Raw genomic sequence first — 144,179 nt, forward strand, 5'->3', positions numbered from 1 at the left:
TATATTAACTCAGCTCTGTAATTATAACAATTGAGTGCTGTTTATGTGATAGTAGTAAATGGACCTAAATGCTCCAAAATGTTATTTTTTTAATTCAGTTATAACTGTTACTCTTATAATTGTCTATGACCAAATAAAATTTGTAAAAATTTTAGCATGAAAAATAAAATTTGTGTCAGTCACATATTTTTGTTATGTTTTTGAAATTCCTTTTTATATGTCAGTGTAGATATAGATTTCCCTTTAGCTTAGCAACTAAGCCCTTATAGTCTAGTTGAACCCCACTTCAGCCTCAAATAGGATTTATCCTTCATCCATTGTGATTTCCAGTCATTGGCTCTAACAATTGTACCTAAGTAGTGTCTCTTGACATGTCATTCCTGACATCTCTGTTGCTACTGTACTCTCACAAGAAAAGCCTAGGTCTACACTTGTAATCTCACATTACCTGGACACAATGTAACTTTACAATCTCATTTTGTTTTGTTTTGTTTTTTCTCACTGTCCCTCACTTGTTTATCAGCCATACCTCCTGCAGATATATCATTATTATATATGAAAACATGCCTCTCCCCTAACTTAGTTAATTTCTCTGCTTGGCAATTGTTAGAAATTCATTCTCACATTTGGAATAAATCTAAGTGAAGCTATTACAGATATGTGGCAACATCTGTAAAGTTCAAAGTAAGGTTCAGGTCAGATTCTTTTACCATTGAATGTTTATCAAAATGCAAACCCCCAGCCCCTTTCCAGTTTTTTTCTTTTTGCTTATGTGGTGCTGAGGAATCGAACCCAGGACCTCAGGCATGCAAGGCAAGCACTCTACCACTGAGCCACCTTCCCAGCCCTGCAGTGTGCATTTTTTTTTAGTTTATTTAGAGCAGTAGACAAAATACTGTCAGCAAGCTGACACTCCTTATTGTTTTACAAACTATCTATTTACAGTTTAGAACAGATTATCTAATAGGATTCCAATTGAGCTGCAAAGATATTTAGTCAGGCCTGTTGTCTGTGTCCAGAATTGATTGGAACTCAGGCTAGTGCAAATAATAGACATATTCATCTGTATTTATTTTGCAAAGCAAAATTACTAAAAAGTTAAAATATGAAGACAACCTAGTAACCGTGTCTGCTTTTAGAAGATGAGATCAACACAACCCTGGCCTTTTGTAGTTCAAATCCAGTTATTTCATATACCAATTATTATTTAAGGGGCTACTGGGCATTAAACCTGGGACCTCATACATACTAGATAAGAACAACAGTACTGTGCTATACCTCCACCACTTTTTTTTTTTTGGGGGGGGGGGGAGGGTCCAGTCGTGGGCCTGAACTCTGGGCCTGGGCGCTGTTCCTCAGCTCTTCAGCTCAAGGCTAGCGTTCTACCACTTGAGCCACAGAACCACTTCTGACTTTTTTTTTTTGCTTATGTGGTGCTGAGGAATCAAACCTAAGGCCTCATGCATGCAAGGCAAGTGCTCTACCATCTTCCCAGCCCAACCTCCACCACTTTTTATACTTTAGTTTGAGATAAGGTCTTACTAAGTTGTTTATCTGGTCCTTAAACTAATGATCCTCCTGCCTCAGGACCCTGAGTAGCGGAGATTTCCTGTGTGCTTTTTGTGCCTGACTCAATGAAAGTATATCATAATTTACATTTGAAACTATAAATAAAGAATGCAAATTAAATATGATGTTGCCTCACGCATAAGGAATGACTTGCAAAAAATTATATTAAGTGAAGCAAGCCAGAGAAACACAAGCTGCATGGTTTCCCTCATTTGTAATAACTAGAATATGTCTAGAATATTCTTAACAGAGGATCAGAATAGCTATGTACATATGACTAAACAAAACGATGCTGATTGAATTGAACTACAAGAAATGGAAACGAGGGTTTTTTTTTCCTTTTTTTATATACTGTTTACAAGTTATTTCTTTTTTCCTTCTTTCTTTTTTCTGTTCCTTTGGTTTAGTCCCTGTTGTTACTGTTTTTCATTTCTGTACCCTTTTTCTTGTATATAAGTTTATCTGATTTGGGGAAGGGAAGAGAAATCACAGAAATGGTAGACAAAGGGTGTACCAAGGCAAAAGTGATACCAGGCACTAAGTTGGAAATGAACATTATAACTTGGAGGTGAGTTGTGCATGTGGGGGGTCTGAGGGAGGGGAAATGGGTGAAAATGAGATGCAGGACAGGATAACATTGCTCAAAAAGAAATAGACCCATGACCTTACCTGTGTAACTGTAACCCCTCTGTACATCACCTGTACAATCAAATTTAAAAGCAAATGAATAAATACAATCTTATGAGAGTTTTTAAAGGTTTAATTCCTAGACTACCATGTAGTATTTCCTCCCACATTCCACCAGGTCTTCCACCCAGAGCACTGTCCACAAAGCTGAGAACGTCATGGTTAATATAGATGCAAGAACTCCACTTCCTGTGCTGACATGGCAAACTACTGTCGGCAGCACCATGGGCAGCACTCCAAGCTTTCCTGAGAAGACCGTACAAAGGCTCTGGATGGTTTTCCCTTGTAGTTTGCTATCCTAAAATTCAAATACTGAGATAAAGCAGTGACAGTCATTGAGGAAAGACATGAACAATAAATATGCTAAGCTTATTTTCTTAAAAACTGAAAAATGAGCCAGGCACAACTGGCTCAAGCCTGTCATGTTAACTGCTCAGGAGATTGAGATCTGAGGATTGCAGCTCCAAGGCAGCCCCCACAGGGAAATGGGCTGAAACTTTTATCTCCAATCAACTACCAACGGGAAAGTACATAAAACAACCACCAATATTCTGGACGTATAAGTGTCGCTCAAGTGGTAGAGAACTAGCCTTGAGCAAAAGAAAATCTCAGAAAGCACTCAGGCCTGGGGAGGAGGGGAAAACAATTGAAAAAAATCACACAGAGAAATATAAGTGCTTTCAGTATTTCTTACATTTAAAACTTCAGTCTCATTCTGACATCAGGGGAGGAATTTCTGCCCATTCACATGCTTGATTTTCCCTTGCTATTGTCATTACTCTCTGGTACTTGCTAATCATGACTCCACCTTCTTTTGCTGCTTCTGGGAACACTCATTTCTACAGTATCACAGCATGTTAGGAAACATATATATATATATATATATATATATATACAGACATAATTTTTAATTTGCAGAGAAATACAGTTATTAAAATAAAATTTTATATAGAAAATAATTAGGTCCTGTGATATTGGTAACGTGTATATGATATTTTGAAACAAGAGACTTAGATAAAGCCCTGAGCCAGAAGTCAGAACACCAAAGATCTGGTACTAGCTCTACCATAGTAGGGAGCTGGCTCTTTGCAAAGTACGTAGGTTTTCAAAGTCAGTTTCCTTGTCTCATGAATGTGTTTTGGAAATATATATATATATACACACATACACACATATATGTTTATACACACACACAGTGCTGGGGATCAAACCTAGGACCTTGCACATCCTATTCAAACTTTCTACCACTGAGCTCTATGCCAGCCCCAGAGTGTATTTTTCAATAAATAATATCAAATCCAGCAATAGTTTACATTTTGCCCAAGTGTTCCACCTGTTTTCTTTAGCTCTGGAAGGAGACAAAATTGCTTTTCAACTCAAAGTTCCCTTAGAGCACTATTTGAAGCCCAGTAACTCACAAGGGACAATGCTAGGAAAAAATAAGTTAATTTTATTAACCTTAAATTGTGGTTCTCAGATACAGAATATTAAAGAGCCAACACTTTCTGCAAGATCCATCCTGGACTCCAGGGTAATCTTGATCTGTGTGAATAATAATAAACTATAATGATAATAGCCCAGGATACCTCACAGGGATACTAAGCTTTAATGACTCAATATTCATGGAACCCTTTGAGCACCTCAGAAGTTACATAAGCATAAATGAGTAAGTAGGGACATAATATAACATTGTTATTTCTGTGTTAAATCTCTCTTGATAATTTCTCATAATGTAGGCACTGTGTGAGGCTAATATATGAACAAAGATATGAAACAAAGAAAATGTGAAATAATATATAGTAGTGCTTTCAAATGAAATTATTGTACTCATATTAATGAAAGAGATTGAGGTCATTAATTGCCCTCTCTAAGAAGTCATTTCTAGGTTGCAAAAAAGGAAAATGAGAATCTGGATTAAGCTTTTAAGATTAAATTAATGTCTACAAGGAGTTTGCAAAAACATTTGCTTCTTGGATTGTTTTTCTTATGGAGAAGACAGCTATGTTGTTCTTCACAAGCCTGCTTGTTTCACATAGAGAGCCCAGTTTCCAGCCCCATGGGGCTTATTCTTTCAGCCATTCTGCTTTATTTAAGGGTATCTACATCTGCAAATAAAAGAGGTGGTTAAGAAGCTATAAACAGAACCCATGGATGTTGTCCCTGGGATGTCACGGTGGCTGTTGGCAGACACTGAAGGCTGGGCCAGTGCAAAAAGATACAGCAGAGGAGTAGTGAATAATGGAGTGAGGAGGCCTACCATCATCAAGTCTAGTTGTAGAACTCTGAAAAATCATAAATAAGAAACTGGCCTGATAAGAAACATCCTTCCAAGATGTTTAAAAGTGAACCAAAGTAATGAGGTCTAGCATTACCCAGTAGGCAAAGAATTCCAAGAATAGACTAAAAGGGGTCCAGAGAAATCACAAAGTAATGAAGAAATGATTTCCCTCCCTGTACATGCTGCTTTGCCCCATAATGCTTTTGGCAGATAGCTGAAATTCACTTGGAATTCATGCTATTCCTGTGACAATTCTTTTATCAATAGTTTGATTTTGTGTGTGGGGGTGTGTGTGGGTGTGTGTGTGGGGTGTGTATGTACTAGCATTAGACCTCAGGGTCTCATGTTCTTGCTTAGCTTTTTTCTCAACCCTGACACTCTACCACTTGACTGGAGATAAATCTCTTGTATTTGTTTTCCTGGTCTGGCTTTTAACCAAAACTGCAGTTCTCAGATCCCAGCCCCCTGAGTAGCTGATGAGAATTACTGGTACCTGATGACTTCTTTATTCTTAATTTGTTTTTAATATACATAAACACTATATTGTTTAACACATTGTTGGCTTATTTATTCTTCTATATTCTGATAGGCTAACCTTGATTATGTAACAGGCACTCATACTAATTGGATACAAAGTTAGGTAGATGAGCCAGAAGAAATTACTGACTCAACTAAATATTTTAATAATACTTTCACACAGCCATGCAAAAAAGGAGAGAGGTGGAGGGATATTATGCATACTGTGAACTTTTTCTTAAACTCATCCTTTAAGAAACATATATTAAAGTAGCTCTCTTTTTCCCATTGTAAGCAGAGTACTAATCTATATATAAAATGGGAAAATGATTAAATTCCTAATAAGAAGTCTGCATAGATTAGTGCCTATTATGCAGAAACTCATAAAACAGTACATTAAAAATTATCGTGGAACTTTATTTTAGGCAATAGAAGAACTTTAGAAGTAACCCTTCATTTCAAAATGTGTTATATATATAGAAGTTAAATCTCAGAGCTTTCTTATAGGTTAGTACTAGATTCCTAATTGAAGAAGTTTGGGGTCATAGGATCTAAGAAGCAGCTAAACCATTAAGCTATCAATAAGACAAAATTCCCTCAAAGCTTCCTTAACATTATCTATGCCTCTCTAACCAAAAAAGAAAAAGAAAAAAAAAAAGAAAAAAAGTGGCTATGTTTCCATTAAGCTAGTGTAAACATTTCTCTGACCCACATTTCTGGATTTCTTGTTATCTAATAATTGCTAACTGCCCTCAAAAATGGTTCCTCAAGGACTGAATTGAGCTAGATAGGCTTTATTTTGTTTTACTTTTGCTCACTGTCTCTTCTGCTATGTGAGGATACAGAATTAAAATGGCATTAGCATTTTGGAAGCTCGCAGGAAACACGGCACTGACACTTGACTCAACTTGGACTTCGGAACATTTTCCACTTCTCTATTTCTAGGAAATAAATGAACTTATGTCCCTTATAAATTAACCAGTCATAAATATTTTGTTATAGCAGCACAGACTTAGACAGTATTATTATATAATTAAAATTTTGTTGAAATAGCGCAATTTCCACATTTGACCTATAGCTTAGGACTTTTTGGTCCATAAAAAAACAAATGGACAAAAAACATAAAAGAAAACTTTTTGTCAGGCACTATTGATTCACAATTGTAACTCTAGCTACTCAGGAGGTTAATATCTGGTGATTTTGGTTTGAAGCCAGCATAGACAGAAAAGACTCTTATCTCCAGATGGCTACCAAAAATCCAGGAATAGAGCTGTGACTCAAATGGAATAACTCTAACCTTAAGCACAAAAGCTCAGGGACAGGTCCAGACTCTGAGTTTTAAGCCCCAGAGCTGCCCAATTTTTTTTTTTAAGTTTGACAGGTAATATCTTAACTGACTTACTGTTTATTCCAAATAACAAAATATAAATTCCTTTATAGTTACATTTATATTTAAAAGGTCTTAAATCAATAAACTTGTTTACCAAGATAAATCACTGCCTATTTTCATTACATTTAAACTTTTATTACTAAGCCACAAAAATTAACAGGCTATTGGCTACAAAAGTTCTTTACATTTCATATACTCATAGAATGGTATAACACCTCACCACGTGAGAAATGCTTATTCTATTTTTAATTAGGTATCAAACCATGTTTAAGTCATAAAAAATGCCTTTAAATGTCATTAAAGAGCAATGAATTTTCTTTGCTTCATATGCATTTGATAAGCTAATTAAAAGACTAAAAATAAAAACACAACAAATGACAAAATACAGACACCATGGAAGAGTGGTAAAAGCGCTTCTCAAAGGTGACTGTAGCAAATTGACCAGAATGTGTTCTGCCTGCAAAGGAAGAGCTTCAGTCACAGGATTTGGGTTTATAAGAGGAGAGTATGTTTAAAGAAATTAAGTGTAGTAGCAACGTACTGGTCTTCAAAACTTTTCTACTATGTTAGAGTAGAGAAGAGAAATCCTAGCTATTCAGGAGGCTGAGATCTGAGGATCACAGTTTGAAGCCATCCGGGAAAGGAAAGTGCCACTTACCACCAGAAAACCAGAAGTAGTGCTGTGGCTCAAAGTGATAGAATGCTAGCCTTGAGCTGAAAAAGCTCAAGGACAGTCCCCAGGCCCAGGAGTTCATGCCCCACAACTCACAAAAAATAAAAATTAAAAAAAAAATTAGCTATGGCAAAGAGTTTAGAAAAATAACTGTTTACCATGCTGAGAGCAAGTTTAGAAAAAGTGTGAAGAGACGAAGTATCACCCCTTGGCAGACAGCAGAATACCTATCCTTACTTGTGGGGGATGGGGACAAGGAAGGACAGGAGTGGTAATAACCAAATCCAGGAAGAAAAACTGAATATGGAAAGCTTCCTGACAAAAACTCACCACAAACAAGACATAATATAACTTGGAAAAACTTCTTCTCTCTCTCTAATCTCCTCTTACTTATTTTTTTAAACATCCTTGTTCTTTTGTAGCTCCCCTGTCTTCATTGTGTTGTCAGGCAGGTTTTCATTTATCATCTTATTCTGCCATCTGTATACTGGATAGGCCACGATTCCCTGCCAGCCTTTCTTCTAACCCTGTATCAATAATACATGCATATAATTCAGCACTCAATATAGGGAGGCAGGAGGATCTTGAGTGTGAGATTGTCTTAAAAAAAAAAAAAATACCCTCTCTCTGGGCGTCAGTGGCTCATGCCTGTAATCCAAGCCATTCAGGAGGCTAAGATTCTAGGATGGCCATTCAAAGCCAGCCCTGGGCAGAAAAGTCTATGAGACTCCTATCTCCAGTTAAATCACAGAAAAAGCCTGGAATGATGCTATGGTAGAGTGTTAGCCTTGAGCAAAAGGAGCTTAGGGAAGAGCCCAGGTCCAGAGTTCATGCCCCCAAGCAGGCAAAAAAACAAATGAAATAACAAACAACAACAAAACCCACCTCTCAAAAGAGCAAATTCATTAAATATATTAAAATAAAATATAGCATAGTGATTGAATGAAGGTTTAATGGAGGCATGATTTAGGTCATCAGACTTATCTGTTGAGTCCTACACTTTTTAAATAAATCTGAAAGATTTAATCAGAAATATGAAAATTACTTTAGATAACAGTCGGTCTTCTTAATGATTGTATATTGAACCAATGGACTGAAATGCTTCTGCATGGAAACCGGCTTACCATCATGATTTCCCAAGCCCTCTGGGGTTCAGTTTGAGTTCTGTGAAATAGAATGAAAGGAGATGGGAAGAGAACTTCTTGTATGATTTTAATAATCTTTGAAATTAGAAATTCTCTGACAAATAGCTTAACCTCAATTTTCAGTTGAAGTCATATTGCCGTGTAGGATTTCAAACAAAATAAGGTATTACAGGAAAAAGAGATCTTTGTATATGCAATGTTATACTATTATCCTTACACAGTATCCATAACTTGTTTTCTAATTTAAAAACTTACATTCTAGAATGATAATGGATACTGAAAAATAATGAGGATAAAAATTAAGTTTCTTGAGATTTCTATTGCATTTAAGAACTTTCTCCCCCTAAACTATCTTAAAAGTCTTTAAGTCTATCTAGCATCAAATGCTAAGATTTTTTGTCAACCAGCATAACTGGTTGTTCATAGTTTATTATTAGAAAAAAGAATCAGAAAAAAGTTTGTACCTATTAATAGGTAGCAGCTAGTCATGAACAATGGGGAAATGGAAAGAGAACCTAAAATGGGAGAAGGATCACAAACTCTCTAAGAGATGATAGTAAGTAAACTTTCCAACCACCCTAGAAAGCCCACTAAGGCCAGGAAATATCACAAGATGTTTTTTCTTTAAGTATTCTACCCACCTGAGGTGTAATGAAAGGTTTCATTCCAGCCTAAGGAGGGTTAGTCCGCAGTTCCTGCAACAATAGATTGTACCTTACCCACTTAGGTCAGTCAACCATGCCCTAGAGGTCAAATGTAATAGAGTACAACCTCCCCTACACTTTGGAGAGTAGTTCTGTCCGGAGGGCTGGTGCTACAGAGGAACTTACGCCAAGACTTTCATACTTCAGCAAGGCAAGAAGCATTACCATTCTCTCCCTAGAGATGATCTGCTTTTTGTCTATTGAAGGTATGTTCCTTTCTGGTAAACTTTCCTCTCACTTTTGCTGTGCTTTATATCTTGTCTGAAGTTTCTCACCTAGGTTAACTTTCTAGTAGTTTAGCATGATGAATTGAAGAGGTCATTAATTTTTATTATAGTATTTGTATCATTATATTGCAAAGTTATATAGATACCATTCTATTATTATTAATGCTTGTGGTTTCAGATATTCAAATAAATGATAAATGAAATGATTTATGCTAAAAATATGTCTATCCATCTGAATATATTTCTGCCAACACTACTGTTAGTGTCCTTCCCAAATTCTATTCTTGTTTCCTTTTTACTAGCTTTTTTCAGTCAAGGCTGGCAATATGTCACTTGAGCCACACCTCCACTTCCTTTTTTTAAAAAAAATTTTATTGTAAAGATACTGTACAGAGGGGTTACAGTTACATGAGCAAGGTAATGAATCCATTTCCTACTGGAGCATTGTTATACCCTCCTTTATTTTTCCCCTATCATCCTTTTCCTCCCCACATCCCCAACTGGTCTCTCCCCTCTTCCACCACCCTACCTTGCCCCGCCCTGCCCACAAAGTTGTAAAATTCATTTTCAACATCCTGTCTTGTACATCTCATCATTACAATGGGTCATCCTGTATCCTTATTTCAGCATTTTGGTATTTCTCTTTCCCTCCCCAAATTAGAAAAATATACATACAAGATGCAGGACACTGGAATCAACAGGGGTTGTATCATGGGGGAAGAACATACAAAGAAACAAAAATAAATCACACACAAAAATCACATAGTACATTATAAGTACATTAAAAAGAACAGCAACAAAGGCAAAACTTCTTGGGTCCCTATCTTGGGGTTCATTTTGCTTAGCATCAGGTTATATGGTCATATGTACATAGCTTTTGACCTTACTAATTTGTAAAAGCTCAGTTTTGTTTGTGCAACACTATTCCAGAGGCTTTTTTTTATTCTTTCAGTTTACAAAGTTCTCTCCTGAATGATTAAGTCTGACATTTTCTTGAAATACTTTTGCTTTCCTCTATTTTTCTTCCTGCTCTCAGCATGAATATTAGGCTAGAAATAACCAACTCTCTTATGTTTGTGAGTCACTATCAAAAAACAAATCGTTTAAATAAGGATGCAGGTGGACCCATTGCAACAATGAGATGTACAAGTCGTAATGTTGAAAAATGAACTTTACAACTTTGGTGGGAGGGGCGGGGTTGGAAGGGGAAACAAAGGAGGAGGCAACAATGCTTGATAAGAAAGGTACTCATTACCTTGCCCATGTAATTGTAACCCCTCTGTATGGTATTTTCACAATAAAAAAAGAAAAGAAAGAAAGAAAAAAGAGACTGGCCACCAAATGCTTAGCTGTTCCAGTTCAAAGAGGAACCAAAGAAGAGTCATATCCACTCTCTTAACCCACGGAAATTTTATGTAGGAAAATATATCCCTATTTATATTTACTATGCTACATGGGTATTTTGTTATTATCAGCTGAGTATAATTTTAACATTACTACTTTAAACATATATGTATATATTATGTAATATCTAACACTATATATATATTAAATAAAGGCAAAAAACTAATTAAGTGTAAATTATCAAGTAGGCTGTCTCTATGGACAATTGGAACTCAGTCTTGCTAGGAAATTAGACTGAGTTGTCCTACTTTTGATGCAGAACCACAGCAAATAGGTGTTAATTCCAGGTTCTTTCTTGTTTTCCATTTACATAAGAGTAGATTCTACCTATGAAGGGAAAACTCGGGGATAAAAACAAATAAAAATCAAACCAAGCTTACTGGCATGCCTATATTCTCAGTTACTCTGGAGGCAGTCAGTCTCCATTGTATGGAACAGTAGCTTTTAGATTGTGTTTTGCCTGAGTGGATTCACTTTCTGAAACAACATTTCGTCCATTTTGAGTGTGAATGCTGAGGCAAAATGATTCCATATCCAGTTGGTAAGATAGGCTAAACAGCTGAGGACACAAAAAATTATATTGCTTTTAACACATACTAAAATGACTAAACTCAGAAGTTAAAACCATGGGCTGGGAAGGTGGCTCAGTGGTAGAGCGCTTGCCTTGCATGCCTGAGGCCCTGGGTTCGATTCCCCAGCACCACATAACCAAAAGAAAAGAAAAGAAAAAAGCCGGAAGTGGAGCTATGGCTCAAGTGCTAGAGCCCTAGCCTTGAGCTGAAGAGCTGAGGGGCAGCATCCAGGCCCAGAGTTCAGGCCCCACGACCGGACCCAAAAAAAAAAAAAAAATCTGCTAAGAAGTTAAAACCAGAAAGTACCATGATCTGAAAAAGCAAACAAATTCCCTTCATGTGCCTCTTTTTTAATGTTAAGTCATAAGATCAGAAGGTATTGCAAAACTGCTTCCTTCTTTAAAATGGTAAAAATCTGGCAACTCTTCATGAATGGGTAGAGACAAAAAGAATAAAAGGCACACTGGGGGAAGGGTGGGAAGTACCATGGTTGCTTAGGTTTTAGATAGGTCTCATTTAGCTTACTCACCCAAAACTATTGTCTAAAGATTAGAAGTTTCTAGATGACATGCTCATGTGTATATATTCTCTCAGCTCAGAAAGTATTAAGAGTTACACATACAATCTCCATCTTTATAGTTTAACTTCCATTTCCTTCATGAGGAGCAACACATGTTTTTCTTTGCCATTTCTCTCTACTCTCACATTGTGCTAAAATAAATTGTTGCTGAAACTGTCTACCTTATGAGACTCTTTTTTTGTCAGGCATCCTAAAATGTTTTTCATAAGTGGATATCAAGGACCTGTGGATTTTTGTTTCATAGACATTAAAAAGAGAGGGAAGCTTTTAATCATTCTCCAGTGACTTTTGTATCCAATCACCATGCATCCAGACTGACACATCACTTCTTAGGTAAATAAGAGTATCACCTAATCACACTAAATCAGGAAAATATAGACTTGTTAGTGTAACAAGCACTTTAAAGAAAAAGAAACAGGCCCAAGAACCTATTAAACACATCAGACACAGAACAGTACAGCCCCTCATCTAGAGGGATGTTTAACATTTTACATTTACATTATACCAAAAAGTTTCAATTCAGCAAATCAGTTAATAAGTACAATGCATCTTGATTAATTTCACCTCTTTCATTATTCTCCGCCATCTTTCCTAGCCCCATCCACTCCCTCAAGTTAACTGGCTCCATCTTCACAGCAGTATATCAAATATAATGACTATATTTGGCACTGGTAGTGGTGTTTGACGTCAGTACTGAAGTTGTCTGGCTCAGCTCACTTGACTTTGTGATTCATGGCTGGAGCTCTCTTACTTGAGTCATACCTCCAGACTGCTTTTCTATAGCCTGCTTTTTGCTGGTAATTAGAGTCTTTAAGGACTTTGCTGTCCATGCTGGCATTGAACCTTCTGCAATCCTCCATCACTTACTTTCAGATGTTAAGGATAGGGAGACATAAAGGGACCATCTACATCTGGGCTCTCCATTGACATATTAAGAAGATGTAAGATCTTCATGAAAGGGTAGAGAGACAGAAAGTTAAAAGGTGGGTTTGACAAAGGGAAATCCTAAAACGTACTTACTGTCCCTGTGCTTTGAGTAGGTCTAGATAAGATTTCAATATTTTAAAATAATATAGTGTACCCATCTTAGCCATCATGAAAAATTAGCTTCAGTCAAAAGGAGAGCTAGGCAACTTTAGCCCAGACTCAGAAATTATAAAAACCCTAGGAAAGAACAGATCTCATGAGTAATTTCTCTCATTTCCTATGTGAGAAACAGAATTTCTCTCTCTCTCTCTCCTCTGCCCCCCTCCTCTCCTCTCCCTCTGTCTTTCCAACTTCTCCTTTCTTAATCCTGTTAAACAAAAATAAATATTGCTAAAAACTTCCAGCTTAAGAATCTTCTGTTTTGTGAGACCTCTTAATGCTTTTTAGGTATGGCTCTCAAGTTCCTGGGTTTGTGCATGAAAACTGGAAAGCTTAAAGGAGCCCTGCACCCTTCAACTATGACAATTAAGAAACAATACTAAAATGTCCTCTCTTCACTTCTTTTCGGTCAGAACATTTACCTTAGAAAACTTGTAAGTGTAAATATTGCCTCTATCTTTTTGGAGTATATATGAATTTTTCCAGGCATTTGTCTACTTTATGATTGAGGCATGTCTTTCTGTAGATCTTAGGGGATATGTCTTTGAAATATAATTGAGTTTGTTCCTTGTAGTGCATCAAGCTCCCAGTTCTTGGGGTCAATAGAAATGTAACAGCAGTGTACTCCTAGCTCAAGATGTGAACTACTTCATTACAAAGATGAAAGAGGTTTGACTTTCTCTGAATATTTCCAATAAGCATATATAGGTACTCAATAAACTTACCAGTTAAAGAGAGGATGAGCTATTGGTGACATATGATGCTGTTAAACCATCTTTGGAAGACACAAAATAGCTTTTCCTTTGTCAACTTTTTGTTTGTTTTGTTTTGCTGTCTCACTACATAGCGCAGGATGACCTGGAATTCTTGGTTCTCCTGCCTTAATTCATAAGTACTTACTGACTAGGATTACATGAATCCATCACTATGCTTAGCTATAAGATCATCTTTCTCTTTTTTCTTTCTTCTTTTCTTTCTTTCTTTTGTCTTTTCTTTCTTTCTTTCTTCCTTCCTTTCTTCCTTTCTTCCTGTCTTCCTTCCTTTCTTCCTTTCTTCCTGTCTTCCTTCCTTTCTTCCTTGTCTATTGTGGGGTTTGAACTCAGGGCCTGGGCACTATCCCTAAGCCTCTTTGTGCTCAAGGCTAGTGCTCTTACTACTTGAGCCACTTTGGATTTTGAGTGGTTAATTGGAGAAAAGAGTCTCCAGGAACTTTTCTGATTGGGATGGCCTCAAACCATGATCCTCAGATCTTAGCCTTCTGAATAGTTAGTATTACAGGTGTGCATTACTGTCACTGGCTTATAAGATCATCTTTGAATGCTTGAAAGTCTGTGAATATTTCCTTTGCAATTTCTACTTCTGGGTAACTTAAAAATGAAAAATTCAGTTATCTCTTATTGACAATGAACACATTATACAGAACAACTGCTGGAATTTAAACTATGTCCCATAAAGAATTTTCAAGTCACAGTGAGAACATGATTCTTATGTAAAGTTAAATAATTTGGTCTTAGAATTTCCTTATGGCAAAAAATGTGATACTCTAGTCAATTCTGTCAATGATGTCTTGACAGTTAACCCTCATTAAGCAACTGAGAATGCTACCTTTTATGGTAGTCTTTGGATCAGTAAAAGCTAATAGTGGAATCACTATTAAAGCTAGTTTTTAAATGAATATTAATAATTTTATAGGAAAGTATTAAAATTGCATGAAGATGATCCTCCCTTGCATTACTAAAATGGAGATATTAAATTTTATTGTTTTAAATATCTTGCATCACTCTATGGTTTAAATAGAACTAAAGAACCCTTCTTGAATACATCAAACATTTCTCATAACTCCCAAACATAAGGGATGATAGCTGTTGCTAGTGGTGTATGATGGTTACATGACAAGAAGGACAGGTAAAATATAAGGTTTTGGGAAGGTAGCTATTTGTGGTGCTTGAAGGGTCAGAAGACTTAGCTGAAGGAAATATACTTGAGCTAGGACTGAAAGGGTAAATAGGAATTGGTCTGTGGTATTTCAAACACTTCAGATAATTCAGTCTAGGGGCAGAACAGGGGGGTGGATAATTCTGGTGATGAAAGACAGCCTAGAGATACAAGGATATAATCCAGGAGAAGACAGACTATGATAGGGTGGTTATGCTACTGCAGAATCATGTTTTTCTTGTTTGTGCTATGCTCCCTGGGGGAGCCATGACAGTGGTGTGAATGTCAGCCTTCCATTGATTTCTAGGACTTACTGTAAAGTGTTTCTCTGTGTTCGGATATTAAACCCTAGGGGGAATGACATCTATAAATTCTTGACTTTGATCTCACTAATATTTCTACCATAGCTGATGTAAGAAATGCTTTTCTAAGGTTTTCTGAATTATAGCTTATTAATGGATAATCCCTGGTTTCTCTTTTACTCAGTTCATGATTTTAACATTATTTTTCCACAGAGGAAATGGTAGATTTGTAAGCAATTATGTATTCTGTAATTATTGAATTATTTACCAAGAGGAAATAATTTACCCTCATATTGCCATAAAGGGGGAGCTGCAACCAATGATAAGATGTAGTTAAGTTATTTGAGGTAAAAAAAATATTGTCCTGCAGAGGGTATAAGAAAGTAAAAGAGGAACCTCAGCCACTTTCAGAAGAGAAAAGATAAAAGAGGGTATTTTCTCCCCTTACTCTTATAAGCAAAGAAAAGGATGGAAAGAATAGAGAGAGCAAAAGTAAGGAGAAGCAATGAGTTAATGGCAAGGCTAAATTTTATATAGGGTAAAGGATGAACTATAGACCATATATGAGATTACTGTCTTAAGAAATAACATACACACTTAATCAAAGTTATTTTTTTCACTTTTTTTCATTGTAAAGTTGATGTTCAGAAGGATTACAGTTATGTAAACCAGGTAGTGAGTACATTTCTTTTTGAACAGTGTCACTTCTCTCATTTTCTTTCATTTTTTCTACTCCTGACCTCTGCCTCCACAACTTGTATGGTCATTAACTTAACCATTTCTGTGCTTCCCCTTCCCCTCCCTAAATCACATAAACTTACATATAAGACAAAGGTACAGAAATAGAAAAAACAATGACAACGTGGAGAAAACAAAATAAAACACAAAACAGAAAAAAAACACAAAACTCTTGTTTCCATTTCTTGGCATTCATTTCAATAAGTATCATTTTATATGATCACATACACATCACTACTGAGCTCTGGTGATCCTCTCCTAAGAATATCTTCCTTTGGTCTCATTGTGTGAATGTTTATAGTCCTGTTTATCATGTCCAAGTGCAATTTTGCTTGTCTTTCCATTTCCTTAAAAATGGAACAATGTTATTCTTTCTGATGGAAACATAGAATTCCACTGTGTATATATACCATATTGTTTTGGTCTGTTCATCCATTGAGAGGCATCTGGGTTAATTCCATAACTTGGTTATGGAAAACAATTCTGCAATAAACATGGTTGTGCTGGTGGTTTTAGTGTGGCCTAGTGTGGGTGGCTTTAGTGTGGGCTAAATGCCGATGTGTGGGATTGCTGAGTCACGGGAAACTCTATGTTTAGTCTTTTGAGGAACCTCCACTGCTTTACAGAGTATTTGAACAGGTTCCCAAGCAGTGTAGTAGCATTGCCTTTGGGCCATATCCTTACCAGCTCCTGTAATTGTTAGTTTTCTTGATAATGGCCATTCTATCTGGGGTAAGATGAAATCTCAGTATTGTTTTGATTTGTATTTCTTTTATGGCCAGAGATGTTGCACGTTTCTTCATGTGTCTATTGGTCATTCTTACTTCTTCTTCTGAGAAGTCTCTTTTTAAGTCTTTAGCCCATTTATTAATTGGCTTGTTGTTTGAGGGTTTTTTTTTGAGCTATAAGTATATTTTAGATCTGAGGCCCTTTTAATTGAAGTTATTGCTTACTAAATGCAATGTAATCAGTCACCAAAATTTATGCCCTTTGCAAATATTTTATGATTGGTGTATTTGTAGAAAGAGAGATAAACTAATGTAAAGCTCAGGTTATTGTCATGTGCACATGAAGGAATGACAAAGAAAACCTTGTAACAAGAATTTGTACCAGGTAACTATTATTGGTTTGAATTCAGCTTGTGTAAATCCAATGGGATTTAGTGACACTAATTGGCCTAACAGCCATACAGCATTATACCACAGTTTGAAAATATTGCAAGGGTGATTACCATGCAAAAAAGATGCTACTTGCATGTAAAATTTAACTGATCTATGAAGGAAAATATTCAAAGCATAATAAAGGAAAAAAGTCAACAGAAGTTTTGTTCATATTAGGAAGTATAGATTCAAACACAAAACTCTAAGTTTCCAAAAGTTTGATGAGGGTTTTGAAACCTACTCCTGCAGATGGGGCTGATACATACAGAACTCTTTCTGTGAAGTAGGAATTTATCTAGTAAATCAAGGGAACATCTGGGCAGACCCAGATGAAACAGAATGCCACAATCAGCTTATAATACAAGCCAATTCAAATGGAAAGAGGCAATTCTCAAAAAAGAAAACCCATTTTGAGAATAAAGAAACATACTCAAAACCTACAATTTATTCTTAATGATTCTTCATTTTTCATTTGCTTTGTAGCAGACTTTCACTCAGGGGCATGGATTGACAGACTATTTGTTAGTTCTTTAATTTTAGCTATGACTTTAGGGTTGGAATACTCAAACAGCACAATAAATCAGCAGGAACAAAGAACCTTTACAACTACAACATAGAATAGGAAAGAAAAGTAAGCTGAAAAATTCTCCATACAAGTATTCTTCATAATTGACAAAAATATTTAGTTTGCCAAGTTGAGTAACGTTTGATTGTTGTTGTTTCATTTTGTTTTGATTTGTTTTGCTGGTCCTGGGGCTTGAACTCAAGATCTGGGGTGCTGTCTTTGAGCTTTCTGATCAAGATTCCTGCTCTACCACTTGAATCACAGCTCCACTTCTGGCTTTTTTGGTAGTTAATTGGAGATAAGTATCTCACAGGCTTTTCTGCTCAGGCTGGCTTCAAACAGCAATGCTCAGGTCTCAGCCTTCCAAGTAGCTAGGATTTATAGGCCATGGGCAGCCAGAGATTATGATATTTATTTAGTTTTATTTATTTTTTAGAGAGAGACATTTGTTTATAATCTTCCCTGTTTTTCAAAAGTACTATTTCATACTTTCTGGATGAAGTGATACTCTAGGCAACTTCTGTACAATTAGAACAAATTGAGATTTGGTTTTGGAAATATTCATAGTTGCTATGCCCTCTGTATTTAAAGAACAACATATCACTTTATTGATTTGGCATAAACCATTTAAATACCACATTGTGGCAATAGCCAATAATAATTTGAATTGGAGCTTCTTACAAAGTCTATAATTTTTGAGACACACTCAAGTCTATTAACCCCAAAACATGAATGTCAGTACTTGGTAGCCTCTTGGATTGCTGCTTTCCAATGTCAAAAGGAAAAAATTTACTTTTCAAGTTCTTAGCTGAGCACTGGTGATGCACTGTGATTCAGAGGATCAAAGATCAAACCCAGGCTGGGCAGAAAAATCTACAAAATTCCATCTCAAAAATAACTCTCAGTAACCATAACCCCTCTGTACAGTATCTTTACAATAAAAAATATTTAAAAATGACTCTCAAAGAGTTGAGTTGTAGACATGGTATAAGTAGTAGGGTACCCGTTAAGCAAGTAAGCCAAGCAAGCAAGATCCAGAGTCAAATCTGGATACCTGTAAAATAAATAAATAAACTTAATTGGTTTGTATTCAGAATTTTAGAATTGGGCAGCCCTTATCATCAAGTAAGGTCCAAAAAAACACTGAGAATGCAATGTGCTCAAATCACATTTTTGGAGAGAAATCAGAAGTTATAGTCAGACAGTGTAACTGCATACAGGTAGCATTTTGCTTTGAGCTAGCAGTCTAGGATTGACTGAAGCTCAGCTACTCTGATGAAAACTCAGCTATTTGCACTATAAGAGGTTGTATTTTGTTACCTAAAACTTAGTACACATGCAATCTGAGTCTTAAAACTTTATTTAATACCTCACGTAAATGTTTTATAACTTGACCATTGACCTATGATTTTTGTATGCTGAAATAATGTAAATACTTTATTGTAGTTAATAAGAAACCTGTAACTTCAACAACTAGAAGTGTGTGTCTGTGTCTGTGTGTATAATTTATATTATTTATAAAGTAATACATATAAAATAAATAAATAAATAAATAAATAATTGTCACAAAACATTTATTACTCTTTTGGGGGGTTCTTTATTTAAAAGCACAGTTAGATCTAAAAGAAGGTTCAAAGATTGGGAACTGGCTAAAGGGATTAGTGTTGCACAAATCATGTCCGGAGATTTCTTTTTTTTTTTTGTTCTTTTTTTCTTGAGTCCGGTCGTGGGGCCTGAACTCTGGGCCTGGGCGCTGTCCCTCAGCTCTTCAGCTCAAGGCTAGCGCTCTACCACTTGAGCCACAGCGCCACTTCTGGCTTTTTTCTTTTTACTTATGTGGTGCTGAGGTAAAGAACCCAGAGCCTCATGCATGCAAGGCAATCGCTCTACCACTGAGCCACCTTCCCAGCACGTCCGGAGATTTCTTATCTCAGTGATTGCTGGCATTTATAGGAAGACGTCAGTTTACATTAACTTTCTGTATCATGGACCTAATGTTATAGTTCAGCTAATCAATCGCAGTTCCTACATCCCACATAAGAATTCAAGCTAGACATGAATGTATTAAAAGTGAGATGGGAGTTCATAATGAAAGAAATACAGCAGAGAAAAGAGATTATGTGGCATGTTGCCCCCGAAGATGCCATCTTCTCTGGTATAAATATTATCCTTAGGTTAAATACAGAGAAATAAAGGCAGGGAGTGAGAAGATAGGCATAATTAAAATTATCTCAAGTCACAGGCAGGTTCAGAGTTGACTTCAGGTCATTGGTCAGGTAAGGCCTTCGTACAAAAATAGTCATTGATGCGTGGCAGGTAGTCCAGTGGTTCAAGATGGCTGCAAAGTGACTACTGGAGAAAATAGCTCAGAAGATTTAAGTCCCTTCCCAGTACTAGACAATGAGACAGAGTCAATATTCCAAATGTGGGAAAGGTTTCCTGTACTACATTTGACCTGTAGGGCATAGCTTACTGGCAAGTTAAACATCTGTTTTACAACTATTTTTTGACCTACCTTATGCTGGAATGAAGCCTATCATTCCTTAAGTGGATATATTAACTTAAAAAACTCATCTTGTGACATTTTAGGACTTTGGTGGTCACTTAAATTAGTCACCTGTAAGTTTTAGCTTAATGCTTTTACTCATCGATCCTGTGATCTTATCCTCAATTTTATGTTTCTTTTGTATTTCCCATTACTCATGGCCTATGGCTACTACCTATCACCCACAGACCAAACCAAAATGGCTGCCATTCTGAAGTTTCACACCACCAAGGTCAAACCAAGATTTTTATCTGACCTTCCAATAAATCAACTTAGAGAGGAAGGAAGAAAGAAGGGAGGGAGAGAAAGAAGAAATCCTTCATGGGCCAGTATTAGTAGGCATAACTGATCCACTGTTTCTTCTTTTTGCTTTCTTCATCCCTTTCTGTCTACAAAGTCAGCCTCCTCTGCTGAGTCCATCAAAACTACTATTTCTGTCATTACAAAAAAAAAAAGCCAAATAAGACCTTTAAACTCCATTTGCTATCATTTGATCTTTTGAAGGGACCTTGGAGAAACAAACAATAACATGTTTTGCTTAATCAGATGGCCATTGGTCAGGCATGAGGAGTCAGTTAAGCTTTCCTGCTACTAACTGAAAGTAGAAATGCTGAGAAACAAAGCAGCTCTGAAACCATGTGCACTTGCCCAGATGATTTACTAAAACTACAAATAGTCAGGGCTAATCCTTGCCCACTCTCACAATGTAGGTGGTCAGGGAAAGGTGGTGGAATGTGGAAGGGATAAAGACATTTTGCAATAATATCACAGTTTCCTCATAATCTGTAATTAGTATATTGGTTATTGTTTAAACCTTTTTGTAGCTGTAACCAAAATACCTGACAGAACTAACTCAAAGGAGGAAAGGCTTATTTTAGCTCGTGGTTTCAGATGGTTAAGTCTACAGTTGCATTATCTCATGGCCTTGGACAATGAAGAAGGATGAAGCAGAGGAGCTTCTTCACCTGTTTACCTTATGGTAGACAGGAAGCAGAGAAAGTGAGGAAAAATCTGGGGACCAGGTACAATCTTCAAAAGCATTCCCTTCCTTTTCTTCTTTTAGCCAAGTGTCATCTCCTAAAGTTTCCGCCATCTCCAAGACAATGATACCAGCTGGAGAAGAAGTGTTCAAAACAAGAGCTTGTGGGGACATTTCATATTCAAACGCTAAGAATTAGTTTCTTCAGTTTTTCTTAGTTCCGTTTTTCTTCTTGGTATTTACAAGACAATTCAGATGCTTTTCAGCCTTGTGGATACTCTTATTAATAGTACTTACACATGAATAAATTATAAAACTATATAGAGAAGAACCAATGCATCTTTATGATCATCATTCATATTTTATTTTAGCAAGGAGAAAAATTCTAGCTCTTATGTGACTGTATTATTTTCTTTTCTGAAAGCTTTTGATCACATTTTGCTAGTCTCTAACCATGTTTTATGTTTCCTTTTGATAATCAGTTTCCCTATCATTATTCAACAATACCCATTCTGTTACCAGATGTGCTATATCTAAAGAGAATCGCTCTGCCTTTCATTAAAAGTGGGAAAGGATTCGTGTCTTTATCTTTAACACTTTTGAAGCAATATCACATTAAATATCAGGTGATGATAGGCATAATAGTATTCAAGGGAACCAAAATTGATTTCTGAGTTCTTATTTATTTGGAAATTGGTTATGATTCTACAGAATTCACCTCAATCTCTGGGGTAAAATACCTTTGTGTGGTATGTAAAAGAACAAATCCAGCTTCAGAAGTAAAATGTGAACTCTCAAATGCCAAAGGTACATTCATATGAAAAGGACTGGGTAACTAGGGACTTGGCATCATTTCCTCCCTTCTCCTGAATTGGGGTCTTCTGCTGCTGATTTATGTTATCTTGAGCCCCTGAAGGAGTACAAGCAAAGCTGGCATTCTTTAAAGATCACTCTGCAGGACCCAGAACCAAGCACCAAGTAGGCAGTGTGTTCAAATGGCTAATACCAGTCTAGGTGGCTTAAACATCTGAATATGCCTTCCTACAAGATAGTAAGTGATTTAGGAAACAGATCCAAAGGAATTACCCAGTAGTGCAGAAAGACAGGACTCAGGAAATAAAAATAGATAAATGAGTTGACATAAAGACTATAATGGGAAAATGTTTTATATTGCTAATTTAATTTCTAAACTCTTCCCAAAGGAATAAATACAAATAAAATCAGTGGTGACAATATTGAAATAAAGGATAATAAAAATAATTATTATCCAATAATAATAATAGTACATAGTTTGCATATAAAAATACAGACTTGGCACTCATTATGTGCCCAATATTTTTAATATTTGATATTCCTTAATTTAATTTTGTAAACAATATGATGTCTGATTAGTAGGCATGACATGGATCCATAGACACAAAGAACACAATAACTATTGCACACTATAAATGAGAAATAGACATCCAAACATCTTGAGTTAAACTATAAAACACCAAATAAAAATAAAACAAAAAAGGGGCTGGGAAGGTTGCTCAGTGATGGAGCGCTTGCCTTGCATGCATGAGGCCCTGAGTTCCATTCCTCAGCACCACATAAGCAAAAGGAAAAATAAAGCCGGAAGTGGTGCTGTGGCTCAAGTGGTAGAGCGCTACCCTTGAGTTGAAGAGCTGAGGGACAACGCCCAGGCCCAGAGTTCAAGCCCCATGACCAGACCCCCCAAAATAACAAACAAAAAATAGCCACAATAAAAGACTGAAATTGCAATTAGATTGCAAACAGAATTTTTTTGAGTAGACAGTGGAATAATGGTGTGGATATGCAGAAAAAAATACAAACTAAAATTAGATGGCCAGAAAAAATATTTCCAAGTATGATGGAACTATATTCCTATTTCAGATGAAACCAGAATGGTTAACATCCATAAAGTTTCACTTACAGGGACCTCAGAAAGAATGTTCTTAGGAGGAAGGAAAGTGATTCCCCAACGAAATCTGTGGAACAAGAAGAAAGATTGATAAATTGGTAAATGTAACCAAATATGGTCAAAATAAAGTAATGTTGTATTGCAAAAAAACAGAGAAGCCACATTTTGAGAGGGTGAATCGGGAGTTTTTACTGGAAAGCTGGCAACTGTAGGTAGACTCATATCACAAAGACCTGCAGCCCCTTGAATACACTTAACACTGTTAGAAAACTGATCTATGCAAAAGCTATCTACATATGGCCATATAAGATGATGCTAAGTGAAACAAACCCCATGATATGGACACAAGCAGTTCTTCTTTCATGTTGTTTTTAATGTACTATGAGATTGTTTGTTTCCTTTGTATGTTCTTCCCCTTATGGTATATTTCCTGTTGTCACTGTATGTGATATTGGTACCCTGTATCTTGTATACACATTTGTCCAATTTGGGGAGGAATAACAAAATGCTGAAACAAGGACACAGGATGACCCATTGTAACAATGTACCCACAAGTCAGTATATTGCAAATAAACTTTGCAAGTCAGTATATTGTAAACTTTACAACTTCGGGGTAGGGAGGAGAAGTGAAAGAGGTAGAGGAAGAAAGGGATAGTGTGAGAACAAAGGAGGGAGTAACAATTCCCGACAAGAAATGTACTCATTACTTTACTCATGTACCTCTAACCCCTCTGTAAAGCATCTTTACAATAAAATTATTTTTTAAAAAAAGAAAACTGAGCTATGAGAGTGAGAGAGGAAAGAAAGAGCAGAAAAATAATACCAACACACCAGATCAGCTCCATGGAGAGCTGAAGTCGGACGCCATGGTGACCAGAGGAGAGCCAGGAGACATGAGCGATGGAGCCCTACATACAGTCAGCGTCAGGGGGGAAGGGTCACAGGAATGTGGAGAGTCTCACAAGTTCATGGCACAAGTCCAGTACCAAGTCCCCACTCCTGCCTCTAGGAATTCAGGTATGCCCAACATCTGGAGGTGGAACAAAATGGTACCAGTGAGACTCAATTCCCTATCATCCATCACATGGCCAAGATACCTCTGGTTAGACCCAGTAGTCTTATTTCAGTAATAGTAGTAGCTTTTAATTTAGAGTTAAAAGAGGTTAGAATGATGGAATGTAATTTAGAATGGACAGCTCAAACTCTACAAGGGATCTTATATATTTTAGCTGAGAGTAAAAAGTGATATATTTTACCAAATAGTAGACTATCAAAGGTAATAATTAAAAGATAAACTGGTATATATTACTATATAGCCAATCAAAGGGAAAACATGAAGAATAAAATAAATAAACCATTTCCATGGACCCTAAAGAAATCAAGAAGGGAAAATAAAATAGTAAAAGTGAGAAAGTAATGCTAAACACAATGGAAGAAATAAGTCACAGTATACTTATAACCACAGTGCTTTTAGGTATTTCCATGGGAAAGAATGCTTAGGGCTGGGCTGGGAAAGTGGCTTGGTGGTTGAGCGCTTGCCTTGCATGCCTGAGGCCCTGGGTTCGATTCCTCAGCACCACATAAAAAGAAAAAAGCCGGCAGTGGTGCTGTGGCTCAAGTGGTAGAGTGCTAGCCTTGAGCTGAAGAGCTGAGGGACAGCGCCCAGGCCCAGAGTTCAGACCCCACGACCGGACCCCCCCCCCAAAAAAAAAAACAATGCTTAGGGAATAATATCCCAACCTATGACTTTGGGCATGTTGGGTAATTTGACCAGAAGGAGATTGGAAGGACCCCCGAAGTAAGGATGCTTTGATCTCTACTTGTCTTTCTATAGTTACTTTCAAATATAAATATCTACTACTTCTGTTCATTCCTGTCTGGAAGAAGTGAATCACTAAGTCCAGTCTACTGTCAAGGGAAAGAGGCCACATAAAAGTATTAAAAATAGAAGGTAAGGATCATTGAGAATATGCTTTGAGGTTGCCCACACAGGTAATAATCACAAAACAGAAAGTTTGGGTTGTAGAGAAGCAAAATTACATGAAATTAACAGGAGTTTTATTCACATTTCTTATATGGCCAGGAATGTTGAGGATTTCTATATGTATTGTTTTTCCTTTTTACCATTTGTATTTCTTTTGAGAATTGTCTGTGTACCTCGTCTGTCCATTTATTAATTGGGTTGTTGGTTCTTTGGGAGTTTAGTTTTGAAGCTCCTTGTATGTACCAGTTATTTGTCCCTTATCAGATGTATCATGAATTTTCCCCCATTCTTTAGGTTGTATCTTCTTCTAGCTAATCACTAATAGTCACTAAGATGCTCTGCTGAAGCTTTTTAGCTTGACAGTCCCTTTTGTCAATCCTTGCTCTTATTTGCTGAGCTATTCAGAAGCTTTTTGCCTGTGCCTCTATGTTCCAGAGAATGTCCTTTCTCTCCTCATCCACCTTCTGTATTGGGGGTAAGGTGTTAACTGATAAATTGTTTCACTTATCACCTGTCTGTCCAGGTATGTGCATCCTCACTCTCCTTCACCAAAGTCCCTAGTGTGCAGTTACACTTGCTTTCACGCACAAGTCTGGATCCAGTGGGAGCCACAGTTGTTCACTACCATAGTGATTTTTGCCCTGGGCAAAGGGATACAGACAATTTGTTCCTGTTATTCCCATGGCCTGGCCTGGCCTTTCTGCCTGGTGGCCCACATGGGTAGCTCTTGCCAGAAACAGATCAACTCCAACCTTTTAGTTTTTGCCAGGCAGTTTCAGACCATGGAAGAAGGCAACATTTTCTTTTTTTTTAATAAGTTTTTTATTATGAGAATATTGTACAGAGGAGGGGTTACAGTTACATGAGTAAGGTAATGAGTACATTTCTTATCAAGCATTGTTGTCTCCTCCTTTGCTTTTCCCTTACCATCTCTTCCCTCCCATCTCTACAAATATACTCCTCCCTCCCAGCGCCCCACCTAAATTGTAAATGCCTCCATCAGAAAGAATGACATTACCCCATTTGTTAGAAAATGGAAAGACTTGGAAAAAATTGTATTAAGTGAAGTAAGCCAAGCCCAAAGAAACATGGGTCCCATAGTTTCCTTTATTTGCAATAACTAGTATATGTCTGAGACAGGCAGAAAAGGTCAGATAAGATGATGTTAGGTGAAATGAATCCCAAGACAAGGACACAAGTGTTTTTTTTTCTTTCTTGCTATTATTTCTAACATATTTATAAGGTGATTTTTGTTGTTGTTGCTTTGTATGTCCATCCCTCACAGTATAACCCCTGTTTTCACTGTATTTGATGTTGATATAATTTGGGGAGGGGAAGGAAAACGACAAATTGTTTAAACAGATATATAGGTTGACCCATTGCAACAATGAGATGTACAAGATGCTATGTCGAAAAACATTTTCTATAATGTTGCTCACCTCTGAAGTTCTAGCTACTCAGAAGGCTAAGATCTGAGGGTCAAGGTTCTTTCTAAGCAAGTCCAGGCAGAAAAGTTCACAAGACTGTTAACTCCAATAAGCCAAAAGAATTGCTGGAAGTGTGGCTCAAGTGATAGAATGCTAGTCAGGAGAATCAGCCAAATAAGAAAACTCAGCACACAAGGCCCTGAGTTCAAGCACCAATTAAGCTGAGTACTAAGGCTATGAGTTCAAACAGATTTTGATTTGTAACCTGGCACCACTCTTTTTCTTAGCTTCTCAATCATCCTCTGGAAAGAAAGCATTCTTGAGTAACATCATTAAAATAATTGTGATAAAGCACAGTCAGTATTATGCATTATAAAGCTGGTACATTCACAGAGATATGATACAGTACGATACTACAGCTATAATATTTGACTTCAATAAATACAAACCTTGATTTTGTTTTCATTTGTTAATTCAATCAATGGTCAGTATATCTTTAAATGTTCTTAATAGCACATCATTTTCATCAGTCAGCATGCATTGAACTAATAAACTGACATGTTGAATTGACGTCCTTTCATACAACTACTTAGAGACATAACATTAAGAAAACATTATATCAATTTCAACTCAAATAAGAGCTTGGTAGAACTTAAACTATTTTATTTATTTCTACTTAAAACTCTGACAGTTTAAATTTACTTTTCTGACAGCCTTATAAGTATAATAAAGAATTCACATTATAAAATAATAGATAGCAATCATTTTAATTAATCTCAGTGTGGCCTTTCAAAAGAACACAGGGCCTAATTAGCTGCAATCTCCTAGGCATATTTTTAGAAGGAGTGCTTTGTGAGACCTTATAAACTGGTTAACAGCTTTGTTTTAAGCATGCTTGTCATACGGTTCCTTGAGGGTGGGAGCAGCCTACCAACTTCCTCCAGGTCATCTGGGTGGTGCTCAGTAAAAAGGAGTCAGTGTGGTCAAGCCTGTAATCTGCCTGCCATCTCAGGTTCTAAATGTGGTGTGCATTTTAGTGGGACCTCACTGTTTGTTCACATGGAAAATAATAACTGTTTAAAATAAGTAAAAGTAGGACTTTGCCATTAACTGCTTAACTGCTTAGAAGATTTGTTCATCCAAGTTGTGCTGATGGGTATTTTTCTTGAATCTTAGAATGCTTAGAATCATTCTTTTCTAATACACATTTAAGAAAGGAACCTTTGGAAATACACTGTGTGCCCCAGGATTTTATCATTAGCTATAAACTTCCTTTTGTCTTTTCTGGTCCTTTGCTCTTCTTGATTCCATCACATAGCTCTAGGAAAATCCCATTGTTGCTCAACAAGATGACTTACAACCCTCAAAATGAGTGATTTAGAGTTTACACTCCAGTGCTATGAATCTCCATTTCCTATAGTTACTTTTGCTTTGATTTGGAGAGGAAAAAGTGCCTGAAGCCAATGAGTAATTTTTCTCTCTGAAAGATTTCTTATCAAGTTCTGGATCTGCCTTGAGGTTGTTTTATTCCCCCATTTGGAAAAAATCAACCACCCTCAAGTCTTCTAGGTAGACCACTCACTACTGGAAATGAAATGGTTAGACTTGAGATACTGTTTAATTTGTTTCATCTGCAATGGTGCAGTAGGGCTATGTTATTTTGCCATTTTATTAATTCTGCAATATGGGAGATAGGTTTCAGATCAAATCCAATGAAAAATTTGATTATTAACACAAGAATGGATTCTACAATATATTCTGCCCAGTCCTACAGCACACAAATATGTCAATCAGAAGAGAGAGTGCATAGTAGTGAAGATGTGCTCAAGAACAGTCAGGTAAGGGGTAAAGTAGCTCTCTCTAACTTTTACTATTTAACCCTATTAGCAGAGGAGGTAAGGTCAAAGTCTTCCATAGAAATGATTGGTTCTTCAAACTAAGGACACAACTTTGAGTCATGGAAAAAGCAGAACCTAAACATTTCCTTTGATTAATCAAAGCCTTGGACCAAGACATTAGGCAATGGTAATCAAAATCAGTTTATACCATGAAACTTATTTTTTTTTATTAATAAGGGTTTTTTTAATTGTGAAAATACCATACAGAGGGGTTATAATTACATGAGCAAGGTAATGAGTACATTTCTTATAAAGCATTGTTGCCTCCTCCTTTGTTTCCTCTTTGTTTCTCCTCCTTTGTTGCCCTCCCATCATTCCCCCCACCCCAAAAACCATACTAAAGCTACCAGCACAACTATGTTTATTGCAGCATTATTTACCATAACTAAGATATGGAACCAACCTAGATGCCCCGCAGTAGATGAATGGATCAAGAAAATGTGTTATATATACACAATGGAATTCTATGCCTCCATCAGAAAGAATGACATTGCCCCATTTGTTAAGAAATGGAAAGATTTGGAAACAATTATATTAAGTGAAGTAAGCCAGGCCTAAAGAAACATAGATCCCATGGTTTCCCTTATTTGCAATTAACTAGTATATGTCTGAGACAAGCAGAAACAGTCAGATAAGTTGATGTTAAGCGAAATGAACCCCAAGATAAGGACTCAAATGATTTTTTCTTTCTTGCTATTGTTTCTAACATATTTATAAGATGATTTCTTTGTTGCTTTGTATGTCCCTCCCCCATGGTATAACCACTGTTTTCACTGTATTTAATGTTGGTATAGTTTGTGGAGGGGAAGGGAAAAAACAAATTGTTTAAATAGGGATACAGGTGGACCCATTGCAACAATGAGATGTGCAAGACATTATGTCAAAAAATGAAACTTTTTACTTATGAGTTTGTAAGCAAAATCTAGTTTCTACATATAAGAGAAAGCATGGATCTTTTGTCTCTCTGGACCTGACTTATTTAACATGACTTTTTCAAGTCTTTACATTTATTTTCAAATGGTACAATGTTATTCTTTTTAATGGATGAGTAAAATTTCACTGTGTATAAATACCATATTTCTTGATTCATTTGTCCATGTAATGGCATTTGTTTCCATATCTTAGCTATAGTGAATATGTGCTGCAATGACCATGGTTGTACAGGTGGCTTTACTGTACCCTGGCTGGTAATCTTTTGGGTAAATGCCCAAAAGTGGAATTGCTGGATCATAGAGTAGTTCTATGTTAAGGTATTTGAGGAATCTCCATACTGCTTTCCAGGGTGGTTGAACAAATTTACATTCCTACCAACAGTGTGTTAGGATTCCCTTATCTTCATCAGCATCTGTTACTGTTCATTTTCTTCATAGTGATCATTCTAACTAAGGTGATATGGAATCACAATGCTGTTTTGGTTTGCATTTCCATTGTGGCCAGAACTGTTGAGCATTTCATGTATCTATCAGACATTTTTACCTCTTATTCTGAGAAGACTCTCTTTACTTAACAGCCCAGTCAGTTATTAATTGGGCTGTTGGGTTTTCTGAGGGTTTAAGTTTGTTGTATATTCTGGATATTAGCCCATTATCTGATGGATAGCTGGCAAAATCTTCTTATTCTATAGGTTGTTTTTGTTTTTGTTTTTTTTTACTTGTTGCCTATGTCCTTTGTCATGCAGAAACTTTAGTTTGATGCACTCCCACATTAGGTGGTATGCAAATGTATACAAATATATTAATTGAAAAAGAGTAGATTCAAGGAGGTCTCAAATAGTGTAATTAGTTGGAAAGCCAAAACCAAACATCAAGAAGCAAGTGCTCAAAGCTGAAGGCATAGAGTCGAGGGGAAAGAGATAGACAAATGAAGAGGGAGAAATGCAGACAAGAATCCAATGTATACTCTACAAAACTAAGAAGCAAGAGTATGGAAATATATCACTGATTATTTGGGGAGGAAGACTGAAAGCTGATGTCAGAATCTATTCTCTATATTTTTTCAATGTGTACCATCTATCTATTGAATTGAGAAATAAGCCTGGAGGTATAGCTCAGTGTTAGAGCATTATTCTAGTCTCTGGATTTGATCCCAGCAAATATGCAAAATATATTGGGATAATTCTCACTGTGATGTATAGTCCATAAGTAATACTATTTCTTAACCTGTCATTGTCTCAAATCAAAGACTCAATTTATTGCCATATACAGATAGCTGTGTAAACTCTACTCATTTTAAACAAAATTAATGGTACCAAGAAGAAGCACATTCAATACTTTCCTGTCAGAGTGACTGCATTCATAGATATTTCTTAATGATATAAAATGTATAAGCATGAGTTTGGGTCTGGAGGCATGGTTCAGTTGGTAGAGCACTAGACAATGTGCAAAAGTGTCATGTTTGAGCCCCAGTTATGGACTTAAAAAATCATATACTCTAATACCAGAAAGAACTGACCACTTTTACTTTCTAAACTTTCTAGGTTTAATAATATAACAAGCAATGTTTTCCATTTAACCTAATACCCCTCAGAAAATTTTTAGTAAATCACAAAATTGTCACATGAAAGTAATGTCCCTTACTGTGACAATGGGAATTGTTTACTGCATGGAGGCAATGGCTAAAATTATTAGGTAATCACTGGACAGACTCACAGGAAAGACAACTGTCAGGCTAATGAATTTACTTATTGAAAAGTGTCATGTTTGCATTACATATTTAATATACTCTGTCAAAGTGCCTGTTTTGAATTTAGTGGTATGTTATCTTGGAAATGGGGATCTAGCACCATCTGCAGGCAAGGTCTTTACCAGCCAGTAGAAATAATTTTATAAAAGTTAAAATAGAGCATGCAAATTATTTCTGGACTCACAGAGATGGCTGTTGTTGCCACACAAAAAAGAAAAGAATAATAATAGGAGGAGGAGGAGGAGGAGGAGAAGGAGGAGGATGAAGCCACCAAAGGGCAATATAGTTTCCCCTCCTTTAAAAAAATATTCTCACAAAACGTTTTTAGTGGTCATTTAACAAGTACATCAGGGTAATTCTGAACTACATAAGAAAACATTGTTCCTAAAAAGCATTATAGTTTGTGATATCATATACTTAAATCTACTATAGTCTTGCAGGCAGGACCCATTCTGAGCAATCAGAAAGGCCCAGCAACCTTGATCCAAAATACTTTAAAAGGCCTATGGACAGAAGAAAGAAAGAATTCTTAGAATCAAATATTTTAGAGTAATATTAATATGGTCATCTTTATATTAACCCAGTTATATAATAGAATTTTTATTTATTTGTTTTTGGAACTAGAAATTGAGCCCAGGGTCTCTTGCACACTCTTAGCACTCTACCACTAAGATATACCCCCAGACTTAATTTATAGTATTTTTATTTGTTTTGTGCTACTTCTGGAGTTTAAATTCAGGACCTGGGAATTGTTCTTGAGGATTATTTGTTCAAGGTTAGTGCTCTACCACTTGAGCCACAGCTCCACTTTCAGCTTTTTAGGTAGCTAAGAGTCTCATGGGCTTTCCTTCTCACAATTCTCCTATCTCAGCTTCCTAAGAAGCTAGGATTACAGGCATGAACTATTAGTGCCCAGTGAATTTATAGAATTTTTAAATTGAGTAAAAGGCAGCATGTGAAAGACCAAAGTGCCTGGGGCCTGCTGAGGTTGTACTGGTCCAACTATAGGCCAACAAATGGGAATGCTACTACATTGTTTGTGGGAATGTAAACTGATTCAATCACTCTGTAAAGAAGTATGGAGGTTCCTCAAATGACTAACCATAAAGCTCCCCTATGATTTAGCAATTCCACTCCTGGGTATTTACCCAAATGATCACAAGCAAGGCCACACTAAAGCTATCAGCACAACTATGTTCATTGCAGCATTATTTATCATAGCTAAGATATGGAACCAACCCAGATGCCCCTCAGTAGATGAATGGATCAAGAAAATGTGGTATATATACACACTGGAATTCTATGCTTCTGTCAGAAAGAATGACATCACCCTATTCATAAGGAAATAGAAAGACTTAGAAAAAATCATATTAAGAAAGCTAGACCTTAAGAAACATAGGCTCCATGGTTTCCCTCATTTGTAACAATTAGTATATGTCTAGGATAGTCCTAACAAAGGATCACAATAGCTTGATAGCTATGTATATATGACCATAAAAATGATACTCATCAAAATGAACTCCAAGATATGGAAACAAGAGGGTTATTTTCTGTTTCTTGTTGTTGTTTTTTTTTTAATGTACTGTGTGCTGTTATTTCTGTTTTCTTTGATATTTTCCCCCTTTGGTTTATTCCCTGTTGTCACTGTTTTTATTTTGGTACCTTTTGTCTTGTATGTACATTTATCTGATTTGGGGAAGGGAAGGGGAATAACAAACTGGTGAGATAAAAGGACAAAGGGTGGCCAATGCCACCGTGATACTCAAAAGACACTATGTTAGAAATGAACTTTACAACTGGGGGGAGGAGTTGCAGGCAGGGAAGTTGGAGAACATGTGAGAGGGGGTAACAATATGAGACAAGAAATGTACTCATGACTTTACATATGTAACTATAACCCCTGTGTACATCACCTTTACAATAAAAAAATGCTAACAAACTGGCCAATCATTAAATGTTTGAGAACCACATGGGTAGCCACATGCCATGGTCAACTAGAGCAGATTTTAATCTTTATATGCCTGCTGCTTTTATTCTCTTTAGTCTACTTCTTATTATTATTTTCTTTTTTTCTTTTTTTTTTCTGTCTGTTGTGTGGCTTGAACTCAGGGCATGGACACTGTCCCTGAGCTCTTTTTGCCCAAAACTAGCTCTCTACCATTTTGAGCCACAGTGCTACTTCCAGTTTTCTGGTGGTTAATTTTAGATAATAATCTTACTGAGTTTCCTGCCCAAGCTGACTGCACCATAGTCCTCAGATCTCAGCCTCCTGAGTATCTAGGATTACAATGTGTGAGCCATTGGTGTCCAGCTTCAGTCTAGTTCTTAATAAATGTGAAATAGAGTTGACTTAAAATTTCTGTTCACTTGGGTCTGGGAAGGTGGCTTGGTGTAGAGCGCTTGCCTTGCATGTATGAGGCCATGGGTTCGATTCTTCAGCACCACATAAGCAAAAAGAAAAAAGCCAGAAGTGGCGCTGTGGCTCAAGTGGTAGAGCACTAGCCTTGAGCTGAAGAGCTGAAGGACAGTGCCCAGGCCCAGAGTTCAGGCCTCACGACCAGACCCCCCAAAAAAAATTTCTGTTCAATTATTTTAAGTTGTTTCACTTTATACACTGCTTAGTGCTTGTTAAAAGTAAATTCTTTAATTTTATCACAAAACATGCCAATAAATTATAGTAATGGTAAAATCTGAAAATCAGATATATGTGTACCTGTCAGCATTTCATAAGGTGGTCTACTCATTTAAACATTAATAATTATAATGATTATTACTAATGATAAGATCCATATGTTGGCAAGTGTTAGGTGATACTCATTTGTGGAAACTGATTATAATAATCTCATTTTAAATTTAAAATTACACAGTAATCCTATGAAATAAATATTATGTATCTCCTCTCCTCTGTGTGTGTGTGTGTGTGTGTGTGTGTGTGTGTGTGTGTGTGTGTGTGTGTGTGTGTATAAGGTGCTAAACTCATGCTCTCAGGGTTTTTTTTTTATCACAACTGGCTATTTCACCACTTTAGCCACACTTCCAGATCACCATTGTGATGTTAATGACAAATGGAATATTCTGGACTTCCCTGTGGGCTAGCTTCAAACCTCAATCCACCAGGTGTCAGCCTCCTGAATATCTAGGATTTACAAGCATGATTCAGAGCCACAGAGCTATTCATTTTTATTTTACAAATGAATGCATTCAAGCGTACAGGTAGGTGAAGCTCAGTGGACAAGTCACATACATGAGATAGGGCTGGGTTAAAACCCAGGTGTTCCTGAATTGAGCAACCCTTGGGGTGTGCCCTAGTGCTTGCCTCTCTGCTATTTCTGCTCTGTGCTCTTACTGACACTTCCAAGTACACAGGCATATTTCATAGCTAAAAAAATTAATAATAAACCCAGGATATTCATTCAGGAACACTTGCTGAAATACATTCCTTTAAAAATAATTCTTCCAATAAATTAATCAATGGAAACCTCTTATTTTCTATCAAAACTATAGAGTAAAAAGATATATGGAAAGAGATACTTAAAGGAGATACTTTGACAAAATATCAGGTGGTCTTTGGCCATTAAAAATCAGTAAAATTTACTTTTTTTAATAGCTGTTGAAAAAAGTAGAAATCCTTGTGTTCAGTCAGACATGCTTTCAAATATAGTCACTGCAATGTGATAGGATGATAGTGAAATTTCTTACTGGGGATAAATATCTTCTATCAAAAGTTCTGTGATGCCCATTTGACTCATGTCATAATCAGTATATTTAGTTCACTTTCCATTAATTAGCCTAATTTAATTTCTTCCTTCTAATTAACCATTGCATAACTGACCTACTTGCAATGAAGGAGTTATTTTTTATTCTCACACTGTGTCCCTCACCCCCACCCCCTGCTACTACCTTCAAAATGCTAGTGATCACATTCAGGGCCAGGTAAAGTGTTAGTTTTTTGCTTCGTTGTGTGTTTTTAGTGATTTAGGCTGGATATCTCAGGATCACCTCTTCAACCTTCAGCAGCTACTTTCCCAACCTCTCTGTCTCCATTCTCAACTCAGGCTTTCCAACAGCTCCACGAGCCTCTAATTCCACATTCTCATTCTGCATTGAACACTGCATATCTTGGAGACATCTAGTGGCTTATATTATGTTGACTGAACCCTGGTGATGCAGTCGCAGGACTGAAAATATTCCATTTATTAAATATTACACATGGCTGGAGTATAAGATACATATCTCAATATGTAAACAGCAAAACACACTTCAAACTAGGATACCTGGATTTTTTTCTTTTTCTTTTCTTTTTTTTTTTTTTTTTTTGGTTTCCTCCAACAAGGACAATATCGATCCATACATTTTTTAGTTTCTTTGTTCTTTACAAGATCTGTAAAATGATCCTTAAATAAACATCAGGAGTTATCTTTCATTTTTGTTTGAACCAAATTTGAGTTCTTATGATACAGGTTTGTAATTCATAACACTTGATGCTCACTCAATGATGTTTTATCTGTAATAAGATAAGGGAAATCAAGTATCAATAAAGAACAAGAAACTCATTTTCTCCCTCCCTCTTTCTGACCATACGCATAAAGCTTTTTTGCTTCTTTCAGCCACTATGTTCAGGATTGCTTTCATATAATACGGATCTATTAGGATCATATTTAAAGGTCAAAGAAACCAGGACCACATGGAGCTTGCATGCAATGTAATACCACCTTGCAAAGCATTAGTTCAAGAAACATTCCTGCCCATTAACACCAGTTGTTTTTAAACCCTTTTTACAAAGAGTCTAGACAATCCCACCGTACCATTTTCTAGTCTCATTCCCTAAACCTTCCCTTCTCTACCTCTCTCTACTGGTCTATTTCATGTAATACATAGTAACAAACGCTCATCTAGTATTTCCTATGAACCAGGCATTGTTCTAAGAACTCTTTATTTATTCAGTGGTGCCTCATTCTGCAGATAGGGAAACTAAGGCTCAACAACAAGTAGCAAGGTCAATGGTATGGGCACCTTGCAGCTAGCTTCAGGCTGTAATGCTTCTCAAAGCTTTTTATCACCTACCCTCTTGATCAGTTGCCTTTTGCTTTGTGTCTTTTGATACTGGCCGGTTAATTCTCTATATAATTGCAATTCTAGCCAGCTAATTAGTATCCTGTTTCTTTTTTTTTGTTATTGTTTATCTACTAGCTCCAGGTGCTGGAAGAAAAGCCATAGGCTGATTAGTCAGACTGAATTCTCTTTTGGAAAGCTGAAGGAGACAGGGGAGCATGCAGGGAAGGTGTTATGAATGCTCATGAAGTACGTTTTGTTTTTATTTTTTTATTTTCTTTCTAAGAAGAAAAAAATTACACTGCATTTAAGGCCAAAAATATTAAGAGCAGACAGAAATAATATCAATTAGCGAAAGAAGAATGACCAATGGAGAACTGAAGGTATAAATTTCAGAGGGCAGGTTACAGTACAGCAGGCCATGCTTCCCTCTCACTAGATTTTCTTTCCCTTTTCCTTCCCCATAATCTACTCCTTTCCCTTGTATGGTTCCAGGGGCAGCCTCAGAAGTGACTAATGGAGATGGAGATGATCTGCTATTGATCACAAGAGGAAGGATTCAGCTGGTAAATAAGTATAGAAGAGAAAGAATATAAACTAGACATTGGTAGCTCACGTCTTTAATCCTAGCTACTCAGGAGGCTGAGATTTCAAGATCGTGGTCTGAAGCCAGCCTAGGCAGGAAAGTCCATGAGACACTTAAGCTCCAATAAACCACCAGAATTCCAAAACCAGAAATGGCACCGTGACTCAAAGTGGTAGAGGGCTAGCTAGCCTTGAGCAGAAAAAACTCAAGGACAGCTCCCAAGCCCTGAGTTAAATCCCCATGACCACCACCACCACCACCACCACCACCATCAACAACAACAACAACAACAACAAAAAGTCTATAAGACTTCATCTCCAATTAACAAGCAAAAATGCTGGAATAGAGGCATGGCTTAAGTGGCAGAGCACCAGATCTGAGCAAGAAAGTATAAGAGTGTGAGGCACTGAGTTAAAGCCCTAGTAATGACATAAAACAAAGAACAACAAAGACAAAAATAGTATATAGAGAAACCTAGTTTTGTACTGTCAAAGTGTTGTTAAAAAGCTTTTAAGGAATCTGGGAAGGTGGCTCACTGGTAGAGTGTTTGTCTTGCATGCATGAGGCACTGGGTTCGATTCCTCAACAACACATAAGCAGAAAAAGCCAGAAGTGGCACTGTGGCTCAAGTGGTAGAGTGCTATCATAGAGCTGAGGGACAGTGCCCAGGCCCAGAGTTCAGGCCCATGACCAACAAAAATAAAATAAAAAATAAAAAAAAATCTTTTAAGGGCAATGGGGCTTCAGATGTCACAGAAAGCTCAAAGAAAATTAAGTGAAATTTATTTAGACTGCCAGAGAAAATAATGAGAATAAACAAATCAAACTGTAGTGGAATATGACACACTGGTAAAGTATGGCCTCCCCCAAAATCAATTAAGTAATGACTCACTAATGAGAATACTTTTAGTTAGTTATAGTTCTAGGGATCAAATAGCCATTCTACCAAAAGAGCCCAAGCCCCAGCCTCTGTTTAGCATTTGGCAGAAGCATGAAGTAGTGGTCTTTCATGCGCACACCATATATTATTTGCTACTTTAGCTCTGTATTATACTTGGTTGTTGCATTTACATATTGAAATTGCTTAAGTGCACATTAAATTTTTGTGTAATCAACATTGGTCTCACGTATGTGAGGACCTGCCTTTAGTCCCCAGCAAGGAAAATAAAAAAGATAAGTCTAAGATAACATCAGACAGGTATATTGTTAACAATTAGGCACATTTTGAATCATTGTGTATTTTCTATTTTGGAATTAAAACATCAACAGCAGTTAGTAACTGATTAGAAGATATATGCAGATGTCAGGGCCTATTATTTATTTTCTATTTAAGATTTAAAGTACCTGTATTTTCTTTTCACATTTGACCCCAGAATATCCAGAGCGGCAAGAGCACACATTGGGAAATGCACATCGGCCTCCATAAAGACACTTTAGATTACAAATTGCTGTAATGTGAAAGTTTAATGATGATCATTTTTTAAAAAACTGAATGCATAGGACTTATTCCAATGGCCTAAAGCTAGTTTGTAACTGGAACACAAGGGTAGCTCTTAGAAGCTTTTGTATTACTCAATTATAGATGTATCAAAACATCACATAGTATTCTGTGAATAGGTACAATTTTTATCTTAAAAATATTTGAATTTAAAAATAAATGATCAGTGACCAAAAGAGAAAAAAGTTATTGTGAACGACATTAAATCTTCTAGCAGTTGCAACACAGTTGAGAAGAAGCAAGTGGGAATAATTTATAACTAACCACATATTAGTGGATCCAATCTAATGCATTCCCATTGTTCAGAACACACACACACACACACACACACACACACACACACACACACACACAGACATACACACACACCTGCACACGTATCACATAAAACAAAACACCTAAAACTCAAACAACAATTTTACAGTTACATAAACATGATTAAAGGTAACCAAAATTTCTTTGGTGGTACTTTAAAGTATTTGAAATATATCATTGTTTGAGAAGAATTTAAGTCCATAACAGAAGAGAGTGTTCATAACTTTTCTTTCAACTACTTAGCAAAACTTTTAGAGATGTCAGGCAAGTGTTGTAATGCCTACCTACAATGCTATCACTTAGGAGACTGAGGCAAGAGAATCTCCAGTTCTGAGTGGTTTAAATTGACCTTTTAGGATGATGGTAAACATTTTTAGGAAACATTGAGGTTTTTTTCATCCAAATGATACAAAGTCAATGTCTTCTGTTTAGAGGTGGCACACTTCTATATAATGTGCAACACCGAAGGGTTATATTTTCAGCAAGGCTGCTACACATAGCTGGGCAGGACTGTAATAGTTAGGGTAGCTTCATCCACATCACAGACATCATAATTTGAATAATATTATAACAAGATTCCAGCAGATGGCAGTAACACATCTATTTAGATAATATCAATTATATTCAGATGGTTTAGCAGAACGCAGTAAGCATTCTGAGGAAGGGAGCCTTTCTCTCTCCCTTTCCCCCTCTCTCTCTGTCTCTGTCTCTTTACATCTATCGATCTACCTGTCTGTCTGTCTGTGTGTCTGTCTGTGTGTCTGTCTGTCTTTCTCTTCCTGGGGCTTGACCTCAACCAAAGCACTGTCCCTGAGGTTTTCTTTGCTCAGGGTTTTCATTCTACAACTTAAGCCACAGTTCCAGTTCCAGCTTTTCAATGTTTAATTGGAGATAAGAGTTTCATGGACTTTCCAGTCCAGGTTGGCTTTGAACCACAGTACTCAGATCTCAGCCTTCTAAGATGTTAGGACTACAGATGTGAGCCATTGGCACCTGGCTTTTCATGGAGAGATTTTTTCTTTACTTGTATAAAGGTGCTACAGAGCACTGAAGTACAGTGTCAATCTTTAGGCTGTGCTTAGAGATCATTGTATAGTTCTCAGTAAGTGGCTCATGCTGGCCTCAGACTCGAGATCATCATACCTCAGATTCCCAAAGGCTGAGATTACATGTGTATATTACCTGGCCCAGCTTCTTTTAGCATCTTCGAATTTTTATGACCCACATAGATCTCTCTCTGTCTAGAATGAGTAGTCCAAGTTGAGGCCAATAATACTTGAATTCTAGTATTTTATAACTTTTAACTTGCAATCAGAATCATCCATTTTTGAATACACATTTTTATGTAAAAGCTGACAGTTACTTTTATATTTTCAAAGATAAGAAATATACAAATTGTAATAGCAATTCTAACAATAGTATCAATTGTCATGAAAATTTTATGCACATTTTTGACATGTTTCAAAAGAGATTGAAAAAATACTTCTAGTACAAAGACACAATCATGTTGCAGGTGTTGATTTCAATTTATTGTTCACTTACCACCAGTGTGAAATTATATAATGAGTTATTATTCAGTGATAATTTTGAAGATTTAGAATATTCCCCACTAGGTTTCTCTTTCTTAACTTTTCAACATATTATTTCAAGTTTTTTTTATATTTCAATATTCCATGTTGTTTTTTTCTCTATACACTGAGCTTTATCTGTATAAAAAACTTACATCTAAGTCTAAATGAAAATATATAAAACACAAAAGAAAATTAATGGAAATTAACTTTGGTTGGTGGTATTTGGAGTAAATTTTTTCGTTATTTTCTAAGCTATCCAATGATAAATATGTATATTGTAACATGAACTACTTAAACTTCTGCATATTGAAATACTTTGCTCCCTTTAAGGAAATGTTATTGGGAATCCAGTTATCATTATTTGAATCTATAAAAAACTTTAATACATTATAAAATATGTTTGCATTTTATTGTTTTATTTACTTGGCACAGTGAAGGAGACTTCTATTCTTAGCCAAGAAAAATATAAGAGCTAGTCACAAATTAACTCCTCAGTTTCTCATGTTAAATAAATACAAAAGTGGCTAAGATTTAACTTTATTTCTGACAATATTTTCTGACAAGGTTAGCATGCCTGAACTTTTTCCACTATCTTGTTAAACCATAATAATTACAACAGGTTAAGCTTCAGAATATAGTAGAAAACAACCCTGCGGGCCACTTACGTATTTGACACTGCCCCCCTTCCCATGAGGAAGGGCAGTGGCACACTCCAGGAGCAATGCAGTCACCTCCATTTTTACATTTCTGAAAGCAGGTTGCTGCAAATACAAATGCAAACACATTAGAGTTTTAAATGACTAGTCAAACCACAAAGATGCATTAAGGAGAAGAATGACACGTAGTTAAAAGTCAAGGATGAAAAGATTTTTTTCCTCCTTTACATTTTAGCAAGAACATCATCCATCTTTTACATATTCTGAAAAAAAAATGGGATTTTAGTGGATATATAGTGCTCCAAGTGAGTCATGGTTCAACTTTTTTCCAATTGTTAAGCTGTTTACATTCCTTCTCATTTTTTTTCCCACTTTGGTCAGTATGGTATGATAGCTGATAATTTTATATAATAATTTTCTATCATGAAACACTGGAATGAAGAGAGCCACAATCATCTCAGAAACTAACCAGAATAAAAGGCAATGGGACTGATTGAAGCAGAATTTAAGAATCATTGGTATTTCCAACTTTCCTCTCCCCTCTCCTTCTGATTAGGAGACCAGAATTTAAAGATTTGTTAATTATTCTGCAAACATAATTGAAAATATATATTCTTCTTTTCTTTCTTTCTCTCTTTTCCCTCCCTCCTTCCCTCCCTCCCTCCTTCTCTTCCGTCCTTCCTTCCTTCCTTCTTCCCTCCCTCCCTCCCTTTCTCTCTCCCTCTCTTTCTCTTTCTTTCTCTCTTACTCTTTCTTTCTCTCTTTCTCTCTTTCATTCATTCTTTCTTTCTTTTCTCTTTCTCTTTCTCTCTTCCTCTCTCTTTCTCTCTCTCTTTCCTTCCTTCCTTCCTTCCTTCTTCTTTCCTTCCTTCTTTCTTTCTCTCTTTCTTTCTTTCTTTCTCTCTTTCTTTCTCTCTTTCTCTCTCTCTCTCTTTCTCTCTTTCTCTCTTTCTCTCTTTCTCTCTTTCTCTCTTTCTTTCTTTCTTTCTTTCTTTCTTTCTTTCTTTCTTTCTTTCTTTCTTTCTTTCTTTCTTTCTTTCTTTCTTTCTTTCTCTCTTTCTCTCTTTCTGCCTGCCTGCCTGCCTACCTGCCTTTCCTTCTTTCCTTCCTTTCATTCTTTTTTTCTGTCTGTCTGTACTGTAATGGGACTAGAACTCGTGGCTTCCCGCTTTCCCATGGCTTTTTAGCTTGAGCATAGCTGGAGCCATGCCTCTGCTTCCCAACATTCCCCCCTCCCCTCTGGTTAATTAAAGCCAAGAGACTCACAGACTGTTCTGCCAGGGCTGTTTATGAACTTATGAACTGTTTATCAGCTTCCTGAGTAGCTTGAATTACAGACCTGTGCCCAGTGCCCGGCTTGTCAGGTTTCCTTTTTCTTTTCTGTGTCGTTGTTTTGTGTTTTTTTTGTTTTTGTTTTTACTGTTTGGGAAAATGGGATAAGAGGATTTTTGCCTTTTACTCTAGTTCAAAACAATATAGTCTAAAGCAGGAATAAATAAGCAATGAAAACAGGCAAAAGAAACAAGGAATGAGGTAGATTCTAGCATTGTAAGAGTATTCTTGAATCTTCTTACGTCGGCTGCATCGTTTCCCACTCCAACCAGAAGGGCACGAGCAAATGTTTGGTCCCACACATCTGCCTCCATTCATACACATAGGGTCACAGATACCTTAAGGTAAAAGGGTGAAACGTCAGCCCTAAAGCAGCGGTCGTTTTCAGTTTGCTTTTCTTATACTTTGTAAGTATGTTCTGCGCTAGCTTACTTTTCTGGCATCTCTTTCCAGTGTATCCTCTACGACAGACGCACACGTTGTCTCTCAGGCAGAGGCCACCGTTCTTGCAGGGAGGGTGACAGATGGCTGGAAGGACACGAGGACCCAGGGCGGGAGCAGTACATATTCAGTTATTACATATTGCTTATTGCATTATACACTTGTTATCTATGGAGCCATAAGTCAGAAGAATTCGTTATTAAAATAAAAGATTATGGCTGCAGGACATTAAACTGCCCCTTGTAAATAAAAAAATGAAATGCTGAAAGCCATAAGCCATGAGTAGTTTAACACTATTCAAAATGCATGGCTAAGTATTTGTAACAAATAGAGTCTTCTTTAGTATTATACGACATATATTATGATCCTTAATTTAGGTTTTTCCATACTGCTGAGATGAAGTAGAGAATAATCCAGACAAAACCAAGATGAAAAAGCAAAGTAATTTGTTTGTTCTTAAGGAAATTAGAACAACTTCAACGATTTTTCACATAGCATAACAAAAGTGTAAGAAAACACTTTAAAAGATCTTTTCAATAACTAGTAAGGTTATAAGGCAGAGTTTTACATGAATGGCTCCTGCAAACTCCAGAGTAAGACTCTTAATAACAGTGAATCATTTGCTGGGAATATTCCCTTCATATTTCAAATACACCTTGTATTTTCTGTGTACATATTTATCATTCTGCACGTGTGTGTGTGTGTGTGTGTGTGTGTGTGTGTGTGTGTGTGTGTGTGTGTGTGTGTTGGTAGAGGAGCTTGAACTCAGAGCCTTGGCCTATTACTTGGCTATTTTGCTCAAGGCTTGAACTCTACTACTTGATACACAGATCCATTTCCAGCTTCATGCTGGCTAATTGAGACAAGAGTCTGATGGACTTTTCTGCCTAGGCTGGTCTTGAAACAAGCATGAGCTACCACTGTCTTAGTTGTTTACAATTTTTAAAAATGCTTATATTATTTATATAGGAAAAAATTCGTAATTGTCATTTTTAATGAGAGATGACATTACTTCTTCTGGTTTTTAGTCTTTTTAAAAGTTTTTTTTTTTAATTTTCTTCCTTTTCCAAGACAGCATCTTTCTGGTATGCCTTGAAGTCCAAATTCTTATCTTTCAGCATCTGGAGTTTAAAGTAAGAGTTGGGATTACTGGCATGGGCCACTAATGAACAGCTAAAAGTCAGTGCTTTTTCATATGTTGCTTTTGTTGTTGCTTTTGTTTTATTTTATTTCTTTATTACATGTTGACAAACCTTTCAAAACTTTTTGATAGAATAATACTTAAATATATCTTAGTTTCTATTTCAAGTTAACAGATTTTGGTAATGGAGCTATGCTAAACTGTCAGTTTGAGTTGGGTCTCTCTGTAATAGTTGTATTTTCTATTTTCAAGCCTTGTAAGGAAAACACTGATTTCAAATGGATTTATAAATGAAAATGAAGCACTTCAAGTACAAGAACTACAATTGGATCCTTCTAGTGAGTAGTTTCTACTATTTTAGGCTAAAACTTTTCTGATTAATGAGCCTACTTTATCTGACAGTTTTTGGTACTTATAAAACCATTTATCCAATAAACTTTTTAAGCATCAAAACAAAAACTGTTGCAATAATTTGAATTTAGTTTTTAAATGGAGCTATTTTGCATTACTGGTTTTTGTGGCCAATTACTTCCTTTATTCTTTCTTACTCATCCTCTTTGCCATGTGACTTTGCCTTTAATCTCCCCTAAGACCAGAGGGGGCTTATGTTCTTGTCTAGTTAGTACAGTGCTTTGCTGTGCGACTGAACAGAAGTTTCAAAATGTGTGGTAAACTTATTCTTGGCTTCGCTCTCTTACTTCTATTTAATTGACCAGGTCAATTTTAATCTGTGGAGTGTCTCCTAGTCAGGTTAAAAAGTCTAGAGTCCATTCCAGCCAAACTGTAGGACCTATGCATAGGGAAAAATGAATGATTATGCCAGACTACTGAAATATTGGGGTTTGTTACACAGAAAATGCTTACTATTAAAACAGATAGACTCCTATGACTATAAACAGAGGTATACCTCATATTTTGTTACTGAAATGTGCTTATATTTTCTGCTCTTTTTCCTTTATACAACTTAAAATTAACTTACAGTTATTTCTGTTCATTAGGCAAAACAAGTATTCCTTCTACCTCAAAAACAACATAGGGGATATCTATAATTAGAGATCTCAAAAACAACACCAGGGATATCTATAATTGGAAATCTAAAATTAAAAAAGCAAAACTCACATTACTTAAAGTAATTTGCCATAAAATCAGTATTCTTGAAAACATAAGTACAAACATAAATACATTTACTCAAAACACCCTTATAATTAAAACAATGTATAAATGAAATAAAATAAAATAAAATATATTTTGGATTTATCCATCTACTCATAATACACAGTAGGAAAGGAGGTTTAGGAGAAAAACTGACCCTCTACAAACCTCAGATGGCCCTCCTAACAAACCCCATGTAAGACAGTTAATTGGGGATTTGAGGAGAAGGATGGGTCCCAAGTTATGAATAACTATTGAGAAAATCAGGAAAATTCTGTAAAAACACATTGAGTGAAAATAGTTCTTGAACCAAATGCTGTGTTACACAGATGATTGCTTGAAATCCATATAAAGCTGAAGAATAAAGAGTATTACATTTGTTACATTGCTAGATAATTTGTTTTTGGGGTCCGGTCGTGGGGCCTGAACGCTGGGCCTGGGTGCTGTCCCTCAGCTCTTCAGCTCAAGGCTAGCGCTCTACCACTTGAGCCACAGCACCACTTCCGGCTTTTTTCAATTTGCTTATGTGGTGCTGAGGAATCGAACCCAGGGCCTCAGGCATGCAAGGCAAGCGCTCTACCACTGAACCACCTTCCCAGCCCCACAGTGGTAATTTTTAACTACATTTTGTTTTCCTCCCAACTCTGTGTGTGTGTGTGTGTGTGTGTGTGTGTGTGTGTGTGTGTGTGAGAGAGAGAGAGAGAGAGAGAGAGAGAGAGTGTATGTGGCACAGATGTTCAACAAGGAACACTTTTTAAAAGATGTCTTATACCTACTGTAATTATCATGGCACAATCAAGCTTTAAAATTCCTTAGTTTCTCTACTCAAAACTATACCTAATATGGGTCTAGAAATGTTAAACTTAAGGGCTTTTTCTTCTATTTTACAGGCGGATAACACTCTGTATTAAATATGTAAGATCTTATTTACATGGGTTTGATTACAGAAACTACTGAAGTATTCTTTAAATTAGAAAAGCAAAAAACAAAAAACTAGCCTGGTGCTGGTAGCTCACCTGTAATCCTAGCTACTCAGTATGCTGAGATCTGAGGATCACAGCCTGGGCAGAAAAGCCTGTGAGACTCTTATCTCCAGTAAACCATTAGAAAACCAGAAGTGGTGTTGTGGCTCAAGTGGTAGAGCTCTAGCCTTGAGCTGAAGAGCTGAGGGACAGCTCACAAACCCAGAATTCAAGCCCGATGGCCGACAAAAGAAACACACACACACACATCACAAAACTGTACCTATAATCTTTAGCATGGATTTAGTCATAACCTGTCATTTTCTAAGGTTTGTCGTAATTTAATATTTTTACTTCTTTGCATTTCTCAAACTAGTTCCTCAGAGGAAGTGTGAGCTAGTAGAACTCCTTCCCTAACCTCAATATCCTGTGTCTGGATGATGTTTTCTTTTTCTTAACTTCAGTCTTATCCTAATCAACTTCTAAGCAACAAAAACCTAGTTATACGTTCAAGCACATCACAGAAAGGAAAAGTACAAATCTTAACATTTAAATTATGAAGATGTTCTAATAAGTTCTTTACTAAAAATACATTCTATCCATAGTGTAACACATTCTATCCATAGTGTAACTCAAAAACAGACAATATTGAAAATACATTTTAAATAAGTCATTGGCATCAATTCCCACATATAAATTCACTTTTTTTTTTTTTTTGGTCAGTCGTGGGGCTTGAACTCTGGGCCTGGGCACTGTCTCTGTGCTCTTCAGCTCAAGGCTAGTGCTCTACCACTTGAGCCACTGCACCACTTCCGGTTTTTGAGTGGTTTATTGGAGATAAGAGTCTCACCACCTTTCCTGCCCACGCTGGCTTTGAACCGTGATCCTCAGATCTCAGCCTCCTGAGTAGCTAGGATTACAGGTGTGAGCCACCGGCGCCCGGCATATATTCACTTTTGAGACATTCCTATTCTAATAAAAAAATAAAAACCTGTAGCAGCATGTGGGGAGAGGCATTAAATGATGGGCCATAATGGGCCAAGAAGGAGAAAATCATGCACTTTTATATCTCCCATCACTTTTCATAGTGATGTGCATATATGCCTCTTCATACGTGTTTAATGAACCTAAAGTCATGAGATATCTGGGTATAACAAGTTATGGTAGGGTTTAACATAAATCAAAGTTTATCTTTTTTTAGAGAAGGCAGTAAGGAAGATATTGTTTCATTATCAACTCAAGATAATGTTGACTATTTCTTTCACACCTTTGTTCCACAAAACAGCAAAGACAAGTGCCAAGACTATAACATATAATTGAAGAAATACAACCATTTAGCATGACAACTCTAATGCATTTGCACAAACTTGGCCATGGGTAGGTAGCCACTCATGAAACATTATAAGGAACAGAGGAAAACAGTAAGATTTTCCCCTCCAGAAGTTGTCTGGTATGAATGTAAACCTGTTGATACCTAAATAATCTTCTTTTTCTTAATAAAGAAAGAATAATTACCATTCTGACACTGTGCTCCGAAGAATCCATCTGGGCAGAGGCAAGTGTTTGGCTTGTAACAGGAACCACCATTGAGGCAAATGGCCTCACACAGAGCTAATGAACAGCAAAAGGAAGACAACCACAAAAGCCTTACTATTTTAAAAATGAAAGCTGTATAAAAGCACAAAATGGAACGAAATAAAATACTTAATTTTTTTTACTGTAAGTAAGCCCCATAATCCACTATTGATTAGACTTTAGTAAACAGAGAGGAATAAAATAACTTCATAATTGTTTGGAAAGAATGTTCATTAAGTATACAAATATTATTCAGTTACAAATGTAGAGTATGTGGTTAGCCTTCAAAATGCCCCCTGAGAACTGGGGGTGGGAGTGGAGGGAAGGATTGTAAGAGAAGATAGTTTCACTTCAGCCTCTCTAACAGGACAAGGATGGTACGCAATCTGTTCAATTCCATATGGCTCTGTGGATCCTTTGTTTCTTTCCCAACAAAAGGAGACCTACACTCGGGCCCTAACATGGTCAGAAACATCCTTTGGTTTCCCCTTTTTACCTTCATTTTGCTTTGAAAGATATTCTCCAAACTATTCTTCAACCTAGATTTTTCCCATCTACCAATGCCCATGTCAAATACTATTTTCCTCCAAAATCAACTTGCCAGGGTTAATTTATGACTTTTGCTTCAAAACAACTATGCTTTCATTATATTCCTTATAAGTCCTTGTCTCAGTCTTTTCTATAAATATCTCTACTTCCTTTACTCATGATATGCCTTCTCCAATAAAAGCAAAAGTCAATTTGATGTTTTGTGTCCTTTAGCTCACATAAACTTGCCAAGCTATATCTTAAATTTTCATTGTGTTTAGTTAGGATAAACACAAATACTCACATGCATTGCTAGAGAAACCAGTCTGATGTTTTGATAAATGAATGGAATAATATGATGTGTGTGAGTCAGAATCACTTAGAGAAAAAAAAAGTTTTTGGTTGGTTGTGGGGCTTGAACTCTGGGCCTGGGCACTGTCCCTGAGCTCTTCAGCTTGAGGCTAGCACTCTACCACTTGAGTCATAGTGCCAATTCTATTTTTCTGGTGGTTAATTGGAGATAAGAGTCTCATGGACTTTCCTGCTTTGGCTGGCTTCGAACCAGTATCCTCAGATCCCAGCCTCCTGAGTAGCTAGGATTATAGTAGCAGCTGGCTTGAGAAATTTTAATGAGATAGAAAATCTGTGTTGTGATTAAACACAAATAAAATCTTTAACCTAGAAATAAAACATTGAATAGATGTTCTATGTTCATGCCAAGTAAGTGGAGGAGGGGAACAAAAAAAATCTAATATTGATGAGATAAAGTAATGATACAATAATGTTATAAGATGCTATCTACATTCCAATAAAAAAAATAAGAAGGAAAAGAGAGCAATTTAAAAAAACATGTCTGATAGATCAATCTCATTACTGTCATGCCAGATCAGTGTGTGTGTGTGTGTGTGTGTGTGTGTGTGTGTGTGTGTGTGTGTGTGTGTGTTAGGTGTAAGCCTTCAAGACATTGTAATATTTTACATTTCTTTTAATTCACGTGTCATTGAACATAATTGTAATTTACCTGTATTGCAGGTGGGTCCATACCAGCCTGGCTTGCACTGGCAAACATCTGGTTCAAGACATTCACCTGCATTTTCACAGTGCCTGTTACAAACCTCTGAAGTCATGGAATAAGAGAAGAAAAAGACAAATCAAGAGAAACACAGATTGTTGGCCATTGCATAACTAGCTCATAACTTCCACACATATCTGCTAATCAATAGGCCAGAAGGAAAGATGGGACATAATATAGAGTTTGGCCTTCAATGCTCTCTAAGACCATTGAGCCTAATGATAAGAGTTGGCTAGTTGAGCAAACAGACACAATAAATGAGACTTGAAAAAGTGGGAAAAGGAAGGGGAGGAATAGGACTATGTTGGAGTGGGTGAATTTGTTCGACCTGAGTTGAGAACATGTATAAAATAGTACATTAATACCCCGGCATATCATAAATGCTAACTCAAAAACAAAAACACTGAAAAAAATGAAAAACAATAAAGACAAAAGGAAAATTCATATGCAAATTAACATATTTGACTTCCTTCTATTTCAAAGAAGGATCAAAGGTAGGATTCAGAGAATTACTTCAGAGACTAAAAAAAAACTATTTTTTTTTTTTCTGCCAGTTGTGGAGCTTGAACTCTGGGCCTGGATGCTGTCCCTGAGCTCTTCAGCTCAAGGCTGACAATCTACCACTTGAACCACAGAGCCACTTCCTAAAAATGATTGTTTTTTGTTTATTTAGTTACTGGGTTTGAAGTTAGGGCCTTGCTTTTGCTAGATAGATCCTGTACCACTAGAACAATACCCCCAGTCTTTTTCTCCTTTAATTTCTTTTCAAATGTAATCTTACATTTATGGTCAGGCTAATCTTCCTAATCTTCCTAATCTTAGTTTCCCAAGTAGCTAGGATTACAGTTTGAGCCTCCATGCCCAGAAAAAATAAGTCTTTGCCTTCAGATTGGTCATCTACAGTTGTTCCCAATGCTATTCAGCATCACAAATCATGAGTGGGTGTTTTTAGTTAGGGTGTGGGTTTATTTCATCAAAGAAACAAGTTCATTATATCATGACCACACAGGATCTTTGCTTACTTGTTTCACACCTGGGTCCCACAAAACCGTAAGCACAAGTGCAGAGGTTGCCAGACAAGCATGTACCACCATGTTGACAAGGAGGGTTGCAATGTTCTGTGGATACAGATTGCATTAGTAAATCAGGTCTTTGTCATGATAATTAAAATTGATATCACAAACACAAGAAAGCTTTATAAGAGCAGTTATAGTGGCCTCAGTTCTCTTCCCATGCAGTTCCCTTCTGCAGTACAGACTACGTGGATATCTTTCTCTGAAATATTCACCAGCATTCATGTCTTGTTTTGGTTTATAAAAGAAATCTAATGAATGCAATACAGACAGGGATATAAGAGGTTTATGAAAAACTCTGCTAAAAATTGGGTAGAAACATAAAATTTTATACTTGTCCTGAAAAGTGAATCTTAGGGTGCATTATAAATATATTCTCATACCTTATTAGTGTTGTAAGCTTTTGTTAGTTTACCCTAAATTTATATTCCCTTGTTAATTTATACTTTGCCATGTCACTAAAGCATATAACAAATCCTTATTTGTAATTGCATGTGCCATCTACTAGAAGATATTCTTAATTTTAAAATATTTTATATTAAATTTATTTTTACTATCTTTAAACAATTGTGACCAGAATTCTCAAATCAACATGTCAGTTCATGAATATAAGGTATCTTGATCAATGTCACCCCTTCCAGCCTTCTCCTGCATCTACCCCAACCTCACCCATCCCCCCACCTCCATTTTCATACAAGTACATTGGATATCATGACTATATTTGCCTCCTTCCCCTTGAGCTCCTCATCCACACAGGATATTCATTTTGTCAAAATGTCCAAAACTTGTTCAAATAAGTTACATCATGGAGATTCTCCCCTAAATAGAGTATATGCTTTTAAAGGAACTTTTTTAAAACAATGATTAATTTATTTCTTTAAAGTATCATCTACCATCTGCACTTAACATTTTAGCTTAAATAGTACAACTAATAAGATTATAGATGTCTTTTTTATTTATTGTTTAAAACGTTTTTGTTTGTCTTTTTATGTGGTACCAAAGAATTGAACTCTGGGCCTCAAGCATGCTAGGCAAACATTCTACTATTAAGCCACTTTGTTAGCCCAATATACTTATATAATTGCTGTTTAAATTTCTCTTTAAACTCACTATTTTGCACTATGGGAAATGAACTATACAACTTTGGGAGTTGCGAGGGGAAAAGTGGGAGAAAATTAGGGAGGACATGATGCTGTTCAAGAAGAAATGTACTCATCACCTGACTATGTACCTGCAACTGCTCTGTACATCATTTTACAATAATTTATTAAGAATACTTTCTCATTGCTACCTTATATCTTTTAATTACTTTACATGTAATGTTTCTTTTGAGTCATCTTTGGTAAGTCAATTAATAATCATTTTTGCCAATAACATAGCTAAATCCCAAAAATCATTTTGGAAGATAATTTTACCAAAGATAAGCTATTCATTTTTTTCTTAGATCTCTGATTGTTAACATTCCGTATTCTTTAAACTTCAATTAATTATTTTAATATATATTTGGGAAAAAACTATAGAATCATACACTAACATTAGTAAAATATATCAATACATGCCAAGCAAAACTGAATTATCTCTCACAACTATTTTAAAGAAAGTAAGGAGAGTAAGAGAGCAAGTGGGTAGGGGATGGATGGATAAGAATGATGACGGGTGACATTGGTCAAGATGCATTGTATTCGTGAACTGCTTTGCTAAATGCCAACTTCTTTGTACACTACTTAATGATAATAATAATACAAATAAGTAAAATAATTTTTAAAAGTAACACCTAGTTTTAGCTCCATTATTGAATTTTAGTTTGATTTATCACCTTCAGTGCAGGTAGCTCCACCATATCCTGGAGGGCATTCACAAATGTGAGGCTTTACACATTTTCCATGGTTTTTGCAAGCAGGGTGACATATCGCTGTATAAAATAGAGCCAAGGGTTTAGAGATCTCAATTATCAGTGATCAATTTATTATGCAAACTAGGCAATGCTGTACCTACCGGTTTGGCAGTTCGAACCAATGTAGCCTGCTTTACACCTGCATGTGTTGGGGGCCACACATTCTCTGTTTTTCCCACAAGGGTGTCTACAAATAGCTGCATGAATCAAGCAAAAAATTGCTGTGTAGATGGTTTAATATACATATACTCCTCATGTTTAGTTATGATACAATTCAAATTTTCTCAAATGCTATTATTTTGATACTGTATTACAACAGAAACTACAGCGATCTATGATTTCATTTTTGTTTATACTTCTTTTATTATTAAAATGATTGAAGAAATGGCTAGCAGAGTAAGAAATAAGTATTGTACATAGAAATTACCCCTCAGGGCAGTACCTAAGGTTGGCAGTGGTGGCCAATCATACATGGCAGATTACAATTTTTAAAAGGCAATGAAGGGGTGGGGGGAGATGGGAAGGGATAGGAAGGGGAAACAAAGGAGGAGGCAACAATGCTTGATAAGAAATGTACTCATATGGGCTGGGAAGGTGGCTCAGTGGTAGAGCACTTGCCTTGCATGCATGAGATACTGGGTTCGATTCCTCAGCACCATGTAAGCAAAAAGAAAAAAGCCGGAAGTGGCACTGTGGCTCAAGTGGTAGAGCACTAGCCTTGAGCTGAAGAGCTGAGGGACAGTGCCCAGGCCCAGAGTTCAGGCCCCTTGACTGGACCCAAAAAGAAAAAAATGTACTCATTATCTTGCCCATGTAATTGTAACTCCTCTATACTGTATTTTCACAATAAAAAAAGGCAATGACGTTTCAGAACTTAGAAGAATAGTATTTGAAACTTCATTGTATGCGTTGTCAGTTTTATGACATAACTGATAGCGAAGTTTTCTACTAGAATATACCTATTATGTATACTTAAAAGTAACTCAGGAGAAACCCCTTTCTATCAAAAATACCATAAATATTGGATGAAATAAATAGAAAGTAGTAAATAGAAAACCTATCTTCTTAGTTATGGGAACTCCCTAGTTCACATTTATGAAGAATTTTCACACTACCTTTGCAACTGATGCCATCTCCATAGTACCCCAAAGGGCAGCGTCCACATTTGAAATGGCCATCTCTGGTTGGTACACAAGAAACCCCAAGAAAACAGGATGACTTAGTGCAAGTTGATGTTTTGGTTGATCCAGACTTTCCTGAAAAAACTGTCACTGCTTTAGTCACTGGTAATGCAGATGCAAAGTGGGTGTATGCTTGGAGGGACATGTTAATCTGAGAATGATGTCTTCCCATCTCTCTTTGGATCATGCTCTGGAAAATGTCCTTTTCATCACCAAAGGAGCTGTTTGACTGAATGCTTAAAAGACTAGTGTTATTTGCAGGAACTTGTAGCTCATCCAGATTTGCACTGAGAACCTTGTCCACATATTCATAACCAGACATCTGATGAGAAATAGCTTTCTTCAAATTACCCATGAGAGCCGTAGTTGAGTTTAATGGCAATTGGGAGATGCTCTCTGTGCTCAAAAGGTTTTGAGTAGTAGTGGGACTGTGGGCAAAGCTTGTAGCAGTTACTGAATACTCCTTTTGAGGTGATTGAAAATCCAAATCTGAACAACCAAAAGGAAATAGAAATGTCATCCAGTTACATTTATTAATGTTGAACTCTAGCACAATATTATTGTTATTCATTTTTTATTTAGGTTCTTCAATAGGCATAGCATCATAGTCAGTACCATAAAGTTGTGACACTACAGAGCTATTGGGTGACCCAAGATAGCAGAGAAGTTTAGCTACTATAGAAGTTAAAAAATAAACTGGGTGCTGGTGGCTCACACCTGTAATCCTAGCTACTCAGGAGGCTGAGATCTGAGGATCACAGTTCAAAGCCAGGCCAGGTAGGAAAGTCTATTAGGCTCTTATCTCCAATTAACCACCGGAAAACCCAGAAGTAGCATTGTGGCTCAAGTGGTAGAGTGCTAGCCTTGAGCTGAAGAGTTCAGGGACAGTACCCAGGCCCAGAGTTCAAGCGCCACGACCGACAAACAAAAAAGTTTAAAAAAAAATAATAAGCTCCCAGGAAATAATTTTAATTGATTCTATCTTTTGTTCATTATACATTATGAACACACTTTTCTACACTATAAAACAGAAGAATTAATAGATAAGGAAAGAAAAAAAAAACATTTCTAGTTGCATGTAGCTATGTGGTTTTCTAAAAACAAAACTACCTAAGGAATAAATATATTAGAGTTATAGAAAACACATGCTAATTATGACTTGTCATTAAAGTTGATATAACACCATTACTTACTAGAGCGATATCCGTTTGTTGACTCAACATAGCTTTCTCTCTGTTTGGAGATTTCACTATCCTTTTCCTTAATTAAGTTTTTGTCAGACCTTGTGACAACCATAGTTTGTGTAGTAATTTCATTTAAAAGATGTGTTTCAACTGTAAATTTGTATGCAGAAATCAGATCAGAGCTCAGCTATCGTAAAACCAAAGAACAGTGCACAGAAGCATAAAATATTCATGTCATTTGGATTGCAACCTTCTCAAAATAAGGAATCAGTTGACATACTGTCTTTTAGGCAAACCTTCTGCTACAGAATCAGTCCTATGCATTGAATTAATATATTTAAAACCTAATCTTAATCCACCTAAAACCTAAAACATAATCCACACTGGAAAATGTCCTATACATCATCACGGGAGCTTTTTGCATGAATGCTTAAAAGGCTACTGCTATTTGCAGGAACTTGTAGCTTATCCAGACTCAGATTTGCACTGAGAACCTTGTCCACATATTCATAGCCTGAAGAAACAGCTTTCTTCAAATTTCCCATGAGATTCATAATTGAGTTTAATGGCAAGTGGGAGATTCTCTCTTTGCCCAACAGGATTTTAGTAGTAGTGGGACTGTGGGTAGATCATGTACCAGTTACTGAATGCTCCTTTGGGGTGGTTGAAAATTCAAATCTAAACAGCCAAAAGGGATAAAGTTACATACATGAGTAAGAAGAGAGAGGCCATGATATAAAGGACTTTTATCCTACAATGCAAAAGAGGAACTAGAAAAGCACACACAGAGGAAAGACCAGGAAGAAGATAGCTCTCTGAAATCCAAGAAGCTCTCCCTGAAACCAATTAAACCAGCACCTTCGTCTTGACCTTCTACCCAGAATTGTGAGGGGGTAAAATACAGTTGAGTGAGCAGCATTCAGTGTCTGGTTGTCTGTCACGGTAGCTCATGCTGACTAACAGAGCTTTCTTTAGTACCACTCACACACCTCCAGTCAATTCTGCCCTCAGAACTATGTCTTTCCATGCTGCTGACATCCCTTTCTCCTTACTGGTAGGGAATAACCTTGAGAATAAGAATCTCAATGAGAATGAACATTGTTATGACCTTTCTTACCTTTAGACTGTTGTCATTCTTTATTCATAAGTGATCCATTCTTCTGTATTAGTTAAAAATAATTTTTCTCAAATACAAACCTTACCAAACTTCTCCTTTCAAAACTTTACATGATTCCCCTATGTCTGTCTGCGGACTGTCTCCAGCTTCAACTCTCTTAGGAGTTCTCCTTGATTCTTTTTCCTAGTGAATTATTTACAAGGTCCCAGGCATCCTGTGGTGCTCCAGGCCCCTGTGCCTTTTCCCATGCTGTTCCATCTTCCCAGAATACTTTTTCTCTCCATTAACCTGCAGATCCTATAGTTCTAGCATAGACCAGACATTTCCTTTTTCAAGTGTCTTCTTATCTTTCCAGGAAGCCATGATGCCCTATAGCCCTATTCATGCTGTACTTCTATTCAAAGACAAAGAATCCCTTACTGCACTTTGTGCTCACTAGTCATATTCCTTGATGCTCCATTCTTGCCTATTCAGAGTACATGTCTCCTACGTTTCTGTATCCTCTTCATTTATTTCAGTTTACAAGACGATGCATATGCACCAAGGTAACACAGGAGTGAATGAGAGAATGGAGTCAACTCACTCAAATAAATTAAATGCATCAGAAACCATTCCATAGCAGAAAAGAAAATAGGAACTCTTACTGTGACATGTTTTCCCATCACCATAAAATCCTTTTGGACATGAGCTACAATAATAGGAGCCAAAGGTATTGAAGCATTCTGCTCCTGGAAAACAAGGCCCAGATTTACACTCATCAACATCTTCTTCACAGTTTTTTCCTATAGGAAATGAATCAAGAGTTCATTGCTTCATTGCTGTTCCAAGGAGCTCCCATTTCAAATTTATTCATATTCTGACTTAGTTCATGATGAACCAAAAGTTACCTTTGAACTCAGGTGGACACTCACAAGAATAACTGTCAAAACCTCTATGACATCTGCCAAGGCCACAAGGGTTTGATTGGCACTGACTGACATCCTCTTCACAACGACCACCCTGGAAGCCAGGCAAGCAGACACACAAGTATGCGCCACTCCCTGGAGGAAAGCTCCTATCGGACTCACACAATCCACCATTCAAGCAGTCGCAAGATTTTACAGCCACCTACAAAAGAAAAAATAAATATTTGAAATAAAATTAACTTCAGTCATTGCCCTAAGAATCATAATAGGCATGTATATTTTTGTGTATGATCCAATCAGGCATTTTTTGCAATATATATTACATATAATGATATTAAAATAATTTAATAAGGCAGCTTATGCCCAGCATCAAGAGCACAACCTAAACAAAAATACTGATGACAATATTTCAAGAAATGTTCCACGATGATCAAGTTCTTCCTTTCTTCCTTCCTTTTGTTCGTTTGTTCTTTCTTTCTTTCTTTCTTTCTTTCTTTCTTTCTTTCTTTCTTTCTTTCTTTCTTTCTTTCTTTCTCTTTCTTTCTTTCCTTTCCTTTCCTTTCCTCTTTTTTTCTTCCTTCCTTCCTTTCTTCTTTCTTTCCTGCCTTCTTGTCTTCTTATCTTCATTCCTCCCATCTTTCCTTCTTTCTTGTACCAGGGGTTGAACTCAAGAGCTCCTGTTTGGTACAACAAGCGATCTTCCACTTGAGTCTTGACTCCACCCACAAATTCTCTTTATACCCTTATTATTTTTGAGATATATTCTCTCTATGCATCTAAGCTGGTGTCACATTATGTAGCCTGAGAAGACGTTCGATTTGTGCTCTTCTGGCCTCAGTCTCCTTTGTTTGGGGATTATGGGTACATACCACCACACCCAGTAAGAAAGATGATCAATTGTTATAAAGTAAATAATTAGAGGGGAACTCACCCACCAGGGAACCAATTAATTACTCTGATTATTCTCAAATCTAGAGAGAAAATGATGACTTTAATTCCTACATTATCATGGTATGGAATACATGTCCTTTCTAATGTCAAGAAAACAGTATATCCCAAGCCCCAAGACAATTATGGCTTATAAACAGTGTACAAATTTTTAAAGCTTATGATAGCCACATTGATGAGTGAACAAAAGTAACTAGAATATGAAAGTCTTTAATCTGAAGGAAAGGGTATAATTATTGTTCTCATTTTACTAAGAGGCCATTAGTGGAGGTGGAAATGAATGAGTTCTGCTTCCTTATCATAGTTAAGTACAGAATAAAATGGTGGAGATTGTTCACTTAGATCCAGGCTTCTGGGCCTCACTGTCTCTAAGGTTTCAAGGAACTGTCAAGCATACAATGGTAAAGAACTTTATTGCTGTTTGAAATTAAGACAATATGTTTCATTAGTAGAGGACCCAGTGATAATACTGTAATTACAAGTCTGACCTGAATTTTGACATTTGCCTCAGCACCACAGTCATCCTGAAGGCGTATGGAGAATGGTGGGGGAATCTGTGCCTCTGCTTTCCATGTAAGAAGTCCTGCAGAAGAAATACTTGCTCCTTCAGGACCAGAATCCAATGTAAAATGGATCTCAGAACCTTCTAGATCCAGGGCCATGATCTGGTACTCAAAATTTTCTCCATAAAAGGTCTGTATTTTGTCTGGCAAGGATTGAATCATAGGAGGTTGGTTTCCTGTAACAGAGACAGCATTTAATTTTGTGCCTGTGTAAAAAAGAAAAAAAAAACATGATTCAGAGTCCAGTAGAGAGGATGTTGAAGCTAAACTCTGATTAAAAAGCTCTATTAGCTCCTTTCAGTCTTTTAAACAGAGCAACTTGAGTTCCATTCTAAGAAAATGAAAAGTAACTGTCAAGTGCAAACCACAAGTTTGGCTATGGAAGCATCAAAACACTTTAGATACAGCATAAAATGCCTAAGTACATTGCTACTGCCCTGATGGATAGACTTCCCATACTGATGTACTTCCTTTTTGCTTCCTCCTCTGTGTTCACAATCTCTCTGCTGATGAGCATTTGTGTGTTCTCTCTCACACATTCTCTTCATGAACTTTCTCTTTCCATTCCTTCACTGTCTAGGCTATATTTCTTTTTTTTTTCTTTTTTCTTTTTTCTTTTTTTGTCAGTCCTGGGTCTTCAACTCTGGGCCTGGGTGTTGTCCCTCAGCTCTTCAGATCAAGGCTAGTGCTCTACCACTTGAGCCACAGTGCCACTTCCAGTTTTCTGTTGGTTAATTGGAGATAAAAGTCTCACAGACTTTTTTGTCCAGGCTGGCTTTGAACTGTGATCCTCAGATCTCAGCCTCCTGAGTAGCTAGGATTACAGGTGTGAGCCACCAACGCCTGGCTTAGACTATATTTCTTATTTGACTCCCTCAGTTTTCATCACTGAACCTGCTTTCCCAATTAATGAGAGCCATTAATTATATAACTCCCTTGCTCCTTCAGAGCCATCCCTGTGGCCAGCCTCACACACTAATAAAGTGACTGTATCTGGGGGTTCCCCCTACGCTTACAAAATAAGTTAAAACCGTTTTTATGTAGGCAGAATTAAGTGACTCTACTAAGCAGCACTGTGTTTGCTACATCAATGAAGCACTAAGGCCACAGCTCTAGTTCTGGCCCCCATTCTACCAAGGGTATATTTTAATAAGCAACATGGTTTGTTTTCAAAATTTCCTCATCCTCAAAACATTATGGATCTTCATAAATTGGTCATAACACAGCCATTTTAAAAAAGGCACCCACTTATAACTAACGGTGGGGGTGAAGTTCTGAGAAATGGATTTTTAGGTAATTTTGTTATTTTGTCACTATCATAAAGTTCAGTTCCCAAAGTCAGGCAGCTATGATGTCACTACGTGATATAATTTTATGGGCTCTCCATCATATCTGTGACCTGTCATTGACCCAAATGTTACTACCCAATGCATGACAGTCTACAAAATAAACTCACATTTCTGACAGCAAATTAAAATACAGTGTTAGGAAAAATGCTAATTAGATAAAGTGTTCATCTATCTAAAACATTTCTGTACCTTATGGTCCAAATACACTCTAAAACTGATCCATATATATGAGTTAATACATGAAATATATGCATTAATAAACAATAACTTACTTTCTAAATAGGACCAAGTAAATTTTGAGGTTTGTGGTTTACAAATCAAACATGACATAGTTGGATTTTTGTCGCCTTCAGAGTAGCAGAGCCCATCTATAACACAAACATTTTCCTAGTGGAAAATTTTTTAAAAAAGGAAAATAACAATAAAGACAAGTTATAGCTAGTACATAAAAATTGTGGCTAGATTATAGCAACATATAGAAGGATGATTCCAATAAAGTGTAGGATAGCTCCGATTTGATTACAATTTTTTTATCTTGTAATTATAAGTGTGTGCTAGAAGATAAATTATTTCCTATAATAGTATAAATGCCTATGGAATTGGTCTACCTGGAAGAATACATGGGAACTGTAAAAAAATATAGTGAATAGCTTATAAATAACAAGAGAGGAAAAACTTCTTTTCACTGATAAACTTATGCTGAAAATATTTTACTAAATAACAAATTGTCATTTTCTTTTGTGTGTCTTAAAAATTCACATTAGTTTGTAGTTATGTTACAAAAAATATTACAAAAATAGTTGAAGGAGATTATGGCATTCAGAAAAGAACATTCAATGTAGCAGGCTTTCTTAGTCTGAGAAAACCAAATTTTATTCAGAAAATTCAAATTTGATTATAAACACTGTTAGTTTACAAAATTTCCTTTGATATTACTTAGAATACTAAATAAGAATTAGAATAAAAATAGCCCAAGAAGATGCAGGGCATGGACATCAAATACAGTGAAAACAGGGGTTGTACCATGGGGGAGGAACATACAAAGAAACAAAAATAGCACAATCTTGTATAACAATATTTAAAAAATGCTTATTGGTATGTCAATGAGATAAGCAGTAAAAATAAAATAAGCTTCTCAGAACTTCATTGTGTGTGTGTGTGAGAATGTGTGTGTGCTCATCAATTTTGAGATCGAATCATACTGGGTCTCTGGTCAATTCATTTATATAAAAAAAAGCCCAGTAAACTAGATAGACATAAAGATGAGAGTGTAGTGGGAAGATCTTAGTTAACATAGCCTGAATAATATACTTGTCAAAATAATAATAATAATAATAATAGTAATAGTAATAATCATCATCATCATCATCTCGGGCTGGGAAGGTGGCTCAGTGGTAGAGCACTTGCCTTGCATGCATGAGGCCCTGGGTTCTATTCCTCAGCACCACATAAGCAGAAAAAAAGCCAGAGTGGCACTGTGGCTCAAGTAGTAATGTGCTAGCCTTGAGCTGAAGAGCTGAGGGACAGTGGGGCCCAGTGGGGCTCAGAGTTCAGGCCCCACGACCGGACCGCCCCCCCCCAAAAAAAAACTTCGCCGGGCACCAGTGGCTCACGCCTGTAATCCTAGCTACTCAGGAGGCTGAGATCTGAGGATTGCGGTTCAAAGCCAGCCCGGGCAGGAAAGTCTGTGAGACTCCTATCTCCAATAAACCACTAGAAAACTGGAAGTGGTGCTGTGGCTCAAGTGGTAGAGCACTAGCCTTGAGCTGAAGAGCTGAGGGGACAGTGCCCAGGCCCAGAGTTCAAGCCCTGACCAAAAAAAAAAAAAACTCTCTGGGATGGAGTTGGGAGGAAAGGAGAAGAATAAGGAAAGGTGAGATACTCATTAAGATGCATCTTACTTAGAAACTAACATGTTGATTGGTAACCCCTTTGTATAACTACTTAAAAGATAAAAAAAGAAGCCCAGCACTGGTGGCTCATGACTGTTGTAAGCCTAGCTACTCAGGAGGCTGAGATCTAAGGATCTCCGTTCAAAGCAGGAAAGTCCATGAGACTCTTTATCTCTAATAAACCACCAGAAAACCAGAAGTGTCACTGTGGCTCAAATGGTAGTGTGGTAGCCTTGAGTTGAAGAGCGGAGTTCAAGACCCAGGACTGACAAAAAAAAAGAGAGAGATAAAAACAAAATGGAAGGGATAATATAGAAACAAATAAAACATCTCTCTGTAAAAGTTCTAACCTTATACAAACTCTAGTCAACTGATTACCTTTTGCCATAAAAGTAACTAACAACAGAGACATCTGATATGAAAAAAAATTATTGCTACTAAAAAACAATCTGTATAGTAAATAATTCAGTATGAACCTCATCTTTTAATTTTTTATAAATAAACAATCTGTATGCATGACCCATATAATCAAAGAAAATTTAGCTCTTTCTTATCATTAAAAAAAGAAAAGGAAGGAAGGAAGGAAGGAAGAAACAAAGGAAGGAAGGAAAGAAGGAAGGAAGGAAGGAAGGAAGGAAGGAAGGAAGGAAGGAAGGAAGGAAGGAAGGAAAGAACCAGTCAATCAAAATAGTGATGGTTACCTCTTATCTGTTATTTCAGTATAGAAAAAGGAACAATTACAATTAACCTTTAATAAATGTGAGGAAGGCATTTCTCTATGTCTTTCTAATATAAAGGTGGAAAAACTACAACAGATATAGCAATAGCACAGGGAGTAAGACTTCCAGTGAGCAAATGTGCAAGTAGGTGAAAAACATACATACCTTGATAGTACATGAGTCATTTTCATAGGGACCACATATTTGACAAGTTCCATTGTATATGACCAATACTTTGGGATTACTATATTTGTAACCATCATTAGACACCTGCAAGATGCAGTTCTATAGTAAGATGCTTTGTTCTGAAGGTAGCATCATAAACTCATGAATTTTCATGACTATTTACTACATTTATAAATGAAAATATATCTTTTATTTTTTGTTACCACTTTACCTTTAACTGCCACTTCACAACTGAGTTCTCACCCATCAGATCCATGGTATTAGCCTGCTGGACCTCAGTTGGTAAGTGACAATCAACAGTTCTGCTGTTCTGAAAGATCGTCGGAACAGAGATGGATTCTCCCAGCACCCATTTATGGCCATTATACTGAAGGCATTAATTGAGAAAGAAATTAATTTCTGTTAAACCAGAAAAATATTCAGATAGTGACTTACATATAGTCAAATACAAACGTTAAGGTATATGTCTACCACAATAGAAAACACAATGAAGAAACAAAGACCTATGGAGAGTGAATTGCATTCAAAATAATGAAAACATAGACATTTTAACTGAATATAAACTGCTCCTAATAAGTGTGTGTTTACTTCAGTGTTCAACTTGAAGAAATGATCAATATTTGCCATATATGCTGAATCACTGTGCAATGATTTTTGGAGCAAAAGGACACACACCTGACTACACAGATAACGCCTAATGGATGTATTTTCTCATCTAAAACTTTCTCATTTTCTCTTGTAGAACTTTATACCTTCTTCATCTACTTGAAAATGCCTTTGTTCCTCTTCGTTATGGGTAGCACTGAGTTCTTAGGATGTCAGACAATCCACATCCCTGACTATCCCTCCCTGGTTCAGGGGAGGGACTAAGAAAGTTAGTGCTTTATAACTCCTTGGAATAATTCAACTTTATACCAAACAGAATGTTGGACCAGTTTGCCCCTGGTAGCTTGAGATTCCAGATAAACTGTGGAACTATTCTTGGTCATATAAAGAATATGTAGAAAACAAGTATATAGGAAAATGAAAAATGAAGCCCAGAAAGAATAGAACTGATAACAAATGTACAAGTAAATTTTCGTCACAGTGTCCAAATGTCAACACGGTCAAGTTATTTTTCCCTCTGGGAATTTGTCTATATTCTTCTCCTCTATTCTATAAGAAATGTACTATCTTCATTAAAGGGGCCTTTTTGCTTGAGCTATTTTATACACCATTTAAAAGTAAAATTCTAACTAGTTCCTCCTGTTTATGAACTCAGTGGCATGTAATGCATAAGCTACACTTTAGATATTGTTTTACAGTGTTGTAAAAATGCCATAGGACCTAAACTGGAAACATCAGAATAATTTTGTTCTGACTTTCCATAATTATATGGAAAGAAAGTATATTCTGTTGCAAATGTTAGGTTTTCACGTAAAATTGTTTTGGTTGTAGAGTATTTTCCCCCATTTATCACTGGTCATGCAGTATGCTGATGGTTCAATACTGCAGGTCAGCAGAAAAAAAAAACAAAAATAAAAACAAAGATAGCCAAGCACATTCTAGTGTGTGGCTTGTAGAAACCACCATGTTGAAAATTGGAGATTGAAAAATAAGCCATAATATAAATTTCTTTATTTGATTGCAGATCTGACAGTGGTTTTTCTCTAGCAGAGGATGGAATGTCTTGGTGTACTCATTGTAGTTCAGGAATGCAAGGTCCCCTTGGTTTGTGATGTGGAAACTGATTTTAGTTTTCATACTCTCTAATGATGGTTTACCCCAAATGAACAGGATTATATGTCCTAACTATTCATAAATATCCTGTGAGCCTCTAGTACATGCTATGGATACTCTTATGTAAAGAAACAGAAAATGGAAAACCACACAACATGCCACTTTATCATTGCTATCACTGAGATTGAAATAATGTGTAATGAAAACAAAGCCACTAAGGCTTAACCTCATCTTGAAGGGCTATGCAGAAAGGGTTTGATATTTATCTTTTGGAAGCAAGCGGAAACTGCCATCTGGATAGTGAAATCAGAAATAGAGATTTCTTGATATCCTTTCAGTTTGTTATTTCAATAGCAATGATGTAAAATATCTCAATAGAATTTGTAAATAAGGCAGCTTTTTGTTGGCAGTACTGGAATTTGAATTTACATCCTCACTTGTGAAGCAAGTGCGCTACCACTTCACCCACAGCCCTCAGCCTCCTCTGGGGAGGCTGGCTTATCTTTCTGGTAAAGTCTGGCTCAGTTCTGGCTTCAGGCTGGAGTCTTCTACTTAGACCTCTCATAGAGCTAGGATTATAAATTTGCATTCCAGTGCTTGGTTTTTATACCACCAGGCCTAGCTTGTTTGTTGGAATGGATTCTTGCTAACCTTTTGCCCAGGCTAGCCTGAAATCATAATTTCCTTTTTCTCTACCACCTGCATAGCTGGGACTGCAGGTTTGAGCCACCATATCCAATTAAAAAGAGAAATCTTAAACTTAAGGAACAAAGGAATTTCCCTGTAGACTTTGTGGACTTACTGTCTTCTGGGGGGTTTTCTGCTAACTAATTGACAAAACTAAACCGAGATAAAAATCAATCTGAATTATTCTTAAACTCAATCATTTCAAATGTTTTGTCATTAAGTCCATAATAATCATACTTGCAGCTTGGTAACTTCACACTTAATGGAAGTCTTGAAGTCTTCACCAAAAACTCTGACCATCACACAGTTATATCTCTGAACATCACAGAATCCAGCATTCTCAAGCTCAGTTATTTCAGGGGTCTTATCTTTGAACAAAATAGAAGAAATAACACAAAAAGTCAGAACAATTAGTTTCAAGGCCCGAATTAAAAGCATACATAAGATAATATTTCAAAGCTTACTCAAAATATTTTATAGGAATTAACCCATTACACATTAATTGTAATCTGGTATTAACAGAAATGCTAACATCTACCATCAAACCAATAAAAAGGATGGTATAGATACTATCAGTATCTAAATATGCATTTTGTTAAGGTTTTTAAAATATTTGTCATTAATTAAGGAGAGGTACTAATAAATAACTACCTTAACAAAATACATTTTGGCTTGCCATATGAGTTTACATTATATATGCAGACTAAGGGAAAAAATGTATATTTGTAACAAAATATTTCAGTAGGGTACTGTATTTTGTAGTAAAATAGTTTAGCTAGTAGTATTAAACTAGTTAATTGCTAGCTTGTATTTAATACTGAATTAACCCATTATACATCTGGTATTTTTAAACTAATAATCTCATTATAGATACAGTAGTTAATATTACTACCTAACAATTGCTGCTTTTGCCTATTATTGCATTTATTAGGCAAGTGCTCTACCATTTGTGTCATATCCCCAGCCAAAAGCCTGGCATTTCCAAAGAACAGCACAGAGACCACAGGGTCTGGAGAGAACAATAGGGTGACAGAGGAAGGGCTTGGGCCTGGAAAGACATGGCACTCAAGATCCTAATGTGCTTACAGGCAGTTGTAAGAATTTCACCTATTATAGTGAACCCCTGGAGAAATCATTACTGTAATAATGAATGCAATATGGATCTTGCCCTACGTAATCTTTATAAGCTCTAACATACTAAAGATAAAACAGAGCGAATCACTTGCATAATTGAATGTCACAATCTCACAGTTGGAAGATATTTACTCACCATACAATTTACTGCAATCATAGGAACTAAAGCCAGGAAAACACACACATCCCCATTCCATACACTGCCCATTGCCACTGCATAAGCCTGGGCATTTTAATACCAGGAGAACGTCTTCAAGTTCTTCCTTGTTCCAATTTTTCTCTTCTGAAACTCTCTTTTCACATTCATTTTCCAGAAGCGCCAGACTGGCTTCTGCCCAGCTAGCATCATCTTTTAGAAGAACATCCTTAACGCACATGTCAATGGCCTGAGATAGTCTCTTGCCAAGAAAAGCAAGACAGAGCCTTCCTATGCTGGAGTTGGCTAGTGTCTGCTGACAGAGAGCCAAGGTGCTGGATTTGGTAAGACCAGAAGGTGTGGGCCACGAGGGGACAAATTCTTGATGGGCATCTTCGACATGATCCTCGGGGAAAAAGTAAGTAAACTTTTCCAGGTTCATTTGATTGTGACTTTGAAAAGCCAGCGAAAGCAGAAATTCATTAACGTTTTGTCGTTTCCATCGGTGTAGCTGATTCCACTTCAAGTCTTGGCTGTAACTCTCTTGGTTCTTTCTCTCCTTGTCCAAATATTCTGATGCATCTTGTTTTTCATTCCCAGGATGTTGTAAATTCAAGTCCAGTTTGGTTAGGTTTGCAAACATTGTTTCTTGCAACAAGAAATCCAACTTATTTTCATCTCCAGATGTGTGCTTATTTAGTCCTCTGTCAAGAACTTCTAGGTTCAAGTCCTCAGAGGTCTTAATGTATTCTGAAGTGACATCTAGTTCTGGTATCAAAGAGGAGAACAGAACATGTCTGATATCTTCACAAACAGAAGCAATTTCTGACTGAGAAACACGGTAAGCATGATTAGGAAATGAGTGCTTAGATGCAGATCCCAGTGAACAGCTACAATAAGAGAGTCTTGTAGGATATGTGAGAGAAGTTGGCAAAGTGTCAAACATGCTCTCTCCAGGTACAATCCTTCCAGAAGGAAAACAGAAAAGAAGGATTTGAACAAAAACGTTTTCCAAGCAATGACATGCAGAAAGGAAGAACATTGAATCAGCACTCATTTAACTTCCATCTTAATGTAATTACAATGGTTCATTTCTTACCTCCATTCCTTAATAAAATCATTAAAATTTTCATCCAATTTGATTCCATTTTTATCATGGAAATCATTTTCAGGATTTCCATCAAAGGTACCACAGAGTCCCAAAGTCTTCCTGTAATCCGAACTAGGGGCTCTGATGGTGAGACTGACACCCCATTCACTAAGGTCAGCACGGACGAATGCTCCAGAAGAAAACCAAATCTGAAACACAGAAGTAAGCATTGAGGAAATAAAAGATGTCAATTAAGTACATAGGGAACAAACTCACTTATTCCTATCATAAACAGAACAAAACATTAATTTGTTTCAAAAGAATTTTTTTTTCATTTTCCTCATTTGAAATTTGGTCACCATATTAATCTTTTATCTTTTTAACTTTTGGAGATATAGTGCATTCAACTCCCTTTTTAATTTTTTAAACTAAAAGACAGTATTTTATAAAACAAGGATAGTTACAAATCAGTGTTTACCCAGTCATTTTCTGATAGTAGTTATTTAATAAGTGACTAGACTGACAAGCAATTAATTCATACCAATACATGTAACTCTAGAGAACATGTTCCTGTGGCTAACCAGCATTCTCTTGTTGCTAGTAGGTAAATAGAATCAGAAGCCAATTATAAGCAGAGGCTTCTTGGGGAATTGGCAATTAGTGTGGGAAGAGTTTGCTGCGTGACTGTAGTAACCTGTATCACCTGACTAGGTGCCATTTGTCTGGGTCTGTGGAATTCACCTGGCCCAGACCAGACCCAGAGAAAAAATAATCACTTCAAATCAAAAGTCACAAAAGATATACTACCTATATTTGCTTTTCTGATTAATGTGCTGTTACTAATTTGCTTTTAATGAAAATAATACTTCTTTCTTTTTAAAATGGTATGTTTTACCAATAATTAAATGCAGAGAAATGTTACATTCATCTTCAGAGTAACTAATGTGAAGATCTCAGTGTAAATTCTTCAACAGTCTCTTTGTCAGTACATACACATGTACTTTATTATTTTCACAACTATAATATTGTTTACTCTTTGGTCATTATATTTAGAGAGTTAGTTATTAATCACTGATTATTTGTAATTGTTCTTGTTACAAGAGAGATAGAAGGATTATCATTGGGGTTATATACATACTTATTTCACTATAATAGTTTTCCAAAAATAAAATGCTTGGCAAAATAAAATACATAGCTAGGGTGGGAGCATATAAAATATGTATGTCCTCTAGAAAGACTAGTTTCACTATCTCTAATTTTGCCAGTGCTTTATGAGAGATGGTTGCTCTATGTTATTTGTTTAATTACAAAAAAGTAATAAATTTATCTTTTTGTTGACTGTACAATTAGACAGTATTTTCCCATACTGTTTCTTTTTAAAATTACATAAATGTATGTTGCTCACTCACTCTATCTGTCTGTCTGTCTATCTATCTATCTATCTATCTATCTATCTATCTATCTATCTATCTATCATCTTCTCTAACAGAATCTCACTCCAGGCTGGTCTTAAGAGATATGTATTAACTGTGCTCTACATGTAATAAGTATGCCCCAAATTATTGATTTGAATTTTGTTTTTTTATGATTGAATTCAGATATGTTATTGTTCCCTTAAATAAGGCTTATAAAAACATCATGTTACCATATTTTATTTACATTTAAATTACATACCTTGAAATCATTCTTTTGAAAATTGAGGAAAAATAAATATGACTTTAAGGTTTAGTTAGCTGATAGATATGAAATATTATCTTAAAATATTAATGAATATATAAGTTTGGTCTATTTGAATTTATTTTTACTTTTTGGTTTTTTTTATTAGTATGCATTCTGTTGACTTCTACTAACACTTTTTAGGGGGCTTATTGGTTGCTATTTACAAATACAACTGATATGAACAAACAAACAAGAGTAGATACGGTTAAGATTGTTTTAAGATTAATCTTCCTAAATACTACAAGTAGAAAGCATTTCCCCCAGTTATTCTGAAAGCATTCATGGAGTATTCTTAGAACATTCTAAAGAATTTTTCTTACAGTTGAGTAAAACCCAGGAAGGAACTTTTGAAAAACAAGTATGAAAATAAATGGTCATATTTATGATACTGTTTTTTTCTAAACCTCTAAGTAATAGCCAGCAATGTTGAGTTCATAGAAAAGAAGTCAGATCAAGAGTCACAAATGTCGAACAGGACACTCCCCTTTTGATATTGTGCAATTCTACTTACCCATGAGCCTATTCCTGACATAAATAGTGACACTGCATTCATTTGAAATGGCTAAGTATTCCTGAATATTCATTTTTAATTATGCCCTTCATCTTTATCATATTTTTAGATACTATCAAAATTACTTTTTGTGAATAATCCACAGGGTTGTCATATTGAAATGTCAAATGAGGCAGCAATTGAAATGTCAATTAACAGTTTTAGCTACATTGTATTTAGTTCTGTGTAGTAGATGAAAAGATTTTTACTCCAAGATCATAGTTAATATAAATGCCATTTTTCCTGGACAAATTAATAAAAAAATATGAACTCCTAATTTAATAGAGATGAATAGGAATTCATTCAGAAGGAAAATGGTTTCAATATTAAAGAATCATACATACTGTGACTTTTCTTCCTAAGTAAGATTCAGTTATCTTGATATTGCTGGATGCATCATGGCTCTTTACAAATAAATATGGTTGCAATTCATGTAACTTTCCACTGCACATATCCAAAGTAACTACATCACCTTCTTCTTTGGCAACAAACCCACAGTTACATGACACAGGATAATGAAGACTTCCACAGTCCCACTGGCGCACATGGATTTCAAAATCACGTGCTGTACTCTTATAAAGCACAAATGTTCCAGTCTTGAAGTTATCATATACCCTATCATTAACAAAAATTGCATCGGGTCAGTATAAATATCACAATGATATGTTATAAACAGAAAGTATACACTCAATACAGTTATATGCATTCAATATATTTTAATGTTAACATGAAAAAAATCTAGATTTCCAATAGCTTTATTTGTCCTGAACATCTATTTGCATGCACGAATCAAACACCTCAATTTCCCCATTACTCATTTTCCCTTCCACCAGGGAGGCTGCTTGGAGGTAGAGGGCAGTCTTGCTGACTGTGCATGCATGGTTGTCTTCCTCTTCTTCTTCAAATACTTGTCCAAATACTACCCTAACTTAATGGCTTCCTGGAACCAGTCTGTTTTTATATAAATTACAAGCCATAATTCCAGCCTTTCCTTCCCACCCTTTTCTAGTTTTCTTCATGGTGTATATTTACCACAAACACTTCATATATTATAATGATTAATTGTGTTCATCTCTCTCCTCATCCTTTCCAAGGTCAGCTCCATGGGGGCAGGGAGAATTTATCTGTTTTGTATAGTGCTATGGCCCTCCAAAAAACTAAGAATATGACTTATAATCTAATGGCCATATAATTGACTTGTTGAGTTAAATTGGTTTAAATTTATCACCACTATGCATTCTTGAACCCTTTTTTTTCACCAAAACTTCTGGGTCTTAAATTATAACCATAAAAGATTTTTGTATAAGAGATGATTTCTGATAACTTCTCAATACTTGCTTGAATCTGTAGAGTGCCTTATTTTATTTCTTGGGGTTTTACATCTATTCACTCATACAAAATAATATTTTTATTGATCACATGCCAATTAAAAGAAAGTACTTTGCATCATAAGATAATATAACTCAACAATGAGGTATCAGTTTTTTCCATCAGTTTTTTCTTGGTATCATGAACTTCCCAGAGCAGCAAAATTGAGTTTAAATCTTTCTAGGCAGACATTAATAGCAGGATAACTTAGATTACTTTGTAGTCATTTTGTCTATTTTTACTTAAATTTCAGAGGCAACAATGAGGCATTTGTTTATAACTAATTAAGAATAATGTTTCTAAGCTATATCTAGTGTGTTAATTCATGTATTATGTATAAACCGCACAGATGATTTCTTATGAGAAATCAACAGGTAAACATTTAGGTGCAAATAATTTAATCATTACTAAAGTAAATGACCAAGCAAATTTTATAATCATCTTCATAATAATCTTCCTTTCTACAACTTCAAATTCACAATCTGTCCATTCTTTTTACTAAGCATTAGTTGTAAGATTAAAAAAATCTATACAAATAGACTAGCATCTTAAAATCAGTCAACAAGGGTCATATTTGCCTTCCTTTTAAATTTTTTGTGACTGAGACTAAGAAATGATAAAACAGTAGGATGTTTAAAAAATGCTATCAAAACCCAAACAAACAAAACTATTAAAAGAAAAAGAACTTTCAAGAATCTACCTGCCATCAAAGGTAATTATATGGGGGTCAGTAAATGAATAGCAGTAAGCAGTTGGAACATCCTTGACTTTTATCTGAAAAATAAATATATTGTTAATGAATATTACCACCGGTTTAATGACAACAAATTGCTTCAGAATTGCATTGAATTTTCAATGAATTTGTGCTTTATACTAAAGTTATTGAAAATCAAATCATTTAAAGACTAACCATTTATCAAATAATTTTAAACAAAAAATTATAAGAATCAGTGATAAAATACAAATGTCTTTTTTTTCTTGTCAGTCATGGGGCTTGAACTCTGGATCTGGGCACTGTCCCTCAGCTCTTCGGCTCTAGGCTAGAGCTCTAGCTCTTGAGCCACAGAGCCACTTCTGTTATTCTGGTGGTTTATTGCAGATAAAGTCTCACAGACTTTCCTGTCCAGGCTGGCTTTGAACCTTGATCCTCAGATCTCAGCCTCCTGAGTAACTAGGATTACAGGCAAGAGCCACCAGTGCCTGGCATACACATGTCTTTTTAATATTTGTTATAAAGATCATTTTGCAATTTTCCACCTGAATGCCATCTGGAATGTAGCTGCTCCACAAGAAGTTCTCCTTGACCACAGGCTGTACTTCAATGTTTGTAATTCTATCTCCATCTCGGGAAAAGTCTGTTACAGCCATATAGTGTACAATAGCATGGCTACAGGTTCCATTGGTACAGGATGAAGTCTGGAGCAGGTCCACATGACAGGAAGACAATGCCAAATTTAAGCCTAGTTGTTCATTGCCTATTTTAATGGGAAATAAAATTAAAAGCTCTTCCAGGAATATCCCCTAACCAACCAAACAACATGGTCACTTGATTAACATGAAACATTAAACTGGAAATCTTAAATTACCTTAATACTTAAATTACCTTAATACTTAAATTAAAATTATTGCTGCAATCTTGGTCTAAATTGTAAAATAAGCTAATGCACAATACATACATATTAATTATTTTTATGTGTTTATGTAAGTGTGTTTATCTTTGCTTAGAGAAATACTGGAAGAATAATTCAGAAACAGATCATTTTAATAATTTTGATTTTGAGCCAAGTAGATATTGAAAACATAAAATACACAACTATAAAAGTGTATGCTAAATTGGTAAGTAAACACAGAACAAAATAACTATTTCAAGTGACTTTTAAACACTTGTTATTATAAAGGATAATCTAATGTGAAATTTTAATAATAGCTTCATTGTTAGTAATGACATTAAAATAAACATTATAATTAGGAACCAAGTATGTTAATGCTCTTGAGAGAAACAAACACAGATTTTAAGAAAATCCTGCCATACCCAAATATTACTTTAAAAATTTTTTATTCTAAATAGTGTGCACTATTGATATAGGAACTTGCATACATGAGAACAATAGTTCATTCATGTTCACAATGCAATTTGAACAAATTCGCTTCTCTATCATATTACCATTTCCACAATAGTAGTCTCAATAAATCACCAATATATAAGTATATACACATCTAAATAAAATTCTAAAGCAGTAAATAACTCAAAGTAATGAGATGGAAACAGTAATATGAACAATGCATACTGAAGCTTCACATATATATCATGTTAAATTGAAAATAGTGTTTAATAAGATGGAATAAACAAATAGAAGTTATCCTTGTTCGTACTTTTTTTAAATTTTTTTTGTCAGTTATGGAGCCTGAACTCTGGACCTGGGCGCTGTCCTTCAGCTCTTCAGCTTAAGGTTATCACCCTAACACTTGAGCCACACAGCCACTTCCAGTTTATCTGCTTATGTGGTGCTGAGGAATCGAACCCAGGGCATCATGCATCATGCATGTGAGGCAAGCACTCTACCACTGAGCTACCTTCCCAGCCTTGTTCCTATTTAAAAAAAAAAAGTATCCTAGCATCAAGAAAATTCAATCTTTTTTTTTTGTTGTTGTTGTTGTCATTTTTACTAGTAATACAACTTGAACTTAGGGCCTCACACTTGCTTGATAGTAACCTTTTTTTTTTCTGTCCAGTGCTTCAATCTTGGACCAAAATATTTATATAATATTGTTTAGGACATATATTATGTTTCATCCATTATTCAATGATAGAAATGGATTTAATTATATGGGAATCATCAGTTTAAAAAATACAAAAATTGAAACAAATGAAGATGATCCCATGCAATAGTAAATTATCTTATTTCACTTCCCAAATGTCCCAGTAAATTCTGAATCTTGAGATACTCCCTGACCTATGGAACAAAGAATAAAGGTAATTTGGATGCATAAGTTTGATCCAAGTATACTATATGCATGTGTATAAATATCACAAAGAAATCCCTTTTTACAAATAATTTATGTCAATAAATTTTTAAATAATTTAAAAAAGAAAAGAGAATTTGCTAAGGGAAGAAAACAAGGGCAGACATCTGTAAAACTAAATAGAAAGAACATTCTCCCCAAAAGCGGTCCATAAGGGAACAGAGTTCCACTTTCAACCAGCAATTGCAATGTCCTTCTGAGAATTAAGAGGAAGAAAAAAAGTTAAAAGTTTTCTTCCCCACACACAGATATTTTTTTACATAACAAATTACAATGATCACATGTTAAGTACCAGATTGAAATTCCTGGAAAAATTTTTTGCTTTATTGACTTTTTTAAGGAGTGTACACTTTTTCACATAGATAAAAACAACAGAAATCCAATAATTCCCAAAGGTGAATTTGGACTATTTCTGGCTTAGTTACAGTCTATGACATTATTTCCTGAATTTGTGGTATGTGGGTCAAGTACTGTATTCTTTCTTTGTGAAAAATCATTGTCTCACAGCAGAGTCTACATAGAAATTCTCAAGGATACTGACTTATTCTCTAGCAAAGGACTTATTAGAAGAACATTGAAGAAAGAAAATGTAAGAAATAGGAGCAATTTTTCTCTAGATAAAGAGAAATTCATGTTTAACCAATGAACAAGCAGTACAACAAACTATATACTAGACTTGATATTATCTTTAAATTGAACTATCTTTATATTATTTTGTTTTTTCTTTTATATTATTATTAAAATGCTTGCTTTGTTGGCAAAATGGGAAGTATACAAATATATTTTAAAGTATGCTTATAACTGAAGAAAATCTTTGCCCGATAGAATTTTGAAAAATATCAAAACATCTTCTTTCTGTTCCCAACAACTATAACAGTATTTGCCTGATATGTGTTCAGAGGTAATTTCCAGTAGAATTGTGGCAGAATCCAACAGAGAAAGAGAAAGAAAGATTGAGGGGGGAGGGAAAGAGGGAGGGAGGAAGTATATTTTCATAGTTTTCAATGCTTCTGAAGTGTGAGTTCTCTCAATGGGTATTCTGAAAACTGAAATGTGTATTCTGTAATTCTGGGTAACTGTCAAGTAGCCTTCCAGATTTCTTCTTTCTATCTCTTGATCTATCTTTTCCCTTGGGTATATCGTTTGGATTTTATGCATTTTTTTCATTTTTCTGCTTTAATAGAATATAATATGGACATCAAAATGTAGAAACTTGTCTTAGGTTCCATGTGTTTAGTATATTAACTAAAAATGTTTTTTTCTGTTGTTAAAAAGAATGTGTTATGTGAATGGAATTGTAATCCCTCTTCCAGGATCCATTTTCATCTACTTTGTTGTTTTGATCACAGTTAATTAATTAGGACAAGACCACAACCAATTAATTAGTTAAAAAAAAATAACCAACCCAACCACTGTTATACTTGGTTTTTCCTCATATTCTAATGGATGATTTCTGGCTCTCTTGATGAGGTTTGCTTTGACAGTGATGTATATGTGGCCATTCATCATAACATCTATAAGATTAGGAATTTGAAAAGAAGAATTTTTAAGACAAAAGACCCCCCCACAAAAGCTTACATTAGGGAGAGAAGTATGAAGAATGCACTGTGAGATCCATGTTGCACAAGCTTGATCTTTTAGCATAACTTATCACACCTCCCTCTTTGTGAATGCTGTGGAAAATCTTAAAAAGTAAACTGCCCCTCTGATCTGAAAACAAAGCAGAGAGAAGAATAAGTAGGAAGAGTGTGGAGAAAGGGATGAGAAATAATTGGGAGAAGAGGCAGAAAGCCAGGTGAAAGATGACAATGAAGATGACACTAGTTTCTAAATATCTACTTTGAACCCAGGAAGAATAAATATAAGTTGCTTCAGTAAATCACCAATTTCATTCCACATTATTGATATGATTTACTTATAATTTAATGTACATATGCAGCCTAACTTTTTACGTGAGTGCACTCTAGTGACTTAAGTTACTATATGAAATATAATAATAAAGTCAAATGTATTTTGTATATTACCTTGATCAACAGTTTTCAACTTTAATGAAACTTTGCATTCTTGATCAAACTCACTAAATTCAGAACAAACAATAGGAATTGTGCTCTCTATTCTCAGCCAATGTTCCTTCCCATCTTCAGATATAGTGCTCAATTCAGGTTGTAACTGGTAGAAGAGAACATAGATCAGTTATGTTCAGAGCTATTGTTTTTAGTAACAGAGTTTGAACTTAGAGTTTCACACTTGCTTGGCTGGTGCTCTACCACTTGAACCATGCCTCCACTCAGGCATTTTCTGGTTTTTGTTTGGGAGATGGAGTTTCAAGAACTGAAACTGACTTCAGCTTTCAGTTTCAGCTTGAACTAATTTTAACTTGTGATCATCCACATCATAGCCTCCTGAGTAGCTAGGATTAAAGATGTGAGCCACCAGTGACCAATTTAGAACTTATTTCTAAAACATAATTTCAAAAGTACATATCTTCAACTGCTCATCTTTTGCCAAATAAACTGGTAATAACTTATGTACTGGAATTTTTAACTAAACCAAACCGACTAAATTTTTTTTAAATGGAAGAATACATAGAATGTATTCTGAGTGTATTCTCATTGTAGACTCAACTTGCTTCTCCAATGTCAGGCATTGTGATCAACCTTAACAATTCTGGACTGTGGAAGGCACTGGGGAATGAAAAAAAAGGTTCCTATTTTCTTCCTTGTGTTTGCAAATGTTTTCTGCCATGCAAATTGAACTTGTTCCCACTCTCTTAATTAGAAGTTGAGGAATGTTTCAATACCTCAATCAAATTGTTATCACCTGAACTTTCTCAACCCTCAATTTATTTCTGAGCCTCTCCTTTCCATAGTGAGTCATACCACTGCATCTTTGGACTTGCTCTACTCCAGTTCACAGGCTAATCCTTTCTGGAAGCTGGGAATTTTTTTTGCAACTTCAACCCAGCCAGCTTCTCAAAACAGATGTTTCTTAGTATTCCTCCTCTTAGCCTAATTAGAAACAGGCCTTGGGAGTGGACCACTGGCCCTGGACATTGTCTGTGCTAACCAACACAGCACTATATTCCCAGGGTTTGAGCTTTGCTTTCCCTTCAACTGTAGGTGAGTTTTTCTGACAATGTAGTTCATTCTTCCTTTTTTCCTGGCCCCTACTGCTTAAACCTGGATTTTATCTAAAAGCAAGTTTTATCCTGCTGCTCACAATCTATTGATACCTAAATTATTGCCGTTTTTAGTTACTTCATTGTACTCTATTAAATCTCAAAGCTCTAGGTTAATACTATGGTAGTCATGACATAGTCACTAAATATCAATACATTAACTTATACGGATACCACAGAATGGACTATTGGATTAAAGTCTTTGTTTTATTTTAACTTTTGTTAAAAAAAGAATATAACTCTTTTACAAATTTTGGTTTTGAATTAAATTTGGTCTTTCACCTGGCTGACAGTGTGCTGTAATGTGTTCTTCCCTGATGCTGGACAGACAGCAATGGGCCACAGAACCATTGTCACATGGGTGAGCAGTCACTACTCTGCAGTGTGTGCTGTGTTGTTATATTAGGTCGTACATTACATACAGTTAGGTCTAACAATGTTTCCAGCCTATGATGCACTTATAGCAGACAACCCTGCTGTAAATCGGGATCCCTGGCATGAGGCAACATCAGCCTATTCATGGTGTGTGTGTGTAGGGGTGGGGGAGGAGAGAAGAGGGGGGAATCCTCAAATTTTGTTGTGCATAAGAATTATTGGGATATTATTCAAAATTTCATACTTTTCTGAGAGTTAACTTCTTGTAATAAGCTCCAGCAATGCACCATGGATAGATCACACTTTGGAAAACATAACTTATAGAGGAATACTCTTTCTCACCCATCCACACTGCTAGCTAGCTACATACCTTAATGCCTGCAAAAAATCCTTGGCTTTCAATGGACAAACTTAGTATATCTGGTTTCTCCAAGAAAAAGACCGAAGCACTGCAGAAAATCTATAAATACAATTTCCATTTAGTAATAAACTTATGGAGAAAATACATGTAAACTGTTATTTAAGAAATTCCTAATTCTGTTTTTGGTACATGATGCATAAGAGTTTGAAGAACTATATATTTTAAACATTCACTTATGATTTGAGAAAAATTGCATCATTATAAAATATTGCCTATTAAAGTCTTAAGATAAATGAAGATGTAGTAGGGCTTTTAGTCTGATACATATTTGAAAATAGGTAAAATGATATTATCTTTGAAAATAGTAAAACTTTGTTTTCCATAATCAATATCTGAAAGTGACATATAAAAAGATTCATCGATACTGATCAGACTATAACTAAGATATCCATGAATAAGAATTAAAGTTCTTCTAGTTATTACTAGAATTAGCATAGGTAAAGAGGAATACCTTAATACTTTATATTTGGGGAACAAAATTCTATTTTAGGATATAATTTAAAAAGAAGTCAAATTTGGAAAATCAGTACATTTATGAAAAACAAAAGAAATCCAATTTTTTCACATACCCTATCCCCAAGTACGATATTTATGCCATCAAGTTCTAAAAGAGAGAAGGCTTCAATTGTGGTCTCCTGTTTCAGCTCCTCTTTGATTTCTTGAGAAGAAAGTCTAGACCAGGTTATGAGAAATCCCACTGAGGTGTTTGTTGGTGGAATATCAAAAGCACATCTACAGAACAGCCTGGATTCAATCAACTCCACCACAACCTCTGGCCTTCCTGGAGGAGGTGGTGGTGAGGAGACTGACAGTCGATCTGGTGGGAGGAAGTGTACAATGCAGAAGTTGAGCATCTTCAAAAGTGGCTCTTGGGAAAAGCTGTGGAGACTGAAACCCTGGGGTTTGTTTAAAGTGGAAATGAAATCAACTCAGAAAAATTGTTATTTTCTGGTAGGCAAAAAGTACCACATTTATGTTGGACCTATAATCACATCAATATTAATTAATCACACAGCCGTATAGCTCATCAAGCTTATATCAAAACAGGTTGAATGTCCTTGAAAAACAACATTGCTTATGTTCTTTTAGGTAATTTCTTTTCTAAAAGACAGAACAAACAAAATTCAGGTTTTAGACGTTATAACTCATTATTATAAAGAAAGATAATAGAATGTAAAATAAAATGACTATTTTATTCTCATAATTTACTCTTTTAGCTTGTAATGATTAAATCAGGTTGGAAATGCTGCTTACCGCAAAAGTAATTACACAGTCAGTGAAACAGATTCTATTCAAGAATAATCTTATCCTTTTTGTTATTTTATGCTAAATAAATGAAGTTTTCTTTAAGTAGGGACTCATATGAAGAATTTACTTTAAAAAAATCTGGTACTTATGAAATTAGATCTGGGGAGCTGAACAAATTTCTGAAAGTTTCCTTGTTTTAGAAACTGGAGAATCTCTAAGCAATAATTTTTAAAAATATGTTTTAAAGTATTCCAAAATATACTAATACTCTTCTATCGCATACATTATAATTTTGTGACTAATCACAAAACTAATTTTTCTACTCTGTCATATAAATTTTGAAAGATTCTCAGATCTTTCCTAAAGGCCTTTTCTGTGGGAAAATGTATTTGCAGAAATATAAAAGTATCATTTTGCTAGGCCTCATATTCAAAAGTCCCAATGACAAACTGTTTTGAAATTGTTCTAATTATCATAATTAACAAAATTAACATAATTTTATTTGTGTTTTGAGACAGGGTCCTAACTATATAATCCAGACTGGCCTTGAACTTGCAATTTTCCCATTTCAGCCTCCCATGTGCTGGCATTACAGGTGGGCACCAATATAGTTGGCTACATAAATTTTGCTAAATATTTTAAGAAAACAAATGAGTATAGCACAGTTAGTATTTTTAAACGGCAGTTCATTCCTCAAATTGTGTACAGTTTTGTACAGGATATTTTTCAATTAAGTCCATGGATACGTTGATTAGCAAAAGTAGTTGACATTTATTATTTATTCAAGGAAGCAATGTCATTTTATTATATACTACAGACACATTGTGAAGCAAATATCTATACATGTGTGGAATTGCTAGATAATTCTACTTTATGATATTGCTACTATTATTGGTGGATGTTATTGCATTCTTTTTAGGAACTTATATCACATTTCAAACACAGGAAGATTTCCTTGAAGCAATAATAGAAAAGATGGTTAGAAAAATCCATTTAAAATTGGAATAGACTATAGAAAAGCACCCCAGAGTGAATTATTTTGAAGATTATTGTAATCGTATTTTTTAAAGGAAAGGTAACTGATATCTGATTGTCATGTGATTTATCTTATCTCATTATGATTTAATTCACCTTTTAAAACTCTGTTGAAAATCATATTAATTACACATCAACCTTACCACATTTATTTCAGAACATGAAATATGACTACAGGTCAAATGTAAAACTAACCTTTGGCTTTAACATGTTCTTTTCAACAGTCCTGAGGTTTGAACTCTGGGTCTTACTTTGCTAGGAAGGTGCTCCTCCACTGGGCCATGTCTCCATGGCTCTAGAATGATTTTTTTTTCTTGAGATGGTCTCATTATATAGCTCAGGTAGGCCTCAAAGCCTTGATTCTCTTTCTCAGTCTCCTGGATACTGGGATCATAGGCATGCACCATCATGCCCAGCCAAATTGATATTGTAATAAATAAATTTAATTCCTGCCTATGCTGTAGGTAGATGTCACACATTTTGTCACCTGGACAATCAATTTAGGATAGTGTATTTCAGAGAACATTCTTAGCAAGCGAGTTTCTAACATTTGAAATAACAACAACATTAAATAAAGTTAGCAAGTGGAAAAGGCAAATTGCAACAGGAAGAAAAATTTCTACCATTACTAACATCTTTGGCATTTACCTTTCAAAACTTGTTTGGGATAAATGCAATCTTCTTAGAAAACAAAATGGAGGTATATTGATACTCTGATTACGTAGATACAAGTATCTTACCACAAATATCTTGTTACTGTCAAAGACTATATTTGCATGTTTTAGTGGTGTTTGGAGAATACTTTGTCATTACTTGCTCAGCAGAAATATTGAATTAATCATTGGTTATTGAATAATCACAGCTCTTTTTAGGTAGAGTAATGCTACATAGATCCAGACATATTCCATCCATAAGCCACCAATTACAGTTTGATTTTTCAGTGTTTCTTTTTTCTCCCTCACAGAGTTAGAAGAAAAATGCTACACACTTTGAACAGATTTCTAAAACATATTTATGATAATAAAATTGTAGATATGAATACATGTGGATTTTTTTAAGTTGAGCTAAATTATCAGATTTCTTCTTGTATGATTCTACCAATATTCACATGTTTCTTTAACTATCTGTAATGTGCCAAACCCAGGAATATACCATAAATATACAATAAAGGTTTTATTTTATTTTTGATGTCTGCAGACTGTCATAAACGAGTCACAACAAAATGAATATCAACCACATAAGTTTATAAATCACTAGTTTATAAATATGTTTTAAACAAACAGAATGTTATACTTACTAATGCAATTACCTCCAATTTCTATTTCTTCAGGGCCACATGTATACATTTCTGCACCAGAAATAGCTGCAAAAAGTAAGATTTGTATAGTTATTCAACAGGAAAGAAAGAAAGAAAAAGAAAGAAAGAAAGAAAGAAAGAAAGAAAGAAAGAAAGAAAGAAAGAAAGAAAGAAAGAAAGAAAGAAAGAAAGAAAGAAAAAAGAAAGAAAGGAAAAGAAAGAACGAACGAACGAACAGAGGGAGGGAGGAAGGGAGGGAAAGAAGGAAGGAAAAAGAAAGATAATAGACAGACAGATAGATAGATAGATAGATAGATAGATAGATAGATAGATAGATAGATAGATAGATAGATAGATAGATAGATAGATAGATAGATAGACAAGCAGAGTATCACAGTTCCTTAGAAAAATGAGTTTAATTTAGAATGCTATCGTATTAGTTTTCTCTCTATGGGTTTTTCTAATATTCTTCTTTTTTATTAATAAGTTATTTTTAATTGTGAAAATACCAGAGGGGTTACAATTACATGAGCAAGGTAGTGAGTACATTTCTTATCAAGCATTGTTGCCTCCTCCTTTGTTTCCCCTTACCATCCCTGCCCTCCCATTTCCCCCCTCACCCACTAAAGTTGTAAAGTTGTTTTTCAACATAATGTCTTGTACATCTCATTGTTGCAATGGGTCCACCTGTATCCCTAGTTAAACGATTTGTTTTTTCCCTTCCCCTCCACAAACTATACCAACATCAAATACAGTGAAAACAGGGGTTATACCGTGGGGGAGGGACATACAAAGCAACAAAGAAATCATCTTATAAATATGTTAGAAACAATAGCAAGAAAGAAAAACCATTTGAGTCCTTATCTTGGGGTTCATTTCACCTAAAACCAACTTATCTGACCATTTCTGCTTGTTTCAGACATATTTTAGTTATTGCAAAAAAGAGAAACCATGGATCCTATGTTTCTTTGGGCCTGGCTTACTTCACTTAATATAATTTTTCCAAGTCTTTCCATTTCCTAACAAATGGAGCAATGTCATTCTTTCTGATGGAGGCATAGAATTCCATTGTGTATATATACCACATTTTCTTGATCCATTCAGTCTAATATTTTTTCTTTAATGGAAAAGTTCCATTGGGACTGATAAGAGATCCCATTTTGAAATGGTGATAGTTTTCATATCTTGTTTCCAAAATTTGGATCTGCATTATTAAATCATGGAGCACATTGACACACAATACGCTATCAAGGATGTAGGGCGTCAGGAATGGCCATTCACTGTTGATAGAAATGTAAAATGGCAGATTTACTTTGCAAGACAATTTGACAGTTCCATATAAAATCAAACAGTGTCAGGTTCCTCAAAATACTAAACATAGAAGTACCTACAATCCAGCAATTCCACTCCTGACCATATGCCAAAAAGGTTACACACCAGGATACAGTAAAACCACCAATGCAACCATGCTCCTTATCATAGCCAAGGTATGAAATCAGCCCAGATGTCCCTCAATGGACAAGGGGTCAAGCAAATGTCATATATGTACACAATGGAATTTAACTCATCTATTAGAAAGAATATAGTATCATTTGTAAAGAAATGAAAAGACCTGGAAAAAATTACGTTGTGATTTAAGTTACACCTAGAGAGACAAGGGTTGTATGTTTTTCCTTATATGTAGGAGCTAGAGGTAGCTTATAAAATTACGAGTAAATATGTTGGGTGTTTATGCAAATGTATTAACTGAAATATGATAGATTCAAGGGAGAACTTAAATAGTGTAGTTCCTTAGAAAGGACGGCAAAGTCAAAAGTCAACAAAATAAATACCAGGTAATTGAAACAGGTGGGATGAGATTAAAGGGAGAGGAATATGTGAATGAAGAAGAGGGAAAGAATGCAGTCAAGAATTCAACGTATCCTTCAAAATTAAGGAAAGTGAGGGAAAACATGGATTGGGAGGAATGGATAAGAATGTTGAAAGTGGTAACATTTATCATGATATGTATTTCATAAACTGCTTTGGTCAATGTCAACTCCTTCATTCAACTACTTAAAGATAATAATAAAATAATAAAACATACTCTTAATCATAAAACAAAAAAGTGTCCTTTTTATAATTATTAAAAGGAGTAATTAAGTTCCATCTTCTAGGCAAAACAGAAGCTACAAATATTATTTGAAATTCTTTGAGGAAGCTTTGTCTCCTTTGTTCTATTTACTTTTATAATTGTCTACTTGTATATTAAGGTATCATAGGCATTTATACTAGTTTTTAAGGCTATATTCAGTTTTATTTTCATTCATTGTATAAGGCCATCCATAAGTTCCATAAGGGCAAACATCTCATTTATCTATTTATCCTGTTCATTACAGTGACCTAAAGCCCTAAAGCAGTTCCTGACACTGGATAAACACTCAATGAACATTGAAGAATAAAAGATGAAATAAAGTAAAATCACATTTTCCTAACTTTTGCTCATCATTCTTTGGGCCTTAATTACTGAGGGAAAGGGCAAGAAGAAGCCAGAGAAATTTTAACACAATGATTGTGTGCCATGAGAGAATTGTGCTTTGGTAGTTTTACATTAGCATATATGACTTAGAGCACTTTAAGATCTAGGCAAAGAAGCTTGGACACGCCTGGCCAATTTAAACCAGACGTTAATATCGATTTAGCAATGAGAGTTGCATGAACACAAAGAAACCTATCTGGAATTTACAGTAATATCCCTGCACACCTATACACACACACACACACACACACACACACACATACGCATGCATGCACACATGCATGCACTACATGATCAGCAGCTCAATGGTATGATTGATAGATATTTCCTTACCTTCTGCACAATAACCCATACAACCCTGAGTTGGTTGTAGAAAATATACAAAAAAATCCCCACAGTTTCTTACAGTCACAGGAATTTGAAAGAGGCAGCAGTCCTTTGTAAACAAAAACTGCCATGTGGCGCAAGCAGTCAGTTGCTTGATTTCCCCAGGAAGAGGCAGTGTTTCTGAATCTCCTAGAGACAGCCAGATAGGAGCCTGAGTTCCACAATGGTTCACCTTTTACATCAAAAGAAATAAAAGTTGAAAATCTAATTTATTTTCATGCAGGAAAATCAACTTAGTGCTTTCTTCTAAACAAGCTTGAAAACAGTAAATTACCAGTCACCTAAAAATATCTGGTAACTTGTATATATACTATGCAGGAAATATTTGTGTGTGTGTGTGAGCGTGTGCACGTGCAAGCACATGTGTGTGTGCATGCACACACAGGTCCTGAGGCTTGAACTCAGGGAATAGGCACTCATTCTTAAGCTTATTTTGCTCATGGTTAGCATTTTGCCACTTGAGCCACAGCTCTACATCAGCTTTTTGGCAATTAATTAAAGGTAAGAGTGTCATGGACTTTTCTACCCAGACTGGCTTCAAACTGGGATCCTTACTTCTCAGCATCCTCCTGAGTAACTATAGACTACAGGCATGAGCCACTGGCTCCCAGTTTTTATGGAAATATTTTAAGGAATACATAATAAATACAATCATATTCAATGTAGAATGAAGAAGAGAAAGGAAAGTGATAAGGAGGTAGGATTGATTGGAAGGTATTTATAATTATGTGTAGAAAATGTAACAATCCCCCTCTTTATAAATAATGTAAGTAATAAAAAATTAAAAAAAGGAAATCTCATATATATGCATGTGTTTGTATTGTGTGTACACAATAAAATCTATATATAATAAATGCATGTGTATATGTGATATTGAGGTGAATATATATAAAGCATATAACAAATACATATATCTGATACACCATTTTATAAAGTGATAATATTTTAGCACAAAAATAAAGAGGTTGAGAGAAAATCCAATCATCATATGAAGAAGCAAAAAGACAAAGCACGTGTAGTATGGTTCTTAGTGAGTTGCAGTAGTACCTCCACACATTTGGTTGGCATCTCAGCAGGTCTGTCATAGATAAGAAATCGGTACCACCCAGGGACAAGGGAGTGGTCACAAATCAGATCTTGAGTATCTGACTGCTGTAGGTACATGGAGTCAAAGTGGACACTTCTGTATGGACTTTGAAGAAACTGGTGGCCCCCTGGAGAGCATTCCTGAGCTAGACAGAAAGAGATGCATCCATATGTAAACTGTGTCCATCACTGGCTTACTTCAGTCCTCAAACTTGATTCCCAGCACAAAATCAAACAAACAAATGCCATTAAAACAACAATAAAAATCTTCCAAACACTATTAAGGTCTCGTGAAAAGTCAAGAATGCTAACACTTTCCATAAACACAATAAATGCAACAGAACTCATTCAAATGTAGTTTTTAAATACTTCACCTTTAAGTCGATTATTTTCATTCTGTGTAAACAAAACAAGGGAGCAGAGTTGCTCTTGAGTTAAGATTTGTTTATTTTGATTAATAAGGATTCTTCTTGAGTCAAATCTTCAGTATTTGAACATCAATACCCACTTTCCTTGACCCAGTTTCTAGTTTTTTTCTGCCAAAGTCACATCAACGTCTCATTTATAGCAGATCTGGAGTTCAGGCTGTTTTCATGTCAATCTAATTTTTTTGTAATTTGTGAAGTTTGTACATATTAAAGTCTCCTGCATTCTACAGTGCAAGAAAGCATAGGGAGTGTTTTTTTTTCAATCCATCGCCTCTCTTTTTTCCTCTCTCCTTCCATTCCTTCCTTTCCATTTTCCTTTCTTCCTCCTTCCTTCCACATATTGGAAGTCCCATTTTACTATGAAACTATGAAAGGAGCGGGGTAGAGAGGCACGGGTTTTAGTAAGAAACAAGAAAAGACCAAAGAATGTTGCTGTGCTTCTTTTAGGGAACATGTTTCCTGAATGGTACTATCTGGTAAAAACTTTTTCTGTGAAACACACAGAGGGAAAATATAAAGGTCCTCTTTCCGTGATGAGGAGGGGCAGACAGGCAACAAAACAGTTGTCCTAGAAAGGCAACTCTTGTGACAACTTTACTACCAGGTTACTCAAATAATAAACACCTCCTCCATTACTAGGGTACTTAAAGATGTTTGTTCCAATCTATGATCTGGAAGATGTGGCACAGTTAACTAAGAATTAAGATGAAGGTTTGGTTCATTTGAGGTTCTATAGCTTAGTTCCTCAATAACTAACCCATAACTGCAATCCCTTCTTCCTAGTCTAGTTCCTCCATATAAGCCTCAATATAAAAATTTCCTCCAAAGTACATATTAAATATGCATTAAAATTCACATCTCGGATTTTCCTGGCTTCTTCCTAATATGATTTAAGGCAACTAAGCTGTGTAAAATGCAATCGGCACATCTTAGATGTTAAATACTTTAAACGAATGTAACACATTGTGTATAATAGATATTCAGAGATAGAATATGCAAATGTCTCCCAGTTTTGTTTGTAACCTGAATTAGCTTGTTTTTAATTTAATAGCCAAGAGTAACATTCTTTGAAATTTAGAATTGGCCGAGAAACTAATTTTATGTTAGATCATCAATTGAATAAAATATAAAAACACCCAAACAGCATAGAATAGGAGGAAATGATTGCAAATTGCATATCTCATAAGAAAAACGAATCTAAACTTTTCAAGTAATTCATGAAACTCAACCAAAGGGCCATAAAATGGGAACAAACTGAGTAGGTATCTTATCAAAGAACATACACAAATGTCCAATATGGAACATATACAAATGTCCAATATGCAACACACACAGAAATCAGGAAAATGCAGATCAAACCAGAGTGAAATGTAACAATAATCATTAGCATGGCTAGAATCAAAATACCAAGTAATGGCAAGGGCTGACAGAAGTATACATAAATTGGAACCTTCCTATACTGTTGGGATATAAAACTACAGCTGCTTTGGAAATCAGTCTGGCTGTTTTTCAAATCGAAGAGGTTTTCTTTCCATAAAGACCATCCTTTACAGTGGGAAAACGGATTCTAACAATATGGAAATAATCACACACAAACTGAACTTCTGGATGTACTGTAGAAACACAGTATTCACTAATAAATGATTTCTGGGGTGGGGTAAGATTGGGAACCAGACAACTGGGAACGAAATTCTTCGGATGTTTTAAGATCCACCTGTCTCTGCTATGCATGGCTTAATGGGGGTAGATCGTTAGAGTAAATTAAAAGATCAGATTGACAGGAAACAAATACAAACAGGATTCACGGGCTTAGAGAAGAGGAAGCAACGGCCTGTGCGTAAAATCAACCCGGGCGCACCAGGCTGTAAGTGGCCACTCGGGGCACGGAGGAAAGCGCTGGGGCACCACCTCAGCAGCGGCCATGGAAATGCAGAGCGCGTCCCTCCATGGCCCAGACCTCACACCCTGCCCCCTTGGTCTAGGCTCTTTTCCCGCGCCGGCCACCTACCTGGCTGACCTTTTCCCTGGGCCAGGAGCACCAATACCATCGCCACCACCCAGGCTCCGCGTGGCATCTCTGGGGCTGCGGGTTCGGGGGGGCCACAGGCGTCTCAGCTCGAGCGGCCGGTGTCAGGAGGACACTCCACAGCCGCCTCTCAACTCTCTGTGCAGACTTTTCCCGTCTTCCTGGGTGGGTGACTTCGTTCTCTGGCCAGGCCAGCTCGGTCGCGGGATAGCAACTGGAGCTTTCAAGCCCCGGCTCCTCGCCCCTCCCCACCCCCCGCGCCCCCAGACTCCTCCTCTGATCGGAGGGTCCGCCCGGCTGAAAGCCACGCCCAACCTGTCCGGAGAGACCCCAGGAATCAATGTGGCACTGTAGTCAGCCTGCAGAAGAGCCTTGCCGTGGATGAAGCTTTGGCGTGTTGCATCTTGCTTTCCTAAGGAATTTTGGTAATCGTAGAGAACTCTCAGATGAATCTGCAATGAAACGAAGCCTTGAAGATTGTTGAAAGGAGCAGAACCCCTGATTATAGCTTTTAGGATCTTTCTTTCCTTCCCTCCTTCCTTCCTTCCTTCCTTCCTTCCTTCCTTCCTTCCTTCCTTCCTTCCTTTCTTCCTTCCTTCCTTCCTTTCTTTCTTCCTTCCTTCCTTCCTTCCTTCCTTCCTTCCTTCCTTCCTTCCTTCCCTTTCCTTCTTTCTTCCTTCCTTTTTCTCCCACTTTCTTCCTCTCTCTCTCCTCTCTCTCTCTCTGTTTCTCTCTTTTTCCATTTTTTTCCTTCTTGAGAGGCATGCTCCGTAGTCCAGAGTGGCTTTGAACTAAAACTACTCTTGTCGCCATACTGGCTGGAACTACAGGTGAGCATCACCACCTCCTTATTGTGCAAGGATGGAGACTGACTGGAACAAGTGAACATGCTTCCTAGAAAATACTTTTATGGTTTTAGTACAAAATAATGAGCAAAGGGGATCGAGAGTAATGATTAATGCTGTAACAGAAGCCCCCCCCCTTCCCCACACCCCGACAGCTTTTCAATAGTGGAGAAGACTGAATTTTCATGCTGTCCTTGTCTCCTCACCATGTACCTGATGGTGAATCTAGAGCTCCCAGCTTTCCAGAAGTGACCCAAGACTCCCCAGCCACATGACCCCAACAGTTGCCCTGAAGTGGGTTTCCAACTCACCACTTTATTTTCAGAGGTATAATCCATCCTGCAAAGTGACTCCTTTTCTCAACTGCTTTCCATGATTTTGTCTAGAGATGGAATATTGCTCTCCAAGGTTTACCCTGGCACCGTGAGTCCCTAGTCACCACTTGGCACTTTGCCTTCATAGAGCATTACCTGAAAGAAAAGGAGGTGCTGACCAGTGGGGGTAGACTGGATGGTCAGAACACAATAATAGCTACAGAACTGCAGGAAGGTGAGAGCAGACATAGCAGTGAGGTGCCAAATGCAGAGAAAAGTTACTTTTAAAATTGTTCATACTTATTTAAATTTGAAAGGGAAGTTACCATTTTCTCAACTGTTTCACAAAGCTAAAGTATTAATTCATTTATAAAATAATTTCCTCTTGCTGTTAAAACATTTTAAAAATCCCTTTTATATTCCCAAAATATACTCAATCATCTAGGATTTTATATTTATATATATATGACATTTTGATGGGTGTGGTTAGGTGTTTGCATTTTAAAGCCTAATTATGGAAGAATAAGTTAAGATGGAGAGGGTGAAAACCCAGAGCTGTTTTTTATTTATTTATTTATTTTTATTTGTGAAGATACCATACAGAGGGGTTACAATTACATGGGCAAGATAATGAGTACATTTCTTATCAAGCATTGTAGCCTCCTCCTTTGTTTCCCCTTCCCATCCTCTCACCCCCCACCCACCGAAGTTGTAAGGTTCGTTTTTCAACATAACGACTTGTACATCTTATTGTTGCAGTGGGTCCACCTTTATCCATATTTAAAGGGTTTGTTTTTGCCCTTCCCCTCCATAAATTATACCAATATCAAATACAATGAAAGCAGGGGTTATACCATGGGGGAAGACAGATAAATGAACAACAGTTTTACTATCTTATTTTTAAATCACCAGGAATAAAATAATGATTGTGATCAGGATCAAATCAAATAAGCCTTTTGCAACTTCATTAGCAATATCTGTAAGAAATGTAGGAAACTTTGACCCTTCTATGGAGGCCAACATCAATCCTCCACTAGTAAGACTGAAGTTGGAGACTGGCCTTGGCAAAAAAATTAACAAGAGTCCCATCTCAACAAACAAGCTAAGGATGGTATATGTAGGAGGATCATTCTATGAGAGTGGCCTTGGCAAAAAGTACAAGACCCTACCTGAAAAATGAAGGTAAGACTCAATAAATGTAACTGAGAAAATATTAGATAAATGAGGGGCTAGGTACTAGTGGCTTGTGTTGTAATTCTGGCTACACAGAAGAATGAGATCTGGAGGATCACATTCAAATTGCAGAACACTATCTCCAAAACAATGAGCAAAAACCTGGGCTGGAAGCATGGCTGATCTGGTAAAACACTAGCTGAATAAATAAGTCTAACAGTTATGCATCTAGAGTTCAAACACTAGAATCAGCATAAAAGAATAAAAGTGAAAGATAAAAAAGAATAGCTGAGTAAAAAGTGAAACCAACAGCTAATCCGTGTAGCTTGGATAGAAAGCCAAGCTTGTCAGGAGAAAATTTTAAATAGTAATTCTTAAGAAAAAGAAATATAAGTCAAGCCTGGTAGGGTTCATGTTTTATATGTTTTTATTGTAACAATACTGTACAGAGGGGTTACAGTTACACGAGTAAGGTAATGAGTACATTTCCTATCCAGCATTGTTACTGTAGGGTTCATTTTTTACAAATGACGGTGACAGCTTTCACATTCAAAGCATCAAATTCAAATGACAGACAGATGCATAGTCAATGGTTAAGCACATAACCTGGGCTCTGATTCTAGATCTGCTACCAATTTTCTGGCTGTAGAAAGCACACTCTCTTCTTCTTAACCTCCTTTTCCTCTACAATGGAAATGGTAATAACACTTTAGAATTGAGAAGCAGAAGTTTGTTCTTGCCAGTATGTGGGTACAAGGGTGGGTGGGGAAACAATTAGAATAGCATCTGGTGCAGAGTAGCTATTATGAGAAAACATAATAGTTTACTATTATTAAAACAATGGATAAAACCTATGTAATTATACCTTTCCTTGTATCTCATTATATAATACTATGCCATTTCTCAGCATCACTCTATTATAGTGTTTTACATAATTTGGACCAAACAGTGAAAAACATATCAGATAAGACAAATTCCATGTATATTTTTACTAGATGAGAGGACTCATATTCTGTCCCTTGCTATCTTGGAGCATGTTGGCCCCACTGAGACAACAGATTCTCTTGCTCAGAAATGAAAACTTTGTAGGTTTGCTTATATGTTTTATTTGAGTTCAACACAAACACACTCTAAGCTAAGTCATATGTAATTATAGATGTAGACAAACAAAGAGAGCTAGTTAGTGGAGAGAAACAAGACTAAGAAGTGCCCTCAAAGAAAAGGTGTGTTGAGAACACAGGAGTAAGTCATAAAGAGTAACTCATACTTTTGCATAGAGATAAAAGAAGAGAGAGATTCATAGTCAGAGAAAGAGATGGAGATAAGAGATAAGATCAAGTAGAGTAGACATAGTCAGAGAGATAAACTAATATCTGATGCCTGGACACTGAAGGGCTCCAAAGTCTTTGTTTCATAAAGTATCCCCCATACACTGCCTCTAATCCAGCTTAAGTTAGTTTGAATTTGTCTCTTTATTCTTTACCAATAAAAAAATATTTTCCAAAATTAGGGCAAACTCTCAACAGTGTAAATGATTAAATATTTTACTGAGCATATGCATATTGCTTAGGGAAGGGATAGAAGAATACAATCATGATTTATGTTTTAAAGATGCATAAATTTTTTTAAAGGGAAGAGAGACAAGTAATATTGACACATAGACCAATCTGGTAAAAAAAAAAAAAATAGGGCAAGTATAGTATGGTATTTGCAGAGTAAAAAGAATCAGCAGATAAGTTCAGTATTTATCAGAAGAAGGTAAATCAATGACAGAAGATTGGAGTGTTATAGTTTTCTTTCCAAGGTGTTTGACAGCCACCTATAAGTGATTATTGTGGTCACTTGTAGAGATTTTAACTTAAAATAGGTACAGAGAGAGAAGAGAGAAAAAAGTCATTGGGTATTAAGCCCAGCAATTTTTTTTCTTAATAAACTGTTTTTAACTCTCATTCAGAGAATACTTCCTGAATACAAAACACTTTCTTCTATTTGCATTATTTAAAATTTAATGAGAAAAAGCTGGATGAATAGGACAACAACCAGCTTTATACAGTTTAACCATATATTAATGAAGAAAATCAGGTAAAAAAAGGATGTTCTGTCATACTGATCCAGAATTATTTTAAAGAAAAAGGATTAACGTGAATCATTACTTGGTTGTTCTTAGACACTCCTTTTAACTTGCCTCCTGTTCTGAAGATTTCCGTTATTGAAAATGTCACTGTTCAGTATCTTCCTCATAAACCAGAAAGATGATGCGTTAATTCCTGCTGTTCACAGAAATAAGAAAAAAAGCCCATATCCTGACTCTAAACTTGCAAGTCTTATACTCTCATAGATAAAAAGCAGGTATTTGCATTACATATCACGTGGCAGTTATATGTATGTACTATATAGTACATACTATATAGTCCAAACATGGAAATGTGAATTTTATTCATCAGAAAAAAGGTAGTGTAGTCCTTAATACATTATTCTTTCATTCACACAGGAAAAATGAGAGTTGTATACTGCTATAGATTTCTAGTACAAAATTTGATCATTAGTGATAGAATAATGCTACAAGAAATAAATTTGCTCCAACTTCATATTTTCCCAATGTGATTTAAAAACAAGATTGGAGTATTAATGGTTCTTTGGATGGAGTTGAAAAAGTATGTATTTTCCTTTCCAACAGGTATCCATAAACAAACGTGACTGTTTGCATCTAAAGTGTACATTATCAAATTCTTTTGAAGTTAAAATATTTGTCTGGTAAGTGTTATGGCTGCATGTGAATGTTATTTGGACTCTTCAAGAAGCCTTAAATAAAATGTTGTAGCAGGTGAGAAAACTATGCGTTTTTGTTTATATGATTTATGTATTCACCTGCTTCCGAATTACAAAGCATTTAAAGTTCAAAATTATAACTTGTAGCATAATGGATAGTTTACAATGGGAAGTGGATAGATTTACATAACAATCTAACAGATGCCAGTAAATTTAGTTTTTTTTTCTGCTGTTCTAAACACCCTCCTTACTTCAAGTTGAAATGCCCTAGGTATTATAGAATACACAGACTTTTAAAAACTTTATTGAAATGAAGTATGCATTTTAATGTAATTAGTACACTATGTTTAGCACACTATTTTAGCATGTTTACAGCCCTATATAGACATCAACACAATCTAACTTTAGGGCATTTTCATCATGCTACACAAAAATCTTAGGTTGATAGGTAACCACTCCCTTCCATCTTCCATTCCTACTCAACTAACTAATCTGCCTCTGGGTAAAATGTTTTGGTAAAGAGTCGATATTAAATAGTTTCAGCATTGTAGACAGTATAAAACTACTTACTATAAATCATGGATAATATGCAAATATTGTATATGGTTGTGTTAAAATAAAATTTTATTTTCTAAAGCAGCCAGAAATCAGTTTGGCCTTTGAGTTATTGTTTGAGGATCATGAATATCTTATCGTCTACTTGCCTTCCCTCTGATGGCATTTCTTCCTTAATTTTCACAGATATGATCTTTTTGTTGAAGTTTAGTTAAAACCTACTTTAAAACCACATTTGCTGCTCTACATAATAAAACAGTAAAAAAAAGTGCCTATATTTGAATAAATGTTATGTCTGAGCTGTTCAAGTTATCTGCCACTAGTGATTATTTTGTGTGTACTGAATACTATGAAACCTTAAAATAAGTTGTATGTCTCAAAGGTTTTGCTAGCCTTATATAAGGCAGCTTGGAAAATATAGCTCCAGAGAAGGATAAATACATAGAAGAGCACAAAAAGAAAGTGGGAGATATAAATCTAAATGACTAAATGCAATGCAGGGAGTGGTAGGACTAGGGCATGTAGAAAACATTGACCATACGAAGGGAGGTGATGGTCTTACTAGATAATAGTTTCATTGATAGACTCAGCCAAGTTTGCCAAATACTTTCTATTCTTTCAAAATTTTTCTTCTATTTCCTCCTACTTCATAAAAGCTATATTTTCTTTATTCCATTATTTCTTATATTTTTTTATTGTCAAGGTGATGTACAGAGGAGTTTCAGTTACATAAGTAATGAGTACATTTCTTGTCAACCTTGTTACCCCTTCCTTCAATTTTCTCCTACTTTCCCTCCCCCCAACTCCCACCCAAGTTGATCAGATCATTTCTAGCATATTGTCTTGTGGATATCACTGCTGTATTGGTTCCTCATTGTCATTTGTTTCACCATTTTGTTATTTCCCCTTCCCTTCCCTACTTCGAATAAATGTCTATATAATACCAAGGCACCAAAATCAAATGCAGTAACAACAGAGGATATACCATAGGGAGAAGAACATAAAAAAGAAACAAAAAAATCACATACAGCAACAACAAAGAAAAACCTCTTGTGTCCATGTCTTGGAGTTCATTTCACTAAATAGATCTTGGAGGGGGTGTGGTCACAAGAGAATGCTACTGCACTGTTGGTAGGAGTGTAGATTTGTTCAGCAACTCTGGAAAGCAATATGGAAGTTCCTGAAAAGACTCCACAGAGAACTCTCCTAGGACCCAGCAATCCCACATTTACCCAAATGACCACAAACAAGGCCATAATAAAGCTACCAGCACAACATGTTTATCGCAGCATTATTCACTATAGCTAAGATATGGAACCTAACCAGATGCCTCTCAGTTGATGAATGAATCAAAAAAATATGATACACACACACACACACACACACACACATACACACACACACACACACACACACACACATACACACACACACACACACACACACACACACACACACACACACACACACACACACACTGGAATTCTTTGCTTCCATCAGAAAGAATGGCACCACCCTATTTGTAAGGAAATGGAAAGACTTGGAAAAAATCATATTAAGTGAAGTAACCCAGATCTCCAAGAAACATAGGCCCATGATTTGCCTTATTTGCAATAATTAGTATAGGATAACCCTAGCAGACGAGCAGAATAACTCAAAGGCAAACCAACAAAAAAAAAGAAATGAAGGAAATGCTGTTCAGGCAATAGAAACAAATGGGGCAACTGATAATTAGCAATCCCTACTCAAAAAGCAAGTTTCTGGGCTAGATATGGTGACTCATGCCTGTAATCTCAACTACAAGAAAGGTAGAGATGGGCGGATTGCTATTTGAAGCCAATCCAGGCAAAAAGTGAGATACCTCATCTAAAAAAATTATTAACAGAAAAAAAATCTCTGGAGACATAACTCACATGGTAAAATGCTTGCCAATTAAGTTCTAGAGCCTAAGTGCAAATCCCAGTACCATACTCCAAGTCCTTATTTTATTGATAAATGATAGAAGATTAGAAATTGTTAAGGGATAGGTATTGAGTAATGCCAGTGAATTTTCTGCCTTAGTGAAAAAAGGCACTCATTAACACACTGTATGATTTGGGAAGATAATCAGTCTGATCATGCAGCTGCTAAGAACATAGACTTCCTGTGTAATTTGTCATATCCCAGTGCTTTTTAGATCTAACTTCCACATATCAGGGAGAACATGCTTCTTTTGTGTTTTATTTTTTCTTACCTCACTTAACATGATTTGTTCTAGTTCCATCCATTTCCCGGCAAATGCCATTATTTTATTCTTTCTAATGGCTGTGTAAAATTCCATTGTATATATATGACACATTACACAGGATTCTAGACTCTCACATACAGTAAAACCAATAGAGGATAGTCTTAGGAGAGAATCACAAAGGTGCAATACCCAAGTACCTCTTCATATGTATATAAACTAATATACATACTGAAACGAACTCCAAAGATATGGAAACAAAGGACTTTTAATTTGTTTTTTTTTTTGTTTTCCTGATTACTGTATTCCTTATCATATATAGTATATTCATGTGCACACCTGTGGGAGAATCAAGGGAGGGCACAGAATCTGAGGAAAAGGGGTGAAAAAGTGCAGCAGTGGAGTGCACTGGGCATTGATGAGAGTAAACTCTGCATAGATGGGAGGGAGGAGTGTGAGAGAATGAGGGAACAGATGACACTGTATGAAAGGAAATGTGCTTATTCCCTGATGCATGTGACCGTAACCCCACTGGATATCACTCTAAAATAACAACAAAGTAAATTTCTTAAAAAGAATATAGAAATGGAAGGGTAACAATGCTCGATAGGAAATGTACTCATTGCCTTACTCATGTAACTCTAACCCTTCTGTACAGAATCTTTGCAATAAAACATATATTGAAATTTTAATTAATAAATAAACTTGTTAAAATGAAAAAAAATGTTGATGGGGGTTGAAGACCAAAAATAAGAGAACATAGACTTCCTGGTTAGATATACATGTTTTAGAAATAATAGCCCTGGAGTCAGTTGTATTAGAGTGCCTTCACTTGTGATGTAAAGGGAATAAAGAGCTACATCAGAGGGCTAAAGATTGAGTGGAGTAATAACTTAGCACTCCTGTTCTTGGCATTCTAGGATCACTTGACAAATGGAGCTATTATTAGCTTTTAGCTTGTCATTGAACTTTTCTTAAGAGATAAGGAGAACGTATAAATAAAAGTAGATACATTGAGCATGACTATGCATACATGTATAATATATACATGCATATATATAGTTTGTCTACATAAAAAGTTTGCCTAAAAATAACATGTCAGACTTGTTTAATGAAAGTATTAGTTTGAAATCAAGGATAACTGACAAACAGGTCAAGTGGAAGTTTTGAAGGAGGTATGAGATGAGTGTAGCGCTCCACAAATCAAACACTGACCATCCATCTCAATGTAATCACTCAATGAAGTCTCTTTCCAGATTAGCAGTGAAACATCTTAAGTTAAATCTATTTTCCCCTTTTAGTGTTGTGAAGCCCAATTTGAAAGAGGAATGGGCTATATCTTAAAATAAGCAAATATATATATATATATATATATATATATATATATATATATATATATATATATATATATCATTTGCTTCAAAGAGAGTCCAAAAAATTGCTATGTTGGAAGCACACAGAACTTGTAAATTTTCACATTAGACAATGACTTTAATGACAGACTGCCAGTAAAGGAAGTCTTTGAAAAGACCTTTCTTCTCCTTTAACTCTATTTATTTAAAGACTCATACTCTTCAGGGAACTGTTTCCTGTCATGTTTTAGATCTGCAAGTTATTTTCAACGATTGGCAGTTTCAACTCTAGGCAGCAATGAAAAAGGCATAAACCACTAGCATACTATAATAAAAAGGTTTTGTAGATGATAAAGGACAGTATACAAATTAAAGAAAGGCTTTAGGAAAACTTAAATCACTATGTTCAAGTTTCATTTCTTAAAACTAAGTATATTACTACATTTGCACAGAATATAAGCAAGGAAATTTCTGGAAGTAATTAGCAGAAAAAAATTCTTATTAAATGGATGTTTTAAATGTAGTTTTCAAAGTGATCATCTTTTCTTAACTAATCTAGTGATAATGTTAAAACATGATAGGTTAAGTACCAAATTAAAAGCACAACTGGATAGTTGCTTCTCCTAATTGAATGAACAGTTCATAAGAAATTGAGAATAAATATTTATGCAGGGAAGAAATGATTTTTGGAAAATATAGCTAAAAGAGATGATGAATGTGTTAGTTAAAAGCAGTAGAAAATTGTATGCATTGCAATATGTCCAGGAAAGAGCACTATGATGTTACAAGGAGAGACAGTTTAATAGAAGAATTGAATACTCACAAAATCATTGTAATTGTTGAGCAAAGACGTTAGTGTCTGGGTCTCATGAGTCCCAAAGTCCGGCAGACCCAGCTGCATCAGCCTCTGCTGTTGTCAGGAATGTGAGGAAGCTGTTGGTGCCTTTGAGTCCACCTGCCCCCACTCTCCATGGCTATAGTGTTGCTATAGAAAATGGGTGGTAGAGCTAAGACGTTTACTCCAGGATACAAAAAAATAATACTATGTACAGAGCTTTCGACCTTTTCTGCTTGTCCCAGACATATTGCAAATAAGGGAAACCATCGGACTTATGTTTCTTGTGGCCTGGTTTACTTTACTTAATATAATTTTTTCCAAGTCTTTCCATTTCCTAACAAATGGGGCGATATCATTCTTTCTGATGGAGGCATAGAATTCATATATATACCAAATTTTCTTGATCCATTCATCTACTGAGGGGCATCTGGGTTGGTTCCATCCCTTAGCTATGCTAAATGAGATGTACAATATACTATGTTGAAAAATGAACTTTACAATTTAAGCGGGGAGTGGGGGTAGTGTAGTTGTGGAGGTGGGAGGGAAGGGATGGTAGGGGAAAAACAAAGGAGGAGGTAACAATGCTTGATAAGAAATGTACTCATTACCTTGCTCATGTAACTGTAACCCATCTGTACAGTATTTTTACAATAAAAAAACTTACTTAAAAATAATAATAAGTAAAACCTGAAGACTGGGCATTGGGATGGACAATTGCTACCAAAATCTTACTTTATATTGTTTTTTATGTATTTAATGGTGAGGGTAATATTTATAATTGGAAAGCGACATAGAGTAATAGATAATGGGAGGAAATTATGTGGTTTGCCCCAGATATTATACTAAAGGAAATCATCCAGAGGAGATTGGAATGAAAGCTGAATGTCAACTGACAACACCCAAAACAAAATAGTCAGCTAATCCAACAAACAAAATATTAACCACAGTTGCACCCACCCTTGTTTCTCCAACTTCATCTTCTTACTAATTCCTGAACGCCCGTACTGTAGTGAATCCCATTTAAATGCCAATGTATCAATTCTTCCCTGAGCCTGCTTGTCCTTTCCCCACTATGGTCACACTGTGTAAAAGGATAGCATTTTGTGTCATGGTTCTCAGGTAAAGTACTCAGTAGTCCAAGTTTGAGAAGTTATTGTCATAACTCTTCAAAATTTTCAATATCTTTTATCTGATTGTCCCTCTAAAAGTGGCAGGTTCACCAATCTGATTATTATAGATGCTAAATATACTTAAAAATACACACACACACACACACACACACACAAGACACCTGTTTTCATCACTGACCTCTGCCTTTCTACACAGATTTGTTGAGGTCATGAGTGACCACTGTCAATTCTATCCATGGTTCCAGACCATCTCTGGATTATTCATATGAATTGTGCCTGACCTCTCTCATAAATTTATTCATGTTCATACCTTTATTTCAGTAAGTGTCAACACATTATTTCAACACATTTCTTCTTGATGGGTTGACACTGAGTCATAAAGTCCTTTGTGCACTTGTACTAATTTTTTTTATTATTTAAAAAGTATTTGGGCAGGGGGAGGATGGGAAGGGATGGGAAGGGGAAACAAAGGGGGAGGCAACAATGCTTGATAAGAAATGTACTCATTATCTTGCTCATGTAATTGTAACCCCTCTGTACAGTATGTTCACAATAAAAAATAAAATAAAATAAGTACTTTTCCAGATTTCTTTGGGTTATTATTTCCTTGCTTTTATAACCTTTTACTTTTAACCTACTTATCTAGTGAGTATATAAATAAGTCTCTTGTAGACAACACACAATTATGCAGACTTTTAAATTCACTTTTCTAAGGTCTTGTTTTTCATTAGAATGTTTCCTTTATATTTAAATAATTGCAACATAGAGAGGCTTATTTTCTTAACTTTATTATTCATTTCTTACATTTTTAAATTCTCTAATTACTGTCTGCTTTTGTGTTTAATTGATTTTTTAGTGTACTATTTTGTCTCTTATTTTTTGTATACCTTGTTTTACTGAGTTATTATACACCAGTTGTCATCCATTCTGCTGTAGAATAGACTTGCTTTTCTGTTTCTTTGTATGTTTTCTAAAATTTTGTGGAAAACTGGACGTTTTAAAAATTAAATGTGTACATTATAGAAATCAGGTTGTTTTTATTCCTCATAGAGTGGTCTGATTTGCAATTTTCTGAAGAGGTAACAGTATTTGTCTAGTAAATGTTTTATAATTTTTTGCCATGTATATTATTGGTCATTTTGTTTAAAATAACATTTGTTCATTTTGATTAAAATTATCCAGTGCTTTTAAAAAATCTTCCCAAAAACCCAGAAAAAAGAAAAGGATAAAAAAATAGGGGAAGGGAGGGGAGATGATGGGAGGTAAGGGAAGGAGAGGAGAAGATAGGACAGGAGAGGAGAGGACAGGAGAGGAGAAAGGCAAAGGTAGGAGGGAAGGAGGGAAATGGTAAAGGGATCCAAACTAAAATGAAAAAAATAGATAAAGAGAAAATTCTGTTGGTTTTTGTAGGCTGGTCTGTAATGGAGCAATTCTCTCATGTCTTGTCAGGCATTTACAGCTCTCCCTATTCTTCATTTCTTGTTTATAATGATTTTCAGCTGTAAGTCAAATCTACTAGTCTCCTAAAGTCTTTTCTGAGCATGCTTTTGTCTTAAAATGCATAACCCACAATCTACATATTTGGCCATTGTCTAGGCTGTGTCTTTCTCTGCGTCATTCATTAAATATTCTCCTCATTTTACTTTTGCCTACTATGAAAATGAACTCTTGTCAATACCATTGGTATTGGTATTGACTTCATGAAATATTTCACCTCTTTAGCTCACTCACTTTTTTATAAGCCACTCCTATGTAATTACTCTCTTTCTATTCTTTGATTATTGAAAAAAATACTAATAAATATTGTTGATCTGTTGAACCCCAGAGTAAATGGTAATACTCCATTCTTATCCATAGGTGGCAGCAAGCTCCTAAAATTAGGGGGAAGCAGTCTGTACGCGTTAATCACATATTTTAAACAACACATCTGAATTTCTGTGTTGATCTTTATGTGATTAGAATCCACATGAACTTCCATTTTCCAGAGACATTAAGCAAGGAGAAGGGAACACAGTCAACAACCTTGGTAGCTCCTCAGTGAGTGTTTGTCTGTCTTAATGAGTCAGTACATGCAGTAACTCCTATAGTAAACAACTGCCTTGTCCTTTCCAGCTTTTCATTTTAGTACAAACTCAGTGACCATTATACCTAGAGAAAAATGACATGATAGGGTTTCAGTCAACATTTTTTTTCAGGGCCTTATGTTTTTCTTTATATTTTTTTATTGCTATTATAAAGGTAATGTGTCAGGTGAAGAATACATTTCTTTTCTTGATGTTCATTTTGCCTAACATCAATTTATTTCTTTCTTGCTATTGTTTCTAACATATTTATAAGGTGATTTATTTGTTGCTTTGTATATCCCTCCCCCATGGTATAACAACTATTTTCACTGTATTTGATGTTGGTATAATTTGGGGAGGGGAAGGGAAAAAACAAATTGTTTAAGTAGGGATACAGGTGGACCCATTGCAACAATGAGATGTACAAGATGCTATGTCGATAAACGAACTTTATAACTTTCGTGGGGGAGGGGAAGGGAGGACAGGGATGGTAAGGGTAAACCGAGGAGGCAACAATGCTTGATACAAAATATACTCATTACCTTGCTCATGTAATTGTAACCCCTCTGTACGATATTTTCACATTAAAAAATAATTTAAAAATACATTTCTTTTTAGATAATGTCACTCCTGCCAACATTTAAAGCAAAATGAAGCTCAAATCTTTGTTTGCCCCAATCAGGCTACAAAGTGATTAGAGATTTTAAAAGTTGAGCTTGTTTTAATGATTATTCTAAACAAATTAATTTGAGATAAACACAAGTTTGCTCAGAATCCATTTTTCTACACCAATATATGTCTATGTAGATAGTCCTTGCAAGTAGTAGGACTTATTAAATGAAATAGCATGGTGCCACATTATAAGGACAATGGTTATTTTTCTACTTTCCAAATGACAATATACGGTACCCACATTTTATCTGCGTTTACTGATTTATCAGTGCTTACTGAAAATCCCCATTGCTGCAAAATTCTTGCTATGTATTTTAAAAGTAACTCTTTCTATGACTGAAATAATTTACTACAAAAGACCAAGGAAACCTTATATTTAGCTCCCCTACATGTATTACTTAGTCATGTCATATTTGTCCTGAAGAACACTGTAGTAGAGCCGGGCACTGGTGACTCATGCCTCTAATCCTAAAAGAATAAAAAAATATAGCCATACTATTGAATATACACTGTGTGGAAAATAAACTATGTAAGTTATGGATGAGAATGGGAGAAGAAAACGAGGAAAGCAAAGGAATGTTTGATATTGTCCAGAAAAAGAAATATATTCATTACTTGGCTTATCAAATGATAACCCCTCTGTACAATCCCCCTTAATAATAATAGTAATGATAAAATTAGATTTTAAAAAACACTGTAATTAATTTCCAATAAATATCTCTGATGTGTTGATGTTAAGAAAGTATTAGTGTTATAAAAGCAACAAAATTTAGCACGAGGAATTTATTCTTTTTTTGTTTCCTTTTTATTGCACAGGTAGCCAGTAATTGCTACTTGGTATAAACCATTAGCAGTATTCACATACTCATAGAAAACATACACATTACACAAATATTCTCACTTATCAATATTTGTGTGAATTTGGTGATTTTGACTTTTATAAAAGTGAGGCTAGGTCATATTTACATAAAATATTTTTCCTTGAAAATACAGCCTGTTAATATCCCTAAGGTTCAAATATATAGACCTAACTCATTTTATCAGCTACATCATACTGTGCATTATTGTCATATCATCCTCCACTAAACATTTACTATTCAATAAACAAGATAATTTCAAAAGATTACACATAGAGCTCCCCTATGACCCAACAATCCCACTTTTGGACATTTACTTAAACGATCACAAATAAGGCCATACTAAAGCTACCAGCACAACTATGTTTATTGCAGCATTATTCACCATAGCTAAGATATGGAACCAACCCAGATGCCCCTCAGTAGATGAATGGATCAAGAAAATGTCATATAGATATGTATATGTATATGTATACACACACACAATAGAATTCTATGCCTCTATCAGACAGAATGACACTGCTCCATTTGTTAAGAAATGGAAAGACTTGGAAGACATTACATTAAGTGAAGTAAGCCAGGCCCAAAGAAACATAGGTTCCATGGTTTCCCTTATCTGCAATAACTAGTATATGTTTAGGACAAGCCATATGAGATGATGTTAAGTGTAATGAATCTCAAGATAGGGACACAAGAGGTTTTATCTTCGTGGCTTTTGTTTTTAATGTACTTACAATGTACTGTGTGAATTTTTTGGTTTCTTTTGTATGTTCTTCCCCCATGGTATAATCCCTATTTTCACTGTATTTGATTCTGGAACCCTGCATCTTGTATATACATTTTTCTAATTTGGGGACAGGAAGGGAAATAACAAAATGCTGAAATAAGGATACAGGTTGACCCATGGTAACAGTGTGGATTTTTTTTTTTGGGGGGGGGGGTCTGTCGTAGGGCTTGAACTCTGGGCTTGGTCACTATCCCTGCGCTCTTCAGCTCAAGGTGAGCACTCTACCACTTGAGCCACAGTGCCACTTCTGGTTTTCTAGTGGTTTATTGGAGATAAGAATCTCATGGACTTTCCTGCCCAGGCTGGCTTTGAACCTTGATCCTCAGATCTCAGCCTCCTGAGTAGCTAGGATTACAGGTGTGAGCCACCAAGCGCCCAGCTGACCCATTGTAACAATGAGATGCATAAACACTATGTTGAAAGTGAACTTTACAACTTTGGGGGTGGGGAGGGAGAAGTTGGGGAGGTGGGGAAGGAAGGGATGGTAGGGGAAAAGCAAAGGAAGGGGTAGCAATGCTTGATAGGAAATGTAATTACCTTAATTATGTAACTGTAATCCCTCTATAAAAATATCTTTACAATAAAAAATATATACTAAAAAACTTTTCACATTTTTTTTCCTAAAAAAGGTGCCATATAAATTTTTCTAATGCTTTATATGATCTTGTTAGCTTTATGGACTTAGTAGTCAAACAAGGAAATTCCAGGTCCAAAGGTACTTTTTCATTCTAATATCCCTGAGGAATATCTCAGAAACATATATAATAATTAACATTCCCATTGAGAATGCATAAAATTCTCTTTCTTCATGACAGCACCAAATAAGATCCTTCTTATGAACTTTGCAAATCTGATGGATGAATCAGCCTTCGCTCTCTTTAAATTTCCTCTCAACACGGCTTCCAGTCACACAAAAACAGCTTGATATATGGAATCTGGCCCAGTTTTCTGGCATTTCTTTGCAATATTGGATTTCTGACCTGAAGTATTTCTGTCATCTTTTACTTGGCATTCTCCTACCCACGCTGAAGTGTCAGCTGAGACGTCTTGCTCTCATGAGTTTTCTTGACCTCTCAAGAACAGTTTCCATAGCAACTGTTCTTAACATTCTCGCAGTTATTAAGCTTTTTCCCAATGTAGTAAATTCTCCCATTCCTTCTCTTTCCAACCTACCAAACTTGGCTATCTGGGAGATAATCACTTCCTTGTTTAAACTAATTCAGATAAATTTCACGAAGTAATGGGTGTCATTAAGATATTATCATTCATGCACACAATGTACCTTGATCAATATTCACTCCCTCTGCTATCTTCTATTATTCCCTCTTGGCCCTCTTCACATTCTCCTTCCACATCACAAACAGTCCTCTTTTATTATTATTATGATGATGATGATGTAATTGTACAAAGAAGTTTCAGTTTCATCAATCAGGTTATGAGTACAATGGAACTTGATCAACATCACCATGCCCATCATTCTCCCTCATTATTCCTCCTCCTAAACCTATCTTCAAGTTACATAGTTCAATTGAATATAATGTCCATTGAATTTAATTATTGTATTTGCTCACCCTTCCTCCCTCCATTCCTGTGCGCCTCATTAATGTTCTCCTCCCTCCCCCAAACATGTTTCTGCTTCCTGTTATTTATTTTGTAAAATAGTTTGCTAGTTGTTCAGAAAAATTACACTATTGGACACTTTCCCTATATACCATTCTTTAGTCAGTTTGTATGTATATCCAAACTACACCTGTATTGCTGTCATGTGTTTTAGATCTAACTTCTGTGTCCTTTGTTTCTTTTGTCTAGATTCCTTTGTCATGACAAAAAAATCAGGATATTGTCTTTGTAATACTGGATTATTTCACTCAACATGATGATCTCCGGTTCCATCCATTTTTCTACAAGCCACACATAATTTCATTATTCTCATACTGATTATTTCTGATTCATCTTTTTTTAATCCCTAGGTTGGCTAACTACCTGAGAATGATACAAGAATTCTGGTTCCCTGTATTCAATGTCTGTTTATAAATAAATAATGTGATGAGGCTTTTGGAGAAAAAAATCCAGGCAAAACGAGAACTGCTTAAGCTATTATCTTAGAAGACTGTGAAATATCTGTGTGTGTGTGTGTGTGTGTGTGTGTGTGTGTGTGTGTGTGTGTGTGTGTGTGAGTGAGTGAGAGAGAGAGAGAGAGAGAGAGAGAGAGAGAGAGAGAGAGAGAGAGAGAATGAGTAATATACCTTCTAAGGCATGACTATGTGCTAGATAGGAGCCTTCAGTCCGCTTAAATTTTTATGTGTTGATGTTGGTCTCCAGAGTGGTACTTTTTGTTGTCTCTATTTTTTTTCTTAATTTTGCCAGTCCTGGGGATTGAACTCTGGGCCTGAGATTCTTTTGCTCAAGACTAGTCCTCTTTCTCTTGAGCCACAGAACCCCTTCAGGCTTTTTTTTCTGATTGGAGATAAGAGACTCAGACTTTTCTGCCTAGGCTGACTTCAAGTCACAATCCTCAGATCTCTTGAGTTGCTAGGATTACAGGGATGAGCCACCAGCTCCTGGCTTCAATTTTTTTTTTTAACCCTCTGATCAGTAAGATAGTGATGACCCTTGGTGCCCTTTGTCTCCTTTATCTGAGCCTCTCCTCTGGTATTATATTAAGAGTGTAGCATAAGACGGAGTCATGGAGAAAAACATGCTAAAGAAAAAATGATCAACATAATGCAATATTTATTCATAAGAGACTTAAAAGTGCAAGCTAATAAATTAGTAGAAAATGTAAGAAAAACTCTAGTGAATGCATAAACTGAGGTGTGTGTAAATGAACATGCAAATTAACGAACTTTTTACTGGAGAAAACATGACAAAGTAGTATTGGACTCATTCCAACGGTTAATGCAAACATTGTTTTAAAAATTCTTTAGTTGTTATTGTTATTATTGCTGGGGTTTGAATTTAAGGACTTGTACTGGCTAGACAGTTGTTCTACTACTTGGGCCATGCCTCCAACCCCTTTTTTATTTATTGTTTTTCAAGTAGTGTCTTATGTTTTCACCTAGCTGGCCTTAGCTTTTGTTCTCTTACTTAAGGCCTCCCTCTTAGCTGAAATCAGAGGCACATACCACCATGCCCTGTCACTGATACCTAAAGCGGAGTGCCAGTAAGTTATTGTTGCTAAAAATATGAGACATAGAGGTGAAGAGAGGACAGAGATGCAAGTTGTATGTCACTACTCAAGGCATCTTCACTTCGAGATTTCTGTTTTGTGCTGCTAACAGTCATACCTTGAAATCTGTCCCTCATTCAAGGCTGGTAATTGTCCATGGACACAGACAGGACACTGTGGATAAGAGTTGCTCTATGGGTAGATCTCTTTCAATGCCAATGATTATTTCATTGTGTCAATGAATTGAGCTATTAAATTCAGAAGCAGACTATAGTCCTTTGTCTGTATCCTTGAGAGAAAGAATAACAATAATTACCTTACCATGGTGATGTTGCTTTATGTTTATATATTTTTGACTTTTCATTTCCATAGATAATTGGGGCTATTTACTGGCACTAGTAAATATTCAGATAATATATGTAAATATAGATTAGTAAAAAGACCCATCATCTCACTTATTTACATAAAGCAAAATCCAGCATTTACCTACAGTTTGATGAATCATAAGCAGACACATCAGGAACTTCAACCTCTACCCAGGTAAACATACACCCTGTGTGTAGCAAAATGAAGATTAGATATGTGGGCTATAACATAATACGCTATTTATCTTTGTAAATATAATACTTAATTTATCTTGAGACTTAAAACTAACAATTTTATTGCATTATAGTTGTGGATTAGTTTACAGTCTACTTACTAGCAATAAAATTAATAATTTGATAGTTATGTAAGAAGAACAATGAAATGACTATAAAACATGTATATATTAATGATAGCTTGCCATTGAAAGAGAGTATTACACAGCTCTCTAGGCACTCACACAGTGTGATACCAAAGAAAGATATTCTTTGGAGAGGATTACATAGGCACAATACCTGAATGCATCTGCTCATATAAAATAATATTTTTCAAAATAAACTCCAGAAAATGGGAACAAGAAGTCTGTTTCCCTTCGCTGCTGTTTTTGTATTTTTTTCCTTTTGTTTGTTTGTTTTTGTTAGTTCATCTGTCTTTAGGAGGGAAGGGGAAGGGCATAGAAATGATGAGACAAAGAGTGGACAAATGCAGCGGTGATACTCACTAGACATTATGTTGAAAATGAATTATACACCTTGTTGGTGGGGACAAGAGAGAAAAATTAGGAGAGAGGGAGGGGAAAGGTGACATTGTTCAAAAAGAAATGTACGCTCTCTGACTTATATAACTGTAACCCCACAATATGCCACCTTTACAATAACAATAAATAAAAATTAATAATGAAAAAGTACTACAAAGTTGCATGAAAAGGAGAGTATAAGGCATACAATATATATTGTGACTTGTTTAAGTGACAACAATATATTTTTAAACCAGATCAATAGGTACACTAACTAAGCCTACCTGATAAAATGAGAAAAAATATACATAATAAAATCATATAAGAGTGAGCATTAGTTGGAATGAAAAAAATCACAAAATGACAAAATATTTCAAATTTTGAAAATATCATAGCATTAATATCAAACAAATACCTTAATAGATTGATAACACGTTTGTTAAGTCAGCAAACTAAATAGAATTCCAGTTTAGCTTTATCATCTATTGAACTTCTTGATAGACCCAGAAAATAAACTAACCTCATAAACCTATATTGTATAAGATAAAACTATCTGTTTTTATCAACCAAATAATGAACATGATTGCATCTCATCTACATGATTTCCTGTGGAAAAGTTGACATCAGAAGGAAATTAGACTTTTAATTCCTTTTTGAAGCAAAGACTTTATATTTATAAATAACCAAAAAAACATTGTATAACCACATCTTTTTTCTCTTTAAAAACACTAAGTTCTTCAGTAATAAAATTCATTTGAGATTACAATTAACCTTGAAAATAAGAAAATCAAAAGAGTTCTGGCTCAAGGAATCTTAGATTGATCCTCCATTGATTCTGGTTTAAATTTTCACAAAATTTCATTATTAGTACTTTTTAAAAAGATAAATTCCATAGGTAAGGAATGAGGTGTTTTTTGTTGTTGTTAGCCTGTGAAAGAGTCTGGCTATGAAGCCCAGGCTTACCTCCAACTAATCATGATCCTCCTTCCACTTTCCAAGAATTAGGCTTACAGGTGAATAAAAATCTATTTATATGCCCAAAGTGCAAGTCAAGAAATTATCTTATGAGGGCTGGGAAGGTAGCTCAGTGGTAGAGTGCTTGCCTTGCATCCATGAGGCCCTGGGTTAGATTCCTCAACACCACATAAGCAGAAAAAGCTGGAAGTGGTGCTTGGCTCCAGTAGTAGAGCACTAGCCTTGAGCTGAAGAGCTGAGGGACAGTGCCCAGGCCCAGAGTTCAGGCCCCATGACTGGCAAAAAATAAAATAAAATAAAAAGAAATTATCTTATGAAACATGAAAATAACTACAGAAGAATAATAGAACTGCTTAGGGATTTAACAGTAACAATGGTGATTCAAGATCAGACTAGTTTGGATAATAAATTTATCCTTCATAAAATATGCATGTACTTATTATACAAAAGAGCTAGTAAAAAAAAAGTTTATTTGTTCTTGTTGTTGTTTTGTTTTTGCTTTTGTTTTTGGTCAGTCATGGGGCTTGAATTCTGGGCCTGAGTTTTGTCTCTCAGCTCTTCAGCTCAAGGCTAGTGATCTACCACGTGAGCCACAGTGCCACTTCCGGTTTTTCTGGTGGTTTATTGGAGGTAGGTCTTTCACGGCCTTTCTTGCACAAGCGGGCAAAAACTAATTTCATTGGGAGAAAGAAAAAAATGTCTGATTTATCATGCTGAACAATATGTGATTTCAATATTGTCAAATTGAACATTTTTATACATGAGAGACATGATTAAAACTACTTAAAGTAGTAAGGCATTTCGTAATCTGTCTATAATTCATACATAGACCTCCCCCCAACTTAAGTGGGTAGAAGACATACAAATGGTCTAATTAAGTTCCCAAGCTAAGATAGTTCAAAAGACCAGACAGAAAGGAATTATTAGTAAAGCCATAAAAAAAGGAAAAGTAAATTTAAAACAAACAAACATGAGGGGCTGGGAAGGTAGCTCAGTGGTAGAGTCTGCCTTGCATGCTTGAGGCCTGGGGCTCCATTCCTCAGCACCACATAAGCAGAAAAAGCCAGAAGTGGCACTGTGGTTCAAGTGGTAGTGCACTAGGTGGTCTTGAGCTGAAGAGCTGAGGGACAGCACCCAGGCCCAGAGTTCAGGCCCCACGACCAACAAAAAAAAAAAAAACAACAAAAACAAAAACATGAGTTTTGTCATGTATAAAGGACATTAATCTGTCTCCAGTCATACAGATATAGATGATGCTACTGTCCCCTCCCATTTTCATTCTGATGAAACCTCAGCATTCTTTTCTGAAAAGGACATTGGTCCTTTGAAAGAGAACCACTTACACAGAAAAGCTCTTCCTTTGGACCTTGGGTCTCAGTTTTGCAGTTCAACAGGAAGCATTCTTTCACCCACAATAAAAGGCACCCAGTACAAAGTTGTGTTTGTTGTGTTTTGTTTACTGAAGCTTGTTTATTAGAATACATTATATCCAAAGCATAACAATAATAGTTGTTCAGAACAAATAAAGTTGCATACATTAAATGTCTATCACTTTTCTATATCAATAATACCTTAGTGAAACAATTTATGAAGGAACAATTTTATTCTTAAGAGATTGACAGAAAAAATATTGAATTGTTTGTCTTCCTTTTCAGGGTTAATATAAAAGAAGTTGTAGGGCTGGGAAGGTGGCTCAGTGGTAGAGCGCTTCCTTGCATGCCTGAGGGCCTGGGTTTGATTCCTCAGCACCACATAAGCAAAAACGAAAAAAGCCAGAAAGTGGTGCTGTGGCTCAAGTGGTAGAGCGCTAGCCTTGAGCTGAAGAGCTGAGGGACAGCACCCAGGCCCAGAGTTCAGGCCCCACGACGAGACCCCCCAAAAAAAAAAAAAGTTGTAGTTTGTTTACTCTTCATAAAGGATAAACAGGCTTAGATACATATTTCCCAATATAATGTACTATTGATAGTAATCCAAAATATAATGGTTGTGTGCATATTTTTGTCCAGTTATGATGTGGTCACCATGGTATTTTAAATAGCAATTTCAGTTGATAAAACTGCTGGGCACCTGTGGCTCATGCCTGTAATCTTAGCTAGTCAGGAGGCTGAGATCAGAGGATCAAGCTTCAAAGCCTGCCCAGGCAGGAAAGTTGTTGAGCCTCTTATCTCTAACCACCAAAAAACTAGAAGTGGAGTTGTGGTTCAGGTGGTAAAACACTAACCTTGAGCAAAGCACCTCAGAGACAGTGCCCAGACCCTGACTTCAAGCTCAGGACTGGCACTAAAATATTGATAAAACTATAAGACAAACATATGCCTCTCACAGATTTGGCTTTCACTTTTGGAGACGAATTCATGTAAAAATAAATATATATATTTTTTGAGTTATATATATTTTGAGTTATATATTTTGAGTTATATATATATTGAGTTACTTTTAAAAATATTCTTAAATATTAAATATTCTTAAACTAGAGACATTAAGGTCACCTTATACTTTTGGTCATTGTGAATTGGCTTCTAGCTATAAATGTTTCATTCTAAAATTTATTTTTGAAAGCATTCCAGTAGATTTTTCTTTCTATTTTAAGCCCAGAGTACCTGTAGAAATAAAAATAAAAGCAAAATCTTATGCTAGAATATGTTAAGTGCATAATATGGAAGGGATATGGAAAAATAGATTTAAAAATAACCTCTGAAGAAGGAACTAACCATAATGAAAATATTAGATATCATTTGTTTATTGAAACTTATTGCAATAATTTGTTTTGCAAATTGGGCTAAGTAATAGCAGCCTTTTGTGACTTAAAAAAACTATTCTTAGGTGGGTTGTGATTCTGAACTGTTCTTTTATGTTGCAGAATATGAAATGGCTCAATTAAAGATGAAATATAACTTATTTTATTTGAAAATTATGCATTTGTTATAATGACGATCAAAACATCTGTGCTTCTATGTCGGATTTTCTGGCTAAATTTAGGTAAGTTATCAAACTTCTCAAGGCCGTTGCCTATATAAACAATACTCCTTTCTTCTACAAGTATCAGAAAATTTAAAGAATACATTGTTTGTACTCATTATAATATAAATGAATAGAAATTAAATTATTTAAACTTTACCCCATGTTCTGAATATATTATTATAAGTATCAATTTGGGGGACATACTTATTTTCTTATACATATATTATACTACTATCAATTACTTTTCTTGATTGTATTCATAAAAACATGGATTATTACATTTCTGGAAGTAAGCCAGTATCTCTTTTAGATTTGGTGGTATAATACAATACATGTTGTATTTTTGTTAGTATAACTTTGCAAACAGTAAACTCTGGGCCACGAAATCCTATTCTTTCCTTCTCCTAGTCAAGTTATAGCTCATATAAACACAGCTCAACTCAAGATTTTGGACTGAAATGTTGAATAAAATCAAAAGTGTAGGTTGTCATATATTTTTACCCTATCCACTTGTTTTACTTAGAAGGAAATCTAATCTTGGAATACTAAAAAGACATATGCATGTTCTCTCAGTATCTATTTCTATAAATCTTGCACAAGTTACATAACGTTTAGGATTTTGTCATTGTTCTCTATATAGTGGGGAACATAATGGTGGAATGTGACTGCTTTAGCATTGATATTGGAAAGGACCTAGAAGTCCCATGTGACTTTTCTTGAGCTTCATTTCCACAGACTATTCCATCGATGCTCTGTAGTGATTTCTCATTATTGTATATTTCCTGTTTGCTACTGTAGCCCCATAGCATCTGTGTGCACTCAGGTTTGCTAACAATCCCAATGCCAATATTCTACAGTTCCACACTTCACATTCTTCTAAATAAATTTATTAAATTAACATTCTCTTTTTTATATAGGGAAGAAAAGATTGAGTCATTAGCCTGTAACTCTCAGTTGGTTTCAAGTGTTTTCCTAACAGTTTCAATGAAACAAAGTATTACAATCCAAATGTACTGTGATATTTTCATCAATGATATGACCTCTGGAATAGGTCAGACCATCTGTAATTAAATCCTTATGTATTCCATCCTAAGTTCCAGCCCATATACTACCCTCCTCAAATGAGGGAACTAGTTTTGTAGTAGGAATTAAATAAGAGTACATGTATAAAACAATGGCCAGCATTTTTGTTATTGTTGCTGCTGTTCATGGGGCTTGAATCCAGTGCTTCGGTACTATCCCTGAGAGCTTCTTTTGCTCAAGTCTAGTGTTCTATCACTTGAGCCACAACACCACTTCCAGCTTTTTCTGAGTAGATTACTGGAGAGAAGAGTATTACAAACTTTTCTTCCCTGGCTGGCTTCAAACTGAGATCTTCAAATCTCAGCATCCTGAACAGCTAGGATTACAGGCATGAGCCACCATTGCCTAGCAATTGGCGTGTATTTAAATAACACACATACTCTTTATAAACAGTTAAGACAAATTGATAAATAATTGTCAAATCCAAATATGATTATAAAATTTTATTACTTTTTATGTAATTTTAATCTTATAACAACTTTTGTCCCATAAAATATCCTATAAATTAAAGGGATGGAAATGATTATTTCAGCTTGTCTTACGAGCTTGATGATCAAGTTGGTTGGATTCTCCTTCACCTACCTAGTACTTGACATTGTTTTAGAAACTTAAGGACTATACAGGTGGACCCGTTGCAACAATGAGAAGTACAAGTTGTTATGTCGAACACGAACTTTACAACTTTGGGGGGCGGGGTGGGGAGGATTGGGTGGGGGGACCGGGGGTGGATGGGAAGGGATGGGAAGGGGAAACAAAGGAGGAGGCTACAATGCTTGATAAGAAATGTACTCATTATCTTGCCCATGTAATTGTAACCCCTCTGTACAGTATTTTCCCAATAAAAAATAAATAAAAATTTTTAAAAAAGAAACTTAAGGACTAAATTTAAAAATTTGGCTATTAAAAAATAGATCAAAATCTATCGAAATAACCTACTATAATTTTGAAATAAACCCAAAATAAAAGAAAAAACTTCACTGGATGTAAAAAATTATGAAAACATATTACAAAGACTTCAAAACATTGTTTTTCCAATAATTATAGAGTCTGATCTGAACAAGAAAACAGTGAACCAATTGCTGACAGTGTGTGACCAGAGCAAGTATCTTTTTTAAACCATAAAGACTCTCTGTCATTTCCCACCAACTACATAACATCAAGACAGTACCAGGGAAACTTAGAGTCAACATTTACTGAAGCCTAAAAAGAAATGTATTTTGACAGAATTGCACTAATCTAATGGATTAAATTGGCCCATTAAAAGACTCAGCTAAAAAGCCAATTTAAGGACTCAGACCTAAAAGCCAATTCTTTTTTTGTTTGTTGGTTTCTTTGTTTGTTTGTTTTTTATTGTGAAAATACTGTACAGAGGGGTTACAATTACATAGGCAAGGTTATGAGTACATTTCTTTTCAAGCATTGTTGCCTCCTCCTTTGTTTCTCCTTACCATCCCTTCCAAACTCCCCCCACTCCAGCCAAAGTTGTAAAGTTCATTTTTCAACATGACATCTTGTACATCTCATTGTTGCAGCGGGTCCACCTATATCCCTATTTAAACAATTTGTATGTTCCCTTTCCTTCCCCTCCACAAGTTATACGAACATCAAATACGGTGAAAACAGGGATTATAAAGCCAATTCTTTTTGCTAAACTTTAATAGTGAAGACAGGGCAAAGGGAAAAGTTGCCAGCAAAAATATTTTCAACTAATAGAATGAAAGTGGCCTTAATCTTCTTTAAGTGATCTGTAAAGCATCTAGACCAATAAATGTATTTTTATTCAAAGTTCAGATATTTGTAACAGTTATAACCAATAAGAAGCATTCCTGTGCCCAGAGAGCACAGGAAATGGAGGGTCTATTTAAAGTGCATTCTAATTTTCCAACTCACAACATAATCTTAGAATCTGAATACTCTGCTGCCACATTACTCAAAAGAAAATATAAACAAACAAAGACAAAAAGGAAATTTTCTTGGGAACAAGTCAATTATAGGAACTAAGTAGGCATTTAGAAGATTGTATATTGATTGAAAGAATATAAGTCAACTGAAAGGAACTTAATGAATTGTAACTATTAAGCAACTCCTACTACAAACCATTTTTCTTCAAAAAAAAAAATCTTTTTAGTAAAGCACTCAAACATTGCTTAAGTTGAAGATTGTCTCTTTCCATTTGGTCACTACCTTTTCCAAAACCCTAAAAAAAAAACAACACTGAATTAATAACATTAAGTCTCTATCTCAATTATCAGGGAACTTTTTCTATATCTTAGAAAGAGCTCTTCATTAAAGTTCTATTTCCAAAATAGGATTGTATTCAGTAGATCAAATGCAAATCAGTATCCATGTAACAGGAAAATCACAAATGCAAACTAAAATGAAATTATAGCTTAAAGTCAATTATACTCTTAGTTCTTGCAAAACTCAAGCTTTCTCTTTAATTAAAGGGCATATTTATTTAGAGAAGCAAATGAGAACCAGAGCCCAGGATTTCAGAATGAAATAAGCACTGACTAAATTCAAATCTTGGAACAGAATAATTCAATCAATAGTCAACACTGCCAGCAAAACCTGTGTGAAAGTGGTCAATTTAAGGTAATAAAGTAGTACTGGATTTTAAAATGCATAAATACTTACTAGGGATTATATGCTAGTTTACAGATTATCTTTTTAATCTAAGAAATAAAATTCAAAAGCATTTCTTAAGATAATATCCATAGTACATATGTATCCTGAGAGATGTTGTAGAAACACACTTAATTAATTTTAATTTTTTGCATATTTATCATCTTTATGTCCATTTATGAGTATACATTTTATAGATATGAAGAAATGAAATCTTGGACAACTAATTGACACTAATATGGTTAAAATTAATATAAATATTTAATTGTTATAATCTAGCATTTCTTTATAGACAAAAGCTCCATAGCTATAAATCAGAGGCAAAATGGAAACCAGGCCCATTATGTGCATCACCAAATCAGAATTTTGGAAGAGATAGAGATGCTATCAGTCTTGCTACATTTTAGATAACTGCAGTGCGTAGAAGATGGAGAAGGGGAATGATGGCAAAGATGCACAGATAACTTTGACATCAACTTTCATCAGATAGTAGCTTACATATTACGGAAGATCCTGGGCATCGCTAAGAACTGTAATCAGTATAGATGCTTATTCGTGACTCTAACAACTTAACATTTTAGTTTCTGTATGAAATCATTGTGTATTGCCTTGTTATAGCCAATCACAAGACAAGGACATTTAATATCATGAATAACAGCTAACATTTATTGAGTGTTCAATATAACCAGCCACTAATCATTGTAACATAATTTATCTATAGTAATAATGTATTATATTTGTATATATTTAAATAAAGTTCAAATATAATCATGTGAACAGCTCTGTTTTTGTTTTGTTTTGTTTTTTGTTTTTTGTTTTTTTAATAAAGGAGGAAGTTCTTTTGAACATGGTAATCATGCCTTCTACAGGTGGCTAAAAGTTTCATTACCACCCCTTCTTGTGAAATAGTGCTTCAAGAGCAGAGGGTGATGTGGATTGATCTCTGCAAGACTTTTATGGCTCCAGTTTGCTAATCCTAAGGTCATCCTTCCACCAGCAAGATAGCGAAAACTCCTAGAATTGAGCTCTAAGTCTGGTAAAGAAATTATTTTTGGTTAAAATAGGGTACACAGAGGGGGAATTTTATTAAAGTGTCTCAGGAGTACTATAAGGTAAGGGTGGGCTGGGAAAGAGTCCATCTTCTGGAGAGAGTTGTATCTGAGATGGGATATTTGTATCAATAACAAGAAATAAGCACCCATCTTAAGGATGCTGCGTTTGGCATTAGGAGAGAGCTGAAAGACCCAACACAAAATGGCAGTTACCTGAATGAAACAGTTGTACAGTCTGATTTATTTTGCAGAGCAAAGTCAGAGTTCGAATGGAATGACTCATCTATGGAGGATGTTCTGAGGATTTAACCAGAAGAACACCTAATCATTAGTCAAATGTTTGTATTTGCATTCCCATAGTTTCACACGAAAATGGCAGATTCAAACAACAGTCTGGTTGTTTTATTTTTCCTTATGAGAAAAGTGATTGTAAGACTTTACCTATGATCCAGGAGTTGGCAGAAGATCAAATTTCACAGCACTATTTAAGACCATCCACAAGGAAACACTTAGAGTCATCATAGAAAACATGGCCTTTCCTTTGTCAACTATTCTCCATATGATCCTCATGTCAACAGAATTCTTCCTAGGGATTACAGTAAATGGATATCTTATCGTCATGAACTGTACTGACTTGTTTAAAAGCAGAAAGCTCAAACCATTGGAAATCCTTTTACTCTGCATAGGGATATCTAGATTTGGCCTGCAGCTGATGCTGATGGTACAAATATTTTACTCTGTGTTCTTTCCACTTGCTTATGATGAAACTATCTTTAATGAAAACATGATGTTCTTTTGGATGTTGTTCAGCACTATCAGTCTCTGGTTTGCTGCTTGGCTTGCTCTATTTTACTGCTTCAAAATTTCTGGTTTCACTCACTCTTCTTTCCTTTGGCTGAAATTCAGAATTTCCAAGTTCATACTTTGGTTACTTTGTGGCAGCTTGCTAGCCTCTTTGGGTACTGCAGCAACAAGTACTATGGTAGAGTTACCGAAAACTGAGTATAATGATGTTTTCAGAAACACCACACTACAAAGGACTACGGCCAACACAGAGAAAAATAATGACTTACTTTTCGTAAACTTGATGCTATTTCTTCCTCTCTCCGTATTTGTGGTGTGTACCTCTATGCTGTCCATCTCACTTTACAAACACACCCATCAGATGCAAAGTGGACCTCATGGATTTTCAAATGTCAAGACTGAAGCCCATATAAAGGCCCTAAGAACAATAATAACATTCTTTTGCTTCTTTATGTCTTACTTTGCGGCCTTCATGGCAAATATGACATTTAGAATTCCCTACAGAAGTAACCAATTCTTTCTGATAAAGGAAATAATGGCAGCCTTTCCTGCTGGTCATTCATTGATACTCATCATGAGTAATCCTAAGCTCCGAGAACCATTCAGGAGAATTCTCTGTTTCAAAAAGAATCAATAAAGAAAAGGACCACCATGGAGTATTTGTTTCTTTGATACAGATCTAATGGACTGATTTTTGTTTTGTGTACTCTTTTTCTGCCAATTTTCTGCCCACACTTTACTCAAGACATATGAGACATTAATTCTGATATTAGGTCAATAGAGCTCTTTCCAGAGCTTGTGTATGAAAAATATTGTGATGTCAGCCCATCTTATTAATTTCTACTTGTTCTGCAGTTGCAAATTGTATTTTACAAATAAAACAAAAGTTCTAAGACTTTCTTTGATTAATGTTTTTACTGTTTACTGTCTGTTTTCCCAGGTCATTGGAAATCTTTAGGTTGAGATTGGGAAAGCGTCTTGGTTTATTTTAAGTCTTGAAACAATAGAATTATTTGGTTGTTTAAGAGCAGTGAGTAGAATCAAGCAGATTCATTAGTGAAATAGAAATCAGATGTTGAAAGTATATACTGTAGTGATGTTTTGGCTGTCCTGGTAAGGTGTTAGTTTGGTTGACTTCAGGTGAGTAGAAAATAATGTGTAAATGGAACTACTATGCAAATGCACACATAAATAGGCCAGAGTCCCAAATTTGGGAACAAATTTGCTTGCCATTTTGCCTAGGTTCTTAGGGAAGATTGCTGGTGGTGGCATTGTACTGGTATCCATTGTGGCACAGTACTATGTGTTGGGGCTACATGACTTGGTAAGTAACTTAGAACAAGGAAAGCTCTTTTTTCCAATTATCATTCATGTTCAGTCAAGACAATATATTTTCACCAGTGTGACTTGAACATAGGTGACTGAAGGAGGAGTAAATCTGTGAGTCCTTCACAATTGAGATTTAAGCATCAGTAACACTGAAGCTAGGCTCAGGTATCCTGAGGTTGAGTTTTGACTGTCAAGTGTGTCTTGACTTGTACTCAAAGTGCATTTTAACCAAATTCACATTACCATTTGTGAGAGTAATCATTCTTCCTTAGAGTAATCATCATTTAAAAGTGAAATGAACCCCAAGATAGGGACATGAAGTTTTTTCTTTACCACTATTGTTTTTAATGTACTATGTGTTTTTTTTCTTTTGCTTTTTTAGTATGTTCTTCCCCCGTGGTATAGCCCCTGTTATCACTATATTTGATTCTGGTGCCCTGCATCCTGTATATACATTTTTCTAAGGGGAAGGGAAGGGAAATAACAAAATGCTGAAACAAGGACACAGGTTGACCCATTGTAACAATGATGCGTTCAACAATGATGTTGAAAATGAACTTTTACTACTTCGTGGGGGGAGAGGGAGAGAAGTTGGGGAGGTGAGGAGGGAAGGGATAGTAGGGGAAAATCAAAGAAATGGGTAACAATGCTTGATAGGAAATGTACTCATTACCTTACTCATGTAACTGTAACCCTCCTTACAATATCTGTACAATAATAATATTTAAAAATCTACTATATAATTTGTTGCGTTTCTCCTAAAATGATCCTGAGAACTTAATTTGGATACCCTGGATATTGAAATAATCAGAAGTGGTTTGTTTTTTTCTCTCTCTCTCTTCTTATCGTACAGGAATCTTCCAAACTCATCTTCCCACTGCATCTCTTAGTCTTTTCCTTAAAAAAAAAAAAAAAAAAAAGAGAGAGAATGGAAACATCACACATGTCCTTCAACTTACTTTCCCAACTGATCAGTCAATCATACAACTGAGGTGAAGAGCCACCACCCCGAGTCAATCACATTTGAGCTCAGATGACTTCTTAGCTGGTTTGCCATGTATGCTGGTCCTGGTGGTAAAGTTGTGCTCAGACTTGCTCTGCATGAAGAGGAAGTGATAAGAAGAAGAAAGTTCATCTAGGCAGCCCACCACAGTGTGTCCAACAGAGGACCATGGCCCCAGGGACTGTTCTAGGAATGTTAGGAGGATTTATTCTTGTTTTCCTACCAATGCTTTTGGGTTGTAAGTTGTTACCTAATAAAATCCATTTTATAGCCCACATTGTGGTCACAAATGGGTTACAATGCCATTGCACAACTACTTTAGATATAAATGTTGATGTGTCTGTTTTCCAGTACCCTCACTTAGAGTTCCTTGTCTCTGAAGAGATTTGCATGATGTACCATCTCATCTCCTTTGACTAGATCTTTACTTTACTTATCCATATTTCATATTATTTTATGGGGCTGATATTTTCTAAATAAACCATGGGTATTAAACTTCATGGATATTAAACTTTCCTGTGATGTGTGTTTTTGGCAGTTTGAGCATTTCTTTCCTGTACTACAGAAGACAAATGAAGTAGAAGGTATAGTGATGAGCTACATGATGGTTTCAGTTCATATTATTTCTTCTCCCAATAACAAATTGTCTCAGTCTGATATTCTTTTTTGGGCATAATTTAGGGTTTATTGTACTTCCTTCTTATTTATGGAATATTTTAAGTTATAGTTACATGTTACCTGGATAAATTTTTACAATGAATCTTAAGTTAATTCGCTGATATATGCTATTAAGTAGTATTTGAAAGTGTGCACATTCCTTAATGCAAAGAAATATAAAAGTCAGTGTGTTGATATTTTCATTTATCACATCTTGCTACCTTCTTAACTTTTCAAAACAGCTTGGATATGCCCTAGGTTTCTCTTGAGGTTAAAGTTTAGTATACATTCAAAGGAACCAGTATTTAATTACAAGCATTTCAAATCACTTAGCTGGAAAACAAAGTTCCAATGTCAGAAAATGTTGAGCAATTCTTCATGAGAGCACTAAAGAGAATTCCAAGAAGTTGTTCTTCAACACCTTTCTTTCTCTGTTAATTTTCCAAAGGATCAGTGTTGCTTTTAGTTGTTCTAAGAAATCTAAGGACAAATCTAAAGTTCAGAGACTCCTTTTCCTACCTATAAAAGAAACCATCATGATAGCCATGTGCCCTTCAGCAATTGTTGTATGAAGTACTCTTAATAGTACTTTAATTGTCCTAGACCATTACTATTGAAATCTAAAGTCATATCGTATAACACAATGAACTAAACACAAACAGGCACTTGAATGCTTTGGATAAAGATCCATATATGCACCTCCATGAAAGAAAACTATCCTGAAGAGAGATTTTTTTTTCAAAAATAGTGAGAAATCTAGTCAGTTCAATTTCAATCTCATTTCTATTAGAAAGAAAAACTGTAAAGTTGAACAGCAGGAAAATATTCAGGAAAATTTATTTTTGCTTTTCAGTTTAAAACTGGGACAAAATTACAAGTAATGCACCGCCACCTAGTGGCAAGCTTTCACTCCATTACGTGAGAAATTGTTGGAAATAGTCTGAAAGACTTCAGTCACAGAATTCATTGTATATATCAAAGAACTGAGAAATATCAGGGAAGGGGTGGGTCAAAGGGGGGTGAAGATATTGGAGTGGTGACACAGATAAAAATGAATTGTACACAGAAAATGTTTTTATTGCAAAAAGTCAACATAAAAACTAAAATTAAGTAGGGAAGGAGTGTGTTGGGAGGGGTAGGTGGGAATGTTGAAAGGGGTGAAATTGATCAAGATGCACTGTATTCATAAACTGCTTCCATGACAGGCAACTCCTTTGGACAACTACTTTAAGATAATAAGAAATCAGTCACAAGATAACTTTGACAAGGAAATTTTATCTTCCATTGGAAATATATAGGGAGACTTTCCAATGGAAAAATATAAGGAGAGAGAAATTAACACAGGAATCATTTATGCTAAATGTGACTAAATTACTAACATAACACTTTAAAAACAAAACTAATAAAATAAAAAAGCAAAAACAAAATTACGTATGACACGTAAGATACATGGGGGTTCTCTATACAGTTCTACTTTTATATGTGCTTCAAACCTTTATAACATAAAGGACTTTTCCAATGTTGCCAAGATTTGTGTGCTTATAAAGTATAGGAGTGATTGTTTAAGAAGATGTTTGGAGTTTGTTAGACATGGTTTTCTGAAAGAAAAGTATCTGTAAATGTCAGAACTTAGCAAACATAGCTATTCCTATTGTTGTTGAATTATGTAAATTTTACCTACTGTAAGGTTGAAAAACAGTTAAATCACTCTGTAAAGTAACAGCAATTTAAACCTAAACGTTCTCATACAATTCAACCTAAACATTCTCAGCCACCACACGTTTCCATGGTTTGACTAGAAACTAGTCATAGAAGGTGAATCTTAACATTGTTATTCTTCAAAGGAGTAAAATGCAATAGTAACTTCAAAAGACAAAACAAGGTGTGATACATAATAGAAACACAGTTATTACCTCTAAAAAATACGACACAGTAACAAGTTTCAATGGGTAGGAAAGGCTGACATCTATGTATCAAAAACAGGCAAAGCCATCAGTGGCAGCAATGTGACTGATGACCAGCATCCATTCTCAGATGCCTAGTCCAATGGAGGTCTAGATGAATACTACTGTCTGTAAACACAGCCCATTAACATTACAGTGAACTCACTTACTACAGTAATCCCTGTTTGTCTTGTTCCCCAATGAAGCAGTACTCAGAAGTGAAACATTTAGGAAGTGGTTGGCTTATGAGGAGCCCAATCTCAATTGATGGGTGTGTAACTTGATCGGCTATTGGGAAGAGGTAGAAACTAGAAAGCGGGATCTAGTTGCCTGGAACTATTTCCTCCTCTTTGTCCTCTTCTGCCCTCTGCCTTCCCTCCTTCTCTTCATCCTTCCTCTGTCTCTCTGTCCCCACCCCATTTCCCTTCCCCTCCCTCTCCTCTTTCTCTTTTCTCCCTTCTCCTTTCTAGCTCCTTCTCCCTCTCCCTCCCCTATTCCTTCCTCTTCCTGGCTGTCATGATCTGAGAAGACACCCACAGCCTGGCCAGGTCTAAAGCAATAGAGCCAGGCGACCACAAACCGAAACTTCTGGAACCATGAGCCAAAAAACCCCTTTCCTCCTCTAAGTAGTTTTTCCCCGGTGTTTTGTCACAGCAATGGCGAGCTAACTCATTGCCCTAGTTTAAATCCTCTTGGCATCCACTTCTTTTGTGCTGTACTTCCTGGTGAGACAATTCACACTCTCAGTAATTGACATCAACCTCGATATCTTTTCATTGTAGCAGATTACAGCACTCTCACTGTGAACCGCTCTCCTTACATGCTTTCTCTGCTCATGTAGACAGATTTCTGAGCTCTGCAGGAGAGGGTTGCTTTTACAATTTTGGTCAAGGCTGACACTTCAGTGCTCCTTGAGAATTTTAAAATACGCTTCTAGACAAATGTGGTTGAGTCCTGGGCAAAGCAAAACTGCCATGGAAAAAAGGTATGTTTGTACCTGGAATAACTTATGTCCATCTAGAATCAGGACCTTGATTTTCATCTGTCCCCCGAGGGAGCTGCCTGATTCAAGATTGAAATCACTCAACCAGGTTCAGAAGCATCCACAATGAAAGCCAAAAAATAACAAGTGTATTAATTTTACATGAAAAATACTCATCATCTCACAGTACACACTAGGTTATTTGACATGTTAGGTAAAGTATGCTAAATAATTTATCTTCATAACTTACGTTAAATAATTTTATGAATACCATTTAACATGTTGAATAGCATCAATTAAGGTGTGCAACATCAGTCCTGTAGCCTAATAATGACAAGGGCAATACAAATCTCAAATGTGAAGTGTGCTTTCCTCTGGAAGCTTTACAAGGATCTCACCACCTTCAAACTCCCACCCAGTTTTTTTTTTCTTTTTTGTTTTTTTTTTTAAATTTAATTTAATTTTATTTGTTAACATACTGTACAGAGGAGTTACAATTACGTGGGCAGGATAATGCGTACATTTCTTACCAAGCATTGCAGCCTCCTCCTTTGTTTACCCTTCACATCCCTTCCCAGCCTCCCCCCTCCCCACCAATCCCAATCCTTCTCCTTACCCCCCTTACCCCCCCCCCACCGACGTTGTAAAGCTAGTTTTGGACATAACAACTTGTACTTCTCATTGTTGCAACAGGTCCACCTGTATCCTTAAACAACTGGTTTTTCCCCATCTCCTCCACAAGTTATACTGACATCAAATATAGTGAAAGCAGGGGTTATATGTGGGGGAGGGATATACAAAGCAACAAAGAGATAATCTTATAAATGCATTAGAAACACATGCATGAAAGAAAACAACATTAAAATACACATCTAAGGGTTCATTTTCCTGACATCACATTATCTGACCTTTTCCGCTTGACTCATACATATACTAGATATTACAAATAAGGGAAACCATGGGACCTACCTTTCTTTGGGCCTGGCTTACTTCACTTAATATAATTTTTTCCAAGTTTTTCCATTTCCTAACAAATGGGGCAATGTCATTCTTTCTGATGGAGGCATAGAATTCCATTGTGTATATATGCCACATTTTCTTGATCCATTCATCTACTGAGGGGCATCTCGGTTGGCTCCAGATCTTAGCTATGGTAAATAATGCTGCAATAAACATAGTTGTGCTGGTAGCTTTAGTGTGGTCTTGTTTGTAAACATTTGGGTAAATGCCCAAAAGTGGGATTGCTGGGTCATAGGGGAGTTCTATGTGAAGTCTTTTGAGGAACCTCCATACTGCTTTCCAAAGTGGTTGAACACGTTTACATTCCCACCAACAATGAAGTAAGGTTCCTTTCTGTCCACATCCCCTCCAGCATCTGTTGTTGTTAGAGTTCTTGATTTTTGCAGTTCTAACTGGAGTGAGGTGATATCTCATTGTTGTTTTGATTTGCATTTCTTTTATGGCTAGGGATGTTGAACATTTCTTCATGTGTCTATTGGCCATCCTTCTTTCTTCTTCAGAGAAGTTTCTCTTTAAGTCTTTCGCCCACTTATTTATTGGGCAGTTGTTTCTTTGAAGATTTGTTGTTGGGGGTTTAATTTTTTGAGTTCCAAGTATATTTTAGATATGAGACCCTTGTCCGTTGTATGGCTAGTAAAGATCTTCTCCCAATCCGTGGGTTTTCTATTGATCTTGCTAGCTATGTCATTTGCCCTGCAGAAGCTCTGCAACTTTATGCAATCCCATTTGTCCAACCTTTCTTTGATTTGTTGTGTTTCCGGGTCTCTATTCAGAAAATTTCGGCCTGAGCCAAGGAGACCTAGGGTTTCTCCGATTCCATCCTGTAATGTTTCCAGAGTGTCTGCTTTGAGTTCAAGGTCTTTGATCCATTTGGAGTTGATTCTGGTGTTGATATATAAGGATCTAGCTTAAGTTTTCTACATGTAGTTAACCAATTTTGCCAGCACCATTTACTGAAGAGGTTGTCTTTCTTCCATTCTATTGTTTTAGCTTCCTTATCGAAGATTAGATGGCTATAGGTCTGTAGGTTCATTTCTGGGTTTTCAATTCTATTTCCCACCCAGTTTTAACTGAGCATTTTAAAAAATAAAATTTAAGCATTTGGTAACGGTAAAAGCTTTCCTCTTCCCACTTCCCAGAGAAGAACTATGCCTTTTGTGTTTACTGCAATTAAGTCAACATAATTTGGCTTCATGTTCAATATTTTTCCTCATGAAAAAAAAATCATGTACCACAATTTGTCCTTATCATTTTAATGTATAAAAATTATTGAGTTTTAGCAGATTTATGATCTTGTGAAATCATCACCACTACCTTATCCTAAAATGTGTTTATCACCCCAAAACAAAAGTTTGTGCCATTTACAGCTAATCCCAATTCCTCACCCATCCCTCATGTTTCTTAATTTTGTAGGATACACTGGGTTTTTACTGCATTCGCCCCTTCTACTTCTTGTCATTCATATAGTCCCCTTTCCTTGACCTCAATCCACTCCTATTTGGGGTTGGACTGAGGTTTGAACTCAGAGATTCACACTTGTTAGGGACAGATATTCTATTACTTGAGTCATGCGTTCAGCTCCTCTTTTAGGTTATTTTTTTAAGGTAGTATCTTTTGCTGTATCTTTGGTTTAGCTTGGATTACAACATTTTTTACTTGTGCTACCTGCATATTTGGGATCACAGGACTGAATCTCCATCCACAACTTATTTTCTGAGATGGGGATCTTGCTATTTCCCTACCTTCCCCTACCCCAGGATTGCCTCAAACTGGAATCCTCCCGATCTTTGCCTGCCAAGAAGCGTGGGTTGCTGTGAGCCACAATGCCGAGGATCGTTTTAATTCATGATTGCCATTTTATTCATTATTGGCTATTTTTAATCTCCCTGTAATCTGTTACTAGAGCAGATCTTTTGAAGGTATCATATGACTTTTTGTAATTTGTGTGTTCTTATATTGCATTTTGTATATCAGATGGAATGGAAATCTCTACTGATGTTAGAGAAAAGTAGTGGGTTTCTTCGTAATTGTCTTTCAATTGAAGTTATGTCTTCTGTTGTGAGTTATACAATTCTGGGAAATGTGTTTATTTGTATCTGGGTATCCTGTGATAATCCTGTAGCTGTTTTGGCTTTGATTTGTGAGTTTGGGCAGACTCCAACATGGTATCTACGCTATTGGAGTGGCTTCTCCTTCTGTGGGAGTTGCAAGGTTTTCGGACATCACTGATATTGACTCTGTCACCTGTAAGATTTCTGGCACTACCAGACCAGTACTTGTAAGGAGCCTGCAGTATTTGTGCAGACAGTAGTGCCTGGCCATCTCCACGGGGAGATGTTGGGACAGGAATCACAGAAAAGGCACTGTGGTATCACACACCATCTTGTCAGAAGTCTGAAACCAGACAAGATGTGAGCACCACCAATGACAGGAACTACATAGGTGTGGTGGCAGCAGTAATTACATTCCATTCTATTGTGTCCTCTTAGAAACAGACTCTTAGGAGAAACCCTCCTCCCACCAATGTTCTCCTGGCTTTCTTTCATTCTTCTAAGGCTTCTATTCTGTTTCCTTCTAGGGCTTCTTTCACATGGTCTGATTCTTTATTATTACTATTTCCCATAACTTTATGCACTGCTTATGTGAAATCTCTGTACACAATTAGATTATTTTATAATGTCAAATGCCACAGAGAGAGAGAGAGAGAGAGAGAGAGAGAGAGAGAGAGAGAGAGAGAGAGAGAGAGAGAAAGAGAGAGAGAGAGAGAAAGAGAGAGGTAGGGGAGAATTACAAAATATATGCTTTTCTCAGTCCAGATCTGTTTTCTAGAATACAATAATTGCCTGACCAATTGCAAATGTTGGTCTAAGATAAATTCAGCATATTCAATACAGAATGAACCACTTTTCCATCACCAAACTTTTTCCTCCTTCTGTAGTTCCTGACTCACACTGTCTTCCCAATTATCCAAGTCAGAAACCTGTGGCTCAACTTTGATGACATCGTCACTTTAACTATGACTTCCAAATTAGTCATCAGGAACTTCTACCTTGACTTTATAAATTGTTCCTCAAATCAATCATTTCTTACCCTCCCTGACCATCTGTGTCCTACTGAAGGCCACCATTTTCTTTTTGTCCAAATGATTACTACAGACTTCCAACATGTCTCCCATACTCCAGATTTGTCTCTATCAAGCCCTCATTCCACAAGTAATTGGGACACTCATTAAAAAATTGTAAACCCAGGCACTTCCTAGTCAAAAGTTACAAATAGCTCCCAAACCCTGCTTTATAGGTCTAGACAATGCCCTTCATCCCCTGCAGTCTTATTCGTCTTTGCACATCTTCTGTTTGGAAAGCATCCCTCCACATCAATGTCTTTTCTTCATGTACCAAGGCTTTCCAAAGAGAATTTCTAAATATTTTAGTTTGAGCTCTTAGAGTAAATCTAGCTTAATACTTGTTGGGCAGCAGCCTGGCTTTGAGTCAGGTATGCTGAGTTAGAAGGTAAGTATTGCTTCTTGATAATTGTGAGGTCTTAGGAAGGAATCGTAAACTCTCTCTACTTTGTTCTCTTTCTCTTAAAAATAAGGGCATTATGCATTGATTTCATGACTGGTGTGGAATTAAATAGCAAAGTCTTAGGTGCATTTCATGTGGCTCGTGGCTCTTTACCTAGAGCTGGATGGACACCACTTTGGTCAGAGGTTGTGTTATTCATCTCTGAATCCTCAGCATCCAGTGGTATTTGGTCTGGAGGAGGACTTTGGAGTAAGTTAATGAAGAAATAGTAGCTATTAATGATCCTCTTATACATACAAGCATCCCCTACCACTTTTTTTACTTACTAAAAATTGGGATTAAAATCTGTAACCCATCCAGGTCTTGAAGGTCTGTTCTCTCATTTGTGAATTAATCTCTACTCATCAGAAATGGATTAGATTCTCTAGGAAGAAACCCAATTTAATTTGCAAAGAACAGAGATTCCAGTAGACCAAAGAATGACTTTAGGCTCTCTTGCTTTAATTGTTTCTGCTGAGAAATCTGAGGTTATTCTAATCAAATCCAAGAAAGGTTGGACAAATGGGATTGCATGAAATTGCAGAGCTTCTGCATGGCAAAGGACATATCTAGCAAGATCAATAGAAAGCCCACGGGTTGGGAGAAGATCTTCACTAGCCATACAATGGACAAGGGTCTCATATCTAAAATATGCCTGGAACTCAAAAAAATGAAATCCTCCAACAACATCCTCAAAGAAACAACTGCCCAATAAGTGGGTTAAAGACTTACAGAGAAACTCCTCTGAAGAGGAAAGAAGGATGGCCAATAGACACATGAAGAAATGATCAACCTCCCTAGCCATAAAAGAAAGGCAAATCAAACCAACATTGAGATACCATCTCACCCCAGTTAAAATGGCTATAATAAAGAACACTAATAACAAAAGATACTGGAGGGGATGTGGACTGAAGGGAACCCTACTGCATGTTGGTAGGAGTGTAAACTTGTTCAACCACTTTGGAAAGTAGAATGGAGGTTCCTCAAAAGATTCCACATAGAGCTCCCCTATGACCCAGCAATCCCACTTTTGGGCATTTACCCAAATGATCACAAACAAGACCATACTAAAGCTACCAGCATCATTATGCTTATTGCAACATTATTTCCCATTGCTAAGATATGGAACCAATCCAGATGCCCCTCAGTAGATGAATGGATCAAGAAAATGTGGTATATATACACAGTGGAATTCTATGCCTTCATCAGAAAGAATGACATTGCCCCATTTGCTAGGAAATGGAAAGACTTGGAAAAAATTATATTAAGTGAAGTAAGCCAGGCCCAAAGAATCATAGGTCCCATGGTTTCCCTTATTTGCAATAACTAGTATATGTCTGAGACAAACAGAAATGGTCAGATAAGTTGATGTTAGGTGAAATGAACCCCAAGATAAAGATTCAAATGTTTTTTATTTCTTGCTATTGTTTCTAACATATTTATAAGGTGATTTTTTTTTGTTGTTTTGTATGTCCCTCCCCCATGGTATAACCCCTGTTTCCATCATATTTAATATTGATATAATTTATGGAGGGGAAGGGAAAAAACAAATCGTTTAAACAGGGATACATGTGGACCCATTGCAACAATGAGATCTACAAGACATTATGTTGAAAAAGAACTTTACAATTTTGGTGTGGGGAGGGGAGTGGGGGGAGATGGGAAGGGATGGGAAGGGGAAACAAAGGAGGAGGCAACAGTGCTTGATAAGAAATGTACTCATTACCTTGCTCATGTAATTGTAGCCCCTCTGTATTTTCACAATTAAAAAAATTAAAGAAGATAATGACTTCATTCTTGCGCAGTAAATCTGTGGCAGAGCCTATTGCTCATGGTGCAACAAGTTGAAGATGCAGCTGATAGTGTTAGGGCATAGCTTAAACTTGAGGCTGCTGCCAGATGCTGGTGGCTCACACCTGTAATCCTAGCTGTTCAGGAGGATAAGAGCTGAGGATTGCAGTTTGAAGCCAGCCCAGGCAGGAAATTCGGAGAGACTCTTTTTTTTTTTTTTTTTTTTCCGGAGAGACTCTTATCTCTGATAAATTACTCAGAAAAAGCTGGAAGTGGAGCTGTGGCTCAAGTGGTAGAACACTCATGTTGAGCAAACAGAAGCTCTGAGACAGTGTGTTGGCCCTGAGTTCAAGCCCCGGGCCTCACACACACACACACACACACACACACACACACACACACACACACACATCAAATAAAAAAAAAGATGAGGCTGCTGTGTAGGACAGCTCAGTCATCAGAACAGAAGGGGGGATTTGAAGATAAAGGAGGTGTCTAGATTGTGCAGGACTATTCTTTCTCCAAGTTTTGTTATTTTAGAAACAACTCAATGAGTTAAGGCAGAGAAAGGGCATTTTCCCCTTAGGGGTGAAAAAAATTGTTTACAATCTGAGCTTAGTGCAGGATCAGATGTATAATTTATCAGGCCTGGTGCAAAACAAAACTACAGGCCCCTTACTTATAAATTATTAATCATTTCAAGACGGCAAGAGAAGAGCATCGTCTAAGCACAGGGCCCTAGGCTGCTGCCCAGGTTGCCCATCGTGAAACTGCTCTGAGTGAGAGATGGTAACCGACTACAAAGTCTGTGCTCTTGGCACAGTTTTCTGCAGTTTTCAACTCCGCTCATGATTCTGGAAGTTTAGAAAAGACATCCAGTCATCAGGTTCCGCACCTGCCTAAAGTAACATTGAGTTAGTTCCCTGTAATTCATATCATTTTGGTGGCTGAGTTCTTCTTGCAGTTTTATCTTTTTGCCTAAGACCCTGAAAGGCCTTTCCTTATGGTTTCTTTCTTGGCATCTAATTCTTTTGTCCTCTTTTTCTCATTCTTTCCGTTACAAATTTGAATGCATTTGGATTTTTTAATGACTTAATGTTTTCCTTGCATACTTCTTTCTTTGTCTTTGCTATCACCTAAACAGGCAATTCATCTTTAACTTAGCTACTTTATTTTAAAAGAAATCTATCCTTCCATGGACATTTTCTCTTTCTTTGGATTCCCTCTAATTTGTATTTGTTCCTCCACAAATGGAGGGCTTAAAATGGGGATAGGGTTTCAAGAGCCAGGATTTGCAACAGAGTTTGCCAGAACGGATCTTAGGAGGCCCCAGGTAAGCACTGGCTGGCTCTGAAAACTGGTAACTGTGGCCCAAATCATATTGGTGCACTTTTCTAATAGGTGACCCCTCTCACACAATATTCTTGGCATTTATTCTATCTAAAATGAGGGTTTTTTTCTATTTTCATATGTGCAGTACTAGTTACCTAAGTTTTTGTTTGTCCATTTGTGTGTTCACTTCCAATTATTTTAGCAGTTATCTTTAGTTGAATCTTATTTTGTTGTTTATTGTTTTGTTTTTTAAGTTTTATTGTGAGAATACTGTACAGAGGAGGGTTACAATTACATGAGCAAGGTAATGAGTACATTTCTTATCAAGCATTGTTGCCTCCTCCTTTGTTTTTCCTCTACCATCCCTTCCCTCCCGTCTCCACAACTACTCCCCCCAACTCCAAAGTTGATATACAGAGGGGTTACAGTTACATGAATCAGGTGATGAGTTCACTTCTTTTATTAATCATATCTCCCCTTCTTCTCACTCTCTCCCAGTTTTTTCCTCCCATCCCCCCTCACAAGATGTGCAGTTCATTCTACACATAGTGTCTAGTGAATATTTAGTTAGATCTTTATTGGTGATTCTCTCTCTTGGCGATCTGTGTCCACATTAGCTTATTTGGGGGCTTAATTTTTATCCAAGTCAAGTAAATGTCATACGAAAGATTTATGTAGCTGAGGATTCTGCCTTTGCATGTAAGGCTTTATAATGTGTATACATGGTAGCTTCCATAGCTCCTGAATGTTTAAAAATTAAAATACAAGCCAAGTGCTGGTGACTCACTTCTGTAATACTAGCTTTTTAGGAGGCTGAGATCTGAGGATTATGGTTCAAAACTAGTCCAGGAAAGTCTGTGAGATTCCTATCTCCAATTAAACACACAAAAACCAGAAGTGGAGATGTGGTTAAAAATGGTAGAGTAGTAGAATCCAGGCCCTGAGTTCAAGCCCCATGACCCACAGAAAGAAAGAAAGAGAGAGAAAGACAAGAAGAAAGACAGAAAAACAGAAAGACAGACAGACAGAAAGACAGAAAGAAAGAAAGAAAGAAAGAAAGAAAGAAAGAAAGAAAGAAAGAAAGAAAGAAAGAAAGAAAGAAAGAAAGAAAGAAAGGAGAGAAACTCATTTTTCTTATCTATGTAACTGTAGCCCCCATTCATCATCTTTACTATAAATTACAAAAAATGAAAGAGTTTAAAATGTACTTTTTTCTTACATATGTAACTGTAAACCCTCGTTCATTACCTTTGCAATAAATTACAATAAATTAGCCCATAATAATGAGTTATTTCTTGACGTATACTAACATATATTTTATTGTGTGATTTTGAGTTCCTGGCTTTCTCTTTTTCTTCCTCTCTTGTTTCCTCCATTGTCTTGGTCAGATTCTCAGTCCATATTTTAAAATCAGTGTTTTTTTTTCAGATTATTGCCTGTGATGGGTTAGTCAAACTAAAATGACAAAGCATTCAATAATCCAAACCTAAGAGTAAGCATAGAATTGTTGCATATTCTCCTGAAATGAGACCTGTTTCATAGACCTGAATAAGGAGAAAAGACACAATTCTCCACTTAAATGCCTTCTGTAGGCAAAGTGGATGCAAATTTATGGGGCTGAATACACACAGGAGTTTAAAATTGTGCCTAACACCACCCACTTGTGCTCAGAACTTGGTGTTGTTAACACTAAATAAAAATGGGGTGTAGCTGAGGAGGTAGGAAGGAAGGGATGGTAGGGGAAAACAAAGGAGGAGGCAACAATGCTTGATAAGAAATGTACTCATTATCTAGCTCGTAACCCCTCTGTACAGTGTTTTCACAATAAAAAACTTATTTAAAAAAATAGAGGAAAGTCCTAACAAGGATAGATAGATCCCTGCAGTTTACAGTAACTACTATCTCTCTAGAAATATTGCTGAAGTCTGGAAACAAAATGTAAAAAATTTCAGAGGTGATTTTACAGTTCATTCTCTTAAAAGGAAGTTTATAAATTTATTTAATGTAACTAATGGCTAACAACTAGTGTGTTCTGAATTCTAACATGGATTTACAATAAAGACTAGAGTTCTGCCACTAGGTGGTAGGATTTTGCCATGGTTACAAGTCTTAACATGTTGGGAGGAGGGAAAGTAATTTAACTGAGAGTTGAGTTCATTTTTCTAAAGATTTGGAACTCTTCCCTGAAAATATCATACTTTTGTTAATACATTTCTGTGCACTTGCATACATCCTGTATGGGTTACTTGTACATTTATAAAGAAATTCTAACATCCACATTTGTGAGAAAACATTTTGTCTTCTGGGCCTGATTTCACTTAACATAACATTTTCCAGGTCCATCCATTTCTTTGAAAATTATATAATATCATTCCTTCTAATGAAGAGTAAAATTCTACTGTGTACATTTACCACCTTTTCTTGACCCATTTGTCTACTGAGAAACATCTTGGCTGTCTATGTGCCTTTGCTATGGGGAATTGTGCAGCATGAACAGTTATGCAAGTAGCTTTCTGTATTCTGATTTGTAGTCTTTTGAATAAATGCCCAGAAGTTGTGCTGTTGGATCATAAGGTAGTTCTATGTTTAGTTTTATGAAGAATCTCCAAATTGCTTTCCAGCATAATTGTTCATTTACGATAGTTGATAGGTGAAGGTATAGGTCAAGAAGAGATAGAGAAATGAAGAGAGGAAGAGGGGAGATGCAGACATAATATTTTATGCATATCCTATGAAGTTAAAAAACTAAGGGAAAGGGCTAATTTAGGAGGAATGAGGGAGAATAATGAAAGGGTGACATTGATCAAGATGCAATGTACTTATAAATTGATTTGTTGAATGGTAGCTCCTTTATAAAAGTACTTAAAGGTCTATTATTTATCATTAAAAATAATGTTGAACTAAGAAAGTAGCTCTTTTATACCATCTGTCAGTTGAATAGGTTTTTTTCTTGGTGCAAACATACAGAATTACTCCTTAATACTACCTGTAAAGTAGGTCCCAAATAAATCAAATAATCTTCAAAAACAAGCTCTAGACATAAAAAAACTATTAGAGATTTAGTATTTTATACATGTTGAATTTTATTTTATAGATTGTAGTTCATGTTGCATACATCTCATATATACATGCTTTACTTTGTAAATTTTGTCATATACAAATGTATATATACACATAAATTTTGTGATATACAAATATATACATATTTTGCATATGTAGAGTTATGGCAAACCTCTGCAAGACTCCAGTCTTCTTAATATGAAGTGTCATCTGGTAACTACTGTCTGTAGCCCCTATATTTGTCAGAAGTATTTTTATATATTTATATTTGTACACCCTGTTTTCTCATGGGGTTGGGGACTGAACTCAGGCATGTTTGAGAAATGTTCTACCACTGAACTCCATTTTCATTCATATACTTATAATTCACAAAGAAAATTCAGAGAGTTAAAGCAAGGAAAACTTGAAGACATTCTGTATAATAAAACAGTTTTTTTATTGAATTTCTAGTTTCAATCCAAGGGAATCCTTCATTTTAATCCCCCATCTCCCTTTTCTAATCTATTTAAATGTTGTTGAGTTGACAGCAGTAATTATTTGGCATGTTTCAAAACCACAATTTGAATCCATTACATCTAATTCTAATTAGGAAATATGATTAAATAATATTCATCATTTCAGTAAGAGACTTTTTACTTGATCAGGAAATTAAACAGCTTCCATTTCCATTGTTTCTGGGAACAAAAGCTTGATTTCTTTGCTAAACACCTTTAATGTTTCTTCTTCAGTAAAGGAATGTAACTGATCTTTTCTTCATCCCCTGTGAGACTCTCTGGCCGCTTCCCCCTATATCTTTTCAGGACCATAAAGACCTCTGTTGAAATCAAGATTCAACTCTACCCTCAATAGATTTGGGTCGGGTTCTATGATTAATAATTAATTCCAAGCCTTAGATAAAGGTTGACCGGACATTGTTTCTCTCTTGGAGTCCCTTTATGGCTGGAACTCCCAGTATAATTTGCTATCTAGAGCCAAAGCCCAGGCCTTTTAACCTTTCTCATATCTGGATCTTTTTCCAGTGCAAGGCTTGTCTTCCTTTCAGAAAAATTCACAATTCAGACTAGTTTTGTATTGGAATAGGGCTTAAGTTTTAACCCTCACACAACCCTTCCATGTTTTCCTGCATGAAGACCTATCTGACTCATGGGGTCCATTTCCTGTTGTTGCATGTTCTGGCAACTCTTCTGTTGTTGTCAACACACTCTGATTGGAGATTTGTTCAACAGTTATTATCTATGACCCATTTTGTGCCAGGTACTATTCAGAATGGGGAGAACATGTTGGCTCACTAGACACTATGTTGAAAATTTACTACACAATTTGTGCGGGGGAGGGGGTTAAGAGGGAAAAACTGGGGGAAACAAGGGAGGAGGTGACAGTGTTCCAAAAGAAATGTACTCATTGCCTGGCTCAGCCCTCTGTACATCATCTTTACAACAATAAAGTTTTTGAAAAGGTAAATGTTGCCTTATCTTTAATATTGTGTGTGTCTGTGTGTGTGTGTTCGACATACGTGAGCTGGTAATGATATTTCAGTAAGGAAAGTTTGGATGAGAAGCAAAATAATGGAGACCTAGTCTGGATTAGGGAATCAGAGCAAATATATTACATACTGATTTTGTATATCAAATTGTCCCAAAACAATGGAATAATGCCACCAGGTAATTGAATATATACAGTATTTGTAAAAAAAAATAAAAAAAAAAGGAATTTTGGAAGGGCATGATGAAGTCAGTTCTCTGTTATATAGACACTGACAACTCTGTCAAAAAAAAAACACCCAAATGATTGGGAGAGGAAATTATGGGAGTTACCTTCATTCATATGTCTGAGACTATAAACTGAAGCACCTACAAATGGCCTCTCCATGTGACCACTTCCTCACAACATGGAAACCTCAGAATTATTAGATATCATACCTAGGCAACTCAGGACATCAAAGAACATGTGAGATAAGAGATACTGTGAGCATCTTTGAAAATCAGTAACAAATTTACAGTCTTAATTTACAAGACTATATAGTCTTAAATTTTAGGCATAAATGATGTGTAAGAATTATCTAGGCAAAATTGAGTGAATAGTGATCCAGGCAGAGGAATAAGATGGGTATGAGGCTGGAGTCAAGAGATAAAGTACTATAAATTTGATGAACTGGATGTAACTCAGAATAGGTGGGACATCACTATGAGGAGAAAGTGGGGATCAATGAGGCTAGAAAGGAAGGTGGGAGGGCAGGTGACTCATGGAGGGTACTGGGAATTAATATAATACTTTAAAGAAGATATATACAAGGTAAGATCTTTCCTTCAAGAGTGTTCACTTGGTTGTATTGTGGAGACTGGATTGAGGGAGGGGAAACTGTGAGACAGAAATGCCAGCAGGCAGGAGGTTGAGAGCCTCTTGAGAATGATAAACTTCTGGAGAAATAGGGCCACAGAAAATCTAGAGAAAGAATCCACTGGTCTTGGTGAAGACTGAATGAAGATATGATGAAGAGAAAAAAAAGTTGAAGACGTTTCTAGTTTTTTGGTATGAGCCCCTAGGTACATGAGAATGTTATTTATTGAGATGGGAGAATATTCTAAAGAGGAAGGCTTGTGGAAAGTTAATAAGTTCTTGACCATTGATACTGAATACAGTCTGAGATTAAAAGAAAATGTTTAGTGGGCAGTTGAATAAATATATAGATATAGATATAGATATAGATATAGATATATAGATATATATAGCCAAAGTTTCTAGTCTTCATTCTTGGAATTAATAGCTGGAAGTGTTTTGACATCAGATTCATATAGAAAAAAATATAGTCTTGACCAATTAGCACCAACTCAGCCAAGAATACTTGGTTACATTTCACTGTGATGCATTTCCTCTTCTTACTTTCTAATATCATAGTGTTAATTGTTTTTGTCCATAGTCTCAAGATCAACAGTAAATCAATCAATGTTATTAATCACTAGGCATTAGGTATAGGAAGAAAACAAAAATATAAACACCCACAAAGGGATTAAGATATAGTCCCTGACCTCAAATGGCTTAAAGTGGTAGATTTTTAAAAAATTTCTTCTTTAGACTATCAAGTGTCAAACTGTCCCCCAAGTGTCAGTTCTGTGTAGATTCCAAGGAAAAAGGGGTATGATATTATGGGATAGTGCCTAAGACAGCCCTCACTTGTGATATCTAATAATTGCAAGTTCAAAGGGGTGAGGGGAGATCACCATGTGGTTTGATGATTTGCTCAAAGGCCAATGTTATACTCACAGTGATTATTTGTTCTAGTAAAAAGATCCCTATGAAAGTCAACCAAAGGAAGAGACTCATGGATCGGAGGCTAGGGGAACATCAAATATGGAGATCAACAGTGTTGAGTCCTGCTGGCTATGGTGTGTGACAAAGCACATGAGCTACTGCCCACCAGGAACACAAGCTCACTGAAACCTCGGTGTCCAGAGGACTTATTGGGGTTTGTCCCTGTGCACACAGCACACTGTGTGCTAACCTTTACCCTCCAGCCCCTCTGGAGGTTGAATTGATACCTTATGACCCACAGCATCTATTGTCAGGCAGTCCACTGATAGCCTATCTGATGTGACCCAGAGTCTCCCAGGTAAACAGACACTCTCATGAGGTAAGACATTCATTACCAGGATCTAAAGCTCATCTCCAAAAGCCAGGGACAAAGGCCAGATCTGTCTTTCGGTACAGTGAATTATTTAGTAGGTAGCGTTTTAAGGGTTGGGCTCATCAAGTTGGTGATAAGTGTGGTGGTGCAGAGAATCGGGGTGCTATTTTGAGAACTAAAGAAATGCACCTGGATTGGACAACAGGGACAGGAAGAAAAAAGGATGTTAATGACTTCAAATTTGATTTTGAGATGACCTAATATCCAAAAGCACTGAGTGGCCTCAGAATGACAATGTTGGCAGAGGTGACAAAGTCTGGGGAAAGCAGCTGGTGACAGGCTTTGAAGAAAACAGTGAAGTTTCCAGAACACTGACTTTCCTGTCTGGAAAGGCTAAGTTAGGAGCTCCCCCCGCCCCTCCCCCCCTCGAGGCAATTTGGGCCCTGCCATTCATTCCACTACCTTGTGGGAAATTTTTATTTACCACATCAATGAGGATTATTTTTTTAATCAACAAAACCAATAGTATTATTGAGATTTAGGTCACGTGAGATGTCTGCTTGTTTTGTTTCGTTTTTGGTCTTAGTTTCTCATCTGTTCCATTCTGGTGGTAGCTTTCAATCCTGATCTGTGTCCACGATACGCCGACCTCACACGGGCTTCTCTCACTATCTTGCAAATATTTATTTCCTACCAGACCCATAAAACTTTGTATTTGTATTTTCCCCTAACTGTAGCCTCAATTGCCTTTAACTTTTCTTTCTAAAGATGTGTTAGGGATTAACAGAGCTAGGATGCCTCCCCTGGGTGTACTTACGTACTATGGGTTTCTTCCTACTAGGTGAAATTTCCCAAGACCCTGGGCCTGCTCCTTTATGCATAGCCAGCGCTTTCTCCTGGTGCCTTCCCGATGAAAGCAGCAAAATGCAAACCAAGAGCCAAAGTCAGAGACATAAACAGCACACCGACAACCCAAGTGGAGTTGATTCCGGTGCAGGATGATATATAAGGATCTAGCTTTAGTTTTCTACAGGTGTTTAACCAATTTTGCCAGCAACATGTACTGAAGAGTCTGTCTCTCTTCCATTCTATTTTTTTAGCTCCCTTATTGAAAATTAAGTGGCTAGAGGTGTGGGTTCATTTCTGGTCTCCAGTTCTATTGCATTGGTCCTTAGGTCTGTTCTTGTGCCAGTACCAAGCTGTTTTGATTACTTATAATGTACTATGTGAATTTTTTTTTTATTTCTTTTGTGTGTTCTTCTCCCATGGTATAACCCCTGTTTTCATTGTATTTGATTCTGGTGCCTGCATCTTGTATTTACATTTTTCTAATTTGGGGAGGGGAAGGGAAATAATGCTGAAACAATGATACAGGTCGACCCATTGTAAGAATGAGATGTTCAAGAAACTATGTTGAATACAAACTTCACAACTTCAGGGAGGTGGGGAGAAATGAGTTGGGAAGTTGGGGAAGAAAGGGATGGTTGGGGAAAACAAAGGAGGGGGTAACAATGCTGGATAGGAAATGTATTCATTACCTTACTCATGTAACTGTAACCCCTCTGTACAGTCTCTTTACAATAAAAAATTATATATTAAAAAAAAACAAGTGGATGTTCCTGGGACAAGGAAAACAAACACATGCATGTCAGTCAACTCAGGGAGATAACATGAAGACTGAAGCTGAGACAATAAAACCATGCCCCCCTTTCTTTGTTGGGGCCTGGAGAAAAAATTATATTTTGAAAGATGGCAAATTCATCCATTGTTCAGTGCCTCTCTTTGCTGCCTAAACTAAGTATACCAGGAGAGTAGAAAAGAGATGCTTTCCCCCTATATATCCCATTTCTCAGAACTCCTCATTGCTTGGATAGCCTTAAGTCGAGGGGAGAAACCCATAGAGGAGGGATCCCAGAAAATCAACTGGAGCCATTTGATGGATGGTAAGGAACTTCCTGGTTAATTTTAGTGTTCCACTTAACACATTCCCTTCTATGCTAGTCAGTCTGTCTCATTTTCTCTCCAGGCACCTGGCCACTCTTAACGTCCATTGCCATCTTCCAAGAGACTTCCCCCTTTTATTTTACAACTTTTGACCTACGAAATGGTCATTTTTCATCTTTTTTGACTTGGCTCTTTCAAGTGAGTGGTTCAGTCTCCCTGTTGTGGCACAAGCCTGTGTGATCTTACAGCTTTTTGTGTGAAGAATCCCCAAGCCAGGGACTGTGTGAAGATTATAAGGAATACAAAGCTCACTTTAGCCCCTGCAGTTCTTTTCTTCCTATTTTGGGGATTTCTCTATTGGCGTGGAATTGAGGCAATGCCCAAAAAGCAACCATAGCATATAGAGAATACAGAGACTACAGGCTGCTGACCCCCCAGCCTGGACAGCACAGCCGGCCACTCACTCATTGTTGAAATTAATAGGGCTAATCAAAGTACAAAGCAACCAGTAACACTGGAGGATACTTTAAACTGCAGATGCTGCCACAAGGGTATAAATGAGCTTAAATATAATGTGTAACTACAAGGCCTCTGATGCCAACCCCAACAAGCTTAAAGAAAGAACAGTTTCCTAGAACAAAGTTGCCGGGGGACATAGTATATTCATAAACTGCTTTGATAAATGGCAACTCTGTTGTATAGCCACTTAAAACAATACAATAAATTAGGGGGACAAGAGCTGAGAAGGTGTTGTGGTAGATCTGGCTGGAGGTGTGGCTTCAGTGCTGTTGCCACAACGTTGCCCGTGTCTATGTTTGTCTTTTAATTCTATTGTTTCTTCCTATATGCAAGTAGGCTCTCTAGAGGTGGTTAGGCTACAGTTACTGAAGATCCTACAGAAACATCATTACAGTTTAGTAACCCCCAAAGAGAAAAGGCACTTTTCTGGCCTCATGTCAATGTATATGTCAACATAGAGCACAATCCTGACTGGTCCACCAAAGTTCATGTATTTATTGCTAGTCCAATCACAGTTTCCAGGTGGAAAAGCGAATATGGCCAATATTTATGGCCAATTATGGCCAAGTAAACATGGCCAATAAAATGTTACTCTGTGTGTGTGGCAGGACCTGAGGTGGGGTGAAATGGTGGGGACAACCCTTGATTCTGTCCTGACACTAAATGAAACAGATAAGGGACTGCTGCTCCTCAAAGGAAACAGAGAAGCATTGGCAGGCAAACTACTTTGTGGTTGACATTGAGATTTTGGTAAAGAGGAGCTTCTCTCTCACCACAAACTTGGGCAACAAAGCATTGATTCAATCCTTGCCTAGGAGAATACTTGTAAATGAAATTTGGGGAAAACTTGATTCAAGGTAGTTTGAGTGGTAGAAGAAGGAAAGAACGGCTTGTGTAAGGGTCTCCTGTGGGCTCTCAGATGAATGCTAGGATTCTCTTCCTCAGTCTCTATCTGAGAAGGTCCCATAGACACAGGAACAGAGGAGAGAAGACAAGGAGAAGAGGAAGGGCCCAAGCTACAACCCTGACAGCTCTTTCCCCCAGACGTCCACCTCTCTGCGCAGATCCCCCTCTCATGCACATGAATTTTCTCGTGCATGGCATATATCCACATATATATCCATATATCCAGAGCTCCTCATACAGGGAGGACAGGTTGGATTAAGGTGATTCACTCTGGTTTTTTTTTCAAGGTTTATTTCTGTCAGATGTAGGTGGGTGAGGGTTAGAAGGTACTTGATGGTATTTAAGTGTGAGTGGGAACCTGCCTCCTGTTTTCATTCACTGCCTTTGAAAGTGGATGTGTGTTTTGAGGAGAGAAGTTGGGATGAGAGGAGGCTTATAGAAAAGAAATGGGTGGGGCACAATGGGAGGTTATTCCAGGCAGAGCAACTAGAAAGCAAGAAAGACGCATGACTGGATATATATAAACCCACCCAAAAGGTCAAGGAGGAAAGAGACCTTGGGAATGAGGGATGTGGAGAGTGAAGTGAGAAGAATCAGAAAGCCAGGAGTGATTTAGTGAAGCAGTAAAATGGAAAGGAGGATTTGAAGAGTAGTGTGATGTTGGCAAATCAACCATGCAGATAAATAATTTCAGCCATCATGGTAGAGACTCTCTTTCGCAATCCATGGGGTGTGCAGCATAAAAACTGAGATGGAAGGATTGCAGCTAATGCCTACTGCCATGCTTTCTTCCCTAATTTGAGATGATAGCCCCCTTTATGATAGTGAACTCATTTTTACTGAATGCTAACCACATTACCAGCATCATCCCACTTAATCTTCATAGCAAAGCCACAAACAGGTGCTAGCCAGGCAGCTCTATCTTACAGATGGAAAAACAGGCTTGGAGAGATCGCAAACTGTCCATGGTCAAAGAGCTGGGTTTTGAACAAAGGCAGCTGGATTCTAGTGTCGGGATCCAAACCCTCTCTACCTTTTCAAATTTCTTCCTTGGCCCAGTGTATTAGCTTTCCAGGGCTACTGTAATAAACTAGAAACTAGGTGACTTAGAATGAGTAACTTTGTTGGTTCATGGCTAGAAAGGTCAAGTGTCTAAAGCTGAGGTGTCAACAGACCAGGTTCTATTCCACGTGCTAGGGAAGGATTTCTTCTAGGCCTTACTCCCAGGTGCTGGTAATTCCTCAACATATAGCAGAAGCTTCGACCTACACAGAGTATTTCTCAGTGTGTATGTCTGTTTTTTCACATGATGATGGCCTTTTCATGAAGATATTATTTGAATTGGATGCAGAAACTCTTTAACTCTAATATGGCTTCATCTTAGTTCATTACCTTGGTGATGACTCTATTTCCAAGTAAAAACACATTTAGATGCATTGAGGACATAGAAATGGGGGTTGGGGAGTAGAAATTCAATTCCAAACACTCAGAAACCACAGACAGGGTCCAGTGCTGGCACTGCTCTAGGCTCATGCCCCTCTCTGTGAGAGCCCCTGGCATGGACCACTTTTGCTGCAAGGCAGGCCTACAATGGCTCTGCTACTGGTTCTGGGTCTCAGCTGTGGCTGCACACTGAAGTGACAGCCTTGGCCTGACAGATTAGACTAGTTGCCAGGGGGCAGGTGCTCTGCCCCCTGCTGCCATGGCCAGCTGCATCTTTGTCATCAGCATGACTGGGTGATGAACCTCCTGCCATCCTTTGCTCATTATTTTTGTGTTCTGCAAAATAGGCTCACATCTTCCATCGACGCATTTCTCTTTCTACAATAACCACGTCGTTGTTTCATAGATGCTTTTGGAAAATTCATTTGTCTCCCTTGCAAAGGCGCCATGATTCATCTCCACCTCTCTCTGCCAAAACCTCAGATAGGCAAACATAGACTGCTTAGTATACTTGTTTGTAGACAGCCCCACTATCTTTAGAAGTGAAGTTGTCAGAATATTTTCTCCCTAAGACTGACTTCAAAAGTTGGGACCTTCTTCTTGGGCTGATTTCTATGCAGTCGAATATTTGAAAGGAACTGTGATTTGAATGATTCTATTAATTCCCCTTAAAAGCAAGCTTCATTGGTATCCCTCCTCTTTCTCATTTGGAAGTCTGCAGAGAACACACACACAGAGTCACATTCCCCTTTACCATGTAATGTTCCAATCAGCAGCCAGCATAATGAAATCCAATTAATGTGTTAGGCTGTTGTGATTCTAAAAATATTTCACATCCCTGAAGGGGCTGAGGAAATTGGAGGAATCAAGGTATTATAGCTAACCCATAATTTGCAGAAAGGTTTTTCAATCATTTTGGAGGTGGTAGATTTGTTCTTGAGAAAACAAAAATAGATCAGATCTCCAAAATGAGGCTGTCAGTGAGCTCATTCAGATGATCCTTTATTCAGATGCCAGGCCTTACATGCAAGTCTAATGATCCTTTGGTTCAAATATATATATATATGAATTATTAAGGTCAGTTAATTAACACATTTTTCTTCTGTTGAAATAATTAGATGAATAGAGCTCTTGGCCTCTTTTTGGCTTTCCTGGCAGTGGCTCAGGGCTGAATAGAGGCAGTAAACATATTGCCACACAGATGCTAACCAGAGGAATAATTTTCAGGTTTCCATTTGATTTTTGAAGTGTCATCTTGCAACTGAAGGCAGCCTTTGCTTGGGGAACGGAAGAGGTCAGAAGGGAAATAGAAGTGAGTGGGTGGGGGAAGAGAGAGAAAGACAGAGACAGAGACAGAGACAGAGAGACAGAGAGAGAGGAAACAAACAATAGCCCTCACACAGGCCTGCCTCAAAGCCTCTACATTGTTAATATTCATTCGTCAGTCTACCTAATTTCAAGTTTCACACTTTTACAATTTTATGCATCATTCATAAAGTCTCCATGTCACTGCACAAAGGTTACCCAAAGTGAAAAGTTATTATATTTGTGGTCATCAATATTCCAAGGTCATCTTCTTTCTGTCCCCAGTGTAGTCACAAATTTTAAGTGGTCAGAAATTCGAATTTGGCACATTTAAAGGGATTGGTCTGTAATTTGTGTCCTGATTTTCTAAGTCAGTGGTTCCCAAACTACTTTTGTACCAGTGCCCCCAGGGGAGCTGGGCCTAGCCTAGGACTCAAGCAGAGTCCTAGCCTTCCCCTCAATTCAAACCCTCATCTCCTAGGATGGGGTCCAGAAATCTGTATTTTTTAAGTCTTCTGTGGTGGCTCTAATGCTCAATCAGGATGTGGAAACTACTGGGCTTGGCAATGAAGGTGGACATGTAAACATTAGTTGCTGCTTTCATTCATTTTATTCCATTATGCTTTCATTCTGTTCCTCAGGTCCTGAAGTTGGCCAGAAGGCGAGGGGGGAAGCAATGTAATATTAGTGGCTTGGTCAGTGGGTATGGTGGATATTGCTTGATGTATTTGTCTCCAGGACAAAAAGAGCAGTGTTTTGCAGCAATTGTCTGCTATGAGTAGTCTGGGAAGTCAAAGAGGCATCATTGCCCTGTAGATAAGGTAGAAGAGGAAAAAGCCATTGGGACCAGCTACTAGGCTGACAGAGCTCTTTCCTCACCTGAGAAATGGCTTCAGTAAGAACAATCCATGTGGTTCTGAAGCAGAACCAATGTGTCCTTGGTACATTTAAAACTGTATATTCAGGAAGGGGAAGTGATGGTGACACTGACTTTAGCAAAGCTCTGGCAGAGTGAAGGAAGAAGAATAGAAATCTAGAAAAGAAGAGACAGAGTGCTGTATTGTCCTTAAGTGTAGGTACTTAGTGGTATTATACCTGGCCCACAGCATGCACTCATAAATTATG

General features: G+C 36.3%; 2 protein-coding genes across 2 annotated transcripts; one reads left to right on the forward strand and one right to left on the reverse strand.

Moving 5' to 3' along the window:
* Nucleotides 1-18,479: 18,479 nt before the first annotated feature.
* Vwde (von Willebrand factor D and EGF domains) lies at nt 18,480-86,023 on the reverse strand. Its single transcript, XM_069997365.1, has 33 exons — nt 86,020-86,023; nt 84,796-84,980; nt 83,695-83,920; nt 80,844-80,909; nt 77,833-78,080; nt 77,213-77,302; nt 75,314-75,458; nt 71,523-71,740; nt 70,966-71,039; nt 69,242-69,512; nt 66,638-66,837; nt 65,539-66,503; nt 64,506-64,636; nt 62,074-62,229; nt 61,842-61,946; nt 59,338-59,452; nt 57,642-57,892; nt 56,188-56,407; nt 55,945-56,082; nt 52,934-53,488; nt 51,920-52,015; nt 51,741-51,836; nt 49,874-49,969; nt 48,801-48,896; nt 47,192-47,287; nt 42,413-42,508; nt 42,223-42,318; nt 40,658-40,753; nt 37,953-38,056; nt 23,803-23,887; nt 21,050-21,189; nt 19,633-19,700; nt 18,480-18,585 (listed from the first exon to the last, which is right to left on the reverse strand). Exons 1-33 carry the CDS (start codon nt 86,021-86,023, stop codon nt 18,480-18,482), a joined length of 5,634 nt encoding a protein of 1,877 aa, XP_069853466.1.
* A 30,337-nt stretch (nt 86,024-116,360) lies between these two features.
* Nucleotides 116,361-117,272, forward strand: LOC138810106 (taste receptor type 2 member 2-like). The gene has a single exon (XM_069997288.1). It carries the CDS (start codon nt 116,361-116,363, stop codon nt 117,270-117,272), a length of 912 nt encoding a protein of 303 aa, XP_069853389.1.
* Nucleotides 117,273-144,179: the final 26,907 nt, after the last annotated feature.

This window comes from Dipodomys merriami, unplaced genomic scaffold (genome assembly GCF_024711535.1).
Source record: "Dipodomys merriami isolate MVZ:Mamm:240054 unplaced genomic scaffold, mDipMer1.0.p SCAF_5, whole genome shotgun sequence".
NCBI lineage: Eukaryota > Metazoa > Chordata > Mammalia > Rodentia > Heteromyidae > Dipodomys > Dipodomys merriami.

Bases quoted from the DNA above. Each gene is read 5' to 3' on its own strand.
- Vwde (XM_069997365.1), bottom strand. The intron at 80,910-83,694 runs GTAAGGAAATAT...TACTTTTTGCAG, and splicing joins TATGGGTTATTGTGCAGAAG to CTATTTCTGGTGCAGAAATG. The intron at 47,288-48,800 runs GTAAATTACAAT...GCTGTTCATTAG, and splicing joins TGGACCCACCTGCAATACAG to CTCTGTGTGAGGCCATTTGC.
- LOC138810106 (XM_069997288.1), top strand. From the start codon at position 116,361: ATGGCCTTTCCTTTGTCAACTATTCTCCATATGATCCTCATGTCAACA.